At 34.8% G+C, this 121896-nt stretch overlaps 3 protein-coding genes and 2 non-coding genes across 8 annotated transcripts; all 5 read right to left on the reverse strand.

Moving 5' to 3' along the window:
* Nucleotides 1-38533: 38533 nt before the first annotated feature.
* cmasa (cytidine monophosphate N-acetylneuraminic acid synthetase a) lies at nt 38534-49499 on the reverse strand. The gene is made up of 8 exons (XM_056455081.1): nt 49131-49499; nt 48904-49046; nt 47278-47427; nt 46876-47009; nt 45761-45855; nt 42770-42941; nt 39886-40045; nt 38534-39229 (listed from the first exon to the last, which is right to left on the reverse strand). Exons 1-8 carry the CDS (start codon nt 49316-49318, stop codon nt 38856-38858), a joined length of 1416 nt encoding a protein of 471 aa, XP_056311056.1. The 5' UTR covers nt 49319-49499; the 3' UTR covers nt 38534-38855.
* Nucleotides 42306-42446, reverse strand: LOC130224118 (U4 spliceosomal RNA). Its single transcript, XR_008837194.1, has one exon. It is a non-coding gene; the product is annotated as a U4 spliceosomal RNA (small nuclear RNA).
* Nucleotides 49500-53548: 4049 nt separating the features above from the next.
* Nucleotides 53549-53689, reverse strand: LOC130224120 (U4 spliceosomal RNA). Its single transcript, XR_008837196.1, has one exon. It is a non-coding gene; the product is annotated as a U4 spliceosomal RNA (small nuclear RNA).
* A 1475-nt stretch (nt 53690-55164) lies between these two features.
* On the reverse strand, nt 55165-60524 carry kcnj8 (potassium inwardly rectifying channel subfamily J member 8). Its single transcript, XM_056455775.1, has 2 exons — nt 59898-60524; nt 55165-58456 (listed from the first exon to the last, which is right to left on the reverse strand). The coding sequence occupies exons 1-2, from the start codon at nt 60245-60247 to the stop codon at nt 57556-57558; spliced, it is 1251 nt and encodes a 416-aa protein (XP_056311750.1). The 5' UTR covers nt 60248-60524; the 3' UTR covers nt 55165-57555.
* Nucleotides 60525-62944: 2420 nt separating this feature from the next.
* abcc9 (ATP-binding cassette, sub-family C (CFTR/MRP), member 9) lies at nt 62945-121678 on the reverse strand. 4 transcript variants are annotated; one of them, XM_056455778.1, is made up of 41 exons: nt 121281-121678; nt 119956-120145; nt 117270-117441; nt 113757-113898; nt 113545-113666; nt 113149-113315; nt 111654-111896; nt 111368-111556; nt 107485-107655; nt 105849-106004; nt 105626-105760; nt 105382-105544; nt 103493-103533; nt 103273-103415; nt 103081-103195; nt 98788-98889; nt 96055-96127; nt 94542-94647; nt 92108-92146; nt 90404-90505; nt 88953-89037; nt 88718-88798; nt 87359-87496; nt 87096-87221; nt 86264-86363; nt 85919-86190; nt 85691-85842; nt 84980-85049; nt 84632-84789; nt 82083-82175; nt 81629-81731; nt 80112-80213; nt 79875-79995; nt 77672-77802; nt 75420-75498; nt 71641-71749; nt 68892-68995; nt 68540-68673; nt 67757-67819; nt 66456-66630; nt 64143-64232 (listed from the first exon to the last, which is right to left on the reverse strand). In XM_056455778.1, exons 3-40 carry the CDS (start codon nt 117415-117417, stop codon nt 66493-66495), a joined length of 4716 nt encoding a protein of 1571 aa, XP_056311753.1. In that variant the 5' UTR covers nt 117418-117441; nt 119956-120145; nt 121281-121678; the 3' UTR covers nt 64143-64232; nt 66456-66492. The 4 variants fall into 4 exon arrangements, with proteins under 4 accessions (XP_056311752.1, XP_056311753.1, XP_056311755.1 ...); XM_056455777.1 differs by lacking the exon at nt 66456-66630 and having other exon boundaries at nt 62945-64232; nt 121281-121677; XM_056455780.1 differs by lacking the exon at nt 92108-92146 and having other exon boundaries at nt 111368-111553.
* Between the last annotated feature and the right edge of the window lie 218 nt (nt 121679-121896).

Here is a 121896-nt window from a genome sequence, read left to right on the forward strand (position 1 = left end):
TGTCACTGCTCTTTACGGTTTGTTTGCAATGTCATAGAAAAACAACAGTTTTATGAGATGCAAATGTCAAAAAACTAGTATGGAAGTTCATCCTTAAAGGTACGTTCATTCCAAAAACGTATTGTATTAATATTAGTTATAATGTCTGTAATTGCTTAAGATTTTTAATGCTGGATTTTGATTGGCTGTCCAATGTTTGTTATTTGCATGCACAGGGGAGCAAAAGCAGCTTTCAATAGTATAGTTGATCTGTGGAGACGTTACTGTAGTTATGTTGTGGATTTGGCTATTCATTTTCATTTAGAACTATTTGAATATAATATCATTAGCAATGCTTAATACATTAATAATCCTACCTAGGATATTTGAATTATACAAATAAACCAAAGATTTGCAAAAACATGCTTTTTAGGATTAATGCAGCATTAATGGAGGTTTTGTCATACCATACTACACTACCAGACAAAAGTATTGTCGCCTATCCAAGTTTTAGGAACAACAAATAATGTCTAGTTGATCATTTGGTATCAGAAGTGGCTAATATAAAAGGCAAAGGTCTTTAGATTATGCTTATTTTACAAAAATAAAATATGATCATGCCTTGATTTTTAATTATTTATTTAGCACTGTAAGGTCTGACTTTGCGTAGACAAAAGTCTTGTCACTTAACAGAAATAATGTACATGATAGAATATAAAGTCATGGTGCAGTGGGAAAAGAATTAATATTGTGTATGACTTCCATGAGCTTGGAGGACTGCATCCATACATCTCTGCAGTGACTCAAATAACTTATTAATAAACTCACCTGGAATGACAAAGAAAGCATTCTTGCAGGACTCACAGAGTTTATCAAGATTCTTTAGATTCATCTTTAATGCCTCCTCCTTCATCTCACCCCAGACATGCTCAATAACGTTCATGTGTATTGACTGGGCTGGCCAATGCTGGAGCACCTTGACCTTCTTTGCTTTCAGGAACTTTGATGTGGAGGCTGAAGTGTGAGAAGGAGCGCTATCCTGCAGAAGAATTTGCCCCCTCCTGTGGTAATATAATGGGCAGCTCAAATGTCTTGATACCTCAGGCTGTTAAATGTGCCATCCACTCTGCAGATCTCTCACACGCCCCCATACTGAATATAATCCCAAACCATGATTGTTCCTTCACCAAACTTGACTGATTTCTGTTAGAACCTTGGGTTCATGCGGGTTTCAATAGGCCTTCTGCAGTATTTGTGATAACTCTACCTTCTGCCACTTTTCCAAATGATCAACTAGAGGTCAAGTTATTACTTGTTGCTTATACAACAGGGATCGACGACAAGACTTTTGTCAGGTAGTGTATGGAGGTAGCAATGCAATATAATTTCCATTTTTACAAAGAACTGATTAAAAATTAGTTCTTAAAAGAAAGTTGTTTTTCTTAATGTGAAGAATATTGAAATGATGTGAATAAAACTTATTTTTTTCTTAAAAATAAGTCTTTTGTGCAATAAAAGTGTTCACAAATGCTAGAAGTTCTTTATGGAACCATTAATGCCAATGAAGAACATTTATTTTTGTATGTGAACACGTATTAGTTGTGTAACATGGATCCTTTAGTATATCTTAACATTGGTTAGCTGCAGTACATCATAGGAAATCGTTTTTCATACACTTGTTTCTTCAGTAAACAGCTACAGTAAATGAGAAGTATTTTCTCTGAGCTTTATTGATATTCTTAATCAAAAGTACACAAATTGTGCACTACAATCTGTACACAATCAGCATGATCTAAACCAATTTGCTTTCGCTATGATTTTTTCCTAAAACAGTAAAGCTAAAACAGTCCATAGTAGATGGTTATTATGATTGTGTGGCACATTTAATGTGTGTTCATCTGACTGACTTGATTGCAGTATTTGCAGAGCAATTCAAAACTCTTGTACGTTTGATATGCAAAAGCAAATGTGCCACTGATATCTTGAGGAATGATTCATAATTACTGTACTCACGGTTGCTTTGGATACCGTAGGTCCTCGTTAATATATTATATTTTCATCTAATAGGACACAGACTGATAGAGAATGAAACATAAGGCCTCAATTTGAAAAAAAAAAAAAAAAGATTTATTGCTCTTCCAAAAAACCATCAGTGTCATGGAAATCTCAGAAACTGGTTTGAATGAGGATGTGGCTGTGATACATCCTTATTCTCGAAACCGAAACATCATTTATGATTTCTTCACGGAGGCAATGTCCTGAGAGTAAAAGACCCTTTATTCATATTGACTGAAAAACATGGGAAACCGTTACAGTCGTTCACTGCATCACAATGAAGCAATAAAAAAAGTCTGATTTCCTCCTACGCCGAGTTAAGAAAGGATTCTCTCTCATTGAAGTTGCCTGTGTGCTAATGAGTCTGATCCTTCATGCCAAATCACAGAATTTAATGAGCTATATAATATATTTTAGATACAAATAAAACTGGATTTTTTTCAGTAATGAGACAGAGGCCATCATTTTAAAATATGTATTTTCAGTTTCAATTCTCTGAGCATATATATATATATATATATATATATATATATATATATATTTAATGTAAATTACATAGTTTTAATACTTTATAAGTTGCAATATTAAGTTGAAAATGTAATATAAAATTGAATGTGATGTGTGTAAATAACATTTTAATTATACTTTTTTAAATACAAAATGTATATACAGTGTTCAGCATACACAAGTACACCGCTCACAAATCTATCTTTTAAATTCATATTTTTAATAGGAAGCTATACAATACTATTTTGTGTATATACATTAGCTTAGTCAGTATTGAAGCCAAATCTGGAGCTCATCTAACAAAATAACCCAAAAACTAGTAAACACAAACTTTATATGTTATAGAAAAATATTAACTACAAATTAAAAAAAAAAGGAAAAAGCAGTAGGTTGTAATTTATTTTTACAGCACTGTATGTCTGTTATTTTTTTTCTTGCTGAAAAGGTGTGTGGATGTGGCCTTTAATTAAAACATGAACTGACTAATCAGCACACATCTTCCTCCAATGAGAGCACTTGAGAAATTATTGCCAGTTACTGGCAGCTGCATTGGGTTAGACAGAAGATTTTAAAAAGTCTCTTGAATTCTTTTTTCATGGAAGGGAATGCAACATGAGTGCTCAGTGGATTGAGTAGCTGGCATTTACTGTAGTGTTTTCCTTTACTTTTATTAAATATATATATATATATATATATATATATATATATATATATATATATATATATATATATATATATATATATATATATATATATATATATATAATTTCTTTTTACTGTAAAAGTAAATAATGTCCATTTTAGGGCTGCACAATAATTTCAGTCGGTATAGCAATGTGATCTTTCATAATAGTCACATTGCGAGTTTACGCGAGTCTGGATTATATAATTTACCATTTTGCAAGTGTTGTTTGAAGCCTATGTGAGGGTTTTAAAAGCATTCAGGCAGAAGAAATTGTATAGTTATAACTTTGACAAACTAATAATGATTAATTTTATGTAGTTGTTTATCAAAAGAAGACTATGAGGTATTATTTCATATTTGATTATTCAATTACTACGGTGTATATACCCAAATACAGATCGACTTCTCTGAAAACAATAAAACGCTGTTTATTTAATTAGTATCTATTTTCTTTATTGAATTTATCTATGCTAGTAGATCTTATATTATATGCATATGTACTCCCCTACAGAATCATCCCAATCAATCTGAAAATTATAAATTCTTTCCAAATAGTTATTCAACACATCTAGTGAAATTGTATACCTATCGCAATATATATAAATATATATATATATATATATATATATATATATATATATATATATATATATATATATATATATATATTGCAGAATATTGCAATGTTACATTTTTCCAATATCGTTCAGCCCTAGTCCAATTTATGTCTTAAGTATGCCTTAAGCATTAAATTTGTTTTTGTTCTTATAGTTGTGTAACATTTTATTTGACACATTATACTTACTGGCAACAGTGGTTCCATGAACTTGGTTCCATAAACTTAGAAAGATCCTTAGAACCTTGCTGTTCTCCAAAAAGATCTTTTACAGTGGACGGTGGTGGTTTACAGCATTAAAACATTCTTTACGTCAAGAAAAATGTAGTTATTTCAAGCTATTTTCTCTGGATTGATCTGATCGGTGGTTTTATGGTGTCACTGCAAAAATGTATTGGTGAAACTTTCAAGTTTTTAGCTGCTTGTTTCACAGTTGCACACTATAGCTATTGAGAATGTACTGATAAAGTCTTATTTAAAAGCCAATACAAATACACATCCATACACATTCACACATTGGGTAATTTAGCTAACCCAATTCACCTACAGCGCATGTCTTTGGACTTATAGGGGAAATCGGAGCACCCGGAGGACACCCAAAACATGCAAACTCCACACAGAAATGCCAACTGACCCAGCCGAGGCTTGAAACAGTAACTTTCTTGCTGTGAGGCGACATCGCTACCCATTGCGGCACCTCACCGCCCAAAATGCTGTTCAACTATACCATAATCATGTCTTAAATCGCACATTCTATGACCTTCAGTTTCCAAAGATAAGATTTATTTCTGTAAAGCATTAAACAGTAATGCATGAAACCGTTTGGTTTGGCCAAATCAAAACTGCCTCAGACAAACTCAGGCTATCCAAGATGAATGGCATTATAGTATTCTTTTTTAAAATCTCAATCTCTCATGATCCCTCTTATCAGCTAAATGGCTTATCTTTTGTGAATGTAAAAATCAATACATCAACAAGCGAATGAAAGACCTCTTTCAGTGCTAGCAAAAGAAAAGCTTAGCTGTATGAAGAAAGTGTTATCGGTTTTTGTACAAAATGGCTACAAGCTGTAGAGATAAAATTGAGCAGGATGTAAATGGTTACTTAAAAAAAATCTCTTATATATGAAAAATTCAATATATGAAAATGTATAAGAAAACCAACCCTGAGAAAACTGCACAAATTCACTATAATTTGGCAACTTGACAAGAACATGTTGATTTTTTTTCTATGATCAAAGATTTGCTTCACTGCTCTCACTCTCTCTGAAGCAATTCATCATTCAGGATAAGGATCAGGATCATATAATGTTTCCAATTAATGTCTATAATTCACCTGATTGTCAATAAAAATACATTTAAGGACACAGAATGCTCTTAAAGGCTACTGTTTAAGGAGGGCCTTGCAGGTCACATGCTGCAGAAAAGCATTGATAATAAGCTTAAGGTCTCGTTCCACATGAATGTTTTTCGTAAATGGAGGTTTCAAGATATGCACCAATATCATAGGCTGTCGGATGAGACTCTGCTGTGCTAACAGAGCACAGGAATGGCGTTGTACAGTTGTAGGAGGCCAGCTTTTGCGTTGGGTCAGGTTCACACATCGCTGGGGAGTGACAGAGAACGTGGAGTGAATTTAAATGAGTTTGTGGGCTGAGAGTTGAAATGATGTGGGAATCCTTGAAATCTAATTGTCAGCGTCAAAGTTAGATTTTCTCATCCATGTGAGCAGAACATCAAGAAATGTTGTGGGAAATGTGACTTAAACGCATATTCAGTATTGTTCAAGCACTGATTTTTAGGATTTGTTCTGAAATGGCCAACAGTCTCATGATAGTTTGAGGCATATATATATATATATATATATATATATATATATATATATATATATATATATATATATATATATATATATATATATATATATATATATATATATATATATATATTCATTTTTAAAATGGGGTGTGTGTATATATATATATACACACCCCATTTTAAAAATGAATATTTTTATCCATTTCTTAGTGAATATGGGCAATATATTTTGGTCCATTTAAACAAAACAGATATATTTATTAAAATAATATTTTAGTTACAGAACATCTTTAGAAATAGAAAGATAATACAACTAAATTCATGCAAAATATAGGAAAAAAGTTACAAACTACAAAATTTCAACAAAATTGTATATATATTTTTGCTTCTCTTAAGTTTTGCTCTTTTAAAAAAATATTTTATATTTTCTCCACCATATAAATGTTATTGTACCCATTTTGAACAGTTCATAAGTAATTTTGTTGGATTAGCTTCATTTTGGCTTCAGTACTGAAGATATGCTAATGTATATGCACAAATATAATATTGTAAAGCTTAATATAGAAAATATTATTTTAAATGAGACATTTGTGAGAGGTGTACTTAAATATGTTGAGCACTGTATATACCAATTTGGTGGCGAATGTAGAACATGGGATATAAAATAATAACCTTCTCTCACTGGTCATCAGTGTTAATTTCGTTGACTAAAAATGTTCTATCGACAAAATCTAGATGAAAACTAAATAAAAATTTAGTGATGATGACGACAACTATAATAAAAAATATACTTACATTTTTGTCAACTAATAAAAGTGAGACAAGAATGTGATTGAGGGACGTTTTTTGGAAAATATCCATTCAGAATTAACTGCAACTGTTTTAAACCCTTGCAAAGATTTAATAGCTTGAAACTGTTCAACAGACCGGTTAAGAAGACTAGCAGTTTACCATGTTAAAAGAGTTTGCTAAATAATTGCATTTTCAGATGGCTACTTTTCTTACATGTGGATTGATTGCAGACACATAATGTTGCATATTATTTATAATATAAATCAACAGTGCATATCTAATTTTTGGTATTCAATGGAAAAACTACATTCCATATTTTAATATTTAGAATATTTTGTATAAATAAATGTATACAATAATGAATTAAATTACACTTAAATTAAACCAAATATATTTTAATAAACTAAACCTTGAGTAAATTTAGTCGACTAAAATCTTATGAAATTTAATCGGCTAAAACTATGCTAAAACTAAAATGATTCAGAAGACTAAAATATGACTAAAACTAAAATGGAATTTTAGTCAAAAGATTAAGACTAAAACTAAATCAAAATTTGATGTCAAAATTAACACTGCTGGTCATTGGTAAATATTAAACTACTTAGCCACATGCTATATGTTAGCATTCCTATCTTAATGACAGTTTTGTAGATTGTACACAGTGTGAAGTCCATGGCTTGAATGTTCACAGCAGACAGGGAAAAATCGATGTAGAGGTCTCCTAGAAAGGCATGTTTGAAAGCGCTGACGCCAACTAGCATGCTAGCCCCGGTCAGCACAAGTTTTGTCAGCACTGAGTAATTGCCCACAACCATCAAGTCCCTGGTTCTGCACAGGTTAAGTGATTTTTACCCAATCAATATCCTTTGTAAAGCAGATCAATGGTGCACAGAGGATGCACAGAAGTGTGTGTTTTGTTGCACATAAAACCGTCTTTTTTTTTTTGGCACTGTATAAAAAAATTGCTTTCATTTAGCTTTGAATATCATAGCCAGCTTTCATTACATAACCAAGCATTTTTCTGTATATTTATGCACGGAAGAACACAAAAGAACAAAGAACTAAATTAGAATTAAAACAATACAGCACTTTCACCAAACACTTTCTCCTGCTGGGCAGCTGGACGCATGTGCTTCTGAAGATCTGAAGAGCGCTGAATGTGAATATGAAGATCAGAGGGAGTGAATGAGACACCTGTTTGCCGGAGTCCTGCACGACAACAACACAGCAGTGAAAACCAGTCAAAAACACAGACTTTTATGAGAAAAAGAGACCAAAGCTTTTAGATAAATCCACTCTCAGGACATAGACACGTTTACATCACAACAATGCACTAAAAACAAAGGCTTTTTTTTGGATATGTGAGGTTTTGTGTACTTATGGCAATATAATCATATGGATGGGTGCAAATTGAACATGCTGTGTTCATGCCAGGACAGTAGATGGCAATGTCACTTGTTATGACACAACATCATCAGACATGAGGTAGTGTAGTCTATCATTAGGTGCGTTTCCATTAAAGTAAACACAAACCTTTTGCAATATTTGTGTTTCCCACTGCTTAATTTAAGCCCGATCCTGTTCTGGGAAATATCAGCTATTCGTGTTTTGTGTTCCAGTATTGATTTTAATTGATCCGGCATTAACTTTTGTGTGGTGAATACCTGCATGTGTGTGTGAGAGAGAGAGAATGTGGATGAATCTGAATGAAAAACAGCAGGCAAAGCTGTGTTGATTGTGTGAGTGTGCACACACAAAAAGGTAGTCACTTTCGACCAATCAGCTTTCTTACATTTACAATCACTCTCATTGGTCGGTGAATATTGTTTCGCACACAGTGAGCAGCGAAAATAAATAATGGCATAGTGGCCTACCTAAATAATATTTGTATTTTCGAAATACCAGAGGCAGTCAAGCATATATTATTATTTTTTTAAACAACGAGTAAATTTGATGATTAACCCGATCAAGAGAAGATGAAACTGCACCCCTGGATCAGGAAAGCGGGAGACAGAAGCAAAGCTATCTCAAATCTGCCAGAAAACATGACAGAAGAGGTAACTGTGGGCTCTTCTTGAAGAGTAGACAGAGTGAGTCATTTTTGCTGGGCACATAATAGTGAAGTGAACTGAATCTCAGTGGCATTGGTTAACTGTTTCATGCGATTTATGTTTGTAACTACATTTTTTTTAATACATGGTAAACACATAACCTTATATTACACAAAATAACTAAAGACCATTCAGAAATTTAATGCTTTTTTCGCTATAACCGCTTAGTAACGTCATGTTCCAGGAAAACTAAAATTGTTTGGTGAAAGTTGGTCACGATAACCTTTATTTTCTGGTTTTGTTCCGGAAATTAATCATTTACAAATTAAGCTCTGGTGTTTGGCCTTTACGTAAACCGTGTGACTTGTAAATACCAAAATAAAAAGCTTTTATAGAAGTTTTGCAACATATTATTTTCAAATTTTTAGGTGTTTTGGGAAAGTGATGCATATTTCCATTTTCCCTTAGTCATATTTTCAATTTGCTCAGTTTCAAAGGTAGTGAGAATGCTGTTTTTCATTGTCAATAGACTGAACATGTAATATTCATTGCTATGACATTACAATTTTACTGTGAAAATTAGCATCATTAGCATCAATTCCCTTAAATCGCTAAAGTTATATAGAAGAATTAATTGAATTAGAGTACCTTCGTGCGACTAAAATAAAACCATACACCTCTAACATCCTGTTGATCAGATGCAGAATTATTTTGCATATAAACATTTAAGACTGGCCTCCTGCTTGCCATTACGCTGAACTGAAGAGTGAGCTGACAAACCTCCCCTCATTCTCGTAAAATAATCCAGACGGCTGACAGAAAGCCCTGTGGTCCTGTCTGATTTTCCTCCTGAAGATTGAGCTGCATGACTGTGGTGTGGTGGGCAGGATCACACTGACATTTTTCCCCCAATAATGCATCATAATGATGAAATATTCAGACTTAAATGTCAGGAGCTGCAGCAGAAACCTTTAGACTTGATCACGAGTCAAGAAATATCTGTTGTTCCACTAGCAAAGTGAGGATAAACAAATGATGAAACCATTCTGAATTAAACTAATATTTTGCATGCATCAGAGTTTCTTGTGTGTTTTTCTGAGGGGATTTGTTGGTATAGTTGTTACAGACAGCTCAGTTCAGGACAATCACATCGTGATTTTTTTTTTTTAATTTAAGTTGTTCAAGCATAGAATTGCAGGAAAAACACAAACCTTTCGTTATTTGTGTAATGCTCTTACTCCCCCTCCTTTTCTCATGTCCTTACTGTTGGTTTTATTTCATTAATTTTCTAGACTGCTAATGAGCTGGCTGCACACTGAACTGAGCCAAATATTTTTGTTTGCAAAGTTTTTTTTTCTGCAGCATTCAGTGCTTTCTCATTTAAGATCATGAACATGAACTCAAATGTAATGAACAGTTTATAACTGAAAAGTCCCTTTTAGATAAATAAACAACCCAGCAGGCACAGGACGTCAATATGATGTCAAATTGACGTTGTACCTAGGTGCATAGCGGACATTTTAAAAGTGGGGGGGACTGCTATATGAGATCATACGTTCATATAATTATTAATCACCTGTTTCTAAATGGTCTGTCTCTAGAAGTGAGGGGGACGGATCCCCCCTGTCCCCCTGGGTTGCTACGCTCCTGGTTGTACCCCAAGGTCATAGGGACTTTGCATTTTGTTTGGAAATGAAAATCGGTTTGACGTCAGAACCCAATGTCAGGTCGACGTCCAACCTAAAATCAATCAAATATCAATGTCTAATGATGTACAGCTTGACATTATGCGGACGTTACCACTATGATGTCTGTCAGAGATTGGATTTTGGTTGCCATACCTTGACGAATAAATGTCAGTATTTCACGTCATTATGACGTTGGTTTAATATGTTGGCATGACATTGAATTTTGGTCACTTTCCAACACAACTTAGTCAACCAAATATCAACATCTAATGATTTTACAGCTTGACGTTGTGTGGACGTTATCACAATGACATCTATCAGACGTTGGATTTTGGTTGCCATACCTGACAGATAAATATCAGTGTTTCACATCAGTATAATGTTGGTTTAAGATGTTGGCTCGATGTTGGATTTTGGTCACACAACTTAAAATCAACCAAATATCAATGTCATTTGACGTCGTTAATGGACATCAAAATAACATCCTTTGACACTGACACAACTAAATCTAACCTAATGATAACGTCTCATGACATTGTGTGCTGCTGGGAAAACCCTGAAATAAAATAAATGAACAAATTAATGCCAATTATTGATAAAGATTCCCAAATGTGGCTGTGAAAATTGAAAAAAATGTGTAAACAAGTAAATATAAGAATAAAAGCTTTCTTTTAATATTTTATAAACTTTTTTAACCACCTATTTGACTGCTTTTTTAGGAATAAACCTTAAAAGGTTGTACTTACAGTATGAGTATCTATGTCCTGTAGCACAGAGAAAAGTATTTAATATTTGATGGTTTCAAAAGCCTGTTCACAGGACAAAAGGCAATAGTTTGCCATGCTTCAGCACATTTGTTGCTCAGCCCAATTCAAATTCTGCTTTATCAGTGTATGGTTCGTCGGATTCTTAAACTTGCTGAATGTGTAAGACAGCCTTGAAAGAAGAAAAAAATATATAATTAAGGAAAAATTGTATTCAGCTCTCAGCTGAGGAACTGAGAATCTCTAGTGAATTCCTAAACAGTCCGAATCCAGGACCGGGTCGAAAGCTGTCAGGCTCTGCAAGTAAATTCACATTTATCTTGCTGAAGCCGCTCCGACTCGCTCACTTGCCTTTAAATGCTCCGATAAGCAGCTGCTTTCCCTGAACCGCTTCAATTAATGGACTTCCTGAAGTACTCTCATTTGTGGAGGTGCAAATGGCCCTTTTTTTCCCTCCTCAACTTTATCTTTCCTGATGCAGTTTACTTTCACCTGGTGGTTTCTTGGGTCAGTGTGAGGCGACTGTCGCCCCTGACAACAGTCACTATGGGACCCGAGAGATGCTTACGCAAATAAGAGCGAGCAAAACAAGTGATAAACTGTACCACAGGAGACAGACAGACAGAGTGCCTGCCTTAACCCTCAGAGCCCGACCACTTTTAATGAGGTACATTTTCAGCTTTAGCTTCAGCTGTGAAGAAAACAAAAGCTCAGTCCCAGCAAGCCACAGCCAAATAAGCACAATGTAAAATCTGAATGACAGCCGAAAGGTTAAAGTCATTACGAAAAAATACATTCACATCTACATGAAAATAACTGCTTTCATGTGGCGTCTGTGTGCGTGCGTGCGTCCTTTGAGGTTCTGCAGAGCCAAACAAACATGTTTACTTGTCTAGCATGTGTATTTAGCAACATAAAGAGAATTTCAGCTATAGTCAGGGTGCGAATTACAGGGTGGTTCGGTGGGGGATTGACCCCCCTATTTAATGCTTGATCCCCCCTGAAGGACATCAAAGTAAGATGTATTAAGGGTCAGCTCTTGAATATTGAGAAATAGTTCACTGTATTTTAAATAATTATGTTAATAATTGAAACAATAATATAAATATACATTTGACCTCCCCTATAACGGTTCATACCATTGCAAATGCGTAACAACGTCGATCAGTCTGTGCCAGAAAAAAATCATTCAACAATCTGAAACTGGCAGATCTATAGCACCAGACATCGTAAGTCTTCACAAGACTGTTTTCTTGTAAAATAGGCGTTTGTATGAACAAATAGCCTGAAAATCTTATTGGATGTATAGTTTGACATCTGAAATAGCTAATCAGAGTATACTGTACATCAGAATACACTATATATATATATATATATATATATATATATATATATATATATATATATATATATATATATATATATATATATATATATAAACACTGACAACTTAAGTATGTTTTATTAATAAATTAGATGTAATTGAAATAAATAAATGACTGAAGCATGTATTATACAAACTAACTTTACCCAAAAAGTTGCCCCCTCCCCCATTTTGAGGGATGTAAACAAAAACAATGGCCCCAACGTATTACCTGTTTTATATTTTAAATTTCCATAGCTTCTGAGAATCCAAAAAGAGCCGCATATTGACAAATAATTTTATGATAGCTGTTTTAACCTTAGACTGTAAAATATATGGACGTAGTATCCGTGACGTCACCCGTAGGTTTTTGAACACTGCAAAAGAAGCTACAAGTAGGCGCGGCCAACCGTCGCCATTTTGTTCGCGCATCATCGCACCCATGGTGGGTTACCAAACAAGGGCAAAGAGGCGGAGAGTGAGCGGAGCTACAGACACCTGCTGGTATTTTGCTTAGACCTGGCAGACAGATTTTACTTTGGGAGAAACGCTTAATACTTTATTACCTGCGACTCGTTTGTATTCTGACCACATGTGCTTGGCAGTACACTATATTAATAAAGTGTTTAGACTTTTAAAAACACTGTAGTAATACATTGAGCCACTAAGAATTGTTCTTACGATGTTTTTCTACCGGAGGAAAACGCGAATTACTTACAAACACTTCAAATATAGTGTGTGTTAGTAAATGCAAGACTATTAATGAAATCCAGCATAACACTGTATGACAACACTTCAGATGATGTTCTAGAGCCTACAGCTAATCAATCTGTCACATTCTGGAGTGCTTTACGGGTCTAAAGAAAAATATTAATGATAATTGATCTTAAATAAAACAAATACATTTATAGAGATGATATATAAGTATATAACTTTACTCACATGGGAAACGGAGGCCACGTGAATGGTTTGTGAGCACAATTAAGTGCACACAGCATCCCATATCATCTGATAATTGTAAGAAATAAGTCCAAAAGGCAACTTGACTGTAAAGCCACACAAAACAAAACAAAAATACGATGAATATGCTGAGATCAGTGGCTGCCGGATTCAATCTGCCAGATTCACCTGAGGTGAAGTGACGGCGACCAGCGAGACCTAGCTGTCACTCAAGTGGCCACGCCCTTAATTATGCAAACTTAATATAACCTATTATAAAGGAAATGGATAAGTTATAAAAAAATTCACCCCCCTCACAGTTGTCATGAAGGGTAATAATAACTATATGAACCAAAATCGTTCTTTGTACCAGGCTGTAAACACCTTTTTTTCTGCTGTAAAGTTGGCCATTCTAACAGTGGGCTCAATTGCAATTTGCTCTATTATGAAGCCAGGACTAGCAGAATTTTGATAAATTGCAGTTTCAGTTACTTCCGTATTGGCGGGAGAGCGGGAGGTTGCTGCTTGGTTTTAACATGAAGTTATGATTGAATTGCCTCTTGTTACAGTTATGAAATAGTTTGATAACAAGCAGGAAATGTTCCCGGGCCAATAACATCACCACACTGAAATGGTCTATAGTGTTTACATTCATTCATTTGACAGACCATTTTATCCAAAGCAACTTGCATATGAAGGCAACCAAGAGCTTTTTAAGAAAAAAGGATGGATGAGAAACCAATCTGAAAATTCTATCTGGCTAAGGGGCAGTTTTAGTGAGGTTCGATTAATCTTGAGTTTGCGAGAAGTCCTAATTACAGACCCACAAATATTTTTTTGTGAACATAGACCCATGGTTTAGCTTAACCTTCAGCAATTTGAGTTGTAAGCTTTCTTCATTTATTACTGGTCTCTAAATTTTTGATTCATTTTTAATTTTTTCCACATAAATCTAGTGTTGTTGTTGTTGTTGTTGTTGTTGTTGTTGTTGTTGTCGTCATCATTGAAATGCCTCCCCAGCGGGCACCTTGATGTCAAAACAACATCAAATTGACATTGACCTCAAAGAAACCATCAACATGTGAAACCCATTTGATGTCAAATCCTTGACATCCATTTGACATCCACACAATGATGCCTGTTTGACCACCAAAAAAAGTATTTGAATATAAGAAATGTTTTATTCTCATCTGAAAGCTTCAATTCCAACTTTGAACCTGATTTTGTATCCCTACAATGCATGTAAACTACTTTGATGTCAAAAACGACATCTAATTAGCATCTAATATTGATGTAAAAAAACATCAAACATCTATGATTTTGACTAGCACGGTCAATCATAACAATCGTAATTCCTCAACATTTTAAACAAAGAAGATTACATTATTTCTGAAAAAAGTGGTCTGTTTGTTCCATTTGTATCAATACCAAATGCTCCAGAATGAACAGAAAACGTCAATACAGAATGAGTGGAAATTGGCATACATTGTCTAATAAGACTCCTAGGACAACAGTTTGTGTCTCGTCTGTTTTGTGTTGAGGTTTGTCATTGTTAATATGAATGAATCAGCAGGACACATGGTTTGGTCCTGACAAGACATGCTCGGTTGGTTTTCACATGACTGTGTCAATAAGCACCTCGCACTCATCTTGAAAACAACAACCCATTTATTTTCTGACCGCTGTCAATTCGCACTCAACGTGACGTCCTGCAAGCCTGAAACTGCTGCATCTGTGTGTTTTAACACTCCGAAAACAAAATAACTAAAGCAAAGGTTCACTCCCATACTGACATGATAATCAACCCAGACACAGATGGTTTTCTTATTTATTTACTTACTTATTTCTGCTGCTTTACCTCTATTTTTGAAATGCTTTGTGTCATGTTTTGAAGTAGAATCAAGGGTCCATACGGAAACTGTGCTGGTGAATTTCCGCTAGGACATTATCCATATTTCTACGGTGTGTATTCATTATTATATATCTAGTTTGGTTGTTTGTTTGTCTTGATTAGTTGTTAGGGTAAATTAAGGTAAAATAAATTTGCATTGTACCGACAGACCAGCAGAAACAGTGGACACATTTGTTTGGTTTGCTACTTTTGTTGACCTCTGATGTCATTTTCATAATCAATGGCTGTTTGTCACTGAGTTGATTTAGCCTTTACACTCATTACATGAACTCACATAAATATAGTTAGACACGCTTACTGTATTCTAAAACAATGACAAGAGTAATAAATTAACCCAAATATTTCCTAAATGAGCATTTCAAGAGTCACCGAACATGTCAGTCTTCACAAATGATGAACTTTCTCTGGTTTTCTGCTTTGTTTTGATCCAGACAGCCGATTAATCAATCCTTTATAGACTATCCTTCATCTCAACTAAAGCCATCCTGCCAAAGAACTGCCTGCATTCATGCTTTGCTTATGGGTTCAAAACTACATTTGCTGCCCATATATTCCCATTAATCTTCACCATATTTTCATATTTATTATTAATCGGGTTATACAGAGATTTGGAAATTCATAATGCGGCGATTTTTCCAATGCAGATGACTATCTAATGCTTGCTCGTGTGCATCATCATTATAAGATTGTGTGTGTGTGTGTGCATGTGTGTGCGTTTTCAGTATATCCGTGCATCTTGATAAAGCTGATTTGCATGGGCTGTGTTGTGTGTTCCTTTGTGCTTTGTGAATATTGATCTTCTCTCCTTCAATCTTATTAATGAGTGCTATGGTTTAGTCAGGATGTGGTTGTTTTCTCTGCAGTGAAGTCATTGATTCAGGCTAACACACAGACTAACAGTCACTTTTATAGCAGATCTGATGGCTGGTCTGTGTCACTTTCAACAGATCGTCTCAGGATGTATAAAAACCCCTCCTGAATTTCCCTTTAAATGACCGACTGAAGAAATTTAAAGCGTGACTTGTCTGGTTTCACACAAAACCCTTTCAAGTGACTTTTCTGAGTGGATTCATTTCCAAATGAACTCCATTTGAACCCTGCAGAATGGAGAGTTTTCATTCCTGCATTCTTGCAATTATTTATTGTATAAAAGTGCATTTAATTTACTGTTTTGTTGAACTGTTTTGTTGTTTATTTTTTTGTTGTGTAAGCATGCGTTACTTTTTATTTCATTCATTCTTTCATTCAAATACAATGTAAATATGTATTTGTTTATATATCAAGCTATCAATTCATACACTGTAAAAAATGTTGGGTTCCACACAATAGATTTGTGTTCGGACAACATGAAGGAATTATGTTAACTTATTAGTTTTAACAAATTTAAGTGGATTGAACATAAAACAATTAGATGATCCCAAAATAAAATTCATTTATTCATTTTCTTTTTATTAATCTTATTAATTTCCCTGTATTAATCTGGGGCCGCCACAGCGGAATGAACCGCCAACTCATCCAGCATTTGTTTTATGCAGAGGATGCCCTTCCAGCTGCAACCCATCACTGGGAAACAGATACACACTCATTCAAACACACATACACTACGGACAATTTAGCCTACCCAATTCACCTGTACCACATGTCTTTGGACTGTGGGGGAAACCAGAGCACCCGGAGGAAACCCACGCGAACGCAGGGAGAACATGCAAACTCCACACAGAGACGCCAAGTGACCCAGCCGAGGTTCAAACCAGCGACCTTCTTGCTGTGAGGCGACAGCACTACCTACTGCGCCACTGCGTTGCCCTGTGCTATTTCAGCTTATTTTATATAAGTAGTTTGAACAAACAGCAAACATAAATTTTTGAGTTTATATATATATATATATATATATATATATATATATATATATTTTTTTTTTTTTTTTTTTTTTTTTCTTTTTTTCTACCTAATTCAAGTAAATTTTTCTAATACGATTTTTTAAACAATAAATCTTTTTTGCATCATAGCCAAGCAAAGGACTTTTTCTAGTTCATAGTTCAGGTCAAAGCATCATATTCACATTGACCTTCTCTGACCCCATCTGCGGATATTGCATTGAAAAAGCGACCTTTATGTAATCTGGAAGCATATGATCTGCTGTGCTGTGCTGTAACAAAAGAAGTAAAGCATATCTAGCAGATGTATATTGAAAGTTGCAGCCCATCTGCCACCAGCCAAAGCTGCTGTTCCACATAATTGCAAGTGACAAAACACAAATCGCGAGGCATTGGCTGAATGAGCGACGAGCTGGATTGATCATGCTTTGTTTTTAATTAACGGCTATTGTTTGTGACTGTCGAGGGAAATCTCCGGCAGCACGGGAACTTTGTGTCTGATCTCGATAACATCTGCGTCTTATTGCTGCACTGCTCTTTTGTTTTTTCGGATGAAAAACTGTCAGAATGCTGGAGTTTCAGCCCACAACACATGTTCTGCTCAAGAGCCTTCAAAACACAGGAGAGAAGAACATTTGATTGTGAATAATGCTGTTGATGTTTTCCATCCATTGTATTGTATTGTATTGTATTGTATTGTATTGCATTGTTTATAAAGGAATTTCTGTATTTCATTTCTTTTCTGTTTGTGCATTGGTTTCCATGTTTATGCATTTTCCTGTTTAGTTTTTACTCTTTATAAATGACTAATAAATAATTTTATTAGACTGTGGGTGTGTTTGGGATTGTGAGTAGTATTTCTTTTTTTTTCTTTGTATAAAGGTCTTTACTGTTATCAACATCTCATTTCTAAAGTCATGTTAATTTAATTTAGCATGTCAGTATTAATTTGTATGCTAGAGCATAAACTATTAAAGTAATTAAAATTTCACCTAAAAGTGACAGTTTCAAGAAAACAAGTTAATTTGTTAAAAATTAGATCTGTAAAATAAACTATTAAAAGTGCTGATGTATTGTCGTCTTTCAGGTTGTATTTCAGCTTTAATGCGATTTTTAAATAAATAAATTAAAAAAAAAGCAGCTGCTTGCCATCGCGACAATCAGATCCAATGGATGGCCGATCACTTTCACTTCAGAATGGCGAAATCACGGGGTCGTGGCTGGGCACTGGTGTTGCAATGGAATGTACTATTGAGTGTCGTCTCTTGGTGATTCTAAGCTCTTTGTTTAAAGGAACTTTGACACTGACATTTTTTTGAAACAAAACAAAAAAATAACTTCCAGCATCTTCAACAATATGAGAAATACCTTTAATTTATGCATGTACAACTTTTTTGAGGCCAAAATGAAGGCCAAAAGACTGAAGTGAAGATGTTTTGGCCCGTAGTCATATTCTGGCACAGCTGTAAAGGATTTTAGGGGTAGAACTTTGTTAGGGTAAGGTTTAAACCAGTTGTGATGGTTAAAGTTAGAGATTGTGTCACTGAATGTCCTCATAAGAATAGCTGTGCAAGTGTGTCTTTTTTGGGTCGGGTCTCTGGCAGACTCTGTCGGGTATCCCGAGGGAAAGTCTCCTCTATTCTCTCAGTCTGAGTTTGGCTGCAGGTTTTTGGACTCCAGCATTTCTGTCTTTGATCTCCTCTCTGAGAAAGCAGATCGAAACTCCTCGTCCACCCGCAGCGGCAGCAGCTCCTGCATAATTCAGTGCTGGAAGCCCATTTAAATACCACGACCACCCTGACTGACCGCACGCTATAAAAGCCAGATTCAGAGGAGATTTGAGCCGTTACAAGAGATTACTGAGAAAAGGGGACAGCAGAAGGGCATTTTGGGGTGGTGTCATTTTGTTTTGTTTATATTGTATTGCTTAAACTTATGCTAGCAATATCAGCACCAGAACTCAATATGTACACGTTGTACCTGATAGGCCACTTAAAATAAAATAAGATCATTAAAGTTCACTACTTGGATTTAGCCCAGTGTGACAAATTTCTTTTCCTCTACATTTTCAGAAAAAAATAATATCCTTTACTTGGTATTAAAATGAGGTTTAATATAAAATATAATATATATCATATATTTATATGATTACTTCATTTTTCTCTGTTTATTATGGAGCCCCTAAAGTATATATATATGTATATATATTCTATTTAAAAAGTGACCCAAGATTATATGTAATATTTTACCTTTACAAGTAACTTTACACAACACTGCACATTACTTTGTATCTATGTTTACTAGTTATATAGAAATACATATTTTGTACGACGACGTAGAAAATCTTAATGAAAATGTTTATTCAGCATAGCAGTCTCAAAGTACATGCCAGTACCCTGGTTTCATCGGAGTCACAATGAACCCTGAACATTCTTAAACTCAAACCTTTTATACTGTTTTAGATGTTGCCTGTAGACTTGCCTTTAGATGTTAATGAAATTGCTCTCTATGTTAATGCAGATGAGATGGTTTTCTGTGCCACATACCCATTCTAGAATCATTACCATTTGGTCAAGATGTAGTCACCTCAAACAATGCAGAGACAACAAACTGTTGACTTCCCTTTTCTCTTATAATACAGCCCTTTTGGGAAATGAGCATCTACACACCATTTAGAGTAGAAGTTGGGTTAAAACAGACTCATTTCTTACAGTATAGTAGTGGTTTTATTTGATATTTTCTGATTTTATAAGTTATTTTCAAAGCTGATTTGGGCTGCGAATCCAAGTCTTCTGACTGAAAGTGTGATTCTTTTTCCTATGAGGAATTTCCTGATTTATAACAATGACGTTGTGACTCCAGACTCTCTTTAAATGAAGCATACTGCCTAATAATACCAGAGAACTGACTTGCCGTGTTAAAATGTGAAGCAGCAACAGCAAGACATGATGAATTCAATATTTCCCCAGGTAATGAGGCATTTCAGATGCCTGTCTGCCTGTCAGAAGCTCATATTTCAACTGTTAAATGCTATATGAAGATATAAATGTCAACACATCAGATCACACTCCATTGTTTTCTAAGTTGACACAAACTCCATGACATGATGCATATTATGCCTCCAGATTTGTTTCCATATCACGTGGATTCCCAACATAAAATCCCTTCTGAGTCAAGGTCAATGCGGTTTGTCTCATTTCAATCAAAGTATTACTGGAAGCGTCCTCTTTCCCTTCCATCCTCCTTCTCGATTTCAATGAGAAGACCAAGTCTGGGATTTCCAAGGGGAAAATCATATTTCGGGAGTCATGGCTTCATCCGTGAATCTTTCGGATGCAATCCAGTCGCCTCAATAGATGGCTATTTAGAGCGCCACTTTTGGGAGTGTCACATATTCATTGAAGCACCCTTATCAGGGGCCACACACACACTTTACTTTCCACAGACACACATTAGTCTGACTTACAGCCGCTCGCTCAGCTGGCCTGAATAAATTGCTTTTCTACTATCTGATGCGGACAATTTATTTGTGATCATGATTTGTTTTCTAGTAGAGCCACATTTTTCTCTTTCGGTTTTTGCCTCTCATACACAACAAACCCAACCTCAAGTTTATAGTTAGGTTTTACATTCAGAACACCAATTTTCAGTCTCCTTTATTAAAGTCATCTGAGTGCTGGTTTAATCCATGATAAGATTATGGTGATAATTCAAAAAACCCGTTCTAAGACCATCTTGCAACTTTTTTATTATCAGTAAAACATTAAAGAAGCTGAAAATGTGGTATAAAGCACATATTCTGCACAATATTATTTTATATCCCTACCTTAATACTTAATGTGCTTTGAAATATACACTTTTATTCGATGTTTGCAATAATCTCAACCGAAACATAAAAAGAGGGTGTGACAGAGTAGCTCCTCCCCTTTTTCAAAAACAGCCATTAGGGTTTTGTTTTATTTACACTCTGTCAGTAGTTATGTTTCCATCCAAAGATGTGAATTAAATTTACGTGCAAAACAGAAATATTGCATAAAAGACGTGGGAATAAAGCAGTGTTTCCATCCAACAAGTCAAAGAGAACAAAATCGTCACTTCCTAATTAACTGGCGGCAAATATCAACAGTAAAAATGTAATTTGCTGCGGTAGGAGAAGCTGCGTGAATCTTTTCCTTATTTAATAAATGATTTGCACCTCAGAAGACAGAATGCACACAATGAAAGCGTGGTGGCGTTTGAAGGCATGAGATGCAGAGCATAGACGCTCTTGATTCTGGAGGTCATTGATATAATAACACTAACACTGAAACGGTTAAGGCGTTTTAGAATGACCAAAACAGAATTTTCGATGTTGTACAGTGTGCTCAGCCTGCTGGTTTGCCCATTCACACATATTTTTATCAGCACATGATCTCTTATAACAAAATCACATCACTTTTTTAATACACATACTGGAATTTGTTCTGTAAAAGCGTTTCCATCGCAGTTTATGCGAATATTTTCCTATAGAATACAATTTTTAAACTACTCAGTTATGCGCAAATGTTTTTTATGCGCATTTTCAAAATTTATGCGCATCTTGGCGTTTCCATCAACCAGTTTTTTTGCGCATCTCCAAAATGAGCTTAAAAATAGGTGGATGGAAACATAGCTAGTGAGAGTGAGTTGAGCTCAAGCGCATCAAATAGAAAGCAAATGAGAAGCGTATTTAAGGAGGTGGGGCATGTCAGACACTAGAGAGCATTTGATTGGTTGTGATTTGATGAGAAACTGAAGTATAATGTGACGTAAATAAAACCATTGATCCATTTAAGCGGAAGTGACAAACTACAAGCTTTACATGTTTAAATCAGTTTTACAATTTCTTTGTCACTGTTTTGGAGCACACTAGCTTATAGATATCCCAGAAACTAACAATACTTATACTAACATCTAAAAAATGTTATTTTGATTTCATGGGACTTTAAACTACTGGAAAAAGTTACACAGAGATCAGATTTAGAAAACAACCTATTTCCTACACTTCACTATTTTCAGCATAACTTAAAAGTTATTAAGTAATATGATTCAAAGTAATGTTTTCTATTTAGTTATAAATATTATGAAATTAATTAGGAAAATAGTTTGCTCTATTTATCTTTGGCCCATGGATCTTAATGATCTTTGGTTTTTGACCATTCATACAAAAAAAGTGGACATCCTCAAATCCTAAAATATAAATCCAGTCTTAGTGTGCCATTTATGTATTATGTATTTCAGCACGGTGGCTCAGTGTTTAGCACTGTCGCCTCACAGTGGAAAGGTCACTGCTTCAAGTCCCGACTGAATCAGCTGGCATTTTTGAGTAGAGTTTGCATGTTCTCTCTGTGTTTGCGTGGGTTTTCTTCCGGGTTCTCTGATTTCAGTCCAAAGACATGCGGTATATGTGAATTGGGTAAACAAAATTGGCTATAGTGTATGAGTGCTTGTGTGAATGGTAGTATATGGGTGTTTTCCAGAACTGGGTTACTGCTAGAGGGACATCTGCTGTGTAAAACATATGCTAGAATAGTTGGTGGTTTGTTCCCCCTGATAAATAAAGGACTAAGCTGAAGGAAAATGAATGAATGTATTTCAGTAATATTAAATGTTTAAATTCGAGAGCATATTTCTCTCCAGTCAAAGAAACTCTTCTTATGTGGGAGATACTTTGGCATGTGAAAGTCCACGGTTTCTTAGGTGCAAAGGGAAAATGTAAAGGTTTTGTGTTTCGCTACTGTATGTGTATTGAATTTGTTCAAATTGGTACACAACGGGGGCAGTAAGCTCTTCAAAATGTATTTATTGGGGGGCATATTGGTTTTTTTCACATGCAGTGTAGGATTGTGGTCAATATTATATTGTGACTGTTTTATTCAGAGTAGTACATCTATATGCTAAATACTGACATTTGGTGGCATGCAAGCTTTAATGTGACCCTTTAATAATGAGCAATCAAAAGCTTTCTTCCATTTTTATATTTCTTGAAAGTCAATGAAATCATAGCTGAGAGGTCACACACTGCTGATTTTCTAATGAATTAAGATTTATTAATGAGTTACACAATCAGACCAATGAACGATTTTTTCCCTCAGACTTCAAGCAGAGAAAACCAGTCGAGTCGCTGTTAAGCTGTGTGCCAACCGTTAAGCTCTTGACCTTCTGACTAAAGATTTTAATTTCCATTCTGATTTGACCTGAGATTAGCTTTAAATGACGAGTCTCAAATCATTACCGCCACTAAGAGCTGAAGGATGGGCGACCATTAGGATTCAGCTGAATCACGGTTTCACGTTAGGCATCGATATTGACCGATGAACAGGCTAAATCGGCACTGACACCCGAGTCAATTGTAAAACCGTGCATTTTGTATTTTAAACAGTCTCCCTTTTAGTTTGCACTACGCTCCGCAAACACTTTACAAGGGAAAATTTGAAGAATAAATGCAGCAGTAAGGACCAAAACAAAAAGTCAACAAAATGTCTGGTCAAATTTGGCTATTTTTTATCAGTATAATGTGTTTTCTTAGTTCAAAATACAAAACAGGGCATTATTAAGACACATCTATGCACTCACAGTGGTCATGCTCTTAATCTAATGCCCCAAACCTCCCTTGCACAACCGCAAGCCATGTATACACCACATTTTATAAAAACACTACTACAGACATATGCATATAAAATATCCACAGTGCTTTTACTATTGCTAATGCCTTTACCATTAGATTTATGGCCCTGAAAGACTGCAATAAAAGCAGTGAGGGTCCTTACGCAGAGGAAGTGATGCATCTTTTATAAGATCTGCAGGAGAGAGATTACGAGATAATGGAAGATGAGAAGGATGAGCAGGAGGGTCGGAGAGAAACAGGACAAGATACTCTGTAACCTTTTATATTCAAGTGCTTTGTGTAACGATCAGCATTCAGTCATTGAAAGTGCATTTACACATCGTGATCACTGGACTGAAGAGACATAGAAAATCAATCAGTATATAATGTGAAGAGGCCACATGGAGACTGAGTCATTATATGTAGGGAATAGCAAGGAGTGTATCAACAACAACATTATGTTTTGTCATCTTCGGTTGTTTACTAGCAAGGTGTACCTATTGAATTGGCCAGTGAGAATGTATAATTATAGTAGCTCGTTTTGTAGTGGTGAATTTGTTGGCTTTTGCACTGGGTAGTTATAAGAACTCACCACTAGGCAGAGCAGCGCCACCGGAAGGTATAATACCAATGGACTTGTTTGAAATGTGAATAATGGGACATGGAAACACATTTGCCAAACATAGCATATATTGCATCCCATTACATCCAAATTACACACCGCGTAACCTCCATTACGCTTGCCTTGTTTACTGTTTGTTACTAGGTTACCCATACTACAGTCAGCCACTCTAACAATTTGATGGAAAGACGTAACTCTTTTTTTTTCTTTGTTTTGTTGTTCTGAACAATTGAATGGGCGTTATCAGTGGTTATAAGCTGATAGATATGGGCCAGTCTTCTGTGCATACAAGTAGCTATACTAACAGAAGACTCCAGATTCAGATCTGTTTTTACATTACTGTGACTGTTGGATTTAGGGTTGGGGTATGGGTAGACATTAACAACATTCAATTAATGGGAAATTTTATAAATGATATAAACAATTATCGTGGTTAATCAGCTATACTAATAGAGAAGACTCCAGATCAAGATCTTTTTTTACATTATGTGACGGTTCAGTAGGGGTAGACATTAATAAAATACAATTAATGGGAAATTTAATAAATAATATAAATAATTCTCGTTAACTTCCGGCCACAGCCATATGTGATCTATAGCTGATTAACCATGTGAATGGATGATAACAGCCTTCTTAGCCTTCTAGTAGGCGCAGATGGCCCCTACTGGCCTATATCTATCAGCTGATAACCACTGATGACACAAATTCAATCGAATGATAACATTCAAATTGGTTGTAGATACCTGGGTACATAAAACAAAATAACTTGAGGGTCAAGGTCACTGAGACCAAAGTGGTATTTTTGTGTTGTGTATAATGAGGATCAAGGTTAGATTATACAGTTGTGACCTGTGACAACTTGTAGTGCTACATATCCAGGCTGAGAAAAGAAAACAATGCAGCAGGTAAATGTAACACTTTACAATACTGTGGCGGTATTTCGTATATCATGTATCCACTCAATTGCTGTACACTTACACATTATTAGTATTACATGTTGTGATGGATTATACCCTGCTTCAAAGTAGGAGCTAATCAGGTTCCATGAAATGGGGTTCCTAGAACTATAATCATTCCTGGTTGCCTACCCTACAGAAAAAAAACAGCTTAAACCAGCCTAGGCTGGTCAAGCTAGTTTTGGTTGGATTTAGCTGATCCTTTTCCAGCCTGACCAGCTAGGACCAGGCTGGAAATGGCTGGAAACCAGCCTGGAAATGGCCAAAACCAGTCTAAAACCAGGCTGGTCGACCAGCTAAAACCAGCCAACCAGCCTAAGCTGGTTTAAGCTGGATTTTTCAGCAGGGTACTTGGAAACACTGTAAAACATTGCCAATAGTTCTAAGAACTGTGAAAAAGTTTATCTCATGAGTGACAAGCCCTGCTCCTGGAGATCTACATTCCTGCAGATTTATGTTGCAACCCATATCAAACACACCTGCCTGTAATTATCAAGTGCTGTTCAGGTCCTGATTAATTGTTTAAGGTGTGTTTGATCAGGGTTGGAGCTAAACTCTCCAGGAAGGTAGATCTCCAGGAACAGGGTTGAGCACTCCTGGTTTATCTAATAATGTAGTTTGGACTCTTTAAATCAGGATGGATTGACAACAAAATTTTGTGAAAGTGTGCAGTGTTTATTCTGAAGGCCTCATGCTGTAATCCCTTCAAAGGTTTACTGCCCCAAACTGGGAGCTTTGAAGCGATTACAGGAAGCCAAAAAAGTATCTGAAATGCACTTGTGCATAATCAGCATCACAAATTAAACACGTGCAAAGAATCACATGAGCCAAAAATTAACTATCACTTGTACCCTTGGAGATCCTTCACTCTGAAGTGCCCTGTGAAGCTGCAGATTTAAGCCCTGCGGTTTGAATGACACTTCAATTGACTCTCTTGTTCTTATTCTGATTTATCCAGTTTTGAACACATTTTTCACCTGTGACTTTTTTAATATGCTATTGCTTTTAGTTTACAACATTTTTCCCACTGTATAGTTACTGTTATTGTTCTTGAAGTGAAGGAGCCTTCATTTCAGTGCTTGTTGCAAAAGACCTAAGAATTGGTGTATTCTACAGATAGACCAGTCCCTTTTCAGTTTCTCAGGCAGTTGCAGGACAGAACCAGTAAACAGTGACAGAGGTGTTCTGCTGTTTGCTTTCCAATTAAACAGATGGGATAGAGAGGGAGCCATGGTGCTGATGGCTAGAGAAAGGTTAGGTGAAGGTAATGAGTTTTGGCCTGGACAGTTTGTGTCATGCTGTGCCTGGATGACCGTCCACTCTAGAGCTTGTCTGCTTTGAGTAAAGAGGAGGTACAAATGAGGATTTTTTAAATATGATGTCGTTTTGCCTTTATTGAGACAAGACCACATAGCCTGAGGAAGTGATGTCTGTGGGCAGGATCTAGAAAGATATCTGAGCTTGGAATTAAACAAAATTTCAAGCTAAAATTGGACTTAAACATACCCTAAAACAAGATTATCACATTGGGTTTCTCTGGTTTGTAATATACAGCGTAGAAATCTTGCTCTGAATGCTTGTAAATATCTATTCGTTTTGAGAATGTGTGCCTGCAGTGACCTCTGACAGCTTTCGGTGCAAGCTTTAGCTGTCCTCTACAAATCACTTGAGTGAAAAACGACTTTTTATGTAGCTTCTCCTTTTCCTGTCAAATCCAGGAGCATTTATTCCACTCGTGGAGCAGGTTTACTGAGGCCTGTCCCTGCTGATATCTGTACCTGTCGGTGTAAGGAGGTGCTTGAGCTTCAACGCTGGGCCATTAACCAATGGAGCGGAAAAGCAGAAGCCCACAGCGAGGGTGACACTGACTGCTTACACCGAGCGAGCACCGTGATGAACTGCTCCACCTCTCCACTTACTCACTCACTTCTCATGGTCCAATGGAAAAAAAAGTAATCAGATCACGAAGTTTGATCGCAGCCCTGGCTCTGATATTGAGCCTCTCCCGTTCTGTCTCCTCTCAGCCCCTGGTGGGTTTCAACTTTCTCCTCTGAAAGCTTCACTCGGTGAAGTCATGCATCTTCCTTCTCCACCTCTTTACCCGCTCAGTCCCGCCATGCATAATTCAGGAGAGTTTTCTCAGGTTAAGTTCACCTTGGTACAGGAGGTGTTGGCTGGACGGCGAAAGAACATCTTGTCTGCGATCAAACGTTATTGAGCTCGTCGCTCTTCAGACACAAACAAAAGCAAAAAGCACTGAAGATTCCCGAGGGTTTGGCTTAAAAGGTAGAGCAATGAAAGTGGATGACAACATGAGTCAACAGAGCACTTTGCTAATGGGAAACATTCTATTTTCGCACTAAAACACACAGCGGTGGAGGGACGGCATTAGCGAAATCAAAAAAAACATCCACCTACAGTTGTGGCTCTTTTAATTACTGTAATTTGCAGTAAATCATTTCATTTGTTGGGGTATTACGGATGGCGTCTGGGATAGAGTCATTAAATGCTGCCTGTCGCAAACGAAGCAATTGATTTGCATTAATCTGCTGAGACTGAGTGAAATTTAATGGAGCTTTGGGAAATGGCAGACATGATGGTTTCAGTTCAATCTGTTATGAGATCATATCAGCATTGTTCTTCCTCCTGCATCATGCGCTTAATGGCCAAAATAGCCTTTTTAGGTTTTGATTACAGATAATGAAATCTAATTATTCAGGTCACTTTGACCACATAAGCCATTTGGGGTGAGATACGAGCATTATATCTCCTGTTCCAGATAAATGTCTAATGCAATTTAACAAAGGAAGGTGGAAACCGTGATCACATATACACTCACCGGACACTTTATTAGGTACACCTGTCCAACTGTTTGTTAACGCAAATTTCTAATCAGCCAATCACAGGCAGCAACTCAATGCATTTAGGCATGTAGACATGGTCAAGATGATCTGCTGCAGTTTGAATCGAGCATCAGAATGGGGAAGAAAGGTGATTTAAGTGACTTTGAACATGGCATGGTTGTTGGTGCCAGACAGGCTGGTCTGAGTATTTCAGAAACTGCTGATCTTCAGGGATTTTCACGCATAATCATTTCTAGGCTTTACAGAAAATGGTCTGAAAAAGATAAAATATCCACTGAGCGGCAGTTCTGTGGGTGCAAATGACTTGTTGATGTCGGAGGAGAATGGCCAGACTGGTCCCAGCTGATAGAAAGGCAACATTAACTCAAATAACCACTCGTTACAACCGAGTTCTGCTGAAGAGCATCTAAGAACGCACAACATATCGAACCTTGAGACGAATGGGCTACAGCAGCAGAAGACCACAACAGGTGCCACTCCTGTCAGCTGAGAACAGGAAACTGAGGCTACAATTCACACAGGCTCACCAAAATCGGACAATAGAAGATTGTAAAAATGTTGCTTGGTCTAATGAGTCTCGATTTCTGCTGCGACATTTGGATGGTAGAGTCAAAATTTGGTGTCGACAACATGATTGCATGGATCCATTCTGCCTGTATCAATCTGAACTGTATCAACAGTTTAGGCTGCTGGTTATGGTGTAATGGTGTGGCGGATATTTTCTTGGCACACTTTGGGCCCATTAGTACCAATTGAGCATCGTGTCAACGCCACAGCCTTCCTGAGTATTGTTGCTGACCATGTCCATCCCTTTATGACCACAGTGTGTCCATCTTCTGATGGCTACTAGTTCACTGTACTTAATTGGCCTCAACAGTCACCAGACCTCAATCCAATAGATCACCTTTGGGATGTGGTGGAACCGGAGATGCGCATTATGGATTTGCAACCGACAAATCTGCAGGAACTATGTGATGCTATCATGTCAATATAGACCAAAATCTCAGGAATATTTCCAGTACCTTGTTGAATCTATGTCATGAAGGATTAAGGTAGTTCTGAGGTAGTGAGAGTGGGTCCAACCCACTACAAGTACCTAATAAAATGGCCGGTGAGTGTATATACAAGCAGCATACTAATATACCTTGTCCTTTAAAAACAATTAAACATACTAAATCTAAAGTCTATGCTGAATTAAATGTAACGTATTTATGCACACAACTATTCCAATATAGTTTTTGTTGCCATTCTAGGCCATGTAACACTTTACATTTGTACTAAGATGTAAGTTCACATGCAAATGCATGATGAGCTTTCATATCAACAAACCATCATACAGAAACACCACGCCAATAGCTCAGTTACAGAAGCACGAATGTTTAATTAACAGATGCTTTATGGTCCATGTGTCTTCTCTGCATGTCTATTAAGTAGTTTGAGGACAATTTTCAGAGTTCATCTGTTAATTTTGAGGTCTTGAGACATCATGCAATGTAATGCATATCCATTTTTTTGTTTGTTTTTTTAAGGGGAACACAAAGTTCTGTTATGAAACTGCTGATCTGGTCACACTTAACCGCCTCCTACATTATCAACTGCATAGATGATTGGTTGCTTTCGCCCAAGCAGCCAATAAGCATGCTCCCCAATATTTGAAATGCCTCTGTGTTGTTTTACACTGGCAGTGTGCAGCATGTTTTCAGAATTTGGCCATCCGAAAACATCAAAGCAAGACAAACCGCTAAAAGTTAAGTGATGATAATCTTTTACTTGTTCATGCGCTTCTGGTCCACTGTTTTATGAAAGTGTTCGTACAATCCAATCCAACCTCCAGGTATACAACTGTGTTTCTAAACAAACTGCAGTGTTGCTAAAAACTTGTTCAGAAGCAACAGATAAATTGAAGTGCTTCAATGGGGTTTTATACAAGGATTAATGTCATGCTTGGCTGCTTATACTGTGACTTATTCAGCACATAGATAGAAAAACATGCAGTCCCATAGCCCATGGTGGTGAAAAACATCATCACCATGTTTTGTCTGTTTTTATTTTTGTCCTGCCTGTTTGGAGTGGGGGGGGGGGGGGGGGGTCTTTCTTGGAATGAATTAATGAATCTGCATTTTCATGTGTGCTAAATAAAGCAAAGGATCGATGTGTGCATTTGTCACAAGCTTCAAATCAGATTTAATATATTAATGAGCACAAAGTTTCCCCATAGTTTGTACATATTATTCACCTACCATGAAGCTTTGTGTTATGTTTATTTATTTATTTCTTTATTGGGTGAAAACCCATATATGGTAACTTTTTTTGATGTGGATTCCTTCCTTCATTCATTCATTTAAAACCCTTTCAAAGTTTTCAAAGGAGACATGCCCTCAAACCCCACCCCTAAACCCAACTTTTATAGTGGATGGGCAAATTGTGCTAAAATGCACTAATGTCAAGTCAAACTTTATACTTAGAGCACTTTAAAAACACAGAAGTGAGCCAAAAGCTGTACAGAAATATACAACAAAATAAGCATAATAGTTTATAAAATACGTAAAATACAAGATAAACTATAGCTAAACTAAAAAGGCATATAAATTAAAATAACCAATTCGTGAGATCCGGTGTCAAATGCCAATGAAAAAAAGAGTTTTAAGAGCTGATCTAATGAGAATATGGAAGAAGCCTAAGTCTAATGGGCAGCAGCAAATCATCCAAAGTCTAGGACATACCACAGCAAAAGCATGATGCCCTCTAAGCTTAAGCTTTGTTTGATTGTTGGCACAATTAGGAGAAGCTGATCAGCTGACCCGAGAGAACGAGTGAGCTTATAGGGGTGTATCAGCTCAGAGATAAGGCTGGGGTAAGACCATTTAGAGATTTAAAAACAAATAAAAGAATCTTTAACTGTATTCTAAAATTCACTGTGCATTATACACTGCATTACAGTAATCTAACCGGGTGGTCATAAAAGCATAGATTACTCTCTCAAACTGTTGTTTTGGTATATATTGCTTTATTTTTGCTAGTTGTCCTAATTGAGAAAAGTTAGATTTAAATACAGCTCTAATCTGATTCTCAAATTTAAAATCAAATTTTAACGCTTCCTATTCACTTTGAATAGGTGACGTCAGGCTTTGCCGAACTGCATTTGCCGAACTGCACTGCTTCAGGTGGCGTGGCTCTCTGCAGAAGTTGGGAAATTCTCAATTTTTCAAGCACCAACGGAAGCGTCTGCCAATCAGATCACTTTATGCAAACACCCCAGCTCAGACAGTAGCCGATTGCGGACTAATTTCATTGGCTGACGCTGCTATGAGGATTGCGTCAGCCCCAACTTCAGACACGCCCTCGGTCAAGCATTGACGCCGAAGCCCTGTGTGACTGCACAGTAAGTTTGTGATTGTAGGCTTAATATGCTGAGCTAGCAAACCCAAATTAACCAGAGGAGTCCCAATGGTACCTTCAAAAACCATTACTTCTGTTTTGTTTTCATTAAAACTTCAATTAGAAGCCATATAAGCCTTCTTTTAACTAAGACAATCAAGGAGCGAGATGACAGTTCTTTTTTTCCAAGCAGCAAAATCTAACGAGATTCTTAGAAATAATATTTAGAATAATTGTGTAGGAATAGATCACAAAATCACCCTTTTGTCATGACAACTCACGGATTTGCCATATAATAAAAACATTAAGTCATAAAAGTTCAAATGACTTGTAATAACCCCCAGTAACACTTCAATGAGAATAGTTTTTTCCAATGAGTATTTCCATGAGTTCCCTCATATCGCTTGCATATCACTTTTTTATTATACATGTTTTTACATGATAGATTTTTAGTTTAAAGTCTGATGATCTTGCATTTTCTTAATGATCTTGCATGAGTTTGTATTTTCAGGCTGCCAAAATCTCCTAAAAAGCTTTGTTTTCAATTCAAATCTGCCATGTTAACATCTCCTAAAGTTTCTCATAGTGCAAAGCTAAAGCTTCAAAATGGCACCGGTCTTTGTGGATCATGATTTATTAGTCCCAAACTACCTTAAACGGGATGTCTCGGGCTGTTATTTCATTGCCAAAGCAACGAGAAAAGACAATAATCAAGGGAATAAAAGCTTTTTACAAGGATGCAGGCCCACGGGTCACAGAACACTATGTGCTAAAACACTATCCAGCTACTAGACATCACCGACTCGTCAACAGCAATCCAGCTCCTGTCACTGTCCAATAAAACCTCCACGAGGCTGAAGAACGAGCATGTCAGAGCAGCAAATTAAAGTGCTCTGACCTCATAGAAAGAAACCCTTACCTAAAAATACCAGTGGACTGTAATTCAGAGGGACAGGTGAGAGATGCATGCTGTTGCTAAAGCAGAGATACATCATCGTCACATTTGACGAGCTCCAGTGCTTGGGTTGCATTTGATGGATGACAGTGTGTGCATTGCCAACAGGACAGGAACAGGAAGTAAGCCTGAGTGTGTCACTGCCATATATATATTTTATACACAGCTATAGCCATATCATCCTGCAGCCCAAGACCGGTTACTCGCTGAAACGAAGCAAGGCTGAGCCTGGTCAGTACCAATGGGAGACCACATGGGAACACTAGGATGCTGTTGGAAGTGGTGTTAGTAAGGCCAGCAGGGGGCACTCAATCTGCGGTCTGTGTGAGTCCCAATGCCCCAGTATAGTGAAGAGGACTCTATACGGCTCAGTCAGCACTGTCTTTCGGATGAGACCTTAAACCGAGGGTCCGGACACTCTGAACCATGATGACAGTAAATAATAGATTATCTCTTTACTAGATTATTTTCAAAACACTTCTATAAAGCTTACAGTGACATTTAAAGGTTTAACTAGGTTAATTAGGGTAACTAGGCAGGTTAGGGTAATTAGGCAAGTTATTGTATAACCATGGTTTGTTCTGTAGACAGACGAAAACATATATAGCTTAAATGGGCTAACAATTCTGACAGAGACTTGACTCGACCTACTGGCTGTTTTAGTTTCAAATCTCATGACATTTTTATTATTAATTTCATTGCAGTACATTTATCTGAATGGTAACTTTGTTTTTTTTTTTTGCCATCTTTGTTGTCAAGGAGTTTTGTTGATTTAATCAGATTGTAGGATATTCTTCCTGATATTGTTTCAGTTTATATAAAAAATCTCATGTAGTTGGGCTGCATAAGGTAAACAAAGTGTTGTAAATAAAAAGGTAAATTTATATTTAGTCAAACAGTTGCTGGTAGTCAAAGACTTACAATGTCAATTAAATAATTGTCCCTTTGAATTTCATGATTTTCTTGAAAATTACATGCTAAGGATTGTTAATTTTCTCAAAATTAAAATGTATTTAGACTTATTTTGTTATCATTGTGTGTGTGTAGCTACAGGTATGAATGAAATGTAATTATATTACATATTTAAATGTATGTAATTTACATTTGCCATTTCCAACCACAGTTATAAAATGTAAATTACATACTAATTGTAATTCTTTAGTGCATGTCTTAGATAATGTAAATTGTAATACAGAAATACATGGCGATTTTTAAATATTGCATTGCTGTTTTGCATATTACATTTTGTTATGACTTTTGCTACTCATTTGCTTCCATAGTAAACACCCACATAGTGTGAGGAACATTTTCCTGAACATTTTACACTTTATATATATCTATATATTCCACAATGCATGAATAAGATAATTATTCATTCTCATGCTCTAGGCCTATTTCATACCACTATGCTATTCCTAAATTTTCATTGCAGGTCAACTTAATCGATCTTTCCACACTGAAGCGCTACTTGCATTAAGGGACCAAGATTAGATTATAACACTGAGATCCCAGCCATGCAAAAAATAAATAAATAATAAATCACCTCTTGCGGTTTCTAAATTTAAATCATCCCCAGGGCTTTAAACCACGATCAAAGCCAATCCAATCCCCCCCCAAACCCACCTGAGGCTCCATTGTAGAGGGACTGTGGCTCAAAGCTTTTTTTTTTTATGAGATGATGGGTACTTGTATAAACTGGCAGTCCTGCCACACACCTGTGCCCTGCACTGCGCCACTCATCACTTTCTATTGACCCAGTTTAATTGGCTCCAGTGGACAAGCAGTAGCAGCTCTGCATGGATTGATTTCAGCAACTTACTGCCCGACTCTCCACATTCACACACTTAAAATCTGACAGACTGCTGGGTGGAAGGTCATGAGTAGTGTTTGCACAGTGGGTTCATTATTTTGACAACAACAACAATTGGGAGGTTGTTATCACTATTTGCATGTAGTTATATCTGATCATAAAATATTGATAGTTCAGTATAGTGGTAGCACTTTTGATTCAGTCCAGTGAGTTTATTATTTTATTATTTATGCACTAAAGTTGATTTGGCCAGTGACCTTTTAATATAAACAGGCTGTTCCTTGTCACAAGTGAAAAAATAAAACATAAATATATGCAATGCAGTAAATCAATCTTAGGTCAGTCATATCTTTTACATTTATTCTCTAAAGTTCACTGGCTTTACAGGAGTTTAAAACAACAAAAAAAAATGTTTCTTGAAACAAAAAATAAATCAATACAGTATATACATCTGCATATTTATTTGTACAATTAAATTTTACATTTCTTTTTGTCTAATCAAATAAGCATCATAGTGTTTACTCTGTTTTAAATGTGTTAAAGAATTCATTTTAACAGTTACGCAAAACACAAAACACTGGTACCTAGGATAGTTCACACAGCAGTTAAAATTGTCATTATTTATTTACCCTTCGCTTGTTCAAAACCTCGTCATCATTATAATCTGCTGCTTATTCAGGGCCGGGTTGTGAGGGCAGCAGTCTCAGGAAAAAACCCCAGACACTTCCTCCAGCTCCTCCGGGGGGATCCTAAGGTGTTCCTGGGCAGCCGAGAGACTTGATCCCTCCAGCATGTCCTGGTTTTTTCCCAGGGCCTCCTCTCGATGGCACATGCCAGAACACCTCCCTGGGTAGGTGTCCAAAAGGCATCCAAAACAGATGCCCGAGCTCTACTTTGAGCTCCTCCCATGTTACAAAGCTCCTGACGTACGTTTTTGATTTAGTGGTTAATTAGTATGAATGCGTACGATCTAATTCTTACAGTTTAGTACGATTTGCTCATCACCCAATGACGGTTGGGTTTAGGGGCAGGGTTGGGTGCCATGTCTTCTTTTTAAAACCGTACATTGTCATACGACTGAACAAATTCGAACGAATTAGCCACTAAACTGACAAAATGTAAAATACTTAGGTTTTCTCGTGATATCAGGCTGGTTGACGAGTAAATTGAGAGCTCTGCCTTTGGGCTCAGCTCCTCCTTCACCAAAACAGTGACCGCATTACTTCTGCCACTGTACCGACTGTCAATCTCACGTTCCCTCCTTTCCGCACTCATAAATAAAACCCCAAAATGAAGTTGAACTTCTCCACCTGTGGCAAGGACTCTCTTCCAACCTGAAGATAGCAAGCCACCTTTTTTCTGGTGTAGCACCATGGCCTTGGACTTGAAGGTGCTGATTCTCAACTCTGCCATGTCACACTCGACAGCAAACTGCCCCAGTCCATGCTGAAGGTCCATGTCCGATGAAGCCAACAGGACAACATCATCTGCAGAGATTAAATCCTGTGTCCCCGAACCAGACCTTTGGCCCTAGGCTGCATCTAGAAACTCTGTCCATACAAATAATGAACAGAACCAGTGACAAAAGACAGCCCTGCCAGAGTCCAACATACACCAGGGACTTATTGCCGGCAATGCAAACCAAACTCCTGCTCTGTTCATAGAGGGACCAGACAGCTCTTAAAAGAGTGCCTAGATCAGAGCTGCTCAACCCTGTTCCTGGAGATCAACCTTCCTGCAAAGTTCAGCTCCAACCCTGATCAAACACACCTGAAACAATTAAATAGGACCTGAACAGCACTTGATAATTACAGGCAGGTGTGTTTGATATAGATTGCAACTGAAATCTGCAGGAAGGTCGATCTCCAGGAACAGGGTTCAGCACCCCTGGCCTAGATCAATGGTCTCAAACTGAATTCCTGGAGGGCCACAGCTCTGCATAGTTAAGTTCCAACCACCTCCAACTCACACCTGCCTCTCTAGTAGTTTTGAACACCTTGATTAGTTGGATCAGCTAAGTTTGATTAGCTTTTGAGCAAAATTGTGCAGAGCTGCGGTCCTCCAGGAATCGAGTTTGAGACATATGGCCCCGATCCTATACTCCCAGAGCATCCCCCCTCAGAATGCCATGAGAGACATGGTGGGTTGCCTTCCCCAAGTCCACAAAACAAATGTTGACTGGTTGGGCTTACTCCCATGAACCCTGAGGGTGAGGGTATGGTCCAATGTTCCACAGCCTGGACGAAATCCAAAATGTTCCTCCTGGATCCGAGATTCAACCATCAGCTGGATCCTCCACTCGTACCCTGGCACAGACTTTTGCAGGGAGGCTGAGGAGTGTGATCCCTATTCAACCTATTTGAGTTGTTTCTCTGTTGAACACATAACTATGGGGTAACTAACCCTTTTAAAGAAGAGTGATATAAATGCAAAAGCATCAACAAATTCTAACAATTCTCTAATCTTTTCCAGCTTTAGATAGTTAAAACCAACAGAGCGGTCTGTAAGATAAACTCAAACAAGATCAACGCGATAATCCAACTTCATCACAGAATTTATAGATTACAATTTCAACTTCCAGGAAAAATGTCTCTTATCTTCTCAGTTCCCATACACTTTGGCATTTAGGTTGAGATAAGTTGGCTTTGGGTGATTTGGTGGCTGAATTGTATTCGGCTGGCATTACAGCAATGACAAGTACGCAATGATAATGTGACGAGCGAGAGTTAATTGGGTTTGCCCTCTCTCTAAGGGTGCATAGATTAAGAGGAATCATAAATTAACAGACCTATTGAGTGTTAATTGTGGACGGCGAGTGGAAATTTCACCTTCATTAAAGCTTCAGAGTCACTTTACCCTGGTGATTGGCATTCAGTGTCAACGAGGAGACTAGAGGTCATGATGTGCTGTCGGACAATAACAAAAGTCATGAGACTGAAGAAACTATTTGTTATTGGTACCTTGACTCTGATGAAGTGACAGACTGGTGTAGGCTAAAAGGTATTTCTGGTATTTTAATCAGATAAACAACAAAAATTAGGTGTTGGAAAAATATTTGAGCACCCATCATTGGTCAAGAAGATTAGGGAAAGTGCACCCAAAAATAAAATTTTACTTTTTTCTGTTGAACACACAAGAGAATACTTTATAAGTCTGTTGGAAACCGGTAGCCATTGACCTTCATAGTAGGAAAACATAATCTACAACTACCAGCTCTGTGTTCAAAAGAAAAAGTCAAAAAGGTTTGGAAAAAGTGAAGGTAGAGTAAATAACAGAATTTTTAGATTTGGGTCCCTTTAAAGCTCATAATATTTTATTATTCAGTATAAGTTTGTATAAAGCATAAGACAGTATATGTTTGGTAGCTCACCATAAATTGTACCAAACTGCCCTCTAGTGTATATTTTGGAGAATCAACCCTCAAGCTGTTTGGCATCAAGCTTTTCTCTTGCATTAAACCAGTTAAAATGAAAAGGGGTTTTCAGGTCAAATAAAGTACTACAGCCTTCTTTTTACCATACATTAGAATGTGTCCTTTTGTTGTTTTTGTTGTTGTTGTCGTTTAATAATAGTATCTTTGCTAGAACCTTGTTTACTTGATTTGCAGAAGACAACCATTGAAATGTAATTTAGTGTAACAATAGTAAAACATACAAAAAATTAATTGTCAAATATTTATAACAAGAATCATGTGTGGACAAGTTTGACAAGTTGTATTAATTTATTCATTCAAAACTAATAAGTCTTTATATATTTTAATAATTATAATTTATTTTACTCTGATTGATGGAACTTTTCACCTGTATTTAGATTTTTATTGTTTATACAAATTCAAAGGGCACAGATCATGCAAAACTTTGGGAAGCGGTTTGGACAGAACTGTGTGCAGATAGTGCATCCACAGTCATGTTGGAGTGATAGAAACACAAGTCTCTTTTAAACTTCCTGATGTTAAAATGGGATCCAATTTCCAACGCAACGTAAGGCAGCAGTGAGATTTTCCCCACCCACCGATATTGACTGACAGGCGCTTATTACCATGTCCACAAGACAGGATTTGCAAAGAATCAGTGATTAAAAGATCTCTGTGATCTGACTGCACTTGAAGAAGCAGCAAGTGGTATTTTTGTATCATTTTGAACTACTTTTTGAGCCACAAAATTCATAAACACTGGAATCACTACAGCTGCATAGTGTACACAACTATAAACGAGGACGCTTCAATCACACAACAGGACTCCCGGTTTGTGGTCATTATATCTGATTTATTTTGTACAGTAGTTATAATGGATCTCTATACAGCAGCATATTTACCAGTTTGGTGGCATCCTGACACATTCACCGTGAGTAGATTCACAAAAACAGCACGTGTTAACGCACGATGTGTGCGTGAATGTTGCAATGATATTTCTCTGTGGCTCATTTATCGTACCGTGGTATTTGTGACTGTGGGTCTCCGTTTCATGTCTGAGTTGCTAACTGCTGCATTTCCCCTGATATCTGACCCTGATTTTTCAAGGTGGGGGGGGACACCAGCTCGTTTTCATTTAAAGGCAAAGACGCAAAATCAGCTAGCAGTAAGAATTAAATTCTTTATTATTTAGTTCATCAAATACCCATTCATTTTTTGCCGTTTTTGTCCTTTTTGAACGAAGTTTTGAGGTCGTTTTAGTCCATTTTTCTGAGGTTTGAGGTTTTTGTTCTCATTTTTTTGTCCACCTTTGTTGATTTGCTGCAGTTTTTCTGCACCTTTTTTTAAGACTTGCGGCTGTTTTTGGCTTTTGTCCTCCTTTGCTTGAGATTTGCTGTTGTTCTTCAATCGAAGGATGTATTCGGCAAACTCACGCACTGCTCCATGACCTGCTGTGTTGTGGCAGGTGTATTTGGTGCGGTAGAGTACCTCCTTCGGGGCATCAGCTGGCACTCCGCTCAATCCTGCCTGGTCCAGACACATCAAATCTGGTACATCATTCCCTGAGAAAAACATTAAGTTTTAATTTAACATTAGGACAAATCTTTATCTTTATTGATATTCTTTCTTTATTCAGCTTTAAATAAAACAGCAGTGTTTAAGGTAATATTTAACCCCAAATTACCCAATTTGCTGTAAATTTACAGCACATTCAAGATGTATGTGATTTTTTTTTTATTTCTACCACACATTGAAGAAGATTTTTAGCTGTGCTTTTTGGTGATTCACAATATAAGTGTATATGCAAGTCAATGGCTACCAGCACTTTGAGACTCAAAGTAAGAGTAAAAAAACCACACATCACTTCATGACTAATGTATCATCAGAAACCACAGGCATCATAATAATGTTTGTCTGAATATATATTTGGTTTTTACTTAAAATGTGCAAGTAGCCACTTACTTCGATTTTTACAAATCGCCATGATCAAGTGCATCTTCAATAGCCTGAAGGTGAATAAATTAACAGCAAATTCCCATTTTAGGTGAATATCCTTTTTTTCTTTAACCCAGTTTCAAGCAATGGCTTTGATTTCATTTGTATTTAATATTGAGGTTCACTCATCTGAATCTGTTGTTTACACCACCTGTATACAGCTCACCATGACATTAACGATTGAGCTAATGTAGCGCAGACAATGTGAGAGCTCTGGACTCACCAAAATATGCCACCTCTCTCCACTCCACTTTTTCTTTCACCATGATTTTCTCTACCACCTCCAATTTGTCATCCATGCCCTGCAGCAGTTCACAGTCCATCTTCTTAGACAGTCTTTTAGCCAATGCTCTTGCTATGGGATATTTTTCTAGCAAAATCACCTTGAGGAGATTGGGGGGGAAATATAAACATCATTTATAGCTATTAAAATAACTGACAAATAAAATGTTCCCTCTGTACATTTTTGTGTGTGTACTGTTGCCTAAAGGGATAGTTCATACCTCCTTAGTATGACAAAACAAATACTATGGACATCAATGGTTACAGGTTTCCAATATTTGCCAGTCTTCTTTTGTTTAACAGAACAAAAAATTGGTTAGGAGCGATCAAGGTTGAGTAAAGCGTGGCAGAATTTTCATTTTTGAAAGTGAACTAATTGTGAACTATCCCTTTAAACAGAATCATGGGTTTAAGTTTAAGAAATATTGGTAACACTTTACAAAAAGATTGCAATAATGCTAGTTGACGTATTTTAATAACATGAACAAAACATTACAGCATTTATTCACCTTTGTTAATATTCATGAAAAAAGTTGTTCAACACTTTTATTCCCTCTACAATTAAGTTATTAAATAATATTCGTTTCGTTCGGTGTGTGTGTGTTACTACGTTGTATAACTCATCATATCTTGTAAATTTTTTTGTGATGTGGTGGATGTGCCTTTAACCCTGAAACAAATTTCCCTGTGGTACAATAAAGTACACCGTAAGCTTAAACGTTGCTGTACAATTATTGTTCATTCTTAGTTCATGTTTGCAAATACATGAACTAACATAACCTTATTGTAAAGTGTGACCCAAATAATTTACTATCAAATAATTGCTATTTTTTCCCATTGTATATCATCTTTTTTCAGTGTTTTTGCGCATTTTTTTACTCATGTAAATGATCATCCAGTCAATTATTTCCAGTCATTCCTTTCTTAATGTTGATGTACGTTTTTGTATGTGTACCATTGCAAGCATTAACTTTTTTTTTTAAACTAGGGCTGGACGATTTATCAAAACGTAATCGACATTCAGAAGCTATAATTTTTTCAAGTCAATTTTTTCAATTATTTTCCCTACCGCATGTGGAGTCGCATGACCCCGCTCTATTAAGGCTGATTTATACTTCTGCGTCGAACACATGGGTATGGTCCGGTGCAGCCTTCTCGCGGTCGCATTCCTGTGCACCTCTCAATAAATGTAACTACACGTCACACATTTGCACTACACTGACGATGACTGGAAGCTGTGCCTTGAGACGGCATATTTTCTATTGCAGTAAAATTATTATTTACAGTAAAATATTTGTTTACAAGAGTTATTTTATTTAGAAGAGATGCTGCTTATTTTTTTACTTTTAATATGAAAAACTTTGAAAATAATTAATTTGGTTTCCAAAAGTGCAATTTAAAAAAAAATTTTCAGTGACTGTTTGTTTTAGGCAATGTGCGTTTTAACTTCAGTTGTTCAAAATAAATAATCATAGATCGTGTGTGTTTCCTTCAATTATTTTAAAATCAAATAATGCACTCTTCATTCAAAAATCTCTCACCTGTAATATGTGAGAATATGTACTATTCATAACTTCAAATCAGTGAACTATATGAGGGCAAAAAATAAAATAAGCAAATAAAATAATTGTTCGTTAATCGTAATCGAGTTAAAATGTTCAATTAATCGAGATTTAGATTTTAGGCCGAATAGACCAGACCTATTTTAACCACATTTTAATCTTCCCTGACACTTTTTTTGTTTGTATATAATTATATAGAAACAAACAGTGGAATAACAGCAGCTTTGAACATATATGACAGTGAGAAGAAACATTGAATTTTTATATCGTAAATTAGAGTGCAATTATTATAGTCGCACATGTAATTGTATTATGTAGTTATTATAGTCGCACATGTAATTGTATTATGTAGTTATTATAGTCGCGCATGTAATTGTATTATGTAGTTATTATAGTCGCGCATGTAATTGTATTATGTAGTTATTATAGTCGCGCATGTAATTGTATTATGTAGTTATTATAGTCGCGCATGTAATTGTATTATGTAGTTATTATAATCGCACATGTAATTGTATTATGTAGTTATTATAGTCGCACAATAATGTAGTTCCAGGCATGTCTTGACCAAATTTCACCGAATTATTTCTTTTTTTTTTTAAACTTCACAGCCTACAATATACAAAAATTGGATGTATAAAAATTGGATGTATAAAATGGATGTATAAAAAGTCTTCAATACAACACTGGTGTCGTATAGCGAAACAAACTGAGTTTACTTCCTTTTTTGCTGATGCTACAAGTTATTAGAATTTTCTCTAACTATCCAGTTGTTGTTTTTTTTCTTTAACAAACAGATCAGTCTCCGTAAAGACCATCAAAAATTGCCAGTGCCGACTATATTTCAAGTCGTCACGGCGGGGTATTGGGTAAAGTTTTCAACCAGCAATAATCGCGCCTCGGATAAACCTCATGGGCTACGATACTGCCACTGCGCAAGGATAACCTGATTGAAGACACGTCTGAACACTGCTGTGTCTCAACCCATGTGATCATCAATGGTGAGATCAGCAAAACTCACTAAACCTCAGCAAACTTCACAACACTAGACTTGCACTGATACAGAACTGCTGGATATTTAAAAATAATTCAAGTTGTGCATTTTAAAATCTATTTTTTTTCTCAATTTATACTTAAAAATGAGAGGGATCCCAGTTGCATGATGGGACACAAAGGAGGGGGGGTTGTCTGTGTGTGTGTGTTGGGGCAGGGGGGAAGGAGGAAGTCGGGGGTTGGTAACAAGATAAGCAAAGAGACCAGAATCACCTTCACTCCTCCTTGCTTGAGCATGTCGATGCCGATCTTGTCTCTAATGTTGATGGACACCATCTCTTCTCCCTTTGCTGGAGTATAGATCTGACCGTCTGTCAGACATCCAGACACGTTACACAGAAACAGCTTCACAACTTCAGGTTTGTCCTTCCCGAAGTAACCAAACCTGCAACGTATAGACACACCCAGACATACACCCTCATGTGAACTTCGTACTCTTTGCATTTGTGGCTGTTTGCTAACAAAGCTGCTTAGGAATGTGAAACGAAAGTTAGTTACTGCCAATGCTTCACTGTCCTACAAATCTTATTCTATATTTAGCATTTTGGGATCTGTTTGCCACCTGGTATACTGAAACTGTGCTGAATGCTGTGGTTTTGTGTTGGATTCAGGGCATATTTATGCTTTTTTACATTTTACCACCTTCAACCCCCCTGATTTCCCTTTATCTAAAGCACTTTAACAACATGTGCAGTAATTGGTTAGTAGGTGGAGAGTAGCTGGTCTTTTGTGGCTGTTTGGATGCATTATAAAGGAAATGCAGGATTCCACACACAAAATTCCTTCTTGTTGTCCCAACACAAATTGATTACATTAACTTAATCGTTTTTACAAATTTAGTTGGATTGAACATAAAACAATGGCTGTCTAAAATAATGTGAGAATTGTGTTCTTTCAACTCATTTTAATCAAGTTAACAAGCAGCAAAGATCATCATTGCAATAAAAGCAATCCGGTCAAATGTGTTTTTCCGTATCCATGGGAAGTGGTTGAATGTGGATAAGCTCAAAACATTTTACAGTCCATTTGGATGATCCGTATTTAATGTTGTCCACTTAGTGCTGCACGATCAATCAAAAAAGATCTGATCTAGATTCGACCCTACACGCGATCTTAATTCAGCTTTTCTGCGATTCAGCCAATGATATTTTCAAGGTTCAAGAAGCATTAAGGCTGTCGCACAAGTCTTCACATTGTTTTATATACATTGCTCGACAACATTGACACCTCCAAATGGAGTTAAAAGTGTCACATACTGTATTTCTAAGGTATAATTCACCCAGAAATGTCATTTCTGTCTTAATGTAATGATGTATTTGCAGCCGCAAACTCACACATGAATTGACGCACTGTTTGTTTATTACTGAGAGGACATGCGCGTGCCCGCCAATGATGTCTAGTGAACAGAACTGTGAATAACAGGTAATAAAGTTGTAAATAACGTTCAGTTCGTTGCAAACTGAACTCAATGTGACGGCAGTCATGACATGAGCGAACTCGGCAGTGAAAAGTGAAACGGAAAGTGCGCACATCATTTAAATAACCATATCACATTTTAGAGTTGTGATTACGACAAGCATTTGATATGTTTATTTCATAGCGAACACGGTGTTGTGCATGACAATAAATGTTTACTGGTTCAGTACAACTACTGTAGCCTATAAAATGTTGATTATAATGCAAAAGGGAATCTGATCATGACAAATGTCTCATTTTACCAGTGAAAAAAATGGTCTAATAATGTTACATAATAATACTTATTAAACATAATAATTAAACTTCAAAATTATGAATAGTTGTTTTCTGATGTCATCCCTTTACCGTAAATGAACAACCAGGACAATTTTAAAGTCTGCTCAAGTCCACCATTCAAAGTCAATACAAAATTTTAACCAACAGTAGACCTACACATAGGTCTAATGTAATTATTGTTGTTTTACCATATGTTTGAGAATTAACAATAATAATAGCCTTCTCACTTTATTTTACATCTACAGAATCGTGAGAAAATCATGATCTTGATTTTAAGCAAAAAAAAAAACTATGATTCTCATTTCAGCCAGAATTGTGCAGCACTGATGCCATCAAATTGACAAAACTGCAAAATGATTGAAAAACTAAATAAGAATTAAATGTGTTTGAGAATAAGCATTTGTCAGTAATCTAAATAAAAACAAGAATATAGCTTAAATATCAATGGCTTGTTTAAGGTGTGAAAACCAGACATATGCTGCATCCCAATTCGCATTCTTATACTATGCCCTCAAGTTTGTACTTTTTTTGTGAAGGAAAAGTATACACTTTTGAGTGTGTAACAGAAGATTATGTAAGCTTTGGGACATACTACTTCCTCGTTAACAGATCGTTGTGTTGCTTAGTTACGTTCCCAATCAATCATCTCAACACATCCGCATTTCTTTCATATTTAAATACCTACTTAATTGGAGAAGCAGCAGCAAGATAATCTGCCATTCGCAAGTCTTTCATGCAGAGAAATCTCCTCAGGTCTTTGAGTAACTATGCATTCAGAAGTTAACGTCAGGCGTATCTTGATACAAGTTCACATTGTTGTTGCAGATATAACACGGAACACGTGATTGAATGACTATTAATTAATATCTTGCCAACTGGAAAATATTTCAAACAACTTTACTGCAGCCTCTTTACTTAACGGTTGGTCTCGCGCATCCATCATGTTTGTAGTTTAGTTACACTTTTTACCCAAGTTTGTAGTTCTAATCAAATTCACACCCAAAGCACAATGTATTGTGGGCAATATTAGAGGTTATGGACAGGAGTATGGACAGTTCTACACTAAGAATTTTTACAAGAAATAGTAGAGCATCCGAGAACCTTTGGCATACTCTTTTGCCTCAGTCACATTAGCAGCAACTTTGTACACTGAAAACAATTATTCAAAGATGATTCCCTACTCATTTTTTTACGTTAAGTGGTTGTAAACAATTTATTTGGGCTGAATTTAAACAAACAAATTAGGTTGAACATTTAAACTTAGTTTAAAGGGAAGTTAGGAAGTTATTTATGAATAATGAATATATATAGTGAATGCATTTATGAATATATGTAATATATGTATACTGGAAAACAAAAATGACCATTAGGGAAATCTAGAAAAAGCAGTGTTTAGCTTGTGAGCTACAGGAAATGTTTATTTAACCATTTAAGTCATTTTGCTTTCTTTACCGGAGTACTCTTTGTTCAGCTACAGGCCAGTCAATGTCCACATCAATATCCACACTGTACTCGGCCTTCATCTCCAAGTACTTTGTTTTTCCACCCTGTAAAAAATCCAAAGCAACAAGAATCACAACCAGGAAATATGGAGAATGTTTGCTTGAGTATACAATTCAAAAATACTTTTCCTGCTAAGAGTTTTTCTAGTCCAAATATCTAAAACTTTCTACATTGAGAAGCATTTTGTAGACAAGCAAAAATATTGACTTGTTTTATTTTAAGAAATATGCCAAAATTAAGTGAGTTTTTCCTTAAAAGAAGCAAAATAATCTGCCAATGGGGTAAGCAAAGTAATCTTGTTTTTTAGTTTTGAGATAAGATTATTTTGCTTTACCCACTGGTAGATTATTTTGCTTCTTTTAAGGAAAAACACACTTAATTTTTACATGACTTAATAAAACAAGACAATTTTTGCTTCTCTAGAAAATGTTTCTTCATTTAAGAATGTTTAGATATTTGGACTACAAACAAGACAAAAGAAAATCTAAGAAAAGCATTTTTGCAGTGTGGATTTTGATCAATATTCTCATCCATTTATTATGCTGCACTAATGCTGCTGTTCTGCTGCCTATTGTTATTTTAGAATTTTCATTTTGTTTGTAACATTAATAAGCGTTTATCATCATTTGTACCCCGTAATTTGAGCTTGTATAAACTAGTTCCCAGTTAAGTCCTTCCCATCTCAGAATGCAGAAAGTAAACACACTACACTGTACACAACGAGGGGACCGCCTGCACCTCATCTACTGACCACAATACAGCCATGTTAAGATGCATACAACAGTCATTTGAAAGGGTCCTACAGGGGCTATTGTTGACAGTTGATTTAAATGTGTAGCAAATCCAATGAAGCAGGTAGTGAGGATTCTCTCTGGCCAATCAGTGACTTGCACCGTTCACAAGTCACATTTTAGTAACATGAATAGATGTAGTTCTACACAAAGTACTAGTTGTTGGACACAGTAGAACCCCTCCCAAAAATAAGCCAGTGTCATAACATGCAGTGAAAAAGAGCTATAATTTAAATAAAATACCTTCACTCATTTTAAATAAAAAAGTATTACCTGAAGAAACCCCTTTTTAATGAGCTCTTTGGTAGCAATGTAAAATGATCCATTTTCATACAATTCTCCAGACCAATCCTGGCGACGCGGCCTGCGAGCTGGGTCAAGATTCAACGGTTTAGTATAGCAATTTGCTAAAAAGAGAGAGAGAAAATAGACAGTTTTGGTGTTTAGGAAACATTTATCATCATCATTGTTAAACCATGTAATCTTCTATCATATTTACAAATGTTTAACTGTTAGTTTTGATTAATTTAATGTATAATTTAATGTTTTTTTTTTTCCTAACTAACCTTTTTTTTTACAATGCAAGACTCCATTCTCAAGCATTGTGAACAACATTTACATATGACAGTCTATGATCTCAAAAAAAAATGTGTACAGTACTGCAGATTAACAAACCTTTCTTAACTTCTTTCCAACGAAAATTGTGTCTGCGGACCACAGAGAAGACTGAATCACATCCTTCGTTTATGAGCTTTGCAGCGTCTTTAAGATGAAAAGGATGCAGGCATGGAGATGTGGCCTGGATATTACAGACGACTTTCACTTCTGTGCAAAAACATTTGATTAAAGTTAACCACTGTGCCATTATGTCTCACATGTAGCCATCTGGTGTTTATCACAGCATTACTTTTTATTTACTTTTCAGGGTACTATGTGTTAACCTCGAAAGATGAGAATGTTCACCTTATCTTTATATTTTGGGGAAAAAAAGGACAAATCTATCAACACATTGCTAGAAGACACATCTATTGATTTTGTTTTGTCTGTATATCCTTTAAAAAAACTCTCAAAGTACTTGAGAAAACCACCGTTGATTTGAGTTTGGACCACAGTTTCAGCCAATTTCAAATATCTAATTTTCTACTGAAGAAAAAAGTCACCATTATGTTTAAATTTTAGTAAATTATAAAAAACTTACCATTTTCGTTAAAGTGTCCCTTTTAAGTATATAATAAATCTTACAAACAAATAGTTTCGGCTTCCATGATTTATAGAGTCATTCAAATAGGCTTCATCAAAAAGTTTGGATTGTCAGGATGTGCTTTTGTTCAAACATTCTCATTTTTTCACACTGATAAATCAGTAATTACATCCATACTTAGGCAATCAATAATCACCAAAATCTATGTCATTTTAATGCCAAAAAATGAGTTTCATAGTAAATATCCCAAATACCCAAATGTCATTGAGAAATTCCATGCAAATGTCAACCTTGTCTTGAAAAAAATTAAGCATTCACCAAAATATCGAAACTGTTTCTGCGTTTTTTGTGTAAGCAAGTATTGTATGGTGCTTCAAAAATACTCAAACTGTCTGCTAATGTTTTAAACTATTATATTTGATTTACCAAAATCACGCAAGTGCCAATTTCACATCGGTCACATCCATAATGGAGCTTTTTTCTCATCTTTTTTCTCATAGATGCAAAAAATGTCAAATAATCGCTTTTGTTCCATAGAGAGAACTCTTATCCTTTTGATTAGCTTTGTATCTTTTGGGTTGTGCAGTTTAATTCACAGAATTTCAACAAAGTATGTGGTAGATTGTAAACTTGCGTACTTTTTTCGTCACATCCATAACGCACGTTTATTTCCCTCATTTAAAATATAAAATATGTTTACAGATTGATATTTTTCTGATCCCTTAACTCTGTGGTTAGCTGTTTTGGAATATATAAACAGATATTTCAATATGATGTTAACATATACTTTCACTGTGAATTTATGTTTTGAGATTTTACTGCAAATGTCACATCCATAATGCTGGAATTGCTCTATTACAATGTAATTACATAAAAATGCATGTAACTACGGAGTCTACTCCCCCCTCACAATTCATATAATAACCAAGGCAGTGAGTGAATAAATTGGTATACGATGCTATGAATATTTTACATTTAACCGGATCCGGTTTCTCTGTTTGTTTAACCCTCAAGCGAGCAATATTACAAGTGGACACACTGGTTTCACACACCCCTTAAACAAAGTAAGCGCATGCAATGGAACATGGCTGTTTTTTAACCTGGGTGTTCCCTGATGAACTCCTTGATGGTATCTAGGGAGCTGGAAGAGTCCTGGGATACTTCTGGGCTCCTTCTGTGCACCTTAGCACCCCATGCAACGGCAACATCGGCGATCTCATCATGATCAGTGGACACCCAAACTCTGCAAAAGCACATACAAGACACGACATTGCAAAGAAACGCACCAAATGTTAGCATGTCGATGAGAGAAGTCACAATGCAGGACCTTTTTTTAAAGACTTTGGAGTCCAGCGCTGCTCTGATCACCCATGCGATGAGAGGAACCCCTGCCAGGTTCTTAATGTTCTTCAGAGGGATTCCTTTACTCCCTCCACGAGCTAAAATAAGGGCAGTGATGTGTTTGCATGGTCGTTTCAGACGCTTAACATTGACGTTCTTGCTTACCGGGGCCATTAGTGTTGCTAGTCAATTAATATCCCCTAAGTCGTCCAAACAGTTTGCCTGATGAAAGTGTTCCTCTGGTTTGCTTTAACGTGAACTGCAGGACGGCGGTTATTTAATTCCGTAATTATCTTCGCAAATAAACCATAATCCACAGCTGGCAAGAGACCACGTCATCCCTGGCCCTGCCTCATTCCAGAGAGTGTAAACCCTGGTAAAGCCTAGTCAGGTTGCGTCATCGCAACGCGACGAAGTATCGTCAAAAGCCATAGATATACATACACTAGACTTCGCATACGGACCCTAAGCATGCGTCAATAGCGCCGCCACATTTGTACAGTGCTTCCAGGACAAATATCATTCAGCCACACAAGTCAAGACTAAAGCCAATCTGAAGATGATGGACTTTAACGCTGTGTACGGGTGTAGTAACGAGCAAACAAATAAAAACAAAGCATAAATGCAGAACATTTCATAGGTAAGATTTAGTTTTTTACATTTTGTATGTTTTTGGGCTAAACAAGTCACGTTATTGATGATAATACAGTCACATAGTGCACTGATCATAAGGCAAAATAGCAGCAACTCGCACTAGATACCAGGCTTATGCTAGTTTGGTTGAATAAAATCAGCAAACAATGTAAATGAAATAAGTCAAGATGCTGCGGTGCCAGAAACTTGCATTATTATCGGCTAAGAGAACGAAACGTTCGTAACTAAGATTCATTCACAAACAAATCGCTCCCTCTGTTAGAGTGAGAAGTGAAAGCAGGAGAGGGTGTGTGTTTCAGGACACGGATAGATCAAATTTAACAGGGAGGGAGGATAATACATTTCCATGCACACAAACACACGCTCTTTGTCAGCAATGCCTGTGCGATCACTTATCCATCAATGTAGAAAAGTTCATTCATTCATTTTCTTTTCAGCTTAGTTCCTTTATTAATATGGGGTCGCCACAGCGGAATGAACCGCCAACTTATCCAGCATATGTTTTATGCAGTGGATGCCCTTCCAGCTGTAACCCATCTCTGGGAAACATCCACACACACTCACTCACACTCATACACTATGGACAATTTAGCCTATCCAATTCACATGTCTTTGGATTGTGGGGGAAAACGGAGCACCCGGAGAAAACCCACACGAACGCGAGGAGAACATGCAAACTCCACACAGATACGCCAACTGACCCAGCCGAGGCTCGAACCAGTGCCCTTCTTGCTGTAATTTAAAAAGAAATATTTGCACGCTGATCACCGGGAAAACTCCTGATCATAGATATATGTATTTATGTGTATATATCTCTGCCTCTACCCTGTACTAAAATGGCGGCTCTATTGACGCATTCCTTCCAATAGACAACAATAGCGTAGGCGACATCTAATGTAAATATCTATGGTCGAAAGCGGGTCTTCATGTTCTATTACAATGTACTTGCGCATATAATGAAAAGAGATACATGATGAAAACTAAGATGAATACAGGTAATACAACTGATATTAGACAATAGAAATCCAGAAGAATAACAATAAAATTTATATACGACACGGTAAAATGTAGAATATATATTTGTTCCTCTTTCACTGTCACTCCACACCCCAGCACAGTTGGACTTCCCACCGCCAAAAACTTGGCTTGCTCTCCGCCAATAAACATCAGAAGAAAAAGATAATTGGATTTATTTTATTACGTGGTAGCTGATTCATTTATTATTTATTGGGCTACTTTGTTGTGAAAACCTGGCAAGCCTGTTTGAGAGATCTGTGAGAGAGCGCAACCGGATTTGCGCACAACCCGGAAGTCATGCTCTAAAGCAAGCAATCTGCAATCAAAGCAATAAACGGGTCATTTTATTGTTATAAAACAAACAAGCTGCAATCAAAGCGATAAAACTTAATTTATTGTTGGAAGTAATTACAGTCAGACAGAAGTTGTATTAGCATTTTAGAGACTGTATTGGCATTTATGTGGTTTATTAACATTTTTCACTCACATTTTCTCACACTATTGAACAGCTTTAAAATCTGACTATATTTTGTACAATATTAAAGATTTCTAAAAAGTATTTGTTAATTTTTGTCAAATTTATTTTTGCTTTTTAAAACGATTTTTTAAATATGTGGCGTTAACAGTAATAATCAGCTTCAAAACTTTTAATCGCAAAACAATTAAACAAATATTTTGCTTATTTTAATGTTTGAGTTAATACATGTTTTACATTTTGCACAATATCAAATGTTTTTAAAAACTTTAAATCTCATATTATTATATATTATTGCAAAACGTATGGGATACTTGTATTTTTGTTCAGTTTGTCTAAAATCTGTCAAATAAAAACTCAATTCTCTCTCTATGTGTATATATATATATATATATATATATATATATATATATATATATATATATATATATATACACAGTTGAATCAGAATTATTATCCCCCCTGAATAATTTTTTCCCCCAATTTCTGTGCAACAGAGAGAAGATTTTTTTTTCAACACATTTCTGGTTTATTTTATCTTTGCCATGATGACAGTAAATAATATTTCAAGACACTTCTATACAGCTTAAAGTGACATTTAAAGGCTTAATTAGGTTAATAAGGTTAACTAGGCAGGTTAGTGTAATTAGGCAAGTTGTTGTATAATGATGGTTTGTTCTGTAGACAATTGAAAAAAATTGCTAATAATTTTGACCTTAAAATGGTTCATAAAAAAATTAAAACTGCTTTTATTCTAGCCTAAATAAAACAAATAAGACTTTCTCCAGAAGAAAAAATATTATCAGACATACTGTGAAAATTTCCTTGCTCTGTTAAACATCACTTGGGAAATATTTAAAAAACATAACAAAATTCAAAGGGGGGCTAATAATTCTGACGTCAACTGTGTATGTTCATTTGCACAGTGTTAACATGAAGGAAACATTAAATACATTTAAAGTTGTTTAATGGTATGCAAATATGGAGGATGAAACCTGCAAAAACAATAAATAAATATGCAAATATATAAATAAATGAGTAAATAAATCCTTAAATTCCTGCATAAATAAAATAATAAATAAATATGCAAATAAATAATGTATAATGTGTATAAAATCCACAAATTCCTGCATAAATATTTTTTTACAAAATAGTAATTTAAATGATTTAAAATTAATAAATAATTAATTAAATAAAAATAATTAATTATTAGTGCAGGCAAGTAAAAAATTAAATAAATTACACGAATGTTGAGGATCCTAAATGCTAAACTGAAGTTTTATTCCCCCCTCCCCCCTTTCAAACGTTTATTCATTATTCTCAACAGCATGTAGACCTGAGAAAAGGAAATACAGAACTGCGGTCAATAAATGAATAAATGTTGGAAAAGGGGAAAATTCACTTCAGTTTAGCATTTCTGAATGCCCCAACATTCGTGTAATTTATTCAATTATTTACCTGCCTGCACTATTAATTATTTCAATATTTATTCATGCAGGAATTTGAGTTTTTATATACATTTATTTATATATTTGCGTATTTATTTAATATTTATGCAGGAATTTATGGATTTATTTATTTATATATTTGCAGATTTATTTGTTAATTATTTTATTTATGTGAAAATGTATGGATTTATATATTTGCATATTTATTTATTATTTTATTTATGTGGAAATTTATGGATTTACTTATTTATATATTTGCATATTTATTATTTTATTTATGCAGGAATTTATGGATTTACTCATTTATTTGCAAATTTATTTATTGTTTTATTTATGTGGACATTTATGGATTTATTTACTCATTTATTTATTTGCATATTTATTTATTGTTTTTGCATGTTTCGTCAAATGCTGCAAACATAAAAATAACATGTTAACTACAAGTAAGCTTTTAAATAAATATAGTATGTATCAAATTCATTTCAAATCTTTGTTATCTTACACAAAATAATATATATATAAAGATTTTTTTTCCCAACAGATCACACCTCAATCCAGCAGATGGCGGTAAGGCAGTTTGCAAGCTGCCTATATATATCACAGAAGAAGAACTCACCAAGTAAACTTTAGCTGCCAATAAATATCACCGAAGACTTCACCCAGTAAACATCCTGAAAATAACCCAGCTATTAAAGAACTCTTTCGAAATAACAACCTCGGTACACCGCATTATTAATTCTAGATGTATTTTAATCATTCAGGTTATCTTGTCATTTATCGGTTTAATCTACTGTTTCACTGAATTATCAGTCTCTGTCGAGACCGTCAAAAATTGCCAGTGCCGACTATATTTCAAGTCGTCACGGCGGGGTATTGGGTAAAGTTTTCAATTAGCAATAATCGCGCCTCGGATAAACCTCATAGGCTACGATACTGCCACTGCGCAAAGCTAAAGACTTCAGTTTCACTCAGAGGAGCCCATCAAACACCACACCAGTCCCGTCAACGGTAAGTGAACTAATATCATTCACTCTCTAATAAACACGGCGGCTGCGAAGGTTGCCTATCAGACAAAACGGGTCAGCATAAATATGTCTTACAAAACATTTATTTTATATAAGTATTTTACAGAAATAAAGTCGATTGTATACCGCCGCGCGGTGCATGCTGGGACGCTTGGAAGCGAAAACAGAACAAACTGCTTTAAACCATACACAAACGTATTTCTTAACCTACAAACGCTCGCGTAAATAAAAGGCATTTTCTCTACAGCTATTAACAGTGCAACGCGTTGATTCTTCGTCTCTTTTTAAATCTAAAACCTGAAATTCACTTTTAATGTCAGAACTGAGTGACCAGCAGAGGGCAGTGTTACTCTATTAAAATAATGCTATCTTAAAGAGATAGCTCGACCAAAATTAATATTTGCTTATATTTTTTTCCTCACGAATGTTTTCAAACATTAAAATCTAATTAAACGACAAATATGTATTGAAGAATGTCGGAATCTGGTAACCATTGACTTTTTTTTTAAAGCTGGGGAAATTACTATGGAAGTCAAAGGCAACCGATTAACGCTAATAAGTTGTAAGCATTTAATTGCGGATTTTTTTTATCATTAAAGTGCTTAGTCGATGAAAATGCAATGTTGGCTTGTTACTGAAGTATCACGACTAACTTTACATGTATACAAACGGTAGATTAATTATAAATCTCATGCTATGAAAGAAGTTATATTTATTTATATAGTATCGTGAATTTATTTTATGATACGCTTGACTGACTAAGCAAGCAATAAGCATCCTCAAGACAGTCGACAAACATAACGTTAAGCTACACAAACTTCAGAAACACCAACAATCAAGTGGTGTTTACTTGACTGACTCTCCAACAATGTTCGTTTTGGAAGTTCTTGCTAATCGCAGGGAGGATTTTTGAGGACCTCATCAAGATGGCGCCGCGGATGTGCACAGCACCTATAACCTGTATATTTATAACAAATATTTTTTGGATTTAACATCCAAATTCTTTTTGACTAACTTCATCTCTGTTTAATGTTTATCGTATTTCTTTTTTTCCATATTTATTTTGTGTTGTCACTTGTCACTTTATGTACACTGGAAGCTTCTGTGGCCAAAACAAATTCGGAAGCATACTTGTCAATAAAACTGATTCTGATTCTGAAAGTTTACTGCGTGTCCAACACATGCAGTTTCAGCAGTTCACCACCAGATGCCGCCAACACATGCAGTTTCACCAATTTACCACCAGATGTCATCAACACATGCAGTTTCAGAAGCTCACCACCAGTTCACTGGATCATTTCAGCATTATTAATACTGCCAATTTATATTGTAGTTTCCATTGCTAAAATTACCACATAAAAAAGAGAAGAATCCAGATGTTTTGAGTATGTGAGTCATTTATTTAAGATAAAACGGTCAAATATATAAATATATAATATTGTCCATAGTATAGTACGTTGTATGTGATCATTCACTTAACTTGCCCAATTATTATGTGGAGGTTTTTGTTATTTGGGGAGGAAATGCACTTTTTTGAAGATCAACAGTTATATATAAACATGCATTATAAATGCACTTCATCATCTTGTTCAGTGAGCACTTTCATGTTCAGATTTCGTGAAACTATTTCCTCTTCACTTACACAGGAGCTCAGTATGACATACAAGTACTAATGAACCAACAAACTAATGTAATTCACCTTAAAGGTGAGTGCCAACTACAATTTCACTCTTAATCCACGTGGCTGTGTCACATTCTTTCCTACTATCTGCTTTCAATCATACTATGTAGATCAGGACTGCCCAATCCTGTTCCTGAAGGGCCACTGTCTCGCACAATTTAGCTCTTCAATTCAAATCAGCTAATCAAGTTCTTACTAGGTATACTAGAAACGTCCAGACAGATGTGTTGAGGTAAGCATTAAAGTAAGAACCTACTCTAGAGTATGCGATTTTTGACTTCATTTGCAAAGTGCTTCCTTCTAACACATCCCATAAAGATCATGTGCTCAGCCGGAAGGTTGCTGGTCTTTTATAGCTCTTCATACACTTCTGACCACATGAGCGATTACATTAACAAATCATTCAAATCAAATGCGTTGTCAACTCCGACTGGAAGAGGTCAAAAGTGAAAAGCTCAAAACATTTTGGTCCCCTGTTATACCTGTATTTAGAGTTGTTCCCTTGTGATTGGACAAAAGTGCGTCCAAATAGTGTAAATATAAACAAATTGTGCCTGACGTTACAATACAATGATCAAGTTACAGAAGTGAACATAAAAAAAGATCATGACAGTAGGGGCAACTTTGACCATGTTCCCAGAACTTTGAGTAGTGCACATAGTACATGCCCTCTTCTTTGAGACAGTCCTCGCTGCAGCCCGCAGCTGGATGACATAATGGACGATCACCTATACCTCCCCTACTCTAAACCCAACCGTCCCAGTAGCATGGGCATTACCGTGGTACAATGTACACTACGTATTGGACCTGGTCCAGTACATCATCGTGGTGACAGACTGCAGCGAGGACATCTTGTCTTCCTTGGTCACATTGGCGCATAAATCTGTGGCCACACTGGATCTTCTCGTCATGTCTGTGGTCTACACCTTTCCTTCCAGGATCACTATGACCTCAAGATAATTCCACTGCAGCTCCATGGCTGTTAGATTATTCAGAGAACTGTCTTTAATTATTGATGTGATTATGTTCAAGGGTGCCAACAAGAAGACAGACATTCTGGTAGATGGGGATGACCTCCCTCTCAAGGGTCATGGTCATGCGGACCATTTTTCAAGCAGGCTGTGACCACTATCTTCAGGCAGTCTCAGACTGATAGTTTTGACGCTGATTCGAGCATGACTGATATGTTCACATACGCTGTAGGAGAAAATCTACCAGGTTTAGAAACAATAAATCAGGTCTGAAAGCGCCCTATGAAAGCAATCTGATCAAATTTTTGTCTGCCTCTGGAAGTGGTCCTAACATTTTAGATACCTGTACTATATGAGTTGTCCACTTGTGATCAGATTGACCAAATTGGAACTTATACCAGGTGTAAATGGGGTCAAGGTACCAAACGATGCCTTGCTTTGCACCGTTTACAATCATGAAACCAAAACGTAGATAAAAAAAAGAGACAAGGATTTAAGTCCGGCTCACACTGTGCAATTTTTATTTTTATCATTATTTTTTTAAATAAATTCTTTATGATTGCAGATTGTCCGACTGTACAAGCATGATCCCCATGTCACACTGCAAGATCTCAGTTGTCATAATGTCAGACTGATCAACAATCAAGATGTGTGGAACAGACACACGCAAAACTCATCTCTGGAGTTTGACGTCATCAATCCATGACGCATTCGTTAATCCACATTTTGAAATAATACCTCACAGCAAACATTAACATTATCTGTAGCATTAATTATACTCGTAACATGGCTTGATAATAAAACCAGAAAAGCCTTTCAATATTTCTCCAAGGTGATTTGTAGTTGTCGCGCTGATTGGATCATGGGGATAAGTGCTCCTATTGGTTCTAGGTTCAGGAAAGTGCCTAAAGATTTCAGATAGAATTCCACCAGAGGGAAAATTTGATCTAAGAGGCCATTAATTGGTTGTTGGTGGACATCTCCAACCAATGACCAACGACTACAGATTTTAGCCTAGGATTATAGAAATCTTTTAGGATTTCCGAAATTTGTCTCAGGTGGCCAAATCATGGCCAAAATTGCACAGTGTGAGCCGGGCTTTAAAGACAGACTGGTGCAAAGTGCTTTACAGGCGTTTTGTCATGTGACTGCTAGATTGGCTCCGCCTTCAGGGGTGAGGAACTGCACTTTGGGCACAGCGAGAGCTGAATTATTGCGCCGCATGGAGTTGCCCTTGCGCATGGAGTTGTTCCTGCGCATGGAGTTCCTCTTGCGCAGAGAGTTCTGGTGTGAAAGCTCGCTCTTCTGCAGCGTCTGGATCAAGATGGAGGGTTTCTCGTCCAGCTCACGAGCACTGCAGCGAGGGGTGGCCACTTTCACTGTATTCCCGAACTTTGAGTAGTCTACTGAGTAGACACCCTCTTCCTCTGTCACTATAGGCACAAATCTGTGTCCCCACTGGATCTCCTCGGTCACATAGGAGGTGCGAGCCTGAGTGGTGATGCCTGTGGTCTCCACCACTCCTTCCAGGATCACGATGACCTCCAGATCACTGCACTGCAGCTCCATCGCCGACAGATCGTACAGAGGACTGTCTTTATCAATGACGTGACATATGATCAAGGGTGCCAGAAGAAAGATGCTGTTACCGGCCACTGCACTCTCAGTCTGGACATCGATCTGCTGGATGGGGATGACCTCGCCCTCTGGGGTCATGGTCTTCCGGACCACTTGGAGGCGCACGACTGCGTTGATGATCATGCTTTTGCGCAGGTCGCCCACTCGGATCATAAAGCAGAGGCGGTTGTTGCGTACAGCGATGACTGCGTGTCGGCTGAAGATGAGGGTTTCAGCACGCCGGTGGGATTGAGCGGTCTTCATGAAGATGCAGCCAAGCATGACGGCATTTATTATCAAGCCAATGATGTTCTGCAGTATGAGAAAGGCGATGGCGTTGGGACACTGCTCTGTTATCATACGCCCTCCGAAACCTATAGTCACCTGCACCTCGATGGAGAACAGGAAGGCAGAGGTGAAAGAGCTGGAAGAAAAAAACACCAGTTTTAGGCAGCAGAAATAACACCCACATGAAATAAAACAACCTATCAATTTGGCGCAAATTATATAGTTCATATTTATAAATATACACAGTAACATTAATTACTATTATTACTTTATGCATATAGATTTGTCTTGTTTTTTTATTTTGTTTTGTTTGCATTTTATTTAGCAATTTTAGTTGAATTATTTTAGTATAAAATCTACATTCAATACAATTGCTTCGTAATTATATTATGAGATCTTATATATATATATATATATATATATATATATATATATATATATATATATATATATATATATATATATATATATGTATATGTATATGTGTGTGTATATGTGTATATATATATATATATATATATATATATATATATATATATATATATATATATATATGTATATGTATATGTGTGTGTATATATATATATATATATATATATAGTATTATTATATACACTCTAAAGAAACGTTAAGTTATTTGTATTTTTATTTAACCCAATGGTTGATTAAAAAATATTTGGTGCTATGATGGATTATTTGTAACTTTATTGGGTTATTTATTTAATAACTCAACCATTGGGTAAATATTTGGTGCTTCGTTTGGGTTATTTTTTTTAACCTTTATTAGGTTATTTATTTAAGAACTCAACCATTGGGTTAAATATTTGGTGCTTTGTTGGGTTATTTTTAACCTTTATTGGGTTATTCTTTAATAACTCCACTAGTTGGGTTAAAATATTTGAATTTCAACAGTCAACTTATTTAAATTACACAGAACAGCTGTATTAATATGCGTGCGTAATGTTGTTTTTGCGTTATGAAGTTTACTTAAGCTCTAACGCAATAATATTGTAGTGTTTTTAAGTTTAAGTATTCTCATTTTTACACTTAATTTACTAACATTTTAATTAACATTACATTCTAATATGTGACATTTATAAAGGCCTATCAATATTGTATTGTGATGTAGTATTTGTTATTCATTTATAATTATAAAATTCCAAAGTTAAACTTGATTTATCCCTATAATTTCGTTCTTTAATATAATAATTTAACAACGTTAGGAATAAATTCTAAAACATATTAAATTAGCTTTTTATTACATCCACCATACATGAATAATTTTAATAATTATTATATTAAATGTAAAAAATGTAATGACATTTCCTCGTATTAACAAAAACATTTTCCTAAAACGTACATTTACGAAACAAAATTATATAATACCATAAAAATACACTCTAAAATGAAACATATCTTCAGTTTACAACATCTTTTATAGGCTTATACAATAGAGGATAGACATATTTTTAATAATGTAGGCTAAACTCTCCATTTGGACAAAAGTAATGCAAACAAATCAGACGCTTCTGTTTCAGACCCAACACGTTTTTTACACGCTGACCAACCGCACTCACTTGACATTGGTGACGCACTGCTCCACGGCAGGTTTACGGTCGGTGTCCAGATCTCCGTGCCCGAAGGCCACCAGCCACCAGCACATGGCGAACAGCAGCCAGCTGCACAGGAAGGTCATAGTGAAGATGACCAGCGTGAAGCGCCACTTCAGATCCACCAGAGTGGTGAAGACGTCCTGCAGGAACCGGCCCTGCTCGCGGATGTTCTTGTGCGCCAGATTACACGCGCCGCTTTTGGCGATGAAGCGCGCTTTATTCACGCGGTCTCTGAACACCGGTTTACGCGGGACCCGGGAGACAAGCGCCGGCAGCGCAAACTCCTCCGGGATGATGCTCTTCCGCGGCAACATGATTTACAAAAAAAACTTATCCAGAGAGTGTCAAACGCGCTTAATAACCATCCTGTATCCGCGTTTTAACTTTGGCGAAGTAGCATAAACTGTAGGGAAAAAAGTAATTTGACCTCAATAAATAGTTTAACCCGTGTTCTTGGGTCAGTTTATAGAATAAAGGCTGGAAAAAGAGCAGAAGTGAGTGTTTGAAGCGCTTCTGAAAGTGTGTTTCTGATGGAGATCGGGCTGCTCTACTGGACTCATGGGCGGTACATCACTGTCCCACAGCCTCCGACAGACACACACCGGACAGAAGAGCGCTTTAAACTACTTTTACATTTTAAATGGGTTATATTCGCAACTGTTTTACAGATTAAAAGCAATTATTTTATTTATGCAAATTGAAAGCAAAATAAAGATTAGTGCATGTAAACGAACAAACACATACCATACGAAAATATATGAACCGCAAAATTATTGTTATTGAATTATTGTATTTTAACATTTATTCTGAAGAAACAAAAAGAACGCGCGAATTGTCAGTGCATCTTTCGTAATACGATATTATAAGAGGGTGGAGACATATAATGACCGCAGGAGGGCGCCTTTAATTTATTTAAGTTTAAATTAATTTAAATAAATTACCTGAACAAATTACATTTATTATTCACATAACAATAATAATAATAATTTCAATATATTCGACATGTCGAAAATGATAATAACAACAACAATGATAGTAGCCTCATGATTATATTTAATGAACTGATTTGTTTTAATAGCAAACGCAAAAATAAACGTTATAAACTTTATATAAAAGTTATGTGAATCTGCGCATGTATATTAATACTACTACTACACAATTTAAGTTAACTACAATATTTTTAACATTCACAAAAACTTAAGAATGTATGACTCTGTTAATCTTGTTTTCTATGACTGTTATAGCTGATTCTTCTTATATTATGCAATATTCTCCGATATTCTGGAATATTTATTGTAAAAATCGCAATAAAAAAACTATTTTTTCAATTGAAAATGTTTCTCCTTCAGTTGGCAGACATCTAAAGGCTACCCTTACAACTTAGCCTCTGTGCTTCAGTGCATTTTAAAGCAATTATTTAATTGTTATTTATATAATAACACAATATGTTTCTATAATATAATATAATATAATATAATATGATATAATATAATATAATTGGGTTTCTCTATTTAAAAAATGCAAAAATATGAACAGAAGATGGCGCTGTTTAGCAAAGTATTTTCACCCACAGTTCATGTAAATAGTATTAACATTTTTTTAAGTTTAATAACTACACTGTATAACCCAAAAAGTTAAGGTAACTCAAACCGTTTGAGGAAACCGACTGCAACGAACCATTTAAGTTCAAAAACTAATTCTAATGAGTACTGTGAACTTAATCCTTTTGAGTAAATGAAGCAATTTGAGCACAGTAAAACCCGATAAATGAAGAGAACTCAAACCAACTGAGTACTGTAAAACCCAATAAGTTAAGTCAACTTAACTTGTAACTTTGTCAATTTTGAGTTGACTACACTTACTTCATTTGATAAAGTTTACTATTTAAATGTTGCTTTAAAAAAAGTATATGGCATTCAGCAGAGTCAAGTAAACACACATTTTTTTATTTTAAATTCAAGTGTAAAAAATTAGGCACACAGTATAATGATGTTACATGCTTATGGTACAAATGACATATTTATAATTACATATATACATTTTCAAACAGTCCATCAGGACAAACATGCGAACAGCCGTGGTTTTGACCTGACTGTGTGTGTGTGTTTCCACATCACCGGTGTGTGTGAAGTGTGTTTGACGCACATGCGCAGATTCGCAGGTTACTGGCATTTCGCTGCTCACCGCGAATATTAACAAACATATTCATAAAACATTGGGCTAAGCGTCAGAAAAACCAGAAGTGCGTCATTTTACTGAAGCGACAAGGAAGCATTTGTTTAGAGCATCTTTGGCCGTGATTTCCAGAAAGGTGAGCGATCATATGTAGAAAAGATGAAGGATAAATGCAGAAGTGATGTGAGGACAGAGACTGGCACTGTTATGGAGGATGAGGAAAATACATGAAAATTAATTTAGCTTAGCTGTAGACAGACTGTAGAGTCTTTTCGAACATCTTAATAATAGTAATAATAATAATAAAGACTGACAAATCACATGGTTAAGCATATATGCATAAAACTACAATGTAAAACTTTCATGCTGGTTTGTTTTGGGTGAATCTCATAAAAAAAGTTCAAACATTTCGTAATTTAGGCTATACAAATGTTATTTAATTTATTTTAAAGGTAAAAAATTGCCTGAACAGTCACACTGAAAAAAGATGGCCAAATCTTTATTTGACTTTAATATTAATAAAAATACTAATACAGAGCATTAAGTTATTCCAATAAATTCATGTATTACTACATTAAAAAATATGTGTTATTTATATCCCAATATTTACATATTTGGTTCTTTGCTTGTTTGTTTTGAAATAATCCCGTTTTTACTTTTAATTGTATTATTATTATTATTATTATTATTATTATTATTATTATTATATAGAATTAAGTAAAAGCATAACTTACCTGTATGTTTTGTAAATTAGGCTTCATGATTGTATTTTAGATATCTATAATTGTATTATTATTTTTGCATGTGTTTCAGGTTTTAATAGAAAATTACTGAACTAAGACTGACACATCCAAATTAATTTGTCCATATTTAGTTGAATTAAACAAAATAAACCTGTATATTATAAAAATATACCAGACACTTCATATTTTATCTGTCATATTTTAAAATGTAGTAGTAGTAATAATAATAACACTACATTATTCAAGGTACAGTAAAAGCGTAATGTTAAATGCAAAATGTAGCTGGAATTTGATTAGATTTGAATTTAAATTCAATATAATATTTTATTTAAATACAGTTATTATAATTATTTGACTTAAAAGTGAAAAGTACCAATTATACATTTTCCATGATATTCCCCATATTAAGGTTTTGGATACAGAGCAAGCTTTTTAAATAGAAAATTAATTAATTCCTTTTCCTTCGGCTTAGTCCTTGATTTATCAGGGATTGCCACAGCGCAATGAACCAGCAACTACTCTGGCATATGTTTTACCCAACAGATGTCTTTCCAGCCACATAAAAGAAAATAGAAAATAACAAACATAAATAGAAAATTACAAAACAGACAAAAGAAATCACTCCGATTGTTTGATCTCAAAATAAAAACAGATAAAGAAAAGTCTATTTTAGGAGAAAAACGATCTGAACATTGTTGAACAGTTTTTGTGAAATTCACCCATTGAAATATTTAAGATGAAATACAACTGATTTGTCACCTAAGAAGCATAAAAACAACAGAAAAGTAGCTTTTGGTTAAGCAGTTTTGCATAAGAAAACAACAGTACATAGTCTAAAATACAATCGGTTGTGTGTGTGTGTATATATAGGGTGTGAGTAACACATTAGGGTCACTCTGGTGTATTCACAGCCACCATTCTTTCCCTAAATCTGGATCAGCAATGCACTTCAGACAGACAGATGGACGAGAGCATCAACGCCTCGCTCCCAACAGTGTTGATACTAGTCAAAAACACAGTAGATTAATGCTTATTGCTTATGCGTTTCTGAATACACGCGTCATTACCTTAGAAAAAGAGCGGTATGCTAACAAAACGCTAAAAATACTGTAAATCAGATTCATATAAAAGGATAACAGTTCACAGCCTGCATTTAGTTAAGTCCTTTCTACGGTCAGAGCACTTTTAAAATGGCTTTTATTGATCTATTAAGGCCAAAAGTGGTGTAAAGTGGTGATTTTTTTTACATGTCGGCTTTGACAAAAGATGCAAACAAGCCATCCTCCTGCTCCATGAGGATCTCGGGTTTTTCATACTCCATGATGCTTCCTCTCTTCATCACGATCACTAGATCAGCCGTCAGGATTGTGTGCACACGATGCTGCAGAAAATACATATGTCTGTACGGTCAAACAGTGCTTTAGCTGGTGAGATTATATTTAGAGCTCCACCTTTTGATCCTCAAATAAATAACTGAATACTATTATTAATTATAAATAAATAACACTATTGAAATGAAGAAAAAAGCATTATGAATTAAATAATTAAATTAATTTCTTAATAAAACATCAAGCATCACGCCACAACACCACGTAAACATCTCAGCAGGCACAGGATGTCAACATGACTTCTGAATGACGTTGTACCCAGGGTGCGAATTACAGAGGGGTTTGGGGGGGGTTGATGCCTGATTCCCCCCCTGAAAGACATCAAAACAAGATGCATGGGGGGTCAGCTCTTTAAAAGTAAGAAATAGCTTTCTTCAATATTAGCTTTCTTAAATATTAATAATTAAAAATGTATAATATAAATATACATTTGATCACACCCCCCTTATAACGGGTCATGCCACTGTGATGCGTTCAATCGTGCCAATCAAGGAAAAATATCATTCAACAGTCTGAAACTGGCACCGATAGACATTTACAAAACACATTTCTTTTAAAATATGTGTTTATATTTGCATGTAGCAAAAAAAAAAAGAATTTGTACAGTTTGACCTACAGTAACCTCTAAAATAGTCACTAAATATCCCTCAAAACGCTGAAAACATATACATTTTATTAATAAATTAGAAGTAATTTAAATACATTTATTTATTTGGCTCTCTGAAGCATGTATTACGAAACTACTACCGAAAAAGATGTAAAGATACTACCACCACCCCCCCCCCCCCCCCCCCCCCGAATCGTCAATGTATAATTCGCACTGGTTGTACCCCAACATCGTGGGAGGTTTAATTTTGATTAGAAATGAAAATCAAGTTGACATCAGAAACCCATCGTCAGGCCCACATCAATGTCCAACGTCAGACAGACGTTGTATTTTGGTTGCTATCCAACGCAACCTAAAAACAACAAAATATCAATGTCTAAAGATGTTACACCTTAACGTTGTGTGGATGTAACCAATATGACGTCTATCAGGTGTTGGATTTTGGTTGCCATTCCTGACGAATAAATGTCAGTATTTGATGTCAATATGACATTGGTTTAAGATGTTGGCTCGATGTTGGATTTTGGTCATTTTCCAACACAACCTAAAATCAACTAAATATGAATGTCATTATTGGACGTCAAAATAATGTCCATAGACACTGGTGACCTAAATCTAACCTAATATTAACGTCTTATGACGTTGTGTGTCTGCTGGGATCACAAATAGCAAAAAAAGTTATTAAAAATCACAAAACATATATGGTTGTTGACAAATTAAGGCACCAAGTAAATAAAAAAATGCATTAATAATAAAATAAAAATTCACTTTTACATACATAGTAACCAAAATGTTCAAAATGTTAAAAGTCTTCTACGCAAATGTTAATCCGTCTACCTTGAAAGCCCAAAGTACTCTTCATTTTTTCAATGCACGTTAGCATCTCCACACAGTCTAATGCAAAGTATTTAAAAAAATATGTCTAGAAAGATTTATTCTTGTCCAATATCTGCACTTTTTCTCTCCCATAGTTATTATGAGCAAAAAAAATATCTTTTTACTTTTAAGAATTTTTTAAAAATTTGCAGATAAGATATGGTTTAATCTCCTCACACAATCATAGTAGTTTATTGTTATTTTTGTTCCATTTCAGTTTCGTTTCAGTGTTACCACCTTGCAGACAATCTAAGTAGTGCTAAACAATTCTAGGCAAAGTTTGGATAGAAACATCAAAACTGAAGTACACTTTAGGCTTTCTGCAATCTGCAATATTAACTCGAACATCCTAATCCACTTGTTAAGTTGTGACGTATGAAATACTGTTTCTGGATCCATGTCTTTACTCATTTACAGTGAATAATCACAAATTAAACTGAATCATTGAAATAAATATGGGGTAAACTACAATATCTGAACTTGCTATATCCCCAAAGACCAAATTCTTTTAAATGTATTATAAATGACAAATCACTGCCTGACCATGTGAGATTAGGCATAGACATAAACATTACAATCCTGATTTTCGATATATAGCAGCGCACTGAGTTTGCATTCATACCACTTGTTATTTGTTTTGGCATCTGAGTATTTGGACCCAGAAACTTTGACCCCTGATCTCAGACTTAACAAGCGAATTGGTCGCCAATACAGGAGACTCTTGATTACCGACCAATAGACGAGTTGCCTGTGGGCGGAGTCAGAGCATGCTACTTGTGCGTCCGGACTAAGATGCCGAAGAGACTGTCCTCCTGTGCCAGGAGGTTGATAGCGCTGTCATTCTCTACCAGAATCCCAGAGGAGAACACCAGCACCTGCTCCGCCTCCAAGATGGAGGAAACCAGGTGCTGTGTGGAGAAAAGACAGACAAGCAGAAGGAGGAGAGCGGAAAACAGGGTGAACAGAGGAAAACGAGTGCAGCAGATAGACAGAGGTCATGCATTTGATCAAGTCTTGTTTTGTAGCAGTTTAAAGGGATAGTTTACTCAAATCTACTCATCCTCCATTTCTTTCCAATTTGTTACAGTTTCTTATAGTTCTAGATTGGAAAGTTGGAAACCGGTAGTAGTTACAATGGATCCTGGTTTCCAACATTCTTCAAAATATCTTCTTTTGTGTTCAACAAAAAAAAAAAATAAAGCTTTGGAACCACTTGAAGGAGAGTAGATCTATTTTTGCTGAATTATCCCTTTAAAATCAGTGTGATACAAGCAGAGGTGTTTTAGACTGGTGGCTTATAGTAGGTTATACTTGTGAGGCAATTAATGGCAAGAAAGTGATAGTAAACTGGGTGTTGGTTGTTAGAAGTGTGGAAAAATACGAGAAGAGGCAAAGGAATGGAGAATTTCTTTTTTCATTTCATCTGAGTTTAGCCTCATCTCACTGTTGTTTTGAGTTATTTCCGTGCCCATGATCTCATTTACAGTTGAAGTCAGAATTATTAGCCCCCCCTGTTTATTTTTTTCCCCGATTTCTGTTTAACTGAGAGATTTTTTTTTAAATATATTTTTAATAACTCATTACTAATCACTGATTTGTTTTATATTTGCCATGATGACAGTAAATAATATTTGACTAGATAATTTTTAAGACACTTCTATACAGCTTAATTTGACATTTAAAGGCTTAACTAGGTTAATTAGGTAAACTAGGGTATTTAGGGCAGGTTAGGGTAATTAGGCAAGTTATTGTATAACGATGGTTTGTTCTGTAGACTATCAAAAAAATATATAGCTTAAAGCGGCTAATAATTTGGACCTTTTTTATTAAAAACTGCTTTTATTCTGGCCGAAATAAAACAAATAAGACTTTCTCCAGAAGAAAAAATATTATTCGACATACTGTGAAAACTTCCTTGCTCTGTTAAACATCATTTGGGAAATACTTTAAAAAGAAAAAACAAAACAAAAGGGTTTAATTATTCTGACTTCAACTGCACATAGTAGCTAAAATAGTTTATATAAAATAACTTACGGCTATAGTGACAACCGTCCGATCAGCAAATGCAGTCATCACCACTTTCTGAAGAATATTTTCCTGTTGAATTTACCATGAAAAAAAAATTGGACCAAAAATACTTTTTTAAAATCACAATAATTGATTTAAAAAAACGACATTGTTTTTATGAATAAATAGTTTAACAATACTTTATAAGATTGTGTATATTTATATGTGAGCCAATTTCCAACACATTCATGAGAAAATTCCTGCTTTGGTGAATCGTTATTTTAAGAAAAAAAAAATTCAAAATTCAAATAATATATTGTCACAGATATGACAGAAAGAGTCATAAAGACTTTTATAATTCAGTTTTTAAAGTAATAACTGACTTTTTATCCCAATGTTTACTTTATAAGTATGTTTTTCACATCATTTAAATCGTTTAATATCTTCTATTAATGATTTTGTATCTCATTTCAGTTATCATAATTGACACAAAATATACTCAAAATAATTTGGAGGAGATCGTAATCTAATTATCTATTTTAATTAGGAATTGTTATGTCATAATCATTACTTTTTGTTTGAAATTTAAGACATTTTTGTCAAATAATTGGTAATTTCCAAATTTGTTTTCATATATTTTACTTTTTTGACATTTATATTAAGGGTAATAATTTTAATCTAATAATATTTGACTTTTAATCACAAAATGTTTCTAAAAAAAATTGACTTTAACATAATGACAATGATTTACCAAAGCATGCTTTTTTTCCTCATGTTGTGAAAAATGAGCTTCTGTATCTGTGATTATACCGTGGCCATGTCAATAGAAGCTGTGGCCTCGTCCATTATTAGGATGCTGCTCTTGCGAACAAAGGCCCGAGCGAGACAAAATAGCTGCCTCTGTCCCACACTGAAGTTCTCTCCTCCTTCGGTCACCACAGCGTCTGCGGGACGACAGTCAAATTAAACATACAGCATGACCATCAACAGTTGTTCACATTTACTCAATATCGCTTTTCGCAGAATTAAACTCATTTTCAAAAGGTCAGAAATCTCCAGCGTTTCAGTAAAGAATTACAGTCAGTTTCAAAACCAGGAGGTGACTGACATTCTGCTTGATAAGAGCTGAATGTTTTTGGAGAGTGTGTGTTGTTGCTCTTACCCAATCCTCCTGGAAGAGCTTTCACCATATTCTTCAACTGAGCGATTTCTAGAGCTTCCCAAAGCCGGTCGTCAGTGCATGTGCACTCAGGGTCTAGATTTAACCTGTAGAAGGTGCATATATATAAAGAGTTGATGAACTAATATTTCTACCAACTTTTTTTAGTTTAAGGAACACATTTGGAGATGTTTAATAGAAAAGAGTGAAAAGAGACGTTTTGCTGAGCTATATAGCAACAAATAGACCATAGAAATGCCCTAAAAGTTGTCATTTTGACATGATCTACATTGTCTGAAGTAGAACTGCACAATATATTGCGATGTGTACATCCCCAATAGTCACATCGCAGCATCTGCAATGTTGAGTTGGGATTATATTTAATCAACAATGAAGACTACGGTGTTATTTTACGTTACATTTGATTATTCAATTACTGTTTCTGCATATCTGACTATTGTTTGACTCTCTGGAAAACCATAAAGCACTGCTTATTTCACTTTTATCTTTATCTCATTTATTTATGTTTGCAATTTGTTTGATACACTCAGCTACAAAATGATCTCAATCAATCTAAATGAATGATTTCAATCCAAGTAGAGCTATTCAAGTCATCTGATGAAATTGTATTCATATCGCAATACATAAACAAATAAAATATCGCAATGTCAGATTTTTCTAATATTCTGCAGACTTAGTCTGAAGCCACATTAGAACTTATTGTAAGAACAATAAGTCATAATGATCGCCATAGCTTTTAAATCTTGTGCATAATGGAATAAGTCAATGTCATTGTCATTAAGTATTTTGCGTTGAGAATTTTTGGTGCATTGTGTAAAGTCAGGATATTTTAGATATAAGGATCCATCAGAATGATCAAATGTGACCGTAAAAGCGTACTATTCGACATAATAAATGAATTGGTAGTACACAATATTGATCATAACACATTTTTTTTTAAATCTGACAACCTTTTGACTTTTTAATTTAATTTGTAATAATGGCGTTGATGTAATTTTTGTGTGAAAATCTCATCATTTAGAATTTCTTTTGTCGTAATCATGGCTTTTGTATCTTATTTTAGTTGTTTTTGTCAACTGTTTGTCATAATTTTAAAACAATTTAAAAATTGACTACTTTTGTGAATTTTTATAATCCAAATGTTTTCAAAAACATAAAAAAAAAATAAAAAATAATCTTCACTTTAATTGTATAGGAAAGAGCAGCTTGGACTTTCTTCAAAATACCTTTTTTTTTAATTGCACCTAATGAAGATGTGTGATTAGAACACTATCAAATGTCAGGTATGGCATGATGTCCCGGGACAGAACACTGAGCTCGGAGATAGATGAGCCCAAGCTTTCCACCTTGCAATGAGCATTAGGAGGGATAGGAGATCAGGTATTTCTTGAGAGCCTCACAGTTATATTTGGCATACCTATACCTATACTTTGGCAAATATGTTGGTTCTGATTGATTCAGTATGTATGCGTTAAGTGCTTGTGACTGTTATTACAATTCGCTTTTGTACATGTTTTTAGACTGTGGGAGGAAACTGGAGTACCCTGGAAAAACCCATGCGAACACAGGGAGAACATGCAAACTCTGTGCAGAGAGTGCCGACTGGCTCAATTAGAACTTAAAACTTTGAGGCAGCAGTGCCAGCCACTGAGCCGCCGTGTCTCCTGATCATAGAATTGAGGAGAAAAGAAGGATAGAGGGGTGTTTTCCAAAAAAACGAAGATAGGGAATGAAGTTTAGGCAGGATATTCATTGTAGTTTTAAAATGGTCTGATAGGCTAGCTAATGATTAATGATCATATCACGTGCTCCTCTCGAAATTAGTTGGTGAAACTTCACAAATGTAAATCTTTGCTGAAACATCCCTTTACATAATCCACACACTCAATGACCATAACAGGCAGTGCTAATGAACCCATATTCAACTCCGCTTTTGACCACACTGGGAAATGGCTTCCAACCGCAGCGTCCTTTTACAGCCCAACATTTTCCGAAATTAAAAATCAAGAGAGGCTTTGCTGTCCTAATAACTCGTCGGCTGTCTCCTGGGCCCAATGATCCATTAGGCCTGCTTCATATAAACATGCTCATGACAACAGCTTTGCCCAAAACCGTTCCCAGACCACTTGTGCTGGTGGTTCAGTTTGATTTTCTTCCTTATCCCTCGACGGCCTCTTTAAACAAACCCCATATGCTCACTGTCTTCAGAAACAAACATGACACTCAGTAGTATCCGTGAGAAGGTCAAACAAGATACATACAGTCAAATATTCTGCATTAAATGAATATTGCAGATAAGACTTCTGTGGTTTGGGCAGTTTTCATTGAATTTAACATTTCGATGATCAAGTTTTTATGCTTCAAAAAGTAAAAAAAACAATCTATCTAAAAGGAAAGTATTATTTAAGTGTAGAGTAAGCATCTATATTTAACTCTACATGAGTTTGACGTAAGATTAATTTCAGAAAAAAATAATTTAATCATAAAAGAAAATGACTGTAAGCGCTATTCAGTTCAAAAGAATGTACAGCTTAATTGTGGAGCACTAATATTAAATATAATGTCATGCTGGGGGTTTTTTTGTAAGTGATCTGTGTTTATGTTGAACTTGTGATTAGTAATGTCAGGCAGGAAGTGAATGTTTATTGTTGCTGGTCTTGTCTGTATGAGTGCATGAGGTGCAGGCTTTATGCAGATACAACTGTATTTGTGTGTTTTTACGTGTAAATACCGAATGGAGCCGCTGAACAGCACTGGGTCCTGGAGGATGATTGACAGACGAGATCTTAGAGTTTGTAGAGGAAGCTTGCAGATGTCGATGCCATCAATGACAATCTTCCCTAAAAAAAAAAAAATAATAATAATAATTGTAGTGGCACACCTTTCGTGCACATCCTTATGTACCACCTTTTGCAACTAGTCCAATAACCAGTATTTGAAAAAACGCGAGTAAGACCGAAACTTTTTTTGATAAGGGTTTACTGAGGAAATGGAAAACGAAAATACAACAAAAAACGAAAACTGTGTTGCTTCCTACGTCCATAGCTGCAATCTGACCTGAACGTACAAACTAATGACATCATGATGTATTACTGCCGGAAGCCAAAAAATAAGTGTTTTTAAATCATATTAATTATTAAATTATGCATTTTAGATAATTCAATCATTATGAGTTCTTATTACATTTCAATTTCAATTCACCATGTTTTAACCTTTTCAACTAAATCTTGCATTAATAATTAATTAACTGGCATTTGTTTTTTTATATTTTATAACGTAATTTAAATATGTTCATATTTTGAATATTTTAATATATATTTTAAATATTGTATATTTTACTTTTTATATTTTAATATATATTTTAAAATGTTGTATTTTAACTTTATTTCAGATTGTGCCTGAGGAAACATTTTCTCTTTTAATTATTTTTTTAAATAGACATTTTTCACCTAACATAGAACTTCAGCGATATTCCTGCTTTTCTAATATTTCTATTTTTCAAGTTTTGCATTTAAAACTTTAATTTTCATTTTAATTCAGCTTTATTTAATTAAAAAAACATTATACGTTTTAATAGATGTAACATTTTAGTAGTTTTAGTTAACTATAAAGCACTGACATGTTTATCTAGTTTAAAATGAGAAGCTACAACGGAATATTGATATTTGGTTACAAAATTCTAAAATGTATATTAATAAAAAAATACATTAAAACGGCTTCATACAACAATCTAAATTCATTGGGAAAAACTAGCCTGATCTCATGAGGAAACTAAAGTAATTTACGTTAATTCGTACAAGTTCAGTCATATAAAAATGTACGATTTTGTACATTGAAATGTACGTTGGCACCCAACTCCGCCCCTATACCCAATCGTCACTGGGGGATGAGCAAATCAAACTAAATTGAACGAATAAGATCATACGAATTCATACAATTTAGCTAATAAATCGAAAAGATATGAAATGCCTTGAAAAACAGTGTTTAATGAATAATCAAGCACAGCACTTAAAACACATACCTTTTATTCTACATATATTAAATTTATGGACATCAGCTAGCCAAATATTTAACATGCCTAACTAAATAAGATAAAGCTATATTAAGCTTCTTACGAAATCTCAAGCTAATCACAATGACATTTTTTCTCCCTTGTTTCCCTGACGGATTGGTTTTGGGTGTTTGGGTCAGTTTACAGTAAGTTGACTTTAACACATAGTGGAGATGTGAAGGCCAAACAGAGCTGTGCAGATTTTAGTTTTAGCTTTATAAGGCCACAGTGAAGAGAGAGTCTGATTTCAAACACTTCATAGAGTCGTGTTCATGTGCACAAACGCTGCTCCGACTGTTTGATTTGGCCAAAGATTTATTTGGACTGAAAGAAATGTGAAGTTAATTCTGCAGGCTGATAAAACTCATGGAAAATATAATCTTTGTAGTAATAAAATAAGCACACCAAGCTAATGCTCTTTTTTTGGTACAAGTTTAGCAATACTGTTGTGTTCTAGTTAGTTTTTTTGCTCTTATATTCAATTTTGACAAATAATTATTTCTGTTTCATTTCAGTTCATTTCAACGACTGAAAAATATATAAATAATATCCGTTAACAATAAGAACACTGACTTATTGCTTGGTAAACCCATAGTGAGTGTAGCTGATTATTCATTTTTGTGTGTTTTATTAGTTTTTCAAATAATATTTAAATTTATCTTTAATTAAATTAAAAGTTTTAAACTTTATTAGTTGCCAAAGCACAATTTCTAAATTGAATCTTAATTTTAATGACCAAAAACTTTTGATAGTTTTCGTTTTAGTTCATTTTTAGGCTTTTTGTTGAGTTTGTCATTTATTGAATCATCTACCATTAAAATTTTAATTTTAATATTTTTATTCATTAGCGACTAGGTTTAGTTTGTGTTAATATGAAGTTACTACACTAATATACATGTTGTGTAAATTTGTGGCCATTTATATACACATAATACATATCCACAGTATATGCATATATCAATTTCTCAATATACCTAAAGGTATATATAGGTAATTTGGGTGCATTTGAAAGAAACAGATTTATTAAACCGTTATATACAATAAAATAAGTTTGGTCACCGAACATCTTTAGAAATAGAAAGATAATACATTTAAATTCAAGCTTAATATTGCAAAAGAAATGACAAACTACAAAATTTCATCTAAATTTGATATATTTTTGTTTCTCTTTACTTTTCCACTTTTCATTATTTTTTATTTTAAGTAGTTTACCCGAACATATAAATTGGGGGTACTCATTTTTGCACTGTTATCATTTCATTTTGTCATTTTGTTAGATTAATGTTATGAAAAAGGAATTACAAAGGATTTTTTTCTTTTTCTTTGCATTAAACAATTGTATTTGTATTGTCTAAAGGTGATTTATTAACTGAACATCTTCTCGAGTGATATGTTTGCATACTAATGAAGCATTTTTGCAGAAGTAGATGAAGCTTGTCTAAAATTAACTTGAGCTTTGCAGCAAAACTTCCTGTGAGCTCATAATTTGCAAGTCTTGTGCTTTTAAATGTTGTGCAGAGAATTCAACAAAAAAGAGGATGTATGTATGGGTGCGGCCAATGGAGAACTGAAGAATAATTGACAAGTGATGGATTTGACTAAACTCCACCTGTTAATATTACCTACCTATTTAAGTTAAAGTCAGGAAATGAAAACTGAACGCACCTCCTGAATGTAACTTTTGCATTGCATTGAGGATACCAGAATTCTGTGAAATGAATTATTCATTTGTATCCAATAAATTGTTAATATGTTAAACCTTGAAGAAAAACCTCTCCTGAATTTTTTTATTGAACACGCATGGAATAGATTAATTATTCCAACATTAGCACCAGATTTGGTTTCAGTACTGACTAATTTAATGTATATGCAAAAATACATTGTATAGCGTCCCATAGAAAATATTAATTTAAAAGATGTTGTGTCTGGATATGCATGCATACATAATTAATCGTTAAACCATTTTTGAAATCTATAATTTAGCATTATTTAACACTATAATGATATGGCTTTAAAATGTGACAATTATATCAAATATACTTCATTATTTTAAATAAATAAATAAATAATATTGTAAGGTATATTTCAAATAAATCTTCTGCCTGATACCTCACTTCAGATGACACTAAGGTTCCTCTATAAATAATCCAGGTTAGTCAAAAACAAAGTCAATACTTCAGCAGTGACAGTAAGACTCAACAGATCTGTGCGTTTAACGTCTAAACATGACATCATGACTGCTTGTCAGAATGACAGAAACCATACGCTATGAGAACAAACAACACGGCCACAGGAGGAAACTGGGCCAAGCAGCCGAGCACATTCAAGCAGCTTTTAATGTCTTTTCTTTCATTTTTTTTTTGTTTGTTCTTCAGGGATCCACAAAGGTCAGCGTCTCCCCAGCGGCGAGCCAGAAATGCTCAGCGAACAACAATATGTCCGTAAACAGAGACATGTACCTTCGAAAACGTCCACCATGTTGAAGAAAGCCAGAGAGAGAGAGGATTTTCCACTGCCCGTTCGCCCACAGATGCCCACCTGCCACATAAAGAAAAACACGTGAGCCATTAACTTTTCATGTATAAACACTCTGTTCCAGCGGACGGTTCCAGATCCCATGTGGCAATAAGAAGCCATCTGTGCTGTCATACTCGTATATTGTGAGCAGGGCACCTCCTTAAAACAAGTTCAAGTAATAAAGATAAGATCGAATCGTAAATTGGGAAGGTTTTGCTACAGTGTGTAGTTGTATTCAGGCTGTGGTTTCATAGCGCGGTGAGAAAATAAACACCAATGTGACAATGCCGCAAATGAGTGTTATATGCTGGAACAAGTAGATTTGCTTTAGGGTTGCTAAACAATCATTGATGGCTTCAGATGGAGATTTCATTAGAATATAATATTATATAGATCAAGGATGCCCAAACTTTTTCGTATAAGGGGCCAAAAACCGAATATCATTAATAGCCATGGGCCGAAAATAAATATACCAAACTATTTTACATTAAATTTGCCATTAATTAATTTCAGAATATTGAAAAATAAATAAAAAACATTACTTTGAATCATAATAACTAATGCAATATAACTTTTTAAATTATAACTTATTGCAATACAATCATAAAAAATCACATTTATAACACAGTGGATTTCAATGTTGAATACACTAGTCAAGCAGAATCTGCCTCTTTCCATCAGGTGAGATACATTTTAAATTATATCTGATTAAATGACACCATTTGAACTGGAACATTTAATTTCAGTTAGGTTTTTGAAGCTTAACAATACAACAAACAAATAAAAGGTTAAATTAAATTTGAAATGACAATCTTTAGTCAATGGTTACAAGCTTTTTAGCTTTCTTCAAAACATAATCCTTTCTTTGAACAGTAGATAGAAAGTCAAACAGGTTTTGAACAAGTGAAAAGTTAGTAAACGAGAATTGAATTTTCATTTTTAGTTGAACTATTCCATTAATTCCCGTAGATGTAAACAGTAAACCATTAGGTGAACTTCAAGTTAACCTAAACTTTAAATTTTAACACCTAAAAGAATAATATACTGCAATTTTCATTTTTTTTTTAGATTTCAGTAAACTGTACAGTATTTATTTAAAAAAACTTTTAAGATCCATAGAAGCTTTCCATCATGTTAAAGTTTCTTTAGAGTCTTATAACATCCCACATACATCATATCATCTTTTATGCTCTCTAAAAGTTTTTTTGGCATCACCGTGAATCTTAATTTAACAGATTTTTTTTAATTCATACATTTTTAATCAAAAGTATTATTTAGATATTTTCAGTTTTCATTTTATTTCAAGTTTCAATTTACCTAAATTACGTGATTTTATCATTTGAGTTTATATAATTTGAGATTTTATAGTTTGAGTTTTTTATGCTTTTTTTTTGCTTTGGTTTAGGGATGTCCAGAGGAAATCGGGCCCCGATCACACGGTTTCAGACTTGATCAAAATCAGACGTTACCTCCCGATCAGGACTTGACTATATATGTATATATTCTCATTATTTTTGAACACATCTATAGTTATGCGTTGGCACAGAGTTAGACCTCTTTCTTGACTTCACACAGAAACAGCAACGCCTGCGGCATGACATTACTTTGTTGTAGAGACACTATTGGTTAAATGCGTGCAAAGTAGAAAACGGAAGCAGCTTGAAGCGGAAAGTGCGAGTATGTCTGCGTTCTGGAGGTATTATAAAGTTGATGACGACAACATTGCCATAGTAAACTGTGAGATGTGTAAACTTGGGATTGCCTGCCGGGTATTTTAAGATGAGGTGCTATTCGTTTTTTATTTGATTTTTTAATATTTACTGTTGCACTAAAGTCCAACAGTGAAAAATTGATGTTATTTATTACTTGATTGTTAAAGCACACAAGTGTTCTGTTTGTTAACAGAGTTGCTGAATTTTAAAAAAAGGTGAATTAAATAAAAAAAGGAAAATCCTGAATCCGTTTCTTCACTCTTCTTTATTCTTTTTTATGTATTGTAGAAGTATCGGATCGGGTTTCGGTATCGGTAGACATTCAAAATCAAATGACTCGGACTCAGGGCAAGAAAATCTGATTAGGACATCCCAAGTTTGGTTAATTTAAAAGGCATTTTTCAAACTTAAATGACAATTCTGACAAAGCTGACCAAAATTACATCAAGAAATTTTTGTTTTCTGGAGTGTGGTTGGTGTACCTTCTGGCCAGGGTTGATGTGGGCATTGACGTGTTTGAGAACAGGTTTGAGCATGGAGTCATAACGCACACATAGATCATGGATGGTTATTTCACCATGCTGAGGCCAGTCTTCAGGTACCTGTGACACATCTGAAATCACACAATAACAAAAAATAGCCAACAAACTGAGAACGAAATATCTAAATACCCTCATACGATAACCACTACGTGATAACAGAAACTAAAGGTGCGTGCGACATGAAGCACAGCTGCAGCCAGTGATCATTGAGATTAGCCGAGCACAGGCAGGGGCGGAGTTGAAAACGGAGCCGTCAAGCTGGACACTTCGTGGCTCAAAGTTGCGGCAGTCATGATGACCGATCACATGGCGTCATCATTATTAATGAATTTTTTTATTTATAACAACAAAAGATTTACAAATAAAACAGAATACAGTCTCTACAAACTATTCATTTTTAAACAATAAGGGGATTATGAATTAAATATATTACAAACACATGAGAGAAATAAGGGGAAACGAGAGGATAATATAAACAAAAACGAACAGGCCTATTAAATACAAAGCAATAAGCACAAATTCTATGAGTTTAAACATCACTATAGGCAAACACTTCTTGTTCGAATATGCTAAAAAGATATAGATATAAAACTTCCCGATATATATTAATGTAAAACACAAAACAAGGTGTTTTGATTAAGTCTTAAACAATGATTAAGATTATTTTGGATGATGAAAGCATTTTCAAAAAAGCACTTTAATCCAAAAATATTGAACAAAAGGACATTAAAATAAGTGAGCTACACTTTAAGTAGAAGTTTTCCAGAAAGACCAGGTATAAACAGCTAGACAGGAAATAAAATATGTATCTTTTATAATCCTAAATTTTTTTGAAATGATTTAATAAAATAGTTCTTTAACGTAATTTGTTAAGAAACTTTTAGGGTGGCAGGATCATCGATGATAATTATTTTATTACAAGTCTATATGACTTATTTGAGTTAATATTTAAGTTATTCACTAAAATATATCATTTAAATCATTCATGGAGCTGAATGCTGTAAATAGTCTGTATAAAAAGGTTGAAAATAAACCTGTGCAAACAAGCTAGCCTTTATAACCAGATTATTTAATAAAACATGATTACTGCAGTAAAATATTTGTAGTCTTTTAAGAAGCATAATGTGTACAAGATAGAGATGGTACGAAAAGTTAATTGTTGTTTTGAAATTTGTGAATCGGAATCTGTCCAATAATAAACTTGAAACACACGTGGTTGTTGTCATGTGGTGAACTCGGCCAATCGTGTAATATCAGTGTCGTCATCAGAGCTCGTGCAGTTGCTGCACGGCCTGAATCAGTCGTCTGATCTCGGAGCATTGTCGTGGTACTTTGATGCCACATGTGACAGTCACGTGGATTTCAAACCAGCATGCACCGCTTTAAGACAGATTTCGATCGATCTGCACAGCGCTGCATAAAGTCTAAGGCACCTTAAATCTGACACATCTGACTGGTCATGTGACCCTAAAATGGCCGCCATCATGACTGACTACCAAATTAAGGTAAACTAACTTTTTGATACTTCTAAAGTATCATTCATATCTTTAGGCACTTTGTAAGTGGACAGAAATACTTTAAGTATTATTGCTGTTGTGGTAATGCATGTTTTTGGATAGAATTTGGTTTAAAAAACTCTATAAAAATGTTTTTCTCTGCACAATGAGGAGAGTATAAAGTAAACATAACACTGATTCATCAATGACAACAAAAAAGTGAGCACTTTAACAAGCTGCAACACAGCTATATATGGTGTTCAAATTTCAAAGTGTAGACTCATGCCTACAACAATCCACCCCAGTTTTCCATTATGTCACCAAGTAGGAGATGTAAAATAAAGCTCTTGTTTGTAGCTAACGGTGGCGCTAACATTCTATAAGCTTCTCTCTCTCTTTATTTTGGTCGGGTCATTTCTGCTTCATCTCTAGACTCAAGTGTTTAGAAAACGACTTATTTTTTTGTGTCAGGTCGTTCTGTCCTAAAGCACTAAAAATGTGAGGAAATGCACATGTAGCAGTGCTCAGGAAGACAGAAATTATGTTTTATCAGTGGTTCTAAATCTTCATTGGAGCCTAAATAAAACATATTATCTAGAGTTATACGGATGTTTTTATTAGCGAGATACTGAATGATTTATTATTACCCATGGATCCTTCGTAGTTCTCGGATTCTGTGCTCAGGAAGCTGTTGACTTTCTTCACCGCAGCCATCTGGACCTCCAGGTCTGCCAGATTCCTCACCACCCAGTTCAGGTAGTTTGTCAACTTAAATAAAGCACGTTAAGAACTTTTTAAGTGGTTTTTAAATCACTGTGATAAACCTGGTGACCGCTAGCGCATGCTAGACACTCAATAAAGCGGTGTTTAAATGGAGAACTCACAGTGAGGGCGTATGTTAGACCAAGTCCGACCAGACCTGATGGAGATGTGCTCCAGATCGCTGCTACAGCTGCAGTCAAGACGATCACAGCGCCCAGGTAGTCCTGAGAAGAAAATATACATGATATTATGTACAGTGTTCCCACACTTATTGAAAGTATTTTAAAGTATTGAATTTCAAACATGGATTTAAGTACTTAAAAAAAAACTTAGGTCCTTGAAAGTGCTTGAATTCAATTTAAAATTCAATTTGTTTATGGTTTTATTTCAACAATTGTACTTAATTGTAAAAAAAACATTAATATTTCAGAAACTGCATTTGAATATTACCAGTATTGAATTTAAAAAACGTTATTGAAGTTCTTTAAACATGACAAAAGTTTTAAAAATTATATTTTTAACATAAATATTAAGTGTAAGTGAAATGTAAGTAGAGTAAGGTCTTTCATGGTGCTACATATTCTGGGGTATGAATTACAAAGGTGCTTGATTTAAAATCATTGGTGCTTTAAAAGTCCTTGAATCTGCTGATCATGAAAGTGTGGGAATTCTGTATGTAGCTTTTTAAGATAAAACACATCGCTAAGATAAAAGATTTTAAGATAAAATGCAACAGCTTTACTAGTACTAGTTACTGTTCAGTGTACAACCCACTAAACATTAGATGTTGCCTATCATGTCTATATTGCGTCTGTCAGTGTAATAGATGTCGTTTGGACGTGTCTTGTGCAGTAGGAGGTTTGTAAACAAATATGTTACTGTGCGCCCTCCTTTATTTAAAAAGTTATTTATTCTTTCAAAAAGCATTAAATAAAACGAAATAATTCAAAATCAATTACATGATAAATCGTTAATATTACAAGGTGGCAATTTTAAACATTTAAAACATTAAAATAAAAAAACACCTCTAAAATTTACCCTCAGTGTAGTGAAAAAACAACGAAAGAACAAAGTACAACGGTGAAAATACAAATGGGACTGTGTGAATTTATACAAGTTCGCAACAATGTAAAATAAATGTAAAATAGTTTCTAACTGTCATGACGTTGCCATTCATATATTGAGACCAGCTTTGCAATATAAGGCAACAATTACATGACAAAGTTGTAAAAACTCGAAAAACACGAAAGCTCAATTGTTAGATACAGTCTCAGAATTTAGATATAAAGTTGCAAGTTAGAGTGAGAGTGAGAGTGAGAGAGTGAGAGTAAGAGTGAGATATAAACATACATTGTGAGATTTAAAGGGGCATATACAACAAATCGTCACATTGAAAGATTTAATCTACAAGTATGAGAAACTCACTTAATTGTCATAATCAGAAGATGAAACAATTCCCAATTACAAGAAAACTAAATGGTAGATCAGATATAAAGTTGTACAATTAGTAACTTTTAAATCTTTGGAGATATCTTTTATTTAAAATCTGTTACTGGGATGCTTTTGTACAATTTGCTACAGTATGACTGTTAATCCTTTATTTTATTTGATCAATTATTTCATGTGAATCTTTACTTACAGTTCTGACCTCCAGCCACCGGTTGGCAGCAGAGAGAAATAAGTATGCTGTGTTGTTGGTGTCAGTCAATTCCAACATCCGCTGCTTAAACCGAGCTTCATGTCTAAAAACAGAGAAATCCATTTATGTGTGATGTAGAACTATGGCCGAACACAGCTAAACAACACACAGATGTTAAGGATGAGAGTGTTCAATTCATTCACGTAAACACTCTGGAGACTTAACAGAGCTCAATCTTTTAATGTTTATTGTTGGATTACTTCAAGTCAAGGATGGTTGAATGAGCGCAGTGTGTTTATAAGACAAGGCCTAGACTGCATCAATTATGCATGGATGATATTAAACAAATGGCTTTGTATTATAAAGGATGAATTTCATTCACATGCAACTGCTTTGTTCTGCATTAAAACTAAGAGGAAAATACGTGCTTTCAGAAGAGCCTGAATTCACTGACCTGAATGCTCGGATGGTGGTAAGACCCTCCGCTGTTTCAGAGAAATGACAGAGAAGAGGCAGCTGAGTGGAGTCATCCAGTTCTTGCAGGTCTCTGAAGGAAAAAAAAAATTAAATGTATTTTTTTAATAGGTATATATTAGGTAAAGTACTATTCTAAAGGTAATGCTGGTATGTAACTTTGGTTAATGTTAGACAGTTAACATGCACTTTAGCTAAATATGCAGTGTTGGGGGTAATGCAATTCGTAACACCAACATCAAGTAACGTGAGTTACGTAATAATATTACTTTTCTAAGTAACGAGTAAAGTAACACATAACTTAAGTAATAATATTTGAGTTTCTTTTTTGAAAATGTACCGCGAGCTACTTTTTAGTTGAATTAATTAGCTTTTAAAAATTTCATTGCTGAAATAAAATAAAATAGTCACAATAAATCGCGCACTCGATGAGAGAACGTGTTCATTATTTTGAACAGGAAAAGGGGATTGTCGCAATGGGCAACAATTTTACTTTAGACAAATAGTATAAAAGTAGCAAACACATTGCTTTAAACTTTCAATAATCTGTAAATACGGCATGTTTAGCTTTGGGGTAAAGAAGTTCTCAGTAAAATATTATTTTTAAAGGTAAATGTAGGTGTCGGTTATACAGTGTGTTGTTAACTGCAGAGCTCCTCTATTTAAAAAAGAAAGAAAGAAAAAAACAAGCTCTGAAAGAGATCAAGACACAGCCAGGAAATAAAAAGTAACGCTAAAGTAAAGATAATGTAACGCATTACTTACTATAAAAAGTAACCAAGCAACTAGTTACTTTTCGGGGAGTAACTCAATATTGTAATGCATTACTTTCAAAAGTAACTTTCTCCAAAACTGTAAATATGTGTAAGAAAAAGTTAAAATACAAAGATCTAGTTGCACTATTTGCAGTTCTTTGTGAGATTTATTTCATTTTAAAGTCAACAAAAATTTTTTATTATAGACTTATTTTAAATATATCACTGTGAACAATTCATTTTTTAGGATTTAATTAAAAAGTAATATTTAGTCTTAGTCTTCCTTTCCAATCAAATAAAAGGTATATAATCAAGTCCAGAACTTAAAAAGCATAGCAACTCAATTATCTTTACACTCAGATGTACTTCATAATACAAAAAGACAAACATTCTGTAAAAATGTATGTTTAGTCACGATTTAATCTGGCTGTATTAAAGCAGAACTGTGAAAACTGGAAAAGGGATGTACACTTCCCATCATTCTTTGCAGCCTGCAGGATGGAGTGAGTAAACATTGATATCAAGTGCTACTTGTGCAGATTTTTTTTTTTTTTGTAGCAAGATGAGAAACAGGGGAGACTTGTTTAATTTTCCACTATCTTGGTATTTAAAACATATCAGTTTGTTATTATGGTGTTTTTAAGGTGTAGAGCATGTGCTTGGGTGGTGGGCATGCTAACAAGAACACAATTGCTGTAAAGAAATGATAAAATCGAAGTATTTTTAAATATATTTACTTACTGTGTATCTGAATATAAAGGACTAGTGCAGTGTTTCTCAACCACGTTCCTCAAGGACCACCAACACTGCATGTTTTGGATGTCTCCTTTGTCTGTCACACCCATTTCAGGTCTTTCAGTCTCTGCTAATGAGCTGATGATATGAATCAGGTGTGTTTGGCTAAGGAGACACTGGAAAATGTGCAGAGCTGGTGGTCCTCCAGAAACGTGGTTCTGAAACACTGAACTACTGGAATATTAAAGAAAAAAAAACATATTGGTTTTTGGATGTTGGTTTTATTTACCAATTCTGGACTGGATTTAAAAATGTAGGCTTTGCCTCAAAAGCAAATTCTTATTTTCATTGGAAGATGCAGTTAAGACAATTTGATTAGGCATTATACAAAAATAAAACATGATCCTGAATTAGTCAATTTGGTGTTAGGGTTGGGTTTACTCAAATCATTTAAGTATTATTTCCAATGTGTGTGTAAGAATGCAAATATATTGCTAAACAAGAACGCCCATACAGATTCCAAAGGCAGATGCTGATCAGGGCCTAGCTAAGATGTGTGTGTATGTGGGTTTTATGATGTGGTCACATGTTGATTGGTCAGTTTGTGTGTCTCAGTATTGGGGCTTTAGTCAGATGGTAAAGAAAGATCCAAAATAGGCGGTAAACTGTGCTCGGGGTCTTTTCTTAGTTTGCTCTTTTCCTGCTTTGGAGCCTTTCTTCCCTGGCTACTGCTAGCTGGGTAGAATTAACATAATTTGTTTTTATCATTTCATGTTTTATCATTTTATACAGTTATTTTGTAACTACTTCAGGTGTAACCATAGCAAATTATTGTCATTAATTCATTTCATTATCAAATATTTGTGAATTACTTTTGACTTAGCATTAACAATTAATCGCTCCATATTGCATACAATCACATAATAGCAACGCTCTCCCACATTTTTAGCTAGTAATACTGCCCTTATTTCCATTTTTGGTATAAGAATGCAGAAAGATGGTTTGACTAGAAATGTACAGAAAGTGTGTTCATATTTACTTGGAAGCAACCCGGAAGTATTTCTGTATGAAGTAGAAGGCCACAGCGAGGGGCACCAGCGCAATGAGGAAGGCAGGGGTAACAAAAGCAATGACCCCGATAGCCGATAAACAGAGTAGAGTCGAGCGAGTGAGAGACTCTAGTGTCGGCGGAATGTGCTGTGGAGAGAGAAGGAAAAAAGACACACATTAACACGCATACGTCACATTCCTCGTCTCATTAATACGATAATGTTGACCGAGGTCACATGCTTCTGTGTAAACCCAAGGCTGTTCATCTCAAGGGTGTTTAAAATGAAACCGACGTACTTCACACTTGACTCTTTCTGTCTGGCGGTCTTTCTCTCACCTGATCGATGATGTTGGTGTCCGCTGAGAAACGATTCAGGATTTGCCCGAGTGGGGTGACATCAAAGAATCTAACAATGGAGTAAAAGGACATTTTATAATGATGTCCATCTTAAAGGGTTAGTTCACCCCAAAATAAAAAACTCTATTATTAATTACCTATTACTTATGTTATTATAATCCTCGAAGACATTTTAGTTCATCTTTGAAACACAAATTAGGACATTTTAGATGGAGTTCTCTGACACTCCATAGACAGCAAGGTTCCTGAGACAATCAAAGGTCAAAAAAGCATCAAAAACTTTCCATGTGACTTCAGTGGTTCAACTCTAATTATATGAAGCTCCGAGAACAGTTTTGTGCATCAAAAATGCACTTTGTTCATAAAGAAGGGAAGACAGAGGCAAACAAAGTAGTTTTATAAACAAAAAGGGTTCTTGGAGTTTCATATGATTCCAATTGAACCACTAGAAGTCACATTGAATGTTTTGGTTCCTTTTTTGGACATTTGATTATCCCGGATTATCTCATCCCTTTGCTGTCTCTAGAGGATGAGAGAGCTCTTAGATTTCATCTAAAATATCTTCATTTGTGTTTTGAAGATGAATGAATGTCTCAGAAAATAGAGTAAATAATAATAGAAATTTAATTTCTGGGTGAACTAACCCTTTAAATGATGAATATAACAATGTTCATAATGATGTGCAAGCACCTGATGGGAGCATGAATGATCTTATTGAGTAGGTTGTGATGAAGATTTGTTGCTGCAGCCACTCCAAGAAACTCTACGGTTAAAGAAGTGATGAGGCAGAGCGCTATTGCCGCCGCACACAGGATAATAAACACCGGCACATAAGAACGATGCTGTAAAATATCCAAAAGGTGTAAATATCAAGTAAAAGGAAACATTTCATTGAAAGAAAAAGAGTTGATGGATCACCTCTGCAATCTGAGTGGCCTCATCGTTCTGTGTGTAATTGACAGAAGAATTAACAAAACTTTGGTTGTTAGGGTTTGAGGATGTCCAAGCTGCCAGCCAATAGTCGATGGCCACCATAACAGAGTGCTTGGCTAACTTGGACGACACCATCAGGAAGACCATGAGGAAGCCGCCTGAGGAGAGATAGCAGCAGCACATCTTCCATGGGATCTTTGAACGCCGGCTGGTTGTGGTAGACATGTTGTCGTCATCTTCCTCCTCCACCTCCTCCTCTGTGAAATTAAGGGAAAAAAGATGTCCAAGACCATTTTTCAGTGTTTGTGCTGAAAAGTGTACAACAGTTACCTTCATCCTCATCGTCAACATGGTTCTTTGCCTCTCTGGAATAGAACGCTCTTCTTAAAGTCTTCCTCTCCAGAGTGGTCTGACTCTCCAGTTCGGTATCCTGAAGAAAAGAAACAAAAATCAGAAAGATGTCTGTTCAAATGTACTTTTATACAGTAAGTCTGTTTTAACCCATAAATGCATTATTGTTACAAATTTGGGTCCTTACTGACCCTTACTTCAATATCTAAAATAGATGGTTATGTAATAGCTGCAATGGCATTAAACTCTCCTTTTATTTTAATTAAAATAATATTAATAAAAAAAAGTTGAAGCTTTTTGGAACATGAAAATGAGCAGCTGATTTTATTATCACTGTCATTATCAAAGCTCAATTCCTCAGTACATTTAGCGATCTCAATCATATCTCAAAACTATCCTTTCTGAGGTCTTTATTTGATTGTTTTGCTGGTGATATACTTTTTTGTTTTATGCCTGTGGTAACTATGAGTAAAACATCACATACTTATTGTATATCAGACATTGCAACTTTAAGAAATAAAAGTAAAACAGACTGTTTTCAAATAAATAATCAGATTTATAATTGGTGATCAGGAAAAATATACTTACATTATTACATAACTTGGATGGTTAGTGACTCTATACAATTCTTACAAAAATTATGAGAACACAAACATTCATTGGACAACATTTTCAGTTAGATTTTATTACTATATTGTTCATAATGAGTATATTGAGAAATTCCAAGTACATTAAGCATGTATAGTCAATGACATTGAATTCTTAACCGAATTATCATAATAAGAAGTGTTGTGATTTAAAGCAGAATGACCTTTTCAAGCTCTTGATCTTGTCTGTTCATCAGGGTCTTCCAGTGCTCGTAGAGTTCCACATCATGAGTCTGGATATCCTTCAATGTTCCCTCTCTCAGCACTGAACCGTCCTTCATGGCTATGATCTACCACACACAGTAAGCCAGTAAGTGAGTTTTCTTTTTAAGTAATATGAGTTATTTGGTCTTAATTACCATCTTTAAGAGCAATCATAAATCAACAACCTTTTTTTCAGAATAAACGGAGAAAACCAAATGGTTACCCAGTCAGCATGGATGAGGTACTGCAGCTTATGGGTGACCAAGACTACTGTTCGTTTGTCATCCTGAAGGAACTTGAGAATCCCTTCCTGCATCAGATGATCACTGAGGTGGATGTCCAAGGCAGAAAAAGGGTCATCCTGTTGGTAAGTAAACCCAAATAGTGTTAGCATTGCTTCAAATCAGCATGAGACTTGTTAAACTGAGATAGATCATGCAGCTTTAATTAATCATTGCTTCTACTTGAGATAACATTAAACTCTTTAAAATCGTGGTTCAAATTTCAGTGCCAGAAAAAATGTCTTATCAATATACCGTACAGTTCTTAAAAGAACCATCTGTGACTCCACTAAACACTACTAAAAATAAAGGTCCCAAAGGGTTCTTACAAGGTTTCCAGAGTCAGATTTAAGCACTTTCCAGGTGGATTTTCAAACCTTCTCAGCACTTTATAAGTGTGGCAAATTACATATTTACATACATATACAAGCTTCCTTACATTATACTGTATCATATGGTATTTGTTATAGTATTCTATAGTATAGTATTTCAAGAAAAGCTTTGATGGCATGCCTTGCATCTTAATGTTGTCTTTAATGCATCATTCATCTTAAATTGCTATTTATTTTAATTTCAAAGGGCTCAGATAATAAAAAAGGCACAAACACCATGCTATAGGTACATGTGCAGAATACAAAATGTAAATTTTATGAAAAGCAAAAATATTTAATTAATTAATTATTATTAGCTAAGACACATTTATTTGAAAACAGAGCAGTTTCATATTCCTTTATCCAAAATCTAAGCACTATTCAAACCTTAAAAACAGTAGATTAAATTTCAAGCATTTTCAAGTATTCCTAGCACCTGTATGAAACCTGGGGGTAAAATTTTTGGTTTTGAGGAGGTAAAATGTGTAATGTTTTAAATGTGTTAAAGAGGTCTTCATGAAACCATAGATGCCAAATAAAGATGCTGATAATAAAACATTAACTATTTCAATAGTAATCAAAGACACTTCGAATTTGGCCTGAAATGACACTAAATCAACCCCAATGACTTTCTAGGATGTGAGACATAACGTCACTTCGATGAGCGATAATCGGAATGAGATGAATTCAAGATCCAGTCCAGAAGGGTGTGTAGTTATGTCCAGTAATTCAATAACAGTCCTTACACATCACTGTGTTTTCTGCTATCGCTGCCACAACGTACCCTGTGCTATCATGTGTCATTTAGGAAATCTCAACTTGGGAGTACTTCTAAAATCAAATTAAAAGCTGCGGTCATTCATAACATTTCAATCATGTGGCCTATCACTTATTCAGGGTGGAGGAAAGACACTACAAGTTGGTTCCTACCAGGAAAACAATGTTGGTGTTCTGATACAGAGCTCTGGCCACACAGATCCGCTGTCTCTGACCACCGCTGAGATTAATACCCTGTTGGGTTACAACACACAAACACAAGTTAAACACTTTTGATTCTGATGACATAGTGTAATAGTCATGGTAGTTTCAATAACAGGTCTTTATTTGATTAGCATCACGGCAGCTGAGGTCAGAGAGCTGGTCTCAAGCCCAGAGACAGTCTTACCCGCTCTCCGATTTCAGTCTGGTCTCCAAAAGGAAGGAGGTCGATATCTGGTTGAAGCGAGCAGGCATCAATCACAGCTTTGTATCTGTCCAACAGATTTAAAGTTTAAAAATAAAAGAACATCTCAAAAAACCAAAGCTTAGGAATCTCTCGAACATGAGCTCTCTAGGGAGTGAAGTCATGACCCGGAGTTTCCAAAGAGAGTTTTATTTTAGCTGAGGTCTGGCCCTGAACATTGTAAAAATTTCAACCCGCTGAACTTATAAAAACATCTGTAAGTGCTGACAGATTTAAACTCAAAGCGGTGGTAAAGCTACAATCCACAATGACAAGTTCACAGCACCTTGTTTGATCAATGTTAATCTCCATTCACAACCAATTATGTGACTGTTATGTGACATATTTCAAATGAATATAGGTATCCACTGAAGGAAAACAATAACAATTGGACTTCATCTATTGAGAATTGATTGAAATGAAATGAAAATGATAAAAATGTGAAATGGAATATTGAGTAGGGGGCGGAGCTTTCTTTTTGCGGATCATTCCCTAGTAGCAAACTAATGGTAAAAAGGGCGAAGTTAAAAATTTTGTGGCTGAAGCCATCAAACTGATGTCTAAAGAGAAGCACCGCCACTCCATACGCTGAAGAAAATGGTCAGACTTTGATTGAAAATTACCAAAATTTGATTGAAAATTAAAAGAGAAGCACCGCCACTCCAAACGCTGAAGAAAATGGTCAGACTTTGATTGAAAATGACCAAAATTTGATTGAAAATTAAAAGAGAAGCACCGCCACTCCAAACGACGACAGAAAATGGTCAGAATTTGATTGAAAATTACCAAAATTTGAGTGAAAATTAAAAGAGAAGCACGGCCACTCCAAACATGGAAGAAAAAGGGCCAGATTTGATTGAAAATTACCCAAATTTAATTGAAAATTACCAAAACAAACAAACAAAAAAGATTTTCAGTTAATTCACTTTTTTTGTTTCACACTGACCTTAAAGAATGATAGAAGGAGTAAGGAGTAAAAAAATGTTTACCAATGAATAAAACCAGACTGATCTCACGAGGAAACGTAAGTATTTTACGTTTTGTCAGTTTAGTGGCTAAGTTCAGTCATCCGAAAATGTAAGATTTTAAAAAGAAGGCATGGCACCCAACCCCACCCCTAAACCCAACCACTATTGAAGAATGAGCAAATCGTACTAAATTGTATGAATTATATTGTACTAATTAATACGAATTAGCCACAAAATCAAAAAGTTACAAATTGCCGTGAGATTGCGTTGAATAAAACATAATTCGAACCACAAATATGTAGTATGAAAGCAAATGGAGTTAATTTTGATTTTATATTGACTCTTATTCCAACCAAAAACTTGAGTTCTGATAGAAGTAGAGATTTAAGAAATTATTTTTAAGTTTATGAATGCTTTTGTCCTCACCTCTGTTTATTGAAAGGACTTCCAAATGTGATGTTTTCCTCTACAGTAGCATTAAGCAGCCATGACTTCTGCGCTGCATAGGCCACTGAGTATCTGTTTTTACTGAGTCATGGCAGGACAAGAAAGAAAAAAGGAAATAATATTTAGCATGGAAAAGTGGAAGGCGACATACCCAGCCTGCCATCACAGCAAACACTAATGGTTCTTATATGAAATGAAGGAAAAAAACGTTGTTAATGATGGGATTTAAGCAACCGATTAAAGATTACAGAACATTAAATAACAAATGCAGGGAGCCCTTCACTGTAAGAGCTGATGTGTGTGTTTGGTCATCGTTTCTAGTTTACTTTCTGCAAAGAAATACAACTGTTACTCTTTTGACATTACAGATTCTGCCTTGAACAATGGCAAAATCTTGGAAACCTGTTTGGAAACCAGCAATTCCAATTGGTTCCGCAATAAAACAATTTGGCATAGAAACATTTTCCCTCATAAATTGGCAGCAAATGCCACAATTACAAAGAAACAGCATATAACGCATTGAATAAACAGTGAAGCTTAGAAAAATAGCCTTGTTTGCTTAACATGGCGATATCTTGCTCAACCAATAGCATAAGTTTGGAATCATTTTGTTTGACACTGAAATAAAGTGGTGTGGAAACACTTTTCACTCTGAAAATGCTCGTAAATATAACAATTACATAGAAGTTTGAAGTATAAAGACCAAACATGAAGTAATTTCTTGTAAAACATACTTTAAAAATACACTTTTAAAGGCTTCAAACCCAAACTGCACCTCATGACTGCCTCCGCTTTTATAAATAAACCAGATCTGTTGTGTTTTTAAGTTGAGGAGTCCTGCAGCAACTAAACCAAATATTGTCTGAAATCAATATCTGTATATGAAAGGTCCAGTGTGTACAAGAGAGTTGAAGACTCCCGGCATTTTCACACACTTTGCACTGCACGTCGCACAAAAAAACAACAACACCACCCATTTATCGAAGCCAGCGGAATGTAAAGGAAGGGATAAATGTATTGGTAAATGAATGTAAATGGAGAGGACGGTAAGGTTTCGCAAATGGGTACCTCCGTTCTTCATGAGAAAGCTCCATATTGTGCCCGCTGCAAATCGCAAGTTAGGAACGTTAGAAAATGTTAAAACTGGTTAAATGTTCTAAACACTGCAATAGTTAGTGGTTAGCAAGGCATTCATCCTGCTGGAAATATAATATGCTTTTTATTGGATAAAACTGCGCTATCAGATGCCAAACAGGAACAGATAGTATAAATATATACGCTAACAATGTGCTGTTGTACATTAGAAAATCATGAACATTCTGTAATGTTTACATCCATGCCTAATTTCATACCAATATTCATCATATTAAAATATTGCTGAACATATCTGGCATGATTTTGTAAAAGATTTGCCATACCATTTGATTTTACGACTAAATAGTCATCATAAATGGCTATTGAGAGTTTTTCTCCATTCGAAAGAGTAAAGGCTTGGACCTGGAAACAATATTTCATACCTCACACACCTTGACAAACACACAAGTGGACCATATTTGAATTTGCCAAACTAAAATCCTTTTTTAACGCCATTAATACTAGAGAATGTCCTCTGCTTTGGCTTCTAGAGGTCATTGTGTGGCTGTTTTATAGCATGTAAGCATGTGAAGACTCCTGGTGAAATACCTTATGTTCCCATCGAAGAGTATCTCACAATCAGGCAGCCTGATTGAGTAGACCATTGGGGAAGAGGACACAGAGAAACAAACACACACACACATACACAAATGTGACCAGAGTTAGTTAGTGCATCAGGACACGTGCCCCGTTCTGTAAGAACAGGACATACTCTTCTTTTGAGGTGATTGGTGATAATTAGAACCAGAACTGATCTCCTTAAAGTATAGAAGATCGTTTCTGATATGGGGTTTTAAAAAAGGGAGGTAATTGCAACTTTTTATCTCACAACTCTGACTTTTTGCTTGCAGTTCTGAATGTCTATCTTACAGTTCTAACATTTTCTGAATTTATATTTGTTTTTGAAGCACAATTCAGATTCTTCTTCTTGTAATTCTAATTTTAGTGCTTCACAACTTTGACTTTTGTTGTAAATCTGAATCTGTATGTCCCAATTTTGTATTTATATGCATGTTCATGAAACAATTCTGATTTTTTTTTTTGGAATTCTGACTTATAACTTTTTACTGTTAACAATCTTGAATTTGTATCACATACTTTAGTTCTGTTTACATCGGTTTACATCACTTTTCTCACAATTCTGACTATTTTTTTTCCAGATCCAGAGTTTGTCTCAGACTTCTGAATTCACATTTCTAAATCCACTTTACTTTTTTTTTTCATGCAAATTCTATACAACAGCATTTCTATTTAGCACCTCGCAGTTCTGACAATGCATCTCACTGTCTATTTTTACTGCAGGATTCCAATTTCCCTTAATCTCCTTTTTTCCACCACAGTTGTCTTTATTTCTTATAATTAACTTTGTTTCTGTGTCAGAATTTAGAAAGGTCAGAAAAGGCTAAATAAAATTGCACATTTGAAAAATAAAACGTTGCAATTATTTTTGGGGGTGAAATAAGCTTAAACTTGTTTATATTAGTAATATATTAGTATTGTATTTGAGTTGAAGAGAGATGTCACTGTCATTAGAGAAGGTGAAACTGGAAAACACATTTATTGCACTGTTTGCAAAGACAGCACTTCATTTTATTTTTATCCAAATGCAATTCAATTGCAACCAACAATTTAGTTTTCCTCCATTTTAACAAGAACTTAAAGCATATATACGCTAAACTAAAGTGGCTCCTAAAAGAATTTTTAATTGAAACTATTAAAACAATATAAGCAAATTTTGACAATTCTCACTATAGAGTGAACAACCTCTTTAAGCCACACTTAATGTATAAATATCATTGCATCATATATAAAAATATCAAAGAATTTTTTTTTTAAATATATAATAATAAATGAATGCATTTTAAATCTTTAGAGGCTCAAACAAACTTAAATATTTAAACAAGTAAGCTGATTCGTCTGTCATTCTTACTTATGACAACATGTTTTTAGATTTTATTAATAGAAACCAGGTTTCAGAGTTAAATTAGTCATTATTTAAATTAATCATAATTTCCAGATGTCCAAGACTCAAATTTCACAAGTTCTTCAATAGTTAAGAGTAGCTAATTAATGGTTTGTGGAAATCCTATGGTTTAGCATTTACTTTAGAAATGCAATTCACATTTTTTTTTAATTGTGACTAAAAGGGATAGTTCAAACTAAAGAAAATTGAGTCATTATCATTTACTCACCATTTACTTGTTCAAATCAAGTTTCTTCTGTTGAATACAAAAGAAGATATTTTTCTTTGACTTCCCATTGACTTCCACAGTATTTATTTTCCTTACTATGCATGTCAATGGGTGCCAGTAACCAACATTCTTCAAAATATCTTATTTTGTGATCAACAGAAGATAGAAGCTCCATAAAGATATACAACAGCATGAATGAGAGTAAATAATAAAATTTTATGGGTGAACTGTCTCTCATAGAATATCCTCCACTCTGGAGCCACGTGTACAAAATCGTCAATTCTAAGAACTTTAAAAAATCAACGTAGATCTGCTTGGCTTTGCTCACAAATGCTAATCAGAGACCATCTCCAGCACAGAGATGGAGAGATTCACACAAAGTAGAGCATTTCACAAAGGACAGAACTAGATGTGGAAGAGAAAAACAGAAGAGATTACAGAGCCAGTGTAAAGAATAATGAGGACACTCATACAGTAGCCAATCAGCCCTCACACACACAACTGTGTATGTGCACAATGGCACATACAACATAAATGACAGCAGATGCAATGGACAGAGGGATATATTTGAACAGATAAAGACTTTGATTAGCATCTGATGGATCTATCATGCAGATGTACTCCTAGTGTTCGGTGGGATTAACACAAGGTAAACATTCGTCCACTTTAAGGGTCAAGAAAACAAACGCTGTGGCCTCTTTGCATTTTAATTTTAAGTTCCATTAACATTTATGAACTTGTCAAATACATGGTATTTTGGACAGTAATAATGCAATAGTGTCAATTCTCACTTGCTCCAGTAGACTTTTCCACTGATGGTCTGCATTTCACCCAGCATGGCTAATAGCAGGGACGATTTCCCGCAACCCACCTGGCCCACAATCATTGTCAGCTGACCTGAGGAGGGAAACCAGATGAACGTTAATCAGTGTTGGGCTTATAACAACCAGGATTTTTTGGCAACTGCTAGCTAGGGCTGAGCTGACTAATTTTATGTGAAGGTCAAAGCACTAAATCATATATATCTAAGCCAAGACATTAAGTATTAGGAATTAGTGTTCTCCATTATTGTTCAATATAATTTGGTTTTGGGCTTTCTTTTTAACATTTAACCTAGCAATGAATATAAAAACTGTGTGGTTAATATTTTGTTAGTTAAATAAACAATTCAATATATTAATAAATAATTAATAAATTAATAAGAGTATTTATCAAATTATTATTACTATAATAACATATTATTTATTATGAATATATAAGTATATAAGTATCCCCGATTCATTAAAAAAAAATTGTTTAACATTATTATTATAATTATTAATAATAATAATAATAATAATAATAAATATAACAACAACAATAATAATAATAATAATAATTATTATTATTATTATTATTTATTTATTTATTTATTTATTAATTAATTTATTATTATTATTATTATTATTATATCCAATATCATTCAATTATTAAATAAATAAATAAATAAATAAATAAATAAATAAATAAATAGCAAAACATCTTGGTATCTAAGAGCATTAATGTACATTTATTGATTCAAATGATATATAATTTACTTAAAATGCATCAATAAATAAATAACAAGACCAATAACAAGTAAATAATAATGATAAAAACAATGACTCCTTGTGTCTAATAACTATCTTTGCATCTTTATTATATGTATACGTTTTTATAATTAAGTAAATAAATAAATAAGTAAATAAATAAATGATGCAACTTGGTATCTGAGATTTATTTAATATATTTAAATATATAAATATATTAATTTGTATATAGTTATTATATAGTGTTTTAGTTGAGGGAGAAGCACTTTAGCATCGAGAGCAACACCGTGTAAGTACATTTAGACTTGTTTTCAGTTGCTGTGTTTGGTTAGAGAACACTTAGACTTGTTAATGTTTTGCTTCTTTACACACCTGAAACTTGTCTATAGCACTTATTCACTGCTGCTCTTATAGTTGTGTAAATTGCTTCCTTGTCCTCATTTGTAAGTCGCTTTGGATAAAAGCGTCTGCTAAATGACTAAATGTAAATGTAAATGTAAATGTTTTAGAGTAGCAATTTCTATTCTCTGTGTCAATACATGTGATCGAATTGACAATAAAGCTTTGATTTGGAACATTTATTATAAATAAACTTACTACTCTTGATATTCAAGGTTATTTACTTATATATTTATTTATTATATTTCCATATTACATTCTCTAAAATACATAAATACATTTTAAACAAAGACAATATTGATTGTCTGACAGCAAACCATCATTGAGCGCAGTGTACCTGTTGGTATTCGGATGTTGATATCTGACAGCGTGGACAAATTACTTCCCCATGTGAAGAAGCCATCATTCACCTGAATGAGACATTTGACAAAAGCAAGAACAAACAAGAGCTTGAGTGTGATGGAAAGATGCAGCAGAAACGTATGTGAAACCATCTTTTCATCTGCACTGCGTCCATCACATTTACATCTTCCGGATGTGCTCTGAACGCTGTTTTCCGAATGTTTATTTACAGTAACGATAACAGTCGCATCCATCAGAGCAGCACAGTAGGCTGAATAGTGGAAAAAAGAGCGAACGCTGAACAATTAAAAACATCTGTAAGAACCACAGAGACAAACTGGGAGTTAACGCTTGACAATGACTAAAGTGAAGGAGTGTAAATGTCAGAGCAGATTAGGACATATTCATAACAAAACCAGCGGATGTGACAGTAGGTCATAGTGGGAGAGTCCATGAGGACGTGTCTGGATGTATGTGTGTATGGACCCATTAGATAAGAGACTTTAGTTTTCCACAACCAGTTCCACAAACTAATTTTTTTTGTTTCTTATTTTTGTATTCAAAACCATTATATAACATATGCACTATGTTTATCAGAACTACTTTAGATGGCTAACATTTACTATTATTGTGGCTAGTAATAGTAAGTCAGCTTAAATTGTTTATTCTTTTAATTATTAAAAATTATTTAAAAAATACTTAATTAGAAGATTTTATATGAATATTTTCAATATAAATAGTTTGTAGTCACTGTACATTCTTTGCTCCTCAAAATTATATATATATAATAAAGAAATAAAGAAAAAGAATGTTAAGGAGAAGAGTAATAAGTAACAGTAGGGGAGAGCGGGAACGAAAGTAACACTTTTCATAAAAACCTATTCACCTGTGCAAAGGCAAAAGACTGTAACTTTTTGACAAAAAATGAGTTATTTCTTGGGACATTGAAGACCTCCTTTATCACGTCGATAAATATCTTGAGTCAATACCATTGCTTTTTCAAGAAAAAAATGTCTGTCTTAACAGTAACTTCCAAAAGCCCAAGCGAAACCAAGGCAGAACGCCATAACACGAGTTAGCGCTCCTTGACTTGGTTTTGATATGCTACAATTAAGTTACAATTAAGTTACAGTTCTCTGCCTTTGTTCAGCTGCACGTCAATATGAAGTTACTGTAAGCAGCCTGGAATTACTATATTCTGCCTTTGTTTTACTCTCATACTTGCTATCATAAATAGGCTAACAATCTGCTAAACATACAGCACTGCAAAGAAGCAAAGACAATAAATTGCAAGCAAAAAATAAAATAAAAAAGTTTAGGAACCGCTGATATACAGTCTAGAAACTAGGTCATGAATTAACTCAAAATTTACAGAGACGAAAATATTGTAAAACTGTAAACAATTACTTTCAAATTACAGAAACTTATAATATATAATTATTCTATTCTATCTAACTATTATATAATAAATAATTAATCTACTATTTGTTTTAATTAAATGTATTTATTTATTTTATTTAGTTACATTTTTAGTTCTAGTTTAAGTTGAGGAGAGTAAATGCTATGAAACTATATACTACAGTCATTCTCCATTATTAGTTTTTTTTGCTCAAAATAACAAAAACAATGAATGTTGTCAGGGAATCTGAATCTGTTTTTATATTTTTTCATAATATTTAATATTTACTTAAACCCCTTAATTAACCCCAATTTAATTTAATTTAACAATCCATGGAATTGTTGAGGCATCTGAATCAGAAAGCAAAATCAGTTTCGCAAACGGATCATAAAATTATGTACAGTTCCCACTTCTGGTCAAGAGGGATGGCGAAGGAAGTGGACCCCCTGGGGACCAAAAGACACAGAAAGACCACCCTCCCCCCAACCCCCAACAAAATAAACACTTAAATTAATGTCCCTCTGATTTTTTTGTCCCAGTTGTTCTTCTCGTGAGAATCCCAAACTGCACTCAGAGGGAAGCTGAACTCAAAACCATCATGTCTGAGAAACTATCACAAACCCCATATGAGGGCTTTTAAACCAGCTGAGAATGAAAAGAACATGATCAAAAAAAGTGTATGTGTGTGTGTGTTTAAGGCAAGAAACTACAGGTAAACAGGACAAAAAAAAAACATATTTATCATCATACTTACCAGTCAATAAATAACATCATTATTGATAAAAGAAAAAAATGAATTGTATAACAAGTCTAAAATGTTAGGTCTAAATATTGCAAAATGTACAAGATATTTGCTCATTTACATTCATTTCTAGCACAAAAACCGGGAATCTCTTTTTTTCATTCAATAATACAGAAAATACAGTCCAAAATGTCAAAATAAATGTTTAAAATGAATTAATTATGAACATGTTCTTGTAGACATGAATAAAACTGTATTTAATTTTGGTCTATGTAAGTGCTATAGAAATAGATTTTATAGCTCAGTGCAGGAGAAAAAAACCCTTTTTGAGAAAATTTGTATTGTAAATAATATATCTTTACATTAGACTCAATATAAACATACACTGTAAGTATATCTCACATATAAGTGTATCTTTACATTAGACTGAATGTAAACACTGAAGAAAGGCCCAAATATCAAAATGGAGTAAAGCCGCCTGTTGTTCAGCCGTAACTGAAAAGTCTTCAGATCTCTTAATGAACTTTAGTACATGTTGTGTTAGTGAAAAGCGCCTGAGAAAAGTGTTGAGGATAGTGACGTCTGACCTGTACTGCCACATCTTCCGTCTCAGAGGGCCGCAGTTGCCTGCGCACTGGCTGCTCGTAGTTATCCATACGATAACGGCCCTTTCTGTTGATCGCCTTCGTCTACAATAATACAGCAAAAAAAGATTGGTTATAATTCATCCACAGTTGAAGTCAAAATTATTCACCCTCCTGAAAATTCTTTATTAAATATTTCCCAAATGAAGTTTAACAGAGCAAAGAAATTTTCAAACAGTATTTCCTATAATATTTTTTTTCTTCTGGAGGAAGTCTTTTTTGTTTTATTTCTTCTAGAATAAAAGCATTGTTTTAAAACACATTTTAAGGTCAATATTATTAACCCCCACCTTAGGCAATTTTTTTATTGTCTACAGAACAAACCACTGTTAATTAATTAGCCTAACTTGCTATTATAAAATATGCTTTATGTTATATATATTAAATATTATGTTTAGAAATGTGTTGAAATAATCTTCTTTTCCGTTAAACAAAATTTGGGAAAAAAGCGTATTTGCTAATAAATAAGGATGGCTAATAATCCTGACTTCAACTGTATATATACATATTTTGTGCGCGTGGGTGTTTTTGATTGCACTCGCCTCCTGTTTCAGACCCCTAAATGTGGGAGAGTTTTCTCTAAAGACCTGACCCTGTGGAGTCTCATGCTTGTTGTTATTGGAGGTCATAAAGAGTGTCATGGTGTCAAGATTAGCTCAATTAGAATCACTGCTTTTTTATGCACATAAACACTATACGTGACTCTATTCAAAAACATGTACTTGATTATTTGAGTTTTGGAAACTATGCATTGAAATTTGTTCAAACTTTTGTGTATTTTAAATTGTCTTCGTCTTCAAAGTCATTAAAGTATATGGAAAATATTTATCAGATATTTCTAAAATGTTACAATTATGTTTATAAATATAGACATTATAATATGAATAATTAAATCTATAAATTATAATATAGTTTATATTTACATTTCAGGTGACCCCGGAGCACAAAACCAGTTTTAAATTGCATGGGTGTATTTTTGACAATGGTGTATTTTTTATGACAAAAATCATTAGATTATTAAGTAAAGATAATTTTTTATGAAGGTATTTTGTACATTTCCCTATAAATAAATAAATAAATAAATAAATAAATAAATAAATAAATAAATAAATGAATTTTTGGTTAATAATGTGCTCTGCTAAGCACACTTAGACAACTTCAAAAGCTATTTTTTCAGGATTTACATTTTTTTTAACCCTCAGATTGCAGATTTACACTTATTTGTTTGTAATTTTGTGTTGCAGGGTCATATATATTATTAATAATTATATATTTTTGTAATTAAATTGTATGATTTAGATTTTTTAGCTTAATATTTGTCATAATTACTTAACCTACACTTGCTTAAATCTCCTTATGTCTAACCTTGCATATAACATTTTATAATAGTTTTGTTTTCTCAAATGATTTTAAAAAGGATTGTTTTGGAAAACTGCAATACTGTAAATGTATATTTACAGTATATTTACTATAAATAGAATGCAAACGTATGAATTAAGTATTATAATAAGTATTAAAAAAAAACAGAACATTTCAAATCTCCAGCCCATTAAGGTGTAAGTCATCTTCATCTTCAATACCTATTATTAATCCTAAAAAGTATTAATCTACTTTCCAGTTTTTGTATGCCTTAATTATTTAATGTATACTTGAATAAGTACAATTTTGTCATAAAAAATATCTATTTAACAGATTGTATCAAGAGAATGGCTTTAAGTGGCTTTTCTGGGTAAATACGACCCAAAATGATCAAGCAGATCACATTTATCCTCCCGTGCTCACCAACAAACATCACACATGACTCTTACAACCAGCAGTCGTGTCCTAAAACTAGAATCATGATCTCCCTCTTACACTCAGCTGAGCCATTTTCCCAGCTTAACACCAGTTCATCTCTTGGAAACCCCTTCCTCCTCCTTCCTGTCGCTCTATATATTTCCGTCCCCAGCATCAATGTCTGGTTCCCTCCCTTTCAATCACCCCTGGCTTCCTCCTGTGTGGGGACGTGTAGTTATGATCCTGTCATATATTTGTCCCTCTCTTAGAAACAGCTGAGGGCAGAGAGAGAGAAGCTTCTCTTCAACACGTTTATGAGAGCTCAGTAATGCTGGATCAGGAATGAGCAGCTCCCGTTTCAGTCCCCTAAATGTGGGAAAGTTTTCTCTAGAGGCGTAACCGTGTCTCATGTTTGCTGTTATTGGAGGTCACAAAGAGTGTTATGATGTCAAGTTTAGCTTGGTTAGAATCACTGGTTATTTATGTGGAAAAACACTTATGTACGGAATAATATGTGTATTTATATACAATTAAAGGCAAATTTATAATCCCTCCTGTGACATTGTAATTATTTTAAAAATATTTCCCAAGGCTGTTTAACAGAGATTTTTTAACACACAATTTGTAAACATAATAGTTTTAATAACTAATTTCTAATAGCTAATTTCTTTTGTCTTTGCCATGATGACAGTAGATAAACTCACTAGTTATTTTGCAATATATAACTATAGACCGTTTTCACATTTCCGGGTTTCTCAGTAGTGAAAGTCATCATAGTTGGGAAACTCAAGAATGCATTGAATGGGAGAATACGACACATATTTTTTTACAATCTTATTTGCTGAAATAATAAAAGAAAAACTCCACAATGGTGTTATCATGACTATCAGAAAAAGGGAAAAAATAGTGTGAGACTGATGACGGCAGCCAGAGGAAAGAATAACGTCAAATTTACTGTCCTTCCCAATAGACGCTGCGTTAGAAACGCCTCACACAAGTGGTAATTCGTTTTTTGTAATTTGAAGCAAAGATGATATAACACATACTTAAATAAATGTAAATGTTCATACGTTTTAAAAAAAAATCTAAATATTAAAAACTTTTTTAAGCATTTAAGATGCTGATGAGCATTTAACGCATCATAACAGGCTTGTGAAAAGGGTCCATTCTTAAAAATATTTTCAAATAAATGTAAAAACTGCTTTTAATCCAGCCAAACTAAAATAAACAAGACTTTCCTCCAGCAGAAAAAAATATTATAGGTAATACTGTGAAAATGTCCTTGCTCTGTTAAACAACTCATATATATGGGAAATATTAAAAAAAGAATTAATTTCACATAGAGCTAATCATTTTGCCTTCAATTGTATAGTGAAATGCAGTACTGTCCAATGTTCTTAAAATATCTTACTTATGTTCTTTGTGTTTAGAAAAAAAAATTGAATTTCCAGTGAGAGAATAAGTTATTAACATCGATGCCTATTTGTGTCTTTTGTTCCGCTGCAGAGCAGAAAAAATCTCAATTCATCAGAATATAGTATTTCTGTCTTAAAGCTGATCCAGGGACATTACATCCATTTTTAAAAATTCGTAAAAAGCTCAACTGAAACCAAATGCATTATGCCACACTTTCTAGAGAACTAAATATAAATTAGATCATCACAAGGCAACCCAGCAACATCATTTAAATGTACAATATTTCCACAAATATTCCTCTAAAAGTGCTTTTGCACCAGATAGTTACAGGAACTCGTCTATAAGAACTATCTCCCAGATTCTGACTGGATCTTTAACAAATTGTCCCTCTATAATCATTTTCATTCCATCTTTATTTGTTGACGAAAATGGCATAATGTTTGTCAAGTAAAACTGATTTTTGTTTTAGATTTTTTCTTTAGTCTTTTCTAGTTTCAGTCGGTGAAAAAAGTCCCTGACGAATAATTTCATCAACCGAATTAACACTCCCAGGTTGATAACATTTTCCTTCTCTGCGATTTTCCTGACTGTAGGAAATAGGAAAATAGGAAAAATTATTAGGATTAGATTAGTAGCCTAAACTTTCTGACACCTTTATGACACTCACGTACATTTAAAATATATACAGACCAAGACAGAGTGGATCTCAGAGTGTCTCCAAAATTAAACCAAGAAAAGACTTGTGCTGTAACTTAAACATTGTATCCACCAGTCCCATAAGGTGCGGTTAAAATTAAATAATAAAATAGTTTTTTTTTAATTATATGGTTGTTAGTCTGTTACACTTTTTTTGTGTTGTCAATATGCTCATGTTTATGAAGGCCTATTGGTGTGTGTGTGTGTGTGAGCCGTTGCATGCAACGTTTGTATAATTATAACCACTTCCACAAATAGTGGGGAGTGTGAGTCACTGGCATTGTTTTTTGGGAACCCCTGTCGCAAACTATCTGAAAATGGGTTGAAAAGTTGTGTGTGCCTACTCACATCCCCTTGGTATTTGTATTTCTTGCCCACTTCAAGAGACATGCACATATCTCCATTTCTCCAGCTGTCGTCACCAATCTCATCACTTTGCAGGAACTCGCTGAGCTTCTGTACACTGCAGAAATCAATCAGATGATTAGATCCTTCCAAAGTAACGTTTTACTGGACTGCTGATTTAGTTTAGCCACGTACCTGACAAGGGCCTTGACGGCAAACCTGACAACCGTGGACAAAAGGAAGAGTGGAGTGACCAGGATGTGGAATAGAGCCAAAGAGGCAAAGGCCTTGGCAGGACTGAGCCTGACCTCCTCAATGTAGGCATGTGTGACGAAGGTCTACAATATCAAGAGTATATATGGTCACGCTGGATAAAATACAGCTGGATCAAAGCCTTTGATCGTGAATCTCTTACCGCCAACACTGCCGCAATGGGAATGGCTGCATTCATAAATACTGCAGGGATGAAGATATAAGAAAACTTTAGCCAATGTACAATCAATTCAGCAAATGGCAGTATGGATTGAGGGAGGGAAATATCAAGTGGAGCAGTTTACAGGGTTCCCAATTTAAGCCAATTATCCAATTCTCTGACTTGAGAACACTGAATTTCCATGGAATCTAATGAACTGATTTCATGCCACTGTTGTACTTGTGCATTAACAATATAACATAAAAATAAAATGTTAAAATTATGTAATTTTGAACTTGTATATTAATAATATAACAAAAATATTATGTTAATGTTACGTAATAACATATTACATTGTTTTTTGCTTGACTTAGTAACTTGACTTAATTTAACTCGGAAAAAAAATATCTTTGAAATGGTCAATTTGAAATCAAATCTTATTAAAATGTAAATTATCCTGACTGTAGCCTTAGTTAATAGGTACAGTCTGTTGAATAGATTTGATTTAAGTGACTGCAAGTTTTAATTCGCATGGGTGTATTTTTGGCAATGTGTATTTTTTTATATGGCAAAAATCATTAGATTATTAAGTAAAGATAAATTTCCTAATTTAAATATACAGCTGAGGTCAGAATTATTAGCCCCCCCCTTTGAATTTTTGTTTCTTTTTTAAATATTTCCCAAATGATGTTTAACAGAGCAAGGAAAATTTCACAGTATGTCTGATAATATTTTTTCTTCCAGAGAAAGTATTATTTGTTTCATTTCGGTTAGAATGAAAGCAGTTTTTAATTTTTTAAAAAACATTTTAAGGTCAGTATTATTAGCCCTTATAAGCTATATTTTTCAATAGTCTACAGAACAAACCATCGTTATACAATAACTTACCTAATTACCCTAACCTGCCTAATGGTCGAGCAGGTTACGTTTATACTCCTGGCATGTTAGCCTTAGCTATTAGTGACAGTCTGTTGAATACATTTAACTTAAGTGACTGCCAGTTAATGAATGAGAAATAAAACGGAACTGAAAACTAGCTTCACCATAGCAATGTGCGTGAAACAGCATGGCATAAAAATGCAGTATATAAAAATTACATTTTGATAAATGGAAACATATTCCCTGACTTTCAATGGGTGCATCCGAAATCGCATACTTCCATACTATATAGTACGTTAAAAGCAGTATGCGAGCCAAGTAGTAGGTCTGAATACACAGTATACGAAAAATAGTATGTGAGAAATACCTTGATGACCTACTACCTCCGGCGATATTCTGAAGTGCGCATCTGACTAGGAGTAAAGCGACGCAACTGATATAGGTAGGTCAGGTGATAATGACAAATGACGAATGTAGTAAGTCCCAGTTCCATCCATCGAGCCTCTCTCACTTAGAGGAAGGGGCGGAGCTATCAGGCACTGACATTGGATTATTCTATTTATTTTGGATTGTGAGAGCAAAATTCTCCTACATAACTGATTATGCTGGGTCCTGATGGTAAATGCGGTTATACTCATCACTGATACTATTTGGTAGTTTGGTCATTTACTTCACTAATGTCAAACTAATGGCGACTGTCAAACGTCATGAGGGAAACGGTTTGAATTTCCAGTAAGTAAAAAATGTTAGTGTTCCATTTGGGGCGACACTAAATTCATAAATTACGCTGTTGAGTGTGTAAGTGCATAGTGTGCCATTTGGGCCACAATGTATATAGAATGTACTTTTTTAATGGCCATGTAGTAAATTTAAATTAAAATGTACTACATACTAGAGTACTAGTATGCGATTTCGGACGCAGCCAATGTCTGACTGGAATTTCAAGAGCCTATGAGAACCCTGAGTGTATGATTGAAGGCAGGGCATATGATTGGGGCCGGAGTCTTTCATACTAGACATTGATGTATGCAGAGCGAACGTCTTGAGACTGGTCAGCTCTTTTCCTCTAGTCTCCTCCACACGGTCACAGAAGATGTTCTCCCACGCATAGAGCTTCAGCAGTTTTATTCCCTTCAGGATCTCTGTGGTCTTTTTAAGACGATCTGTCGAGTAGTCCTATGAAAATATCAAGAAGTTAAGAACATATCGACATCTTTACAGCACGCGCACACACACAAAGGTGTAAGTTAAGCTCACCAGAGTGCTTTTCTGAATGTCTGCCAACTTGGTAGCAATGAGGTACTGAACTGGGGCCAGCAGCAAAATCACGCCGGCCCCTATCAATGCGCTGTTGCCCAACAAATAATACAGCAGGATCACTCCCATGATGATCTATGGACAGAAATAAGACTTTTGTTTGTTTAGAGATGCACTTTGTTTGATGCCTCTGCTCCGGGAGAGTTCTCGCTATGGTATTTACCTGAACTGGCATGGCCCACAGGTTGGGGCATAAGAAGAGAAACCACATGAGTTGATTGGTTTCTATGGCGACAAGATTGTTGATCTGACCGAGGGTCATCTCTCCCATTGACATGTTGGAAGTGGAAAGACGCAGGATTTTATTGTAGATCATTGCCTTGAGGATGAGAACATTTAAATCAAAAATAATAATGTTTGAGCATTTAAATTAAATAAAACTTAATACTTTTAGTTAACAGTAACAAAACTGGCAGGTCTCGACTAGACCAGAACAGGGCAAATTAGATGAGAACAGAACCAAGCATAACTGAACATTACTAAACTGAATAGAACTGAATAGGATAGAATAGAACAGAGCAGAAGCATATATCAGAGCAGATTCAAACAAAATAGAATTAACACAATTAAAAAACAACTGAACAGAGTAATGCAGAAACAATACAATAACATATAACAGAATTAACTGAGCAAAAATCGAAAAACCAAAGTAGAAAAATAAAACAGGCAGAAATTGGGAAAATGTAGAGTAGGGTAGACTCAGACATGCTAGACAATCCAGAATTAAACAGATTATGATAGAGGATTATAATGACAGAACAAACTCAAACTAAACAGGATTGACACAAAAATGAATTAAATAAATCAGTTACGAAGAACAGAATGGAGTAATAAAAAAATAGAATTAAACATAATTCGTTAGACCGACCAATAAATAAATAATCTACATAATAAATATAATAAAAATATAATCATTTGACAGAATAGAATAGAATAGAATAGAATAGAATAACAGAGTAAGGAAATTTTCACAGTATTTCCTATATTTTTTCTTCTAGAGAAAGAAAAATTATTAATTTTATTTATTACTTTAAGCAATTTTTTTTCGATAGTCTACAGAACAAACCATCATTATACAATAAATTGCCTAATTACCCTAACCTGCCTAGTTAACCTAATTAACCTAGTTAAGCCTTTAAATGTCACTTTAAGCTGTATAGAAGTGTCTTGAAAATATCTAGTAAATATCTAGTAATATCTAGTATTATGTACTGTAATCATGGCAAAGATAAAATAAATCAGTGATTAAAAATGAGTTATTAAAACTATTATGTTTGGAAATGTGTTGAAAAAATCTTCTCTCTGTTAAACAGAAATTGGGGAAAAAAATAAACAAAAAGGGCTAATAAATTCAGGGGGGCTAATAATTCTGACTTCATCTATCTATCTATCTATCTATCTATCTATCTATCTATCTATCTATCTATCTATCTATCTATCTATCTATCTATCTATCTATCTATCTATCTATCTATCTATCTATCTATCTATCTATCTGTCTATCTGTCTGTCTGTCTGTCTGTCTGTCTGTCTGTCTGTCGGTCTGTCTGTCTGTCTTTCTGTCTGTCTTTCTGTCTGTCTTTCTGTCTGTCTGTCTGTCTGTCTGTCTGTCTGTCTGTCTATCTATTTATATGTATGTATGTGTGTGTGTGCATATATTTTTTGTTGTTGTTTTATTGGTAAATATACACAATTACAGAAATTTTAATTTAGAAATGACTTACAATATTTCTGTATGATACCTTAATAAGAAATATAAGATTGTCTATTAACTCTCTCTGTGTTTGTCTTCCACTTACAAGCAGCGCTCCGCGCAGGTTAATGCCCGTCTCTATTGTGACGTAGTAGGAGGCCTGCAGGAATGTTCTCTGCAACACAAGTGCCAGGAACAGCAGAACCGACAAAACAGACGTGTTCTGCAGCAGCTCAGTGGAAGACATGAAGTACACCCCGAGAGTCATGTTCCCTGTCTGATGGCACATAAACAGAGTATGAACACCACACACGTAATACAGAAAACACTTAAGACCTCGCTGATGTCATTTGCAACCACACACACACACTAAAATAAAGAGAAGGAGGCACTTATGCAGAGTGTCGCTGGCAGCAATGTGCGCTTGAGAAAGAGTGTGATGTGAAAGGCAAATTTTCCACGTCAAACAGATATGCACGTCTGTTCTGGCTTTATTTTGTCACACACACAGTGTGTGACAGTGAGCATAAAAAGTATTTGGATATCTTAAAGCCAAACACAAATGTGCGAAATTCACCAAACATACCAATAGTATTTGTAAGAAAAAAGAAGATTGTTAGGTTTCAAATGAGTTTTTATGATTTTATTTATTTATTTATTTATTTATTTATTTTAATTAGTGTGTTTATACAAGTGTAATCATGCAATTTTAATAAAAAAAAAATAAATAAATAAATAAATAATAATAATAATAATAATAATAATAATTTCTTACATTTATATAGTGCTTTCCTGAACACTCAAAGCGCTTTACACATTTTCGAGGAATCTCCTCATCCACCACCAGTGTGCAGCATCCACCAGGATGACGCAACGGCAGCCATATTGCTGAATGAGTGATGAAGCCAATTATGATATGGGGATGGTTAGGAGGCCATGATGGACAGAGGCCAGTGGGCAAATTTGGCCAGGATGTTGGAGGTAAACCCAGTATTTTTAACGACCACAGAGAGTCAGGGCCTCGGTTTAACGTCTCATCCGAAAGATGGCACTCACTGAGCAGTATAGAGTCCCCTTCACTATACTGCGGCGTTAGGACACACACAGACCACAGGTTGAGTGCGCCCTGCTGGTCTCATTAACACCACTTCCAGGAGCAACCTCAGCCTTATAATCTTAAAATGTGAGCAAAAATGACCTGTTTTGTCATCACTTTAGACATTAAACTAGAGAATCATTCAAATACAAGCTCTAAAGTGAGGTTTGTGAAGTAGCAATGGTTTCTGCTGTTCTGACCGTCAGCTGCAGATGTGAATGGACAGCGAAAGAAAGTAGTTCCTCGTACAAAAGGGTTTGAAACTGTCCGTGTTTGATTTTCTTTTTTTTAATACACATAATTTTGCCGACGAACAGTTGTATAAACGCAATATCACACTTGTAGTAGTGTGATATGGCTGTATATCAGATATAACAGACCAATATACAGCCATATCGCACTGCTTCTCGTGTGATATTGCTCATATATGGTACAAATTATATATAAATTTAAATATCTTTGTAACAAAATTGTTTTATGTATGTATGTGTATCTTTATATTTAATAAATATAATACTTACATAACATGTCAAAACAAAGTTTTATTTTGGGTCGCGGTTAATCTTTGCTTAGCACCAATAAAACATCAATTCACTTCAAAAACTCTTCTTTAACAGTAATTTTGTTTTTTGGGGGTATATTTTGGTTGCAGACGTGTGCTCACACCAAGACGAAACAAATGCGGTGATATCATTTATTCAATCAGCTGAGTTTTTATTACATCCTAAATTTTCCAGCACTGAATTCATCCTTATCTAAACCCCGAGAGTGTATTTATCCAAACGCACATGACATCATGGTCATCCGAGCAAAGTAAAAGCATGTTGTGTGAAATCTAATAACTGCTGTCATATCGAGGCGATGACATACAGCGCTCTCATTAATAGCACTGACGCCTCTGTGACATCACGCAGGAAGCGATAAATAATTAGGCAAAACAGAAGATATCAGACCATAGATCATTCTCTCCAATACTGTCACGTTGCTCTCAGGAAAAATAAATACAGTCTAATTAGTAACATAACCACCAGACCAATATCTGCAGCAAATCAAACAAAAAGGAAAAACTCACAGTTATTTAAACAACAGCCTAAATGATTTAACGTGGTACGTTACACATGGGCTCCAAAGTAAATAAGATAATATCATAGTGCTGCGAGAGCGTGACTGGGTTGTGATTTATTTCCATGACTTCAGTTGCATAGTTTTCGTTTTTAACTTCATTTCCTGTTTTACCATCTTTCTGGTATGTGTTTGGGATTGACACTTGTTTTTTAACAGCATACGTGGCTTCATTATTGTCTGTGTTAAGTCGAATAATCAAACAATCCAATAATATGTTACTTTCAGAATATTTTTGTTAATTTGAAATCATTTTAATGTTTGTGCAGCAGCTTACATGGTTTGAATTTGGTCTGCGTCAGTGGTGTAGTCCTAAAAAAATAGGTGGTGTACTATTATCCACCCAATCCAAATTTTAAAAGTAGACAAAGAAACGACGAAAGTCAATGTATCTTTGATTCATTTGATTTATATATATATATATACACACACACACACACACTGCACAGTTGTGGTTTGCTGACTAACTAAAAAACAAGTTCAGGAGCGGGATTCTGCTGCCGTTTTTATATCAAATTTAAAGGGGACTGAGGCGATCATTTAGTAGTACAGGTAATCGCAAAAGTGTTAGGGGGGGCTAAATGGAAATATAGGAGGGCTAAAGCAACCCCCATGCTGTTTTACAATTTTACTTGAACGTTTCAGCAAGACATCATTCAGCTGATTTTCGAAAAACTCAAATACTCAACGTACAAAAATTAGGGAAGTCTAATCACCAAAACAAGTGAGTATACCGAGAGTATGATCCTCAGAAGTCGTAATACCCAAACAGCTCGTGGAAAAAAGTAGGCATACTGAGTATACCTGAGTATAGCAAGGACTACACCACTGGTCTGCGTTATTTATTTACTCACACTTTACAATAAGGTTTCATTAGCTAATGTATTTATTAACATGAACTAATAACAAAAAATACTTGTACAGCATTTATTAATCATAATTCAGCATTTACTAATGCTATATTATAACCCAAATTCATGCACTACTTTATTTCCATTAGCTAACATGAACAAATACTGTAATAAATGTATTGTTCATTGTGTGTTCATGCATTAACTAATACAACCTTATTATAAAGTGCTACCAATTATTTAATATTCGAAAAACAGTTTGAGTTTCTCAGTTTCTTGCTCAGTATATTTATCTATTTTAATCTCTCTCCATGTTTTACCATCTTTCTGATGTGTTTTGGTATAATACTTTTAAAAACTTTACAAAAAAGTTTCTTAATTGGTATTTTTTGTCTTATTTGAATATTCTTACATCAAATTTGATTTTCTTTAAAAGCAAAATAAGTGTTTTCTGAATCTTTTTGGCAATACTTTACACCAAAGTCACATAAGTTAATGATCTAACAATGGGTAATACATTTCTTACATAATTTATCTATGTTAATTATAATTAGTTTTAGGTTAGCAATGCTACTGCTTAACTAATTTTGATTTGAACAATACATCTTAAAAATTACCTAAAACTATTTTAAACTAATTAATTACATTGATTATTGATTATTCATTCACACACTGTAATGTTAGCTGTTCCACGAACAGGGGAGTAAAAACCTATTTTTGAAGTCTTTGTACCATAAAAACTGACAAAATAAGTTACCATAATCGTAGAGAATCGTAGCTGGCAAGTTTTTGGTAATGTATATATATATATTAATATGCTATGTGATAACTTTATTCATATTTTTATCCATCTGGAGCTTTATATTTGCTACATGCTCAAAACGACCATACTTTTCACTCTGAAATAAAAAAACACACACCTTGTTTGTTCTGTCGATCTCTGTTGAGTTGTGCAGATGTTCCACAATGCCAGAAATGCAAAGGGGCCCGGCAAAGCCCAACAGGTCCGCCATATACCGAAAAGTGCTGCTGAGGAGGATTGACCCCCCAAATGCCCGATACATGGACTTCCAGATGGATGGGTATTTCTCCGGATCCTCTGTGTTCTGCTGTCAGAATTGGACAAGCAAAGAAACTCTGGTCAACCAAGACTTCTATGTCATCAGCATTTTTTTTTATTCTGAACCTGTGATTATCTGCACATACCCTCTGTTCCTCATAGGAGTCCTTCAGACGCAGATAGTTGGTCAAGGCCCTCATGGCGATAGGCAGTTTGCCGATCTTCTTCAGCTCAATAGGTCTCTTGTGGGCTCCAATAATGAGTGGGTTCATCCACCAGTAGGTTGCTTTGGAGAGAAGATTGACGAAGGGTTGGAGGAATCGGACACCTAAGTCTTGCAAGTCTTCTGGGGGCTTCACCCTCTGAGGGTTCGCAAAGAACACGTACTTCTGCAGGTAAGATGCAAATGAAAGATTAAGGTTAATACGAGTTTTTAGTAGCATGCATATTTATTGGAATGCTGTGTTTTGAATGTTGAATTTTGATTATATGTTTACTGAAGTGTAAAATGTTTGACAGATTCCTTGGTCAACTAGAAAGAGTGAACGGCTTGGCCACATGTCAGCTAGACCAACACGAAACCAGCACAAACCAATATGGACCAAAATTGTGCAAGTTCAAGGTTTATTAACAGGTTAGTAACTAAAACAATATTATCTTTTATTACAGATGGATACAATGTATGTTGTATTACCAGATTGAATTTGAAATAAAATAAAACATAAAATATGAAATTAAATAAATAAAAAATATATATAAAATAAAATTATATATACAGTTGAAGTCAGAATTATTTGACCCCCGTGTTTATTTTTTCCCCAATTTCTGTTTAACGGAGAGAAGATTTTTTCAACACATAATAGTTTTAATAACTCATTTCTAATAACTGATTTATTTTACCTTTGCCATGATGACAATAAATTTCACTATATTTTTCAAGACACTTCTAAACAGCTTAAAGTGATATTTAAAGGCCTAACTAAGTTAATTAGGTTAACTAGACAGAGTAGGGTAATTAGGCAAGTTATTGTGTAACCATGGTTTGTTCTGTAGACTATTTGGAAAAATATATAGCTTAAAGAGGCTAATAATTTTGACCTTAATATGGTGTTTAAAAAACTTCAAACTGCTTTTATTCTAGCCGGAAAAATCAAATAAGACTTTCTCCAGAAGAAAAAATATTATCAGGCATACTGTGAAAATTTGCTTGCTCTGTTAAACATCATTTGGGAAATATTTAAAAAAGAAAAAAAATCAAAGGGGGGCTAATAATTTGGCCTTCAAATATAAATATTCAATCAAATAAAACGTGTATGTGCCTGTGTGTGTGTGTGTGTAATCCTGAATTCATTTTTGATGTTACACACAAGGTTCAGTAAATAATTAATTTCTATTGAATTAACTGGAATAATAGAATAAAACTGAATAGAATAACTGGACTAAATTAAAAGATATATTAAAATTATCAATAGAAATATAAAATAAAAATCAAATAAAATGCCTTTAATTTGTTTATATTATATTTTTGTATATATAATTGTGTCATTAAATGCTTACAGAAAAATATAGTAAACTAAATAAAAATCTGAAACTAAAAAATGAAAAATGTTAAAATAGATTCATTGGCCTGGATGAACTCACCCTGACTCTGATAACGTTGATCTCGACAGCCATGAGTAGGCCGTAGAGTACCACAAGCAAAGCTGTAATACAGAAACGGAGATGTTCCACCCCCAACTTTGCCTCGGCAAACTTCCATAACTTTATCATCTTGGTGATGAAAGCCAGAATCCAATAAATAAATAAGGCTGTGAAAGAGGTTTTAATTAGGTCTCAATTTTTATACACAACCACAAGGCAAAAACTGCTTTGACAAAGTCCAAAAATATTGTTTTACCATTATGTTACCAAGCAACATGCAGAACAAACATGCTTTATTTAAATTAGAGTAGAAGTACATGTTACATAAGGAAACAACCACACTGCAAGTGCATTTTATTATCAAGTGCCTATTTGCATAATGAAATAGACACTTACCCAGAAGGAGTTTGGGGAAATTGGCTGTTTCTATATTGTGGTAATACACAACTGATGTGGTGGCTGCTATAAAGCCCATTAACGCTGGCAAGAAGAGGTGCAAGTGATTAGAGTCCATCTGCCTACAATGCAAGATTCATGCACAAAGAGGTAAATAAAACAGTACAGATGCATGAATAAACTTAACAGGCGTATGTTGAAATGAAACCCACGTATTGGAGACGATTCCCTCAGCGATCTCGCACACGTGCACAAACAGCAGTGTGAAGGTGAGGATCCAGCGCATGTTGTGGCCTGGGAAATGCAGCCAGGTGTTATGGTGGATCTGCACCTTTGAACTCTGGCTTCCCCAGCCTAGACACACACATACATAAGGATTTTATAGTATTAATAATTATTAATACACACTTTGACCATTTTATTTCAACAGCCAATGCAATGGCAGCATGTAATGCATTTAGGCATGTAGACGTAATCAAGACCATCTGCTGAAGTTCAAAAAGAGCATCGGATTAGGGCAGAAAAAAGCTGTGTAAGTGACAGCAACTGTGACATGGTTGTTGGTGCCAGATGGGCTGATCTGGGTATTTCAGAAACCGTGATTTTTAATTCGAGACCATCTCCAGGATTAAGGTCTGAAAAAGAGAAAATATCCACTGAGTGGCAGTTCTGTGCCTGGTTTATGTCAGAGGAGGACTTTTTGATGATGATATATCTTTAAGAGAGTTTTGTACATGCTCGTGCAATGTTATGAATGCTCATTGCAATTCCTCAAAAATGCATGTAACATGATTGTGTGAGAATGCATTCTATGAGTTACTTAGTAGTCGCTGTCCTTTTCCAAGTGCTGAAATATGAACTCATATGGAGTCGTAGCCTGAACGTTCACTGTAAGAAATGCTGGGTTTCACACAATTCCTTTATGTTGTCCAAACACAAAATTGTTTAAGTTAAATTAATCATTTTTACAAATTTAAATAGGTTTAACATTAAACAATTAAGTTGTGCCCCCAAAAAACTAAGTTGTTTCAACTAAAAAAGTCATTTTTTGAGCGTTTAACCCAATAATCGTCATCTCATGTGGATTATCAATCAAGACAAGTCTATATAAAGCACCTGTCTACAGATCTAGTTACTGGCAGAACAGCAAAAAAATATTAGGGTTAAAAAACATAAAATTATATATGAATAATGCCCAATTATATGCATGGTTTTCATGGGTATTCCTAGTCATTCCCAATTTTTTCTAGTCTTTCAACAATATTTCCTAATTCTTTTTTTTCTGCAGTTTTCAATGATATACTTTATAAGTTCAATAAAAACGAGTAATAAAGTGTACAATAAAAAACAAAACTATCAAAACTATAATCACACTGCACTTGAATAAAGTTGCAGATTTAATCTGATGATTGTCCTGCAGGTGATCTCACAACTTAGTTTCCTTAAAGAGATAGTTCACACACACAAAAAGGGAAATTTTTGTAAACAATTACTTGCCCTCATGTCATTTCAAACCCTTAAGACTGTTCATCTTCATCACAAATTAAGATATTTTGTATGAAATCGGCTCATTTAAAGTACAGAATGGTACCAAAAAACAGTCAAAGTCATCCGTTTGTCTTTCATTGTTTCAATTTAAATATTATAAAGCTACGAGATACATTTGTGTGCATGTAAAACAAAAATAAAGACTTTATTCAACAGTTTCTTCTCCTCACTATCAGCACGCGATACAGATACAGAGTAGAGCAGGGCTATAATGTTTACTCCAGATTACTAGTAGATCTACAACAATTTTCAAGTACTAAATAAGTTACGACGCTTTTGAGAAACATTAAGATCATTGCAATGGTTGTGAAGCTTTTGGGAAATGCAGCCCAGACTGGTTAAAGCAGATAGAAAGGCAATAGTAGCTCAATTAGCCACTCGTTACAAGCAAGGACTGCAGAAGAGCATCTCTGAAAACACAACACAACCAACCGTGATGCCCTACAGCAGCAGAAGTTAACTAAAACCATCTCCTGTTAACTGAAAGCATCAAACTGACACTACAAATCACAGATCCTCACCAAAATTGGACGAGACTGGAAAATGATTGCCTGGTCTGATGAGTCTCAATATCTTTTGGGTGGTGCGATCAGAACTTTGGCGTAAAGTGAAATTTACATCATGGATCTGTAACAACTTCATGACTCTATCTCATCAATGTGGACCCAAATCTCTGACCAATGTTTTTAGGAACTTGTAGGATCTATGCCACAATAGATCTGAGACAGTCCTGAATGCAAATGGTGGTCCAGTATTGGGAAGGTGCACCAAATAAAGTGTCCCGTGAGCGATTATCTTTCTTTTATTATCTGAACCACATGACCCAGCATGTGTGCTCTGAGATTAGCAGAAACCTGAGTCTGAAACTCCACCTTGAAACTCTACATCTGAGACTTGTCTGGCAGCCTGAAACTGTTATAATTGTATTATTATTATTATATTATTCACTAGTGTATCTAAGTAAACAATTGCTTTTTCCTAGACATTTGTTAATCAGCACTTTGTATCTGTCTCCGCCTGTCTTGTTTTCCCTTCTTTGGCTAACAGTGTAATAATTCTTCTCTGGGAAACATTTTTTCATTATGAGGTACAACAAAATGCTTACAGTCTACAAGACGAACGGCACTGACACCATTACAGCATCAGCGGAAACATTTTGAGATGCTTTTGAGTAAATGCTCCTAGGGGAGTTGATATAGATAATCAATTGGCAAAGCTAGTTGTGACACAGTGTCTAGATCCCTCAGCTTCTGAAGAAAAAAAGTCAGAAAACCAGGGTTTTATAATTTAAAAATTGACTTCCTTGCCAAATTTAAGTTAGATTTTGAATTCAATTGGCTATACCCTACAGGAAATCGATTTGGATTGGATTAATAAGAATAGGAATTGAAGGAACAGTACTAAATAGCAATTACACAACAGTTTAAAATAGCAGTTTATTACACAGCACTCTGGAATATTTGGTTCTGATTGGTCCATCACAACATTATAAGGTGTGTTATTCCCATATAACAACCGATTAAACTTATAACACACACTCATCCAGGTACCATGAATCATCTTGACCGTTAGTAATTGGATTTCTAAATAAATGTGCTTATCTGTCATTTCACTGTTCTTGACTGTTTGGTGGCATCTTATGACTGAATAATGATAAATGGTAGGATACTGTAAGCTAAATCCAGCTGTTTTTCTTTCCCAAAACTTTACGATACCCTTGAGTTGCAATTTGTGAGTTAATATTGTGTTGCTGTATTTAAACCAAATGGCAAAAAGTCTCTCTTATAGAATGGTCAATAAAATAAAAAATAAAAAATAAATTAATAAAATAGTAATGAAGCAGTCTTCTATTATGGTCAATAAAATTAAATTAAATGAATTTATCTCAATTTACAATTACTTAACATAATAAATAAAAAATAAAATAACTTTTTTATAAAATAACTTCTGTCATTTAACTTCTAGGATGGGAAATAAAATAAAATAAAATAAAATAAAATAAAATAAAATAAAATAAAATAAAATAAAATAAAATAAAATAAAATAAAATAAAATAAAATAAAATAAAATAATTCTCAGTTAAAATGCCTGAATGGAACACAGCCTGTGTAGCTTCACAAACTGAAATGCATTCACATGGTTGCTGAACAGGGACAAAAAGACAAGATCATTCATACCAATGAAGAGAATTGGGAAGGTGATGAAGAGAAGAAATACATGAGGGACGAGGTTGAGGGCATCCACGAAGCAACCGTTGTCCAAGACTCCATTTTCCACGCTGTAGGCGTTACTACCTCTGTCGTTCCCACAGAAAGACGGGGCCATGTCACCTGACTGGGCTAAAGACGCCTTGACAGGATTAAAAAAAATATGTTAGATGTGACCATCACTGAATGTAGATAAGTCTGATCCAAAAAAAAAAAAAAAAACACGACATTAAGATGCTAAATAATGTTTTTTTCATGCATGTTTTGAGTCTTTTTGGCTTTAAATAAAGATTTTTTTTTTCAGTCGGATGTAAAGTAAACAGCCAAAACACTTTTAAATAGACCTTATCAATTGATTATTAATATCGTCTTTCGAATCACTTACAGAAACCAAACTTCAGTTTTATTCATATGTATTTGCTGAAGGATAGAACGGTTTGTTCTTACAGAAATCATTCAGTTACAGCATATATACACACATTTATTCAATAACAAGAACAAAAAACTGTTAAAATGTATATTTTACTGGCTGTTCACATTATTTTCTGAATTAATCCACAAAAAAGGAATGCCCAAAATAAAAACATCTGAATCTAATCTCACAAAACAAGAAATTTGAACCTGATCATATTGCTAGAAATGTATGTAAATTAGCACATATTTAACTAAATAATATCGTATACTTAACATTTTAACTTGTAAATGGGTCACTCTAAATCGTTCTTAATTTAATCAACCAACTGGGGAAGTATGTTAAGAGCTACTGCTTTTTTTTTTTTGCCCTATTCATCCGGCTCAGGACTGACAGCACTCAGACTGACAGCACTGAAAGCAGTTTTCCAATAATCATTATTGACTATGAGGTCAATCAGTGTAAGAGCAAGATTAACACACCTTCTCTGTGGACAGAGCCTGTGCTCTCTTAGTCAAATCATTTAACAACAAACTTTCATTTCTCACGAGAGCTGCTTTATACAACAGCATAGTGGACTGCAATGCTTGTTTTTCCAGAATATATTCTGAAACACTGAAGCTTGTTACTGTAGATCCTTAGATGACCCATCCAATTATCCAAATGTGTGGTTTTTTTTTGTGTTTTGTTTTTACAGTTTTAATGCTGTTCATGCCATGTCATAATTACCATCATTTCCACATTTTTAGCTCATTTACACACATGGATTATCCGTTTTTTTTAACACTTTCAATGCATAAATTTAGCACCTAATCAAATCTGCATCAGTCAGGTGGTACAGCAGTCAGGTAGTAGCTCTCTCAGTAGTCAGGTAGTAGCTCTAAGAAACCTTAATGTTTGTTATTCTTAGTTAATAAAAAAGTAATACTTAAAAAACAAATTAAAAATAAAATAATACAAACTAAATATATTCTCTAACTTATAATTAGGTGTTCTTCTTGTTTGTTCAAAGTAAAATAAAGTAAAATAAAATTCCACTCAAATTAAAAGTATTGAAATTCAAACAATTAGACAATTAAGTCAGTGTTTCCCAACCCTGTTCCTTGAGGCACACCTACAGTACATATTTTGGATGTCGCCCTTATCTGACCCATTCATTTTAGGTTTTGGAGTCTTTTATTAAGTTCTGATGAGTTGATTCAGGTGTTTGATTAGGAAGAGGTTGAAAAAGTGTACTGGTGGTGTGCCTTCAGGAACAGGGTTGGGAAAAACTGAATTAAGTGATTCACTTAAATTCCCTAAATTAAAAGTATAATTATGTAGTCTTCTATGGTCTATTTAATAAATAAATGATATTAAAATGCATTAAACAATAATCAAATATAGAATGCTGCATTAATTAAGATTAAAGAATGTTGAAACACTTCAGATAAGCGTTTTATTGTTAGTTTACATGATAAATTACCACATGAATAGTATTTATAAAGTGATACATTATAATAACAATTTAAAAACATTAAAATTATTATTAAATTATATATAAATTATTATAAACAACTTTAATAACCATTTATTAAGCATTTTAAAACAAAGACAAAACTTTTTTCTTCCAACATGGTGATAATAAATATATTACCATGTTTTTAGAAAAAAGGTTTTGTCTTTCTTTTAAAATGGTCACTTTTAATCAGTGTTTTTGTCAGAAATGCTAATATTATCAGCATATAATGCTATATCCTGTGAAAGCATAATTATGAATAATCTATTCTGCAACCAAAAATAGGAAAAAATGGGGCTACCAGATATGCAAGTATTTGCCTGGTCATGTGACCACAACATGCCGGCCTCCAAGAGGAGACCCTTCACTTAAAAATAAAACCACTTTTATTATCATACTAAAATAACAGGTGTCTTCATGCCATTTATATTATTAACAATTTGTATTGCTGGGTCTCATTAGCATATGAATTCTTAAATAAGTGAATATCCAAGTAAAGCCCTGTAACAAGTGCATTGAAGAACTACAGTACATTATTTTCTCATGAAAACATAATTCATACAAATTGCTTAGATCTGTGCAAAACAAGGTTTATTATTATAGAATACCACCCACTAAGTCAGCTAGTCAATCCTTCTGACCGCTTCAACACTTTCTTCCACTACTTCTGATTTCTATGTGAACAAGTAAATAAATGAGTAAAACTCACAGTGTCAGCCATGTTTGATTAATAAATAATCACTTACCAGATTAATTACTGCGCTTTAGTAGCTTTTCATGCCTTTTCGTTGCGTGGTGTTAGAGAGAGTAATTCACTGAGAAAATTATTTTTAGCTGCGATGTATCAGCTGCTCATGGTCTCTCTCTCTCTCTTTCTCTCTCTCTCTTGGATCGTATTTCCAAACTTGAACAGGAATGTTGGCATGAACATACAAACTGTCCTGACGAAAAAGAGAGAGAGAGAGAGAGAGAGAGAGAGAGAGAGAGAGAGAGAGAGAGAGAGAGAGAGAGAGAGAGAGAGAGAGAGAGGAGCTGTGACTGTGTCTCTAAACCTTGCAGGCTTCTTGCTTACACAGCATATTTGACCATCAGTGCTGTGTTTGTGTTGTGTTTTTTAAAAATACAATCAAAGTAGTCATATTTTAGAATGTTTTTTTTATTTAAATGAATTTATTTCTAATTGAATATATATTTTAAATATAATATATATCTGTAACTCCAGTCTTAAGTGTCATTTGACTTTTACTCAAGGCGGTGTTCAAGAAATATTTTAAACAAATGTTAATATTTAAAAAATTATTATTGAAGTATGAATTGATAATATAACATTTTTTTTCTAATTAACATTTTAGTCTTTTACAAGCATGTCCTGTAAGTACACCGTTTGTAGCCTAGAATCTGTCAAATGCTTTCCCAACATGCAATTGAGCATGAATTATTATGGTATCTATTTTGTCATCAAATTTAGTAGTGCCTTGTAAATGACAAGATGAGATTTGTTCATTGTCTTTACAGTCTTAGGTGCCAATTAATCTAATAATCATAATGTATGCTATATTGTTTTCTTTACAATGTATCTAAATAAAACAGCGTAACAATTATGTTTGCGCAAATAGCCTATAGACACGTTTTACATCCACAAAATAAGTAACATGTTTGCTAAATTGAAATGATTCACTTTTAAATAGCTCATTGATTTTACTCACTCAACTGTAAACAAGCTAATCCATAATAATGCTAATAATTTGTGAGCTAAATGCTGTATTTACAGCGTAATCTAATCTCTACACCCAAGTGGCATGCTGTTACCTGGGTAAAACAAGTTTACCTGACAAAGAAACGAAATCTTAGTTTAACCTAATGCCTCAACACGAGCACGGTGAACCAAATTTAGTTTATGACATTACATATTAAGTCAAAATACAATTAAAACACAACGTAACAGCAACTACACATCATTAGAAGGCCAATGTATTAAGATAAAGCAGCTATAGCATCGTTCAAGATCAACCGCTGGCAACTGAGCGTATTAATTTAAGATGTAATGCACCAAGGTTGCCCACACACTCACCTAGATGCCTCCGCTTGTAGTTTTTGTCATCGATAATGGCAGAAAACCGGGTCGGACATCAGCGGAAAGGCTGTAAACGCGACGCTGCTGGATCTCTGTGTCCTTGCGGTATTGAAGAAAGCGCGCATCGGGGATTCGGCATAGCGTTGCTATGGCGTCAGATGTGAAGGAGGGATGCCCGTGCACGACCGTGTCTCTGTCTCCCATTGATGTAGGTCATGTCACAAATAACGGGATCATGATGAAGATATAACCGGCAGGTGCATAAAATTACTCCACGAAACGAAAGAGGATTGACTGCTTGAAAGCTGAAATGAAGATGGAATGTGGGATAATGCGCCACATAAACGAAGTCAAGCGTAATGATTTCATTCACAAGGGGTGTAAATTTTGTTTATGGGCTCTAGTATCCAGTGGCAAAATATTTTTACAAACCAGCTATTCATATTCTCAAGGCAGTTTACTTTTTTTTTTAATGAAACTACAAAATATCAACCCTCTCAGCGCGTGCTGTCTCTATTTGTCAGCCAAAACCATGCAGTCTCATGGGATTTGTAGTTTATTTTTTTGACGTTTGTAGTCAGTCTTCTTATCCATCCATCCATCCATCCATCCA

Source organism: Danio aesculapii, chromosome 4 (genome assembly GCF_903798145.1).
Source record: "Danio aesculapii chromosome 4, fDanAes4.1, whole genome shotgun sequence".
NCBI classification, from domain to species: Eukaryota; Metazoa; Chordata; class Actinopteri; order Cypriniformes; family Danionidae; genus Danio; species Danio aesculapii.

Bases quoted from the DNA above. Each gene is read 5' to 3' on its own strand.
- cmasa (XM_056455081.1), bottom strand. From the start codon at position 49,318: ATGGCCCCGGTAAGCAAGAACGTCAATGTTAAGCGTCTGAAACGACCA. The intron at 45,856-46,875 runs GTAATACTTTTT...GATTTTTTACAG, and splicing joins TTAAAAAGGGGTTTCTTCAG to GGTGGAAAAACAAAGTACTT. The intron at 40,046-42,769 runs GTGATTCTGGTC...AATCTCCTCAAG, and splicing joins TCAAGCAAGGAGGAGTGAAG to GTGATTTTGCTAGAAAAATA.
- abcc9 (XM_056455777.1), bottom strand. From the start codon at position 117,417: ATGGCCCCGTCTTTCTGTGGGAACGACAGAGGTAGTAACGCCTACAGC. The intron at 87,497-88,717 runs GTAGGAACCAAC...ACTTACCAACAG, and splicing joins ACACCAACATTGTTTTCCTG to GATGACCCTTTTTCTGCCTT. The intron at 77,803-79,874 runs GTAATAATAAAT...GTGTGATTTCAG, and splicing joins GAACTACGAAGGATCCATGG to ATGTGTCACAGGTACCTGAA.
- kcnj8 (XM_056455775.1), bottom strand. From the start codon at position 60,247: ATGTTGCCGCGGAAGAGCATCATCCCGGAGGAGTTTGCGCTGCCGGCG. The intron at 58,457-59,897 runs GTGAGTGCGGTT...TTTTTCTTCCAG, and splicing joins CAGTGCGTCACCAATGTCAA to CTCTTTCACCTCTGCCTTCC.